The following is a 144,179-nucleotide window of genomic DNA, read 5'->3' on the forward strand; positions in this document are numbered from 1 at the left end:
TAAATCACATAGAAGAGAGCACAAGACACAAAGATTTAACATGGTTCACCCAATCCTTAGGCTACGTCCGCCAAAAAAAAAGTCCAATATTCTTGTTATCCAATGATTACAATATGCAATAAATTATAGCCAATAATGCCACAAGACACTACAATATCATCATACATTATGAAATTCCTAACCCTAAGCCATTTTATGCAAGTTTTTTTCCACTTACAAAATTAGGGCTAGAATAAGTCATCCAATGGAATTATAGTAGTTGATGCCTTTTATAATATTAAAGTCAATCGAGTTTTAGAGGGCATTGCCCCCAAAAACTTGAGCAGGGGCATTGTCTCTCAACCCCACCCTGTACTACTATAGGGATCATAGCTAGGGCTCTACTCTACAACCCTACAAGGAGTGTTGTCCCTTGACCTCATCTTGGGGGCGCTTCCCCAAAACCCTTGTAGCAAAATATGGGCAAAAATTGCACCAAATAAAGTGGGGAAAACATTAAGCTATGAGTCTAATTAGGCTCTACATCACAATATTTCACTTATAAAATTTTTACTTCAAACTGTTATCTCATTTGTAATGACTATACCAAGTATCAAAGTAACTATTTAGCTTATACCAAGTTGTAGTATGAAACATAAAGCATGAAATAAACTTTGCAATACATAAGCAATCACACAATTGAGCACATAATTTTTAACATGAAAACCATGTAAAGCGAAAAACCACCTGGGACCAGTAACCCAAATGATTCACTCTTTTGAAGTGAGCTTTGCTAGGAACCAACCTTGTAAGCGGTTTACATGCACATTTTTAGTATGACTTGGGTAGAGGATTTTATACAAAGATCATCGAGACCTTATTCACTCCTTGACATTTCTAAAGAATGGTATGCTTTAAAGGACTTACAAACATCTTTAATCAATATTACCATAAAGGATTTCATAGACTAGTTAGATCCACTTGGCTAAGAGATTTTCTCACCTACAATGGTAAAAAAGTAATAGTTAAATGATCTTTTTAGATTTAGCACTACCTTGCTAGTTTAAAACTCTACTTTACTTAGTCTTCTTCCTTGAAATCTCTATATGGATGATTCAAACTCTTTCTCTTTCACCTTGCACTCTATTTTCTTGATATTTATTCTTCTATTCTACATAGTTTAGTTGTTCTTCTTTCTCCTTCAATAATTTGCACTTTATGTTAGCCCTATTACCCCACTTTTTATGCATTATGTAATGTTGTTGGCCAAGAGTCCTTTTTGAAACTTGAAGTTTTAACCTACTTCAACTTCAAGTTCAGGTCCACTCACTTTTCATCACCTGGAAAAGTCCTTATATGTTGACCCAAGTTTACACCCTCAAAGTTGAAGTTGAAGTCAGTGTTAGTTCAAAAAAACTTCAACTTCAACCTCAACTTCATGATTTTCTAATGATTTCTTTTTTTTTCGTAGGTGATATACTAGAAATGATGAATGCAATACTCAAAATGGAAAATGGGCCCCACCCAATGGCGATATTGAAGGCATGTAAAGCAATAAATATGATAGGTAAGAAAATTTGTGCCTAAGTACAATTGGATTTATGGGAAAAGGTGGAATCTAGATCTCATGATATCATGAGGAGTTGATCTACATGCAGATTTGATGGGTATTAACTGCAAATAAACTTGTGAGTCTTGTCAGGTATAGGTGACACACCTGTTATTAATGTTTTTTCCCACTCATATCTACCTTGAGATTTCCTAGAAATCATTACTTAAATTTACTTTTTTGGCTAGTATAATTACTCATTTGATCACTCTAAGCTCTTGGTGTTAATTGGTAAGTAAAAGAGGTGAAAGGTTAAGCTTTGTTAAGAATTGTAAGTGCATTATAATATTTTCCTCTATAATTTTTATTGTGCCTAATTTTGGTTTAAAGTGCTTTGGTTTATCTCTATAAATCCTTCTTTTTAAAACCAAACCATGATGCTCTTCTACTCTAAGATGCCTAAGCTTGAAAAGCCATGCCTCTTAAGCTCCCACCCAAAAATCTAGGATACTTTCCTAGTAAACAAAAACCTAGCCAATATAGTAGAGCAGGTGAAAAATGCTCAGTCTGGACCCATATACCAAAAATTGGCCAGTAGTGGATTGCTCAAAGCCACCACCTTTCCATCATCCATTGGGTGTCCAAAATTGGTTGTTGAATGTGCAAATCATTATGACCCTAGCACCAAGTGCATAAAGAAATAGGGATAGTATCAGTTCATCTCTAAGAATTCTTCACAAAGAACCTTATGAGCCCTAGACATTTAAGGAAGTGGAAGGTCTATGTGCTGAAAAAAAGAAAGACTTTGATTCTATTGTAGCTCGAGCCTAGCTTTTAAAACCAATTGAAGGAGGCCCAAGATTGCCCAAACCCTTGACTATTGAGCATTTCATTAGAGAAATTGTAGACATTGTGCTATTCTTAAATAGAGTTTAGGGTAATGACCATGCCCTTCACTAGGAGATGGATGTACTTCTTTACTCAGAAGATTGTCAAAGGTGAAAAATTCATTGATTGGGTTGATTTGATCACTAAAAATTTACATAAGGGCCTTATAGCTGTGAGTAGTTTCAGCTCATTCTTTCTATCCTCTTTCTTAATCTACATTTTAGTAGCATCTAAGGAGTGGGAAGGTCTTCCACACATGCCCTAGACCAATGAAATGACTATTTATCAGTACTACAAGGATCTCCAAGCAACCAAATTTTGCAAAGAATTCAAGAGGGTGAATGATGTATTTCTCAGAAGGTTGGTGTTTGAACTCCAAGGGCATGAAAATCATAGATTATCCAAAGAATCAATGCAAACCATCAAGATTTATGGTTGTTTCTACATCTAATTTCCCAAATTCACATATCTCAAAGTTGGAGGTTTTTCTGGTGAACCTCTCAGGCTACCGTGTTATTGTTTAGATAACATTATCTTATCTAAGATATGCAGATAGTTAGTTTATGTGATATAATCTCTTGAAAACACCAAAAAGTCATCTTCTTTCATATTTTCCATAGAAATTAGCCATTATAGATGCTCAAATTTCAAACAAGTTGTATTAACAAAAACAACATTGTCAAACTTATGCTTCAAACCCTACTCTCCCAAAGAAGATTTTGATTACATAGGCTTTGCTAGAAATAATTTCAAACATGCAGTTTCACTAGTCCATGTCCCACATTTGGAAGATTACAGGGCTAATTTTTTTGATGAATTTGAAGTTAGAAAAATATTGTGGTCTAGGTTAACAGTTAGCCAAATTAATAGGTTTGAAGTTGACCTCAACACCAATGGGATAAAAGAAGATGAAGTTGAAGAAGTGATTGACCCATTTTATGTTAATCAAATTGAATGTATGGCAATTTTTGAAATTGATTGGAGTAGAAGAGAAGAGGATGATTTACTTTCCCATACCTTAGAAGTGTTGAGAAGAACTAAAAATTGGTTGAAATCAAATACTATTAAATTAGCTATCCCTAGTGCCCCAAAGAAATACTCAAGAGCCAAACATAAAAAGGCACACCCAAAGCCAAAGGCCATCACTAGCCCTAGTATGAATGATCCTGTTGCAGGTTCACCTGAAGTTGAAGCTGAAGTAACATTGTAGCCACTTCAACTTCAAGTTCATAAATAGGTGCTAAAGGTTAGAAGGGTAAGCCACTCAAGTACTAAGAAAGAAACACCAAGAAAAGGGAAAGATATAGTAATGGTTGATCTAGATCCCATGGAAGAAAAGTCAAATCTAGAGCAACCTCCTAGTTCTCTCATGGCTAATAATGCATTGAATCCTCAAATGTTACCTAAAAGCATTGATACCTAATTAGGTACCCTCACTTTAACTAAGGTTTCTCCCATGACTGGCAATGACCCTTTCATGCCCAAGTGGTTGGAGACTTCCATTGAGAAGAAAAGAAGTACGGTGCCCCTGTCTATGCCTATTGATGACTTGGTTAGCAAGTGTTTCGGAAAATCTTCGAAAACCAAAAAGGCAATAACTAAATCTAGAATAGAGTTTGATAAAAGTTCACGAAATTAGTTAGCTGAGATTACCAAGCCACTAGAAGGAAACTCACATGAGGATCTCACTCTTCAAGATTATCAAGTGTCAAGGATTGACCTTGGTAAGAAAAGTCGAGTAGTGGATACGAAGATCTTTGAAGCTTCAAACAAAAAGATTGCAGACAGAGTTTATAAACATGCTTAGGATAAACAAGATATGAAAGAATCAATGAGGAGCATGGTGCAATATATCAACACTATCCTATACCCAGAACTTAAGCCTTTAAATGAGATGTCTACAATTGTGGATGTATTGTCTTTGGTCAATCAACAGTTTCTTGATAATTTGTATAAATGTAAAGCTATTACAAGGACATTTGAAGAATGGTTGTAGTATGTCTTGAGTGAAACCGTGAAACAGATAAGTCTTTTAGACAAAGCTTCAAAGGAAATTGCTACCATCATCAAAAAGGTGGAATCCAATAATGAAGACTTTGAGAAAGAAAGAAATAATTGGGTAAAAGTGGTGCTCTAGATAGAAGAAATTCAAGGATTTGGGTTGCAAAGGTTCCAAGTTGAATGCCCTGTGGCTGGCCTTGATGATAAGACTCTGTATGTGATTAATTATTGTATCAAATGGTGGAATGAGGCACTGGTCCAAGGGGTAACTAAAATCAAAGAAATCTTAGATGGTCTCAAGCTTATGGATGTGATAATCCAAGGGGATCTAAAGTGGTTCAACAAGAATTGCGTAGGTAAGGAAAATGACTCCATATCCAAAGTGGAGGAAATAATAAATGAAGTATAGAAGAAATTTCAAGAAATTCAGGAGAAGAAAATGCCATCTAGATAGGATTTTTCAAATGTCGATCATACTGAGGCTATGTTGATAATAAACCTGAAACATTAGGAAATGCACGAAGAAAAAGTAACAAAGCTAAAGAGGGAAAAGGAAGTTTGGAAACAAAGAATTATCTACATTAGTTTACCTCATCAGTTAGTTATTTTTGCATTTACCATTTCTTACGAGACATGGAAGGCCACAAGAATTGCGACGGGTGTGGAAAGTTCTTCTTGATATGGCACATGGTCATTGGACAGTTGCATTTTATTTTCTCCTATTTATTTCCTTTATGCATTTTAGTTAACACTAAATTTACTCCTGACGGGGTAATTTTGGATAGTTATCTAGCCCTATGCCATATAAATATGTAATAAATATTATCTAATAGGGTTCATCGCTTTGTAGACACTAAGAAAAAAATATTTTTGTTTTAAAGTTTTGTATTTTGGATTCCGAAGGTATTGTTTTATGAATTATTAGAAAACTTAAGAAAAATTTATAGTTTTATGTGTTAAAGCTTTTCAAAGTAGATATTATTATTTTCTTTATAGTAATTTGTGTCCTTGAGAACATTAGTTATGTGGGGAAGTTAAGCTGTATTTTTTTGTGTATTCTAAAATTATTTACATTGAAGTTTGAAGGTTATGGGAGATGAAATCCATATTATTCACTTACTTACCTACTTTAACTTTCAATCATGTGGATGATCTTGATTGCTAAAATTAAGTGGTTTTTCAGTATTCACATTTATCTTATATTCATGAGATAGCTTAAGCTTTTTAGTATTTTCAGTAATATACTCATTGGGAAGATTTTCCCTCAATAGAAAATTTAATGATTATCTTTTCATAAAAGGTTAGTTGCACCTTATATAAGAAACAACAAATTTCAAGTAGAGAATTCGTTATCTACAATTAGGAATTCAACCTGTTAGTGTACAAATATTTCCCTAATCAAAAAGAGTTAAAATCTTTGGGAAAAATTGTTTACTAACAAGCCCCAACTTATAATGTAATTGAGAATGTTGTTAGGGTATGTGAAAGATTGATATCAATTGTTATATTGTAATTGATGTCAAAGTATTAGCTAGCTAGACACTATGCTAATTTAGTAGAGTGTCATATCATTTGATTGATGAAGAGGATTTGAAGAAAGTATGATGATGATAGAGTTGATAAGAATTAATATTCAATGGGAACTTGAAGGAGTTGGATTATGACAATGTAGTATTGGTTTGATTAATTTACAATCATGTAATGTTGTGTTTAAGTTCACAGATGTTTGGTCTATGAAAGAAGTACAGTATTGCCTGAGATACTAAATTATTAGCAAGCACCTGATAAAGTAAAATTGGATTTCAATGTTAATTGAGTAATTATAGAGTTAACTGAGTGATGTATTACCTAAGTCAATCAAATGTAATGTTCACTAAGTATGAGTTGGAAGAACAAATTAAGAAAGATGAGATCTGAGATCAAGTTATGATGAAAATAAAGAATGTTCAAGAAGTTCAAAGGCTAAATTCAAAGTTAGTTACAAAATCTGTAGCTCGAAAAATGCAATGAAAATCAGATGATGGAGATTGAATAAAGATAAGGATGAGCACAAATATCAACAAAAAATCTATTTTCTAAGTGACTAAATACATTGAATTTGAGATATATGATCATGGTTAATCGGCAAAATCTGGAGGATTCAAGAAGGTGGAAGATTATTATCTAATGATATGATCAAGCAATTTTTTGGTTGTTGGTTAAATGTTGACTAAGTTTGAACTATAGTTGAAGTTGAAAGAAAGGAAAAGAGAAAGGTGAACCGAGTAGAGGAGAAGGAAGATCAAGCAGAGTTAGAAAAAAGTGAAAGTACAAAGAAGTGAATCAGCTAAAAGAAGATCAGAGAAGGAAGAAGATAGAGCAGAGCAGAGCAGAGATTTTAACTAGCAAGGTAGTGCTAAACCTAATAGATTGTTTGACTATTACTTTCTTACCATTGTAGCAAAAAGATCTCTTAACTAAGTGGACCTAACAAGTCTATGAAATCCTATATGGTAAAATTGATTAGTGATGTTTGTAAGTCCTTTAGAGTAGGCTACTCTTTAGATAGGATAAAGGAGTGATAAGGTTGAGATGATCTTTATTTTAAAACCCTCTAGCCAAGTCACACTAAAACTATGCATGTAAAATTTAACAAGGTTGGTTCCTACCAAAGTTCACTTTAGAAGACTGAAATTATATGGGTTGTCAGCTCCAAGTTTTTTTTTCTGTTTATAAGGTTTTCTCCATTAAATCATGGTGTCAAATGTGTGATTTCTTTTTTATTGCAAGTTGATTTTCATATTTTTTACTTAATACTACAACTAAGTAAAAGCTAAGCTATATCTTTGATACTCGATAAAGCTATGAACAATGAAATAATAGTTTGAAGTAAATTGATTACAAGTATGAATTGTGATCTTGAATGAGATTGTTGGTTTATTTATATTAAATTTTATGAAGTTTAAATTGGCAATAAAGTTTTTAAAAGGTCTATATGATAATTGGACATAACTAATTCACCCCCTCCCCCCTCTTAGTTATCTAACATTTGATCAATAATGTCAATAAACAATCAGCAGCCATCAACAACCAAAAATGGTCTCAAACCTTCAATTGCTAACTTCTTCTTTCCAAGTCCTTCCACATTTTTCTACTTAATTACATATATATATCTTCATTTTGGTTTAGGTTCAACACATCTAGTCATTCAGTTAAAACTAGCTCACCCCAAACTTTGTGCTTATTATGAAAATAGAAAATCTTCTCCATACAATCATCTTTAAATTATTCCAGTCATAGATCTCATAGAAAAATTCCTCCTTATCCATTATGCTTCTTGAATATTCTTGGTTCTCATCATTTTTTGGTCTTAGATCTCATCTTTCTATTTACTCTGCACTTAGTGAATAGTACCACTTCACTCAAGCAACACTGTGCTTGGTTAACACTAAGATTACTTGGTTAATATTGAAATCCATCTTTTCTTTTCCAAACACTTGATTATTACTTTAGTAGCTTGGGAAAAATTGTACTCCTTATTTTACCTAGTTGCATAGTGTAACTGGTGTAGCTCGATAAATACATGAACACCAACATTACACTATCAAGGTCTAACTCATTCAAGTTCCCATTAAGTACTAATCCTTATCAACTCTTTCCTCATCAAACTTTCTTCAAATATTCTTCATCAATCAAATGATATTACACTATAGAATTAACATATTGTCTAGCCAAATAAGACTTGGTATCAATAACAACTAATATAACTCTTTCACATACAATAATAACATTCTCAATTACATTATCAGTTGGGCCTGACAATTTTCCCCTTCAATAATGATTGAAATACATAACATAAGATTTTATATTACAAAACAATACATAGAAGATAATCAAATGTATGCATTGACCACAATACAACATTTAAACTCTCTTGACTTTATTTAGGTTCTTTGCAATAGATTTAGGATTGGAACCACTCTGTCTATATCTTCATCATTCTCTTCAACATTGAACCCCACTTTGGGTATGCTTCACTTTTCTTATTCCCTCCCTTTTCTTAGATTCTCTACTCCTTTACTCATTCTCCCTCCTTGCATATCACCATTCTTGCATATTCTCTCCCTATTTGACAACAATTCCAAAGCTAACTATAAGTCCCAATGTGAAACTTATAAAACCTTATACTTATACCTTGTAGCTTTCATTTACTATTTATATTAGTTTCATTATTAATATTTTCATGACTTCAAAATTGCTCCTAAAGTTTGAACTCTTGCATCAACTCCACAAAGATATATCTGATCATCAATGAATTTATGTAACACGCATCTTCACTTAGTGGATATTGGAAAGGGGAAGCACCCCTAGTTTACCTCTTAGATACTCAAAATAATCCTTAGGAAATGACTTGGTAAATATATCTGCAATTTGTTCTTTAGATGTCACATATTCAAGCCTTACTTGCTCTCTTGTACTTGCTCTCTCAAGTAGTGATACTTGAAAAATATATGCTTGGTTTTTGTATACATCACTACATTATTTGATATATTTATTGCACTAATTTTGTTACAATAGATAGTGATAGGCTTGGTGACTTTTTCTTGTATCCCATGCAATAGTTGCTTGATCCACACAATATTAAAATACTTAATTGCAATAGCTACATACCCAAATTCAGTAGTAGATTCTAAAATGTAGCTGTGATTCTCTCTCAAGCATTTTATCAATCTTGCTCCTATAAAGAAATCTCCACCACTTGTACTCATCTTATCATCTACATTACTAGCCCAATAAACATTAGTGTAAACTTTCAATTCAAAATTACCATCTTGTTTGTACCACAATCCAAAATATTTAGTACCTTAAAGATATTTGAATATCCTCTTAACAATAGTCATTTGTGTTTCCTTAGGATTAGAGGAAAACCTTGCAACAATTCCAACTTCATGTACAATATCAAGTCTACTATGCACAACATATTATAGCTTTCCAATTATTGATATATATAGTGTCTCATTTACTTTACAAATAGTTATAAAATGAGTCTTTCTATGGATCTTCAAACCTACATAAGGATTATTAAATATTCTAATCATTTTCCTTATGATATTATTGGATCTTCCTTACAATCCATGAATTTTGGATCTTTCATAGAAATAAAGTGGTGTTTGGATATTAAATTATCCCTTTGTAACACTAAAAACAACAATAAAATTAAAAACTATTAATCTTAGATTGGTTTTGACAAGTGAGTGTCTATACAATTAAGTCATTTACTTATTTCATGCCAAACAAGTAACATATGCTGAGCACAACATATAATTAGAGCATGTCAAGTAAATAGTGAGTTTCAAGTCACTCATGTGCCAAGTCACTCAAGTGTTGAGTAGATAGTATGTGCCAAGTGATTTAGGTGTCGAGCAAGTAGTGCATGCTGAGTCATTCAGATGTCAAGTGATAGAATTGAAGTCACAATTGATGTTGAGCACCAGTGACTTCAGATGTCGAGTAACATAGTTTTGACATTGTTGTTTGTATTGGCACAAACTACTATGTAAACCATTTCTAAGCTAACTTAAGGATTGATTTATGATCTTTTTTTTATAAGGATGAATCTTAAGTGTGAAACCCTATGTATTACATGCATCCAATCAGTAAAAGAGAAGGTTTAAGTAGTAATATGGGTGAATCACAACCACTGATTCATACCTAATCCTAAGTCACCTAGGTCTTCTTAAGGAAGATAAACCCTAAATGTTCTAAGTTAGGAAAAGAGTAGACAAGTGTAGAGGAGAGTTTTTATGTGAAAATAGGACATTCATGGTGACCAAGGTATTATGATTTAAGTTTCATTGCAGAATCAGTTAAAGGAGAATAGAGGAAAGGAAATAGTGGATAGTAGAGAGACATATGATCAGAAAGGATCAAGTACACATCAATATAGATGTGATCTAACATCAAGAAACAAAGTGTTAATCGTAGGATCATTGCTAAGACATTCTAATAGGTGAATCAATTAAATCTCTTAATAGAGTAGTCCTAACAGTCTGTATTGAAATCCTCTAACAAGGTGCTTAATTGTGAATTAAAGTCCTTTAATCAAGCACAATTCTAACAGGGTGTTGAAATCCTTTAACAAGGTCAGACCTAATAGTCTTTGTAAGCTTTTAATTGGGCAGACCTTTCATAGGGTAGATCATGTTTCATGACCAAACATTGTAACCTTCATTGGATACACTTTATTACTATAGTAGTGAATATTTGTGGGTGTCATCCCCACCCTAGTTTTACCTTCTCATTAGAGGGTTTCTAGGTAATCATACATGTGTGAATGCTTACTTGTTTACATACTTTAGATGTATATGCTTTATATGGTATTTTCACTTTACTTGTTGAATTGCGAGATGGATGTATGGTGAGTGTTTTTATGGGTAAAAGTTTGAAGCATTGATTGACCCTCCCCTCCACACTTAGAGTTTACCTTTCCTATTGTAATTCCAACAATTAGTATTAGGTGAATGCTTACTTGTTTACTGTTGCGGTTTCATAACACACACCCCATTTCTAATCAAAGTGGGGACCCCCTACTTTATTTTTTGGATTTTTGGATTCCCCGAGCTGGGGTTTGAGTCTTTTAGGGTTTCATTTAGTGTTTCTGGTCAATATGAGTTTTGGTTCAAAAATTTGGAGTCCAAATTTCATCATCAAAAGGAGAGAGAATTCTTTTTGCAAAGAAAATGGCACACCAAGGCACCTCCCAAGGTGTGCTAGTTTGCCAAAATGCTTAAAATAAGGCATTTCCACTTTTGGGTGATGCGCAGATGCACATCAGTGCAGCTATGCACCTACATAGTACCAAAACTATGGAGGGTCTATATAAACCCCCCCCCCCCCCCCCCATACACACACCCTTCTCCTTCACATTTATTTTGCTACCTTCATTTCCATTCTTCAGAACTCCCAAGTCGTAGCTCTGTTGCCTAGAGGTGTACATCACCAATCCTCGCACCTATTCCAAGTACGCATAAATGTTATGGATAACCAAAGGGGGTGCACAATAGTTCACCTAATGAAGTACACTACTACACACCTCCTCTTTTTTTGCAAAAACAAAAGAAACTCTTAAAAACTTAAAATAAACATTAAAAAACACATTTAGGTGCACTATTGTGCACCTAAAATCCTTAGATATGTTCACACTTAAGGTTTAAAAGAGGGTGCACATTAGTGCATCCTAGGAGGTGTGTTGTTGCACAACCAATTTTCAAAAACTTTACAAAGCAATTGCACACCAGGCACACCTATTAGGTGTGCCTTTTTTTGGCATTCTAGGTTAAAATTAGGGTTTTTAGAGGTTTTGAACAGATAGGTTTTTCTTGGTCTTGTTCGTGTCAGTACTAGGGGATTATTAATTGATTTTTCTACAATTTTGAGCTAATGAACATCATTTTTGTGAAAATTCTATGGCATCTTCATCAAGCTCCCTTGCTAACAAGATGGTTCCAAAGCCAGTTGTATTCAAGTTCTAGGTTGTACTGACAAAGTCAAGATTTCAAGATGAGTGCTCAGAGATCTGGGATACTGAGTTAGGCCATACGAATTTGGGTGCATTTATAGCATTGTGTAATAAACCCATAGAGAGATCACCCATGATATCTACTATAATTCACTCTAGACTTGTCAACATAGTATTGCATCTAGTTTTAGTGTAGTCCTTAGAGTTAATCATGAAACTCATAAAAAAGTATGTTCTTGAGGAAATGGTCATGAAAAGGATAACCAAAGAGATTGTCTTTGATCTCTAACCTAACAATATAGAGAATGTATTCCATCTACCAAGGGTGGATCATTTTATTCAATTGACTTATAACCAAGCTGAGAGATGGTATAGGGAACATGTGGAGGAAGCCTCTAAAATTATACAATCTTCATACTTAATTTAGAAGACTCCTTTAGGGAAAAAAGTAGGAAAGGTGGATGTGACATGAGGCTATATGAAGGATGATATTGGATATTTAATCATTCTTTTGAGAAAAGTCATGGGTTTTCCAGTATCAGGGCATTTGAACATATGGATCGTCAATTTCATTAAGACTATCAAGATGGTGAAGATGCCAATTAATTGGGCCTCCATTATTAGTGAGAACTTGGGAGAGAAACTGGTGGTAGTAAAGAATAATAGAAGGTTCTACATGACATCATATTTTATATACTTGTTAGCCACAAGGGTGATAGATTACCCTGGGCTCTAAAAGAAAGGTAGCATGTAGGATGCAAATGCATAGCCTTACATTGTATATCCTTAGCTAGTAAAGAAGAATCTTACAAAGAAAAGCAAAGAATATAGGATTGTAAATGATGCTTTCATATTCATGATGATCTAGTTTATAGAGGGGGATTGTGCGAAAAGGATATCCAAAGAGGAAAATGCATAGATATCAAAAGTTAGAGATTATTATATCCAATTTCAAACATTCACATATCTAATAGTAGTGAGTATAATTCTCAACCCTAAGAAGCTCTCGAGGTATCTTAGTGACAGACTTATTCTCCTAGAGATCTCTCAAAAACTCATGTCTGCATATGACAGAGTTAGAAAGCAACATAAAATATGTTGGACATAGCCTATGATTATAGGACCTTTTATGATGGATTAGAGACAAGATATTCCATCTTTTGAGTGTGAATGGGATCAGTATCCCTTGGATGAGTATAATTCCCCTCTACCCTATTTTGATAACATTGAGAGAGTGCAATACTTAGCAAGTAAAACATTTAACCATGAAGAGGCCATTGAAGATCATTGGATGAATACAACAAATGACTATGATCTCCACATAAGGGATTATCATAGGATGATTTTTCATCTAGTAGAGAAGGCTTTGAAGATAAAGATTCCATTGAAGATTGTGCAACAAGATACAGAGGATCTTTTCAAACTATTGTTCAATAGGGACAAGATTGGTGATAGACCTATAATGAATGTCAAGATTGATAAAGAAGGGAACTTGAACATTATTCATAGGGTAAGGTATGTCATTAAATTGTCAAACGATTGGGTCAAGAGACCTTTCAAACTTGATCCAATTCCTGAGATAGTAACCTTCCATACGCAAGCCCATCTAGCTAAAGGTTGAGGAGCAAAAGTTACAATGCCTACATTCATGGCCCAGTCACTAGTCAGACCAAAAATTGTGCACTAACTTGATAGGCTAGTTGGATATTACAAGGCTCAAAAAGGTAAAGGTAAAGGAAAAAGGAATTCTCCTCAACAAACTGAGCCATAAGAAGGAGAAATTCAGGCACCTCCACAGCAGGGAGAAGAAAATGTATAAGGGTCAAAAAATGTTGAAACTACAGAGACCCAATACAATCCTCAAATACCACTAGCTACTAAGCAAGGACAAAGAGGAGATGAAGTGGAAATACAAGAAATACCTCAATATCAAGTACAAGCCTCCCCCTTTTCACCTAAGAAGATGAGAAAGATTAAGACTCTGGTGAAAAGGAGAGAAAAGGTAATCAAGAAATTGATTCCTTTCCCATTAGTCCCTAGACATATTTTGAAAGAAGCAGAAGAAGAGGATGATGAGGATAAAGAGGATAATATACCTTTGAACCAAAGGACTCATCTTGCAAGAGCTATAGAGTCAAAAAGGAAGAGAAGCTCTACCATCACACTTCCATCTATTCCTGAGCAACGCATCCAGACTACTACATCAGGAGATGAAATGCAATAGTGTATGGATAAGTAAAATGTGGAGGGAACGGATGTCTTTTAGATGTCAGATTTTGATTGCATGCCCATGGATACTAATTTGGTTAGGATAAGATAAGGGACACTCCAACCAATTAACCTCAATAGGAGGATTGGAGTCAGCTACCACCCAAACCACAAAGGCCTAAGGAAGTTCCATCATCCTTAGTATAGGTCACATTTTGTGTAGCAAGGGATCAGCTACCCCTTTACCTCTAAATAACAAAAAAGAATAAGTTGAAGTAGAATAGGAAGAAGAGCCACAATAGGTATCTACCAAGGAAGTGTCAGAAGAAGAGTAGATAAGTGAACAACCTCAAAAAACTTCCTAAGATAATGAGGTGAGGACTATGGGCTCCACAAATACAAAAATTATCAGTGCAGATCTTTCACAGAAGGATAAGACTCTAGAAAGGAGTGATAAGGGGAAGAGAATAGCTTAGCAGACTCCTTCATCCTCAAAAGGAAAATATCCATTAGAGCATATCCCAAGGTAGCTGAGAAAAAAGGTAATAAGGAATAAGAAACAATAATTCACCACTGAGGAGGAGGATAGAATAGAATTGATTGAAATGATGATGAAGCCTGAATCACCTCCAAAAGATGCATAGGTATTGGCCTTTATCATGAGTGATCAGAGCCAAGACTTATTTGCACATGTGGTTATCCCTCCTTTGCATTCAAAAATTGAAGAATTGATACCATAGGATTATCAAATCAAGGAGGTCATTCTTGGGAAGCCTACCTTGGATACTGTTAAGCTAATGGTTACATAAAGTATGAAGGAGATATTCAGGAGCTTGGAGCAGGATGGGGCAAAATTAGTAACACTTTAGTGGAAAAATGAAATCCTAAAGGGATATTTAAGAAAAGTTGTTGGTCCCTTGGATCCTACAAACCCTAAGGATGCTTTGAACATAGAAATTGAAAGAAGAGATAGGGGTGTGGCATAGTTGGATTAATTTTTGGGAGCTTTTTAGCAATGGCAAGAAATTTTTGAGGAAAAGGGTGTATAGATCATTCGTGGAAATATAAAGTTATTACACATTATGCAAGAGAATGTGGATAGGCTAGTAGCCATTTTGAATCAAGATTTTGGTCTAATGGATGAGATACATACCTGGGGCAAGGATTTGCAATCATTACAAGCAATTAAAGGCCAAAGGTATTAGATGTTGATGGGTGTATATACAACTAATGCATTAAATAAGATAGATGATCAGATTGAAAAGATTGAAGATGGTAATAAATTAATAGGGACATTACACGCAGAGATTCATAGGCTCAAGGATAAAGCCCAAGAGCAAATTTTGGAAGCTGAGAAGCATTATAGTGATGCTTGTTTAGATAATATAGAGGATGATGCACAAGACAAGTTAATACCAATAGAGGTAGTAGTAGAGAAATTCTAGAGAACTTTTGAGGAGGCTATTAATGATGATGATATCAGGTAGCCTTTCAAGATGAAAGAGGCTTTGTTAGAGTTAGATGTAAAACTCAGAGATTTTGCAGAGACCCATATCGAAGTCGGCAACTATAGGTAGAAGGTGAAAGACAAATATGTAGCCTTGGATTTTCTAGATGCAGCTCAAGTCACCAAGATCATTGAGAAATTCAAGGGCAAATACCCAAACATAGCTCTAGTATAAAGGGGAACAAAACCAAGAAGCCAAAATTTTTGTTTTGATACTTAGTGAAATTTTGCATTTTTTGGAGCCTACTTTTGAGGTGCACTATTGCATAGGTGTGCCAAGTGCACTTTTTTAGTAGTGTCACAAAAGTTTTTTGAGGAATTTAGAGGTGCACTGGTAGTTAACTAACAGTTCTAAATTTAGAGCTTTCCATGCATCAAAAAAGCATTCTAATGATAGTTTAACTCCTACAAATGCCTAGTGAAGTTGGAGCTTTTATTTTTGCCACTTTTAGTCACTTCTACATCATCTGAAGCTTTCTCTTTGTTATTATTTCATGCTTTGTTTTTTTTATGACATGTAAAGGCTCATGCATCCAATTAATGATATAAAATGGATGGAGTCCTACTTAGCACCAGTTAGGTAGTTAGTTTTACATAAATAGATTTGTTTTATTAGTTTAGAAGGATATGATTGCATAAGGAAATCTCTCACTCTCAACACAAATTGAGGAGAAGATTTCTTATAAATATGAGAATGTAATATGTAATCAAGGCTATCATTATTTTACAATAATATATGCTTTTGGTGCTCACATTTGGAGTGTAGTGATTCTTGCCTAAGTGTGTTATATTTTGTGGAATGTATGTTCATGGAATGTAATTGAGCCAAAATTTTATTGTGTTATTTCTAGTTGTGTAATCTTTTAATTCGTGTGTTTTCAATGGGTTTACAAATTCCATTGATGTACTTAGTTCAAGAAGAGATCATCATATTGTTCCTGCATAACTTTTTATCTTGCATGAGTACACTTTACGTGGCCTTGTGATTTGATGAAAAGTGAAACATCTTATGGTTACTAAATTCCCATTGATGATTGCATTAGTGGAATTAAGGAAGCATTGATCCTATTTTCATTGGTTACCCGTCGATCTTTTTAAAAGCTTAACTTGCAGACATGTTGTTTTTGTGGCTTATGTCTATTAGGATTTTACTTTCATGTTATTTTCTTAAACTTCTCATCACCCCTTGGTTAAATTAGGAATTTATATAGTTGCATTGTTAGATTGCATTCATCTTAAAAAATAGAAAAATAGAAAAATATATTCCTTTTGTGTGTGGATTTTGGAGACAGCAAGCATATCACTCTTCTTATCTGAATCATTTTAGAACCAGCAAAGGCCTCCTTGTGAACATTCACATTTATCTTCAATTGAGCAGATTGTAGTAGGTCACAAGATCACCCAGAACCTTGGAGTTGATCCTCAGATTATCTTTTCAAGAGAGGAGTTTGAAAGGATTTATGTTCTTAAGCATTGTGAAAAATGACAGCTCAACATTTACATACTTTAGATGTATATGCTTTATATGGTATTTTAAATTTACTTGTTAAATTGTGAGATGGATGTATGGTGAATGTTTTTAGGGGTAAAAGTTTGAAGCACTGATTTACCCCACTGCCCCCCCTGGCCCCTCAGAGTTTACCTTTCCTATTGTAATTCCATAAATTGGTCTTAGAGCTAAGTCCTTTGAAAGTAAAGCTTTACAACTTTGAGGAAAGATCTTGGAAATGAAAGTGTACAAGTTGGGAAAGATTATTGAGAACTAGCAAATTGAAATACAACTCATTCTACATTAGTTGAATGAAGCAAGAGATGATGTACAGAAATCATTGAGAAGAAGGAAGGAAATTTCTATTGAGGAGAATGACACACAATACCAAGAGATGGACATTGCTGAAATATTTGCAAATGGAAACTCTAATGAATTTGATGTAGTAGTTGTAGTTCTAATGGAAAAGAATAGTACCCTAGCTAAAGAGATTAGAAATCTAAAGATAGAGCAAGAATCACAAGCCATATTGCTATGTGAGGTAATAGAATAGAAAAAGAAAGCTATGGAAGACAAAGTCATGATTGAAGATGACAAAAGGGTTTTGACTAGTAGACTGGAAGAGAAATCATCAGAGATAAATAGGATTGCTCACATGCAATTGGAGACAATGAATCAAGTCATGATTGCTAATCATGAAATAAATAGTAAAGACATTGAGATCACAACACTAAAGTTGTAGAATGAACAGTTAAGCAATAATCTAAAAAGGGAAAAGGAGTTTGCTAAAAGTTTCAATAAACCTGGTGAAGCCATCAAGTAATTTGAACAATTGATGAGATCCCCTAGATCTAACAATGATACTTCTAGATTGGGATACACTAGTACCAAAGAAGGAGAATCATCCAAAAGTGGTGAAGAAAGAAGTAACAAAGGTAAGAACTCCAAACCTACTTGTCATAATTGTGGTAAGATCGGTCATACTGCTAATTATTATAGGAGAAAGATTGTAAATCTGAATGTTAAGCAGAAGAACATGGGTCACTGCCACAAGTTTAACAAACAAGGTCATCAAAAACATGAATGTAGAACCAAGACCATGCACACTCAAAGATTTGAAGGATATTGCTATAACTGTCAAAAGTATGGACATAGAGCTTTTGAATGCAAATCCAAACCCAAGTGGCCATCAAACAAATAGACAAAGGTAAAGAACAATGACAACTCTTATAATTGGGATTATAATACAAGGTATAGTTGTCATGACTATCCAAAGTATGGACATATTCTTGAGAATTGTATTAGAACACATTTTTGAAGTGATTACAAAAGGTGGTTGAGTCAAACCACATGTTTTAGTTGTTTGAAGATTGGTCACATAAGTAGAAATTGTCCAACAAGGTCAAAGGCACCAAGTTGCGAGTTCAACAAAGGAAAAGGAAAGGCACATATTGAGAATTTCAGAGATGAGATGAACAAGACATGGAGGAGAAAGGAAGATTATAGCACATCAAGTGTAGATGAGATCACTTCACCCAATGGGTTAGGTGATCACATCTCTTCAAATTAAGCAATCAAGAGGTATGTGGGACTAATATTTAAAAGGATATACTATACATCAATTCCAAGGATTTAGTTTTGAAAAGATTACATGTATGCATGAATAAAGATGAAAAGTGTTGTTAGGAATCAAGAATAAATCATTTAGTTTTGTTAGTTTTCATGTTACTATCGAGCATGAAAAGTTTCACTATGGTTGCTGAGTGAAATGTTAGTGGATGTTGAGCTAGCAATGTTGTTAGTAAAGGCTAAGCTTGTAGTGGTTGTTAATCATATGGAAAAACACATGGATGTCAAGTGAGCTATAAATTCAATTGAAGCTAAGCTTACAGTTGTGTAAGCACTTAGCATTAAACGCAATGTTTTAAGGGCTATTTGATCAATTTTCGCTCATTTGACATCATTCAAATTTGAAGTAGAGCATGAAGAGCTAAAGGTGATATGGAGAAATTGATCTAAACATTTACAAGAGATTTAAAGTTTGTTCAACACCATTCCACAAGGATTCACAAGGTATTTATTATGCGTCAAGCTATGCAATTTTAAATTTTACAAACCCTAGCTTTGGCACACATTGCAACTCGACAAACACTACAACCAACCAACTCGACACTTGAAGGATTTCTTAGTCAAAACTGTTAGAATAAATGGGATTACATGCCAACCAATATGTTAACAGGATGTGAGATAACTTCAACTCGACAATGACTAAAAATTTACTAGCACTTGGTAATTACTATAACTCAATAGCAACTAACAAAATTAGCAAGATAATGCGATGACTAGGATGCTCTTGCATCAAACTACTGACGTAAATAGAAAAGACCTTAGATGCTTGTACATCATAATGGCATCTAGTTCTTTAGTAGCTAAGGTTATAGAGGGAATAAAGGTTTTTAATGTGTAATTAATAAGTAATGAAATCAAATAACCTACCTTTAGGGCTATCCTAGATATAGCTTACAAACAGGATCCTTCTGGTGCGTTATTCATGATACCATCATAAGTTTTAATACAAGATGTTAGAAACTATTATAAATGAAAAATTAGAAGTATAGGTGATATGGAAACCAAGAAAACATATGGAAAACTATGTGAGAATGGAGCATTGAAGGAAGAATTTAAAATTGTTGAGAAGAAAGGGTTAACTTGTGCCCTAGCTTTCCCCAACATTTTCAAAACAAAGTGGATAAAAAAAATTGAATAGAATTCATGAAAAAATTGTATGGCTAGAGAATGGACTAATAAAAATCACCAAGAAGATTGTACACAGACTCAAAGGGAATCCAACCCTAGATCAACCTAAGATAATGAAAAGTGAAGCTAAGGAAATAATTGAAAGAAATACAGGGGTTGTATGGAATAACCAAGGAATGACAATTGATACAATCGCAAATCCTCTAATAGCTTTTGTAGTGAGGGTTATAGCACATAAATTCTATCAATCCAATAAATTAAACAATGTATCTTGCATTGCAATTGATATAGGTTACAAGATAGTGTAGAAGGATCATACTTATGATCTTGTTGAGTTGCAGTTACAACAATTGATTGAAAATTAGGGAGCTATAAGGAAGACCAAAAGTGCACAATGTAAATTCAGGTCTATTCTTGTATGCATTTTCTTTATGTATAGAATACATTTCCCACATTTGGTAAAGTTGCATGGAAAGTAAATAGACCTATTGTAGTTCAAATAGGTGAATTTATTGAGCAAGTAGGTGACAACTTTGAATCTATCATGACAAGTTATTTTGAAGATTTCAAATAATCAATGAAAAAAAGACTAAGGTTACCAGACTCACTAGTGGAGAAACATTTTGATGATGTTTGCATCCTAGTTGACACTAACTTCACATACGTTCAAGCAGAAATTCCTAGAGTGAGATGGATAAGGCCATTAGGATATGAAATCAATGTTGATGAGGCCTCTACAGCAATCACAAAATTACTTGTAAAAGAAGTGAATAAAGAAGCCACAACATTTGGAAACTATGACTTGGCCAAATCAAAGATTACAATGGAATTGAAGACTACCTCGGTGATTAGGAAAAAGAATAAACTGGTTAAGAAGCTGAAAGAAATATTTAGTGAAGGAGAAGATGAAGAAGAAGAGGAAGATGATGAACAAGAAAAGGAAACACAATCTCAAGCACCATTAACATTAACACAAGGTTAGGGAGAAGACCAACAAGAAGAAGAAGTGGAAATTGTAGAAGCTATCAAAGAAGAAGAAGCCAGTGAAGCACCTATAAGTACTGAGAAGAAAAAAGGAAAAGCAAAGACACAAGTAGTGAACAAACCCAAGAAGGTTGCTAAACCTACTCAGCCTAAGCCTACAACACCTACCACAAGGGCTAGCACTAGATTCACTACATAAAAGGCTAAAGAAGTAGCTAAGGCTAAGGAGAAGAAAGTTGAAGCTCAAAAGAGACCAAAGAGGAAATATATTTCTCTAACTAAATCTAATGAAAAGAAGATCGAATCAGATGACAACACCCAATTTCAAGTGGTAAGTCACAATCCCTCTTCATATTTAGACAATCTATGTGAGAATATTAGGAACAATGTTGATTTTTTAGGATTCTCTCATATTGAGTTTGAAAATCTTGGGAAGATTGAAAAGAACCAAGTTGAAGAGGTAGTATATGCCATGATGGAAATATTAAAAAAAAATCCTCTAGAACTTGCCAAATTTGTGCATAAAAGCTTGTATGATAGAGTTGAGCAAAAGTGGCATTATTGTTTAGACACTTAGAAACAAAGTAGGGAGACAAATCTTGCCCAAGTTATGCCATAACTTAGTAAGGCTGAAATGAATAAATCCATTAAGAGGTATGCTATAATATTTGTGCCAAAATATAGGGCATTCAGCATATTACAAAACAACATTGAGGATGTTGTAGAAAAGTCCAAGAAAATATGGAAATTAACATATGGACTGTCAGCATCTTGGGAATATGAGCATAACACTATTAAGGTAGGTGAGGATGAATAAGATTACATAGTTGAGGGAGGCATAGATATGAGCATTAACACCCAAGAACTAGCTAAAGAAGAGAAATAAACAGAATAGAGTGTACAAGATAAATAAGCATCGAGTGCCAACCCTCCACGGGAAATAAGTGTAAATGTTGAAAATGTCAAAGTTAAGGATGTCTCTAAGACTATTTCTCAGAACATCAATCCCATTATAGAGGATGATTTGAAAAAGACACTTATTGAGACCACTCTCTACGCCAATCTATGTGACACCCCTATACTAGTGAGTGTAGATGAAATTTAGAAGACAAATACAATAACTGTAGGGGAGGAAGTGCAAATACTAGACAAACCTTTAGTCACTCCTCAAGTCACAAGTGTACAACCTTTATTACCTATTGTAGTATATCAAAAGAAGGAGATAGAAAGTTCCACTATTAGTAAACTAATGCAAGACACTCCAGTCTTAGTGAATATGAAGAACATGAAAAAGATAAGGATGAGATAGTTGGAGAAGACAAGGTAGAGATATGGGAGAATGAAGGCATTCAAAGACAAATAGGTCAGGTAGATACACCTACACCTCTTGCACAATATCAAGGTGTAACTAGAACTAAAAAGGAAGAAAAGGACAAGATTGAAGAGTCAAGTTTGTTATCTAAGATAGAGGAGCAACTAACAATTCAAGCACTAGTGATATTAATAGAATCTACTACTCATCCTAGTCAAGCTCTTCAGAGGCCAAGCACAGATACTACACCATTTCAATTTTCAAGGTTGAGTCCTAGCTCATCTAAGGCAGAAGAGGTGACTACATATGGTGATGTTAGACTAGATAAAGAGATTGTATTGCCTAAATTTGATTTGGAAACAATCACAATTGAGCAAATGGGTTTATTACAAGAGGTCCTAGAAAAGAAGAAAAATGAAGAACTTCTTAGAAGGGAGCATAGGAAGAATAAATCTTTTATTGACATCAAATAGACTTTCCTAGATGCATCAGTTTGTCGACTCCAGATGAATCCAAGCCCATCATTGAACAACTAACCAATATAGTAGAAAGGGTTAATGAAATAGACCTGGATACAAATGTAAAACTACTTGAATGGTCTAAAAGGAAGTTTCAAAATAAGGTAAATGAGAAGATATCAAGTGCTATTGCACTAACATAGGTCAAGCTAGAAACCAAGATAGAGAATGTAAAGAAGGTACTAGAGAATATTTTCTCTTTGTACACCAAATTGTGTAATCCTACACTCTTCACACAAGAAATAAGGAATCACATCCTGAGTTTGGAGAGCCATATTCAATCATTTGGTGCTACTTTTCTCAAGTCTCCAGCTCAAAGTGAGAAACCCTTTAGGTACCTCTTGTAATCCTAGAGTTAGTTAGCATCTTTATAAGTATATGAAGCCAAAATTTGGGCTAAACTGATCAGCATCTAGTCAACATTGACTCCACACATGGAGATATTGCACAAGGAACTAGGCTATGCTAAAACTCTTATGAAGAAAGATCCTCATCTGTCTACACTAGAAGGCTTAGTCCACTTTGCTGTCGAGTTGGTGATCCAACACAAGTCTTTGGAGGTAGCTTGTACTTTGGGACACATCTCTAAAGATTATACTTGAGGTCCATAAATCTTTTTTGTACAAACACACTATTAGTGTATAACCCATTAACATAAGTGTCAAAAAGGGGGAGTAAGAGTAATGGGAGAGCTAATGGGGAAGCCAGCAGAGCAAGCAAAACAAAGAGGAACCAACACCAAGGGGGAGTAAGTGAATGGGGGAGTAAGTGAACAAAGCAACAAAAGACCGAAATATCAGCTTAGATAGAAACAGAGATAGAGTATCAGTTTATGCAAATCTACTTAGCAGGAGAAAGATTTTGATATAGAGTACAAAACTAAACTGAACAATCAACTTAGGGGGAGTTATGAAATTTTGAGGTATGACTAATAAGATCATATATTGAAAAATTTTGATATTTTTGAAATTTTGTATAGAAGCTAAATATATATCTATACTATGCTTGTAAGGATAAGATCATTAATGCATGACCAAGTGTTTTTGACACTCATGTCAAAGGGGGAGATTGTTAATCTTAGATTGGTTTTGACAAGTGAGTGTCTATACATCTAGGTCATTTACTTAGTTCATGTCGAATAAGTGACATATGTCAAGCACAACATATAAGTTAGAGCATGTCGAGTAAACAGTGAGTGTCGAGTCACTCAAGTGTCAAGCAGATAGTATGTGTCAAGGGATTGAGGTCCCAAGCAAGCAGTGCATGCCAAGTCATTTAGATGTTGAGTGACAACATTGAAGTCACAGTTGGTGTTGAGCATTAGGGACTTCAAATGCTGAGTAACACAGTTTTGACATAGTTGTTTGTATTGGCACAAACTACTATGTAAACCATTTTTAAGCCTACTAAAGGATTAACTTATGATCTTTTGTTGATAAGGATGAATCTTAAGTGTGAATCCCTATGTATTACATGCATCCAATCAATAAAAGGGATGGTTTAAGCAGAAATATGGGTGAATCATAGATGTTGATTCATACCTAATCCTAAGTCACCTACATCTTCTTAAGGAAGACAAACCCTAAATGTTCTAAGTTAGGAAAAGAGTAGAGAAGTGTAGAGAAGGATAGTTTGTATGTGAAAATAGGGAATTCATGGTGACCAAGGTATTATGATTTAAGCTCCATTTTTTAATCAGTTAAAGGAGAACATAGTAGATAGCAGAGAGACATATGATAAAAAAGGATCAAGTATACATCAAGTTAGAGGTGATCTAACATCAAGCAGTAGAGTGCTAATTGTAGAATCATTGTTGAGACATTCTAATAGGTGAATTAGTTAAATCTCTTAATAGAGTAGTCCCAACATGTTGTATTGAAATCCTCTAACAATGTGCTTACTTAATTATGAGTTAAAGTCCTTTAATCAGGCACACTTCTAACAGGGTGTTGAAATCTTTTAACAGGTTAAGAACTAACAGTCTTTGTAAGCTTTTAATAGGACAAACCTTTCATAGGGTAAATCATGTTTCATGATCAAAATTTGTAACCTTCATTGGATACACTTTATTACTACGGTAGTGAAGATTTGTGGGTGTCATCCCCACCCTAGTTTTGCCTTCTTATTGGAGGGTTTATGGGTAATCATATCTTGTGTCATACATGTGTGAATGCTTACTTGTTTACATATTTTAGATGTATATGCTTTATATGGTATTTTCAGTCTACTTGTTCAATTGTGAGATGGATGTATGGTGAATTTTTTTATGGGTAAAATTTTGAACCACTAATTCACCCATCCCCCCCACCCCCACCCTAGAGTTTACCTTTCCTATTGTAATTCTAACAAAAACTTGTTTATACTTCTCTAATTACTTATGTATATTTGAATAAAATTATATAAAACATATTAAAATTTAGTTATAAAATAAATACTTAAAAGATATAATTGATTATATGATTTTGAATGCCAAGAATGTTTTCCTAGCACGTATTATATTTTTTTCCTTGCAGTAGAGGTAAATGACTCATTTTAATGAAAACTACCATTTCACTTATGAGAGAATATTTGTCAAGTTCATTACTTCATTCATATGAAATCTATAGTTGAATAATTCCTCAATTTTAATTTTGATTTTTTAAATTTATGCATTTGAAAATTGATGATTTCAAGCAAATGTAAAGGGGGGAAATTAATACTTTTGTATTATCAAAGTTGGAACAAAGATATTTCATCCTTAGTAATTGTAGCCTTTGAAATGTTGCAAATATGCACTCAACATATAATATCTTAAAACCATGGTCCCCCTTTTATGGATCAAGGAAATTGAATTATTGTCCTTCAAACAAGATTGTGCATAATTGTGTTCACACATTTTGACTTGACCTTTCTAAATAAAAATTAATTCATGTAAAATATAACTTCCCACCACAATTTAAAATGGTTATATTTGACTTAATCAAGAGTAAGACAAAATGAAACCAAGGAAAATAAGATATGCAAATAGACATCATACAATGACAAGTCAAAGTGTAGAATGTGTTATCTAAATCCAACCATGTGTAAAGGGTGAACAATAAATTCAAATTTACTACAATATTGACATACATAAAAATCCAATTTTAAATTATGTGTATTACTTGGTTCTAGGTCATAATGAAGTGTGGAGTTATCATCAACAAAGAACATAGACTCAAGTTTTAGGTGAAAGGTAAGGTAGATTTAAGACATAAAAGACCATACATAAGGACTAATAATAGGGGAAAGAATTAGATGTTATGAAATAGAAATTAAGGATTTTTTAGGCTAAACCACTATCCATTTGTCAACCACTAGTTTCTATGTGCTAGTGATTTTCTTATATAATTCAAATAGCAATACTCATACTTAAATCTGGTTTCTACTATTTATGAGGGTTTGAAAGATTATTTGTCAAGTCTTATTCATTATTTTAAGTTTCTAAAAGTGTTTTCAACAATTATTCAACTTAAATGTGACTAAGTCAAGTGTATATACCATGAACAAATATTAAATAAAATTAAATAGTTTAGAATCCAAAGCATCAATCAAAGATTAATAATTAAAATACAGGGTATTAGTGACAGTTTAATTTTAAAATGCAAATGTAACATAAAGGAATCAAATTTATTGTAGAGGGCACAATAATTAAACTCAAACAAAACTATGAAAGATAATTTTACTACAAGATCATAATTAAATGTGTTAGATAACTAAGAGGGGGGGGGGGGGGGGGGGGGTGAATCAGTTATGTCTAGTTATCATACAGTCCCTTCAAATAATTTCAGTACCAATAAAACTTCATAAACTTTAACAACAATCACTCGATGTAACAATGGACAACTTATCATTTAATTTTGTCAACCAATTTATTCCAAACTATTAACTTACTATTCTTTGCATTACTGACTTCTAGTAAAATTACTCAGTGATTACTAACCTTAAACTTAGTTATTACCAAGTTGTAGTAATATAGAACATGTAAAACAACTTGCAACATAAATAGCATTCACACATGTGACACCATGATTTTAACCCTATGAAGGTAAAAATGACCTAGGACTGACAACCCAAAAAAAATCACTCTTGTTAAGTGAGCTATGCTAGGAGCCAACTTGGTTAAAGGTTATAAAGACATTGTTAATGTGACCTTTTAGAGGATTTCAACAAAATATCATCTATACCTTATTACTCCTTCTTCCAAACTAAAGAGTGGCATGATTTAAAGGACTTACAAACACCACTAATTGATCTTACCATATAGGATTTCATAGACTCTTTAGGTCCAGTTGGTACTTTTGATATTTTATACTACAATGGTTAAATAGAAATAATATAAATGATATATTAAGAATAACAACTACATTTTCTTGTTCAAATACTTTTTCCTTTTTCTTTCTCTCTCTAATCTCTCTATTGGATTTCCTTTCACTCTGTACTTCTGACTTGGTTGATTCATGCCTTCTCTTTCTCCAACTCTTCTTGGTTCTCCTAACTCAACAATATTATTTCACCTTCTTCAACTTCTAATTCATAGCATTTTAACACTCTAGCAATATGGTCAACTTTCAAATCAGAAACCAACAATATCAACCAACAACCTAAGAAAATTAGTAGCCTAAAATTGTCTATGTCTCCTTCTTAAATAGTTATCTCTAGGCTTCTAGATCCTTCCATCTTTTTTCTCTTAATCATATTCACCAATCTTAGGTTCATACCAAATTTCTAGATTTAAAACTATATACAATGAATCTAGACACTCTAAAAATAACATTCATAGAACTTTGTGTTCATCTTTATCCTTCTTCAATCCCCATCATCAGATCCTTCTTAAATTTTTCTGAAATTGTTGATCTTGTAACAAAATTTGACTTGTGCCTTCGACCATCTCAAACTTTCAAAATTTTCATCAAAAGTTGGCATTGGATTCCATTTCTCCAAACTTTGTGTTGATGGAGTAGCCATGTCATTTTCTTTTTCAATTAATCCTTTCTCAATAATAGAAGATTGTACTATCTATGTTGTACTTTTTCCAACCAAATGGGCCTGAACATATTCATTAATGGTATCACCTCATGATGTCCAACTCCATGCACAGGTGAGTCAATATGTCCTCTATGTGACTAACATGGGTGAATGCTCTTTTGATCATTGAGTGCATTCAGTTGTTACTCAGTAAACATAACATTTACTTGGGTAATATAGAACTCATTCAATATTTACTTCCTTGGGCAATACTAAATTTCCTTTTTTCTTTGGAAAATGCTCAGGCAATACTGCAGTCACTTGGTGTATACAGTCTCCCATCATTAATCTTGGCAATCGGTTAAGCTTTGAGTTCTACAATACATGATTGTAAAACAATCAAACCAATAATACATTATCACCTTTTAACTCATTCAAGTACCAATTGAATATCATACCTATCAATTTTATCTTCATCGTACTTTCTTCAAATCCTCTTCATCAATTAAATGATATGGTACTCTACTGAGTTAGCATAATGTCTAGCCAATTAAGACTTTAACATTAATGATAATATAATAATTGATATGAATATCGTACATATACTAATAGCATTATCAATTATAATATCCCATTATTAATTTCATTATTAGTTGGGGCTAACAATCTTCCCCTTTGGTATTGATGGAAATACATAACATATGATTTTACATTACATAAAATAATCAAATGTATGCATTGATAACAATACAACTTTTCATCTCTTTTCCTTCAATTGTAGAAACTCTATAACTTGGTGTATATCTGATGCAGGAGCATCTTGGGTTGCCTTGTTATCCTACTCATTTTGTTCATTATGCAAGTTGGTGCCTAGCAAATCCTTCATGTGCCTAGTAGTTCTTTCATGTGCCTAGCAGTCCTTCATGTGCCTAGCAGTTCTTCATGTACCTAGTAGTTCCTTCATGTTTTGATTTACTATAGAAATTCCTTCATGTACCAAGTTACTGTAGCAATTCATTCATGTGCCAAGTTACCTAGTGTATGCCAAGTGACTCTTCATGTGTCAAGTTATCCAGTGAATGTCAAGTGACTCTTCATGTGCCAAGTTATCTAGTGTATGCCAAGTGAGTCCCATGTGTCGAGTTATCCAGTGTATGCCAAGTGATTCTTCATGTGTCAATTTATCTAGTGTATGCTGAGTGTCAGTATTTCAACGTGATTTTTGAGAGTCGACTTGTGAGATTTATTTTGATCATGAAATTGATATTAAGATATTTTCTTGGGATGTATCCAGGCTATTTTTGGGTTGGCCCTCCTCTTATGTAATGTTCTAGAATAATCTATAAGCCATTTTGGCAAGTATATATAGAGTGTTTAGGTTTAGATTTAGGCAAGTTTTGGGGGGAGTAGATTGGAGAGCAAACTGAAAGTGTGAATTTGTAGTTGGATCTTGGGATGTGAATATATTTGTAATTGGTTGTAACCCATAAGGCCTTATAGCTAGGCATGTATGTTGAATATTTGAAGAATCAATAAAAGTATTTCATTCTTCTTCCTCCTTTGGTTGTTGTTCCTTGTGTTTGCTTCCATTGTGTTAACTCTTGCAGGGTGGTTTGGATAGCTGGGTGAGCCTTTGGCCCTAGTTATTCATCCTTTGCCTGTGTCAGTTGGTATTAGAGCTTGAGGTTCATCCTTGTGAAGATTGGATCATGTAGAACCCTGATTCAGATTTGGTTGTAGGGTTGAAGATCTGTGGATTTGACCTATAACTTGTAGAGGGTTGCAATCTTGTAGGAACCTAATTTGGAAAGATGGTTCGTGGTAGAAGAAATGTTGATGATGCTATATTGGATCGGTTGAGATAAATTACAACTAGATTAGATGTTGTGGAGACAACCCAAAGGAGAGGAGCACATCTTGATGATGTAAGTGATGATGAAGTAGTGGCACCAAACCATAATCTAGAACCTAAAGAAGATCAAGATGAGGAAAGATTGTTGTGAGTGTTGTCTAGGGAAAATTCAAAGCTTGTTGTAGAAGTTGTTCCTGATGATGAAAAATTGGAGACCAATGATATGTTGGATTGGATCTCTGACATGGAGAAGTTATTTAACAATGAAAACACTTTTGATAACAGAAAGGTGAAGATTACAGTCACTAGGTTGAAAGGTCATGCATCACGATGTTGGGAGCACTTGCAAACTGATAGACAAAGGAGAGGAAAGGAGAAGATCAGAACTTGGCCAAAGATGGTGAACAAGGTAAAGAAAAAATTCCTCCATGTTGATTACAAAGTTAGCCTGTTGAGAAAGATGCAAAATTTGAAACAAAAGGACATGACTGTGAAAGAATATACCAATGAATTCTATAGATTGTACATCAGATCTAGACATGTGGATGATGATGTTGAGAAAATTACAAGGTACATTAATGGATTGAGATCTAGAATTCAAGATGAAATAAGTTTTGTGAACTTGGAAAGTATAGAAGAAGCATATCGATATGCCTTGAAATCTGAGGAGATATTGACAAAGAAGCATGAACAAAGACAAAGAGGTACAGGTGGTAGATTCCAGAGAGGCAGAGGTAGATCTTATGGAGAAAGTGGCAGATTTGATAGTTCTATGTAGGAAAAAGGCAAATTTGAATGGAAGAGTGATGAAAAAGGAAAAACCAAATGGATAAGTGGTAATTCTTACCAAGGAGGCACTAATTCTTACCAAGGAAGAGTTAATTCCTATTCTAGAGGTGGATTTCATGGTAATTGTTTCATATGCGGTAAAGATGGACATAGATCTTTTGAATGTAGATCCTTTTAAAGTAGGCAAGGTAACATAAATGCTATGATTCAAGAAGATGATGAGGGTTCACCAAGTGGACCTAAGGCTAGAGAAAATTTGATGGTGAGAAGAGCCTTATGTAATAAGGGAAGTGATGAGGAACCTATTTTAAGGAGAAGTCTTTTCAAGACGAGATGTAAGATGGCTGGAAAATATTGCGAAGTGATCATTGATAGTGTAAGTTCTAAAAATATAGCATTAGAAGAGTTGGTTACCAAGTTGCAGTTGCAAAGACTAAAACATCCCAAACCTTATCATGTTTTATGGATCAAAGATGAGCATAAGATATTGGTAAGTGAGAAATGCCTTGTGAAGTTCAAAATTGGACATCACTTTGATGAAGTTTTGTGTGATATTATGCCCATGGATTGTTGTCATATTTTGTTGGGTAGACCTTGGCAATATGATAGATATGTTGTGCATGATGGAAGATTGAGTCAATACACTCTTTGGGTGAATGGGAAGAAACAAACATTACTACCTTTGATTGAAAGTCCAAATGAGGTTAATTGTACTACTATAAAAATTTGCATGGTTAATGGTAAACAATTTGAAAAGGAAATGAAAAGGAATCAAGTCTATTTTTCCATATTTCCTAGAGGACCAAGTGTTGGTAGTAATGGTCGAGCAACAGAAGCTAGTAATGACCAAGTGATGGTAGATAGTGATAGTTGAGTACTAGTAGAAATTAAAAAATTGTTGAATAAGTATAAAGACATTATTGTTGATGATATTCCTGATAGTTTACCTCTAGTAAGAAGTATAAGTCATTGTATGGATCTGATTCCTGGAGCTAGTTTTCCAAACAAAGCACCATATAGATTGACACCTACAAAGAATGAAGAACTTAACAAACAAGTGCATGAGTTTTTGTAGAAAGTTTTGATCAGAGAAAGCTTGATTCCATGTATTGTACCTATTGTATTAGCACCTAAAAAGAATGGATAATGGAGAATGTGTATTGATTCTAGAGCTATTAACAAGATAACAGTGAAATATAAGTTTCCTATGTCGAGGATGGATGACATAATGGATTGTTTGAGTGGAGCAAAGTATTTTACCAAGATTGATTTGAAGAGTGGCTATCATCATATCAGAATTAGAGAAGGTGATGAATGGAAGACTACTTTCTAGACAAAAGACGATTTGTATGAATGGTTGGTTATGCTTTTTGGTTTGACTAATGCACCTACTACTTTCATGAGGTTGATGAATGAAGTTCTGAAAAGATTTTTGGGTAATTTTGTGATTTTATATTTGGATGATATTTTGATATTCAGTAAGACTAAGGAAGAACATCTTGAGCATATTAGACAAGTATTACAGAGGTTGAAAGAGGAAAAGTTGTTGATTAATTTGAAAAAGTGTTCTTTTATGCAAGTGGAGATTGTGTATTTGGGATTTGTGATTTTAGCTGATGGATTGAAGATGGATCCTGAGAAGGTTAAAGTAATTTTGGAATGGCCTACACCTAAGAATGTGGGTGAGGTAAGATAATTTTATGGTTTGGCTAGTTTTTATAGAAAGTTTATAAAGAATTTCAGTGCTATTTGTAATGCTATGACTGAGACAATGAGGGGAGATAAAAAGGAATTCAAGTGGACACATGGAGCTGATAAGAGTTTTGATACTTTGAAAAAAAAAATTTTGAATTACCTATATCGGCTTTATCTGATTTCAACAAAGTATTTTAGGTTGAATGTGATGCAAGTGGTAATGTAATAGGAGATGTATTAAGTCAAGAAGGTAAGCCTATTGCTTTCTTTAGTGAAAATTTGAATGATGCTAAAAGGAAGTATTTTGTGTATGATCAAGAATTTTATGTCATTGTCCAAACATTGAAGAAGTGGAGACATTATTTGATTCCTAAGGAGTTTGTGTTGTATATTGATCATAAAGCTTTACAATACTTGGGAAGTCAACATAAATTGAATCAGAGACATATGAAGTGGGTTGAGTACTTGCAGAGTTTTACATTTGTCATTAAGAATAAGAGTGGAGTTACTAACAGAGTTGCTAATGCATTGAGTAGAAGATGTTCTTTGTTGACTAAAATGAAGGTTGAAGTTCTTGGTTTTGATAAAATGAAAGAGTTGTATGATGCTAATTCTGATTTTTCTAAGGCATGGAGAGAGTGCAGAGCACCAATTTTGATAGATCACATAAGTAAGTATGATGAATATTTCATTCAAGAAGGTATGTTGTTCAAATGTATTTAGTTGTGTATTCCTATAAGTTCTATGAGGTTGAATCTGATTAAGGAAAAGCATAGTGGTGGATTAGCTGGACATTTTGGAATTGATAAGACATTGAGTTTTCTAAAAGAAAAGTATTATTGGCCACAAATGTATAAGGATGTTTAGAAATTTATAAAGAGTTGTGGAGTTTTTCAAGTTGCAAAAGGGGTGAGTCAAAATACTAGTTTTTATACACCTATTACTATTTTTGAGAAACCTTGGACTGACATCAGTATGGATTTTGTTCTTGGATTGCCTAAGATAGCGAAAGCGTATGATTCCATATTTGTTGTAGTGGATAGATTTTCTTAGATGGCTCATTTCATACCATGTAAGAAGACATCAGATGATGAGCATGTTGCTAAATTTTTCTTTAAAGAGATTGTGAGATTGCATGGATTACCAAGAAGTATTATTTCTAATAGAGATAGTAACTTTGTTGGCTACTTTTGGAAGACTTTGTGGAAGAAGATGGGTACTGAATTGAAGTTTAGTTCTACACTCCATACAAAATTAGATGGATAGACAGAGGTTGTGAATAGAAGCTTGGGCAATTTTCCAAGATGTTTAGTTGGAAATAAGCCAAATAATTGGGAAATGGTATTGGCAAAAGCTGAATTTTCTTATAATAATTATGTGAATAGGAGTATAGGGAAGACACCTTTTGAGATTGTTATTGGAATGCATCCTAGAGGTATATCAAATTTGAGAGATGTTGTTGGTGAAGAAAAGAGAAGTGTTGCAGGAGAAGAATTTTTTGATTTTATGGAGTCTTTGCATAAGGAAGTGAAGTTGAGGTTGGAACAAAGTAATCAAAAGTATAAGGAGAATGCTGATCAGTCTAGAAGACACCATGATTTTCAAGTTGGTGATGAGGTGATGGTTCATTTGAAGAAAGGAAGATTCCCAATTAGAACACATAGTAAGCTAAAGATGAAGAAATTTGGACCTTATAAGATCTTGAAGAAGTTTGATAGTGGTAATGCTTATGAAGTTTTACCTGATGACATGGATATATCACCTATATTCAATACTGTTGATTTGTATAAGTATCATGAGTTAAAGGATGAAGTTTTTGTATCAGATGATTATCCTAAGAAGCATATTGAAGAATTTGAATAGATATTGGATCAGAGAGTTGGCAAGAGTACAAGAGGAAAAGATCACTATGAATATTTTGTGAAGTGGAAGAATAGAACTATTGAAGATGCTTCATGGATTTCTCAATTTGAGTTGGATTCAGCTCAAGTTGGGACATCTCAATGATTTAGGAGAATCATTTCTTTCAACCCCAGTTGTCTGATGTGGGAGCATCCTGGGTTGCCCCATTATCTTGCTCATTTTTTTCATTCTACAAGTTGGTGCCTAGCAAATCCTTCATGTGCCTAGCAGTTTCTTCATGTGCCTATTAGTTCCTTCATGTGCCTAAAAATTCTTCATGTGCCTAGCAGTTCCTTCATGTGTCAAGTTATTGTAGCAATTCCTTCATGTTTCAAGTTACTGTAACGATTCTTTCATGTGCTGAGTTACCTAGTGTATGATGAGTGACTCTTTATGTGCCGAGTTATCCAGTGTATGCTGAGTGACTCTTCACGTGCTGAGCTATCTAGTGTATGCCAAGTGACTCTTCATGTGCCAAGTTATCCACTGTATGCTAAGTGACTCTTCATGTGTTGAGTTATCTAGTGTATGCTGTGTGTCAGTATTTGGATGTGATTTCTGCAAGCTGACTTGTGGGATTTATTTTGATCGTGACATTTATGTTAAGATCTTTTCTTGGGATGTGTCTAGACCATTTTTGTGTTGGCCCTCCTCTTATGTAATGTTCTATAATAATCTATAAGCCATTTTTTCAAGTATATATAGAGTGTTTAGGCTTAGAGTTAGGGAATTTTTGGGGGAGTAGATTGGAGCGTAGAACTAAAAGTGTGAATTTGCAGTTGGATCTTGGAATGTGAATATATTTTTAATTAGCCATAACCTAGAAGGCCTTACAGCTAGGCATGTACGTTGAATATTTGAAGAATTAATAAAAGTATTTCATTCTTCTTCCTCCTTGGGTTATTGTTCCTCGTGTTTGCTTCTATTGTGTTAATTCTTGCAGGGTTGTTTGGATAGCTAGGTGAGCCTTTCGCCCTAATTATTCATCCTTTGCCTATGTCAATATCTTTAGCAACATCAACAAAAATCATATTTAGCATATCTCCCCCTTAGGTTATGATCTTCATTTAGTTGTAGTATTCTTCAATTTCATCTTCATCTCTATAGTGGCTTTCTCTCTTTAGTATGTTCTCTCGCCCTTTGGGTAATCTTCGCTCTTTATTGTTTCTCTTTCTTCACTCCCCCTTTGATTGTCCTTTCATTATGATCTTCCAATACACTTCTTCTTTGTAGTAATCCATTTTTAGTAATCATCCCTTTTCAATAATCTTCTCCCCCTTTAACAAAAATGCCAAAGGTCATTATAAATTTTTTCATGAAACTTATGAAACCTTATAGTTATCCTTGTACCTTGCATGTATCAATTACATCATTTTCATCACAGCCTTTTTCAAAAGTTCAAAAATGCTCCTAAAGTGTTAATGCAGTAAGCCTCTTCACTTAGCAAATTTTGGATAGCGGTAACACCCTTAGTTTACCTCCTAGATATTCAAAAGTATTTTTAGTAATGGCTTAGTAAATATATCAACAATTTTTTCCTTAGACTTCACATACTCAAGCCTCACTTGTTTCTCTTGAAATTATTTCCTCAAATAATGATATTTGATTGATATGCTTTTTTTTTTATACATGCATCACTAGATTATTTGAAATATTTATGGCACTTATATTATCACAGTAAATAGTAATAGACTTGGTCACCTCTTCTTTCATTCCATCCAATATTTTCTTAATCCATACATATTTGAACAATTGATTGTAGTAGCCATAAATTAAGCTTTAGTAGTAGATTGTGAAATACAAATATGTTTCTTAATTATCTATGTAATCAATCTTTCGCCCAAAAATAAGCTCCACCACTTGTGTTTTTTCTATCATCAATATTTCTAACCCAATCAACATCTATGTAGATGTAAAGATTAAAATTGTCTTCTTGTCTATACCATAGGCCATAATCTGTAGTTCCTTTGAGATATATGAATATCCTTTTTACAACACTCATATGAATCTCCTTTGGATTAGATGAAAACCTAGCAACAAGTCTAATAGCTAGTGCAATATTATGTCTACTATGTATGACATATTGTACCTTTCCAATCATAGATTTTTATAGTGTTTCATTTACCTCACTAGTTGTGTCTCCTTTTGATAATTTCACTCCAATCACCATAGGCATACTGACTAGTTCATACTTATCCATCCCAAATTTCTTCAAGATTTCTTTCACACACTTAGACTAAGTCACATAGATACCTTTCTCTATTTGATATGTTTGTAATCTAATGATTTTGTTTTATCTCACCAAACATAGACATCTCAAATTTAGTACTCATTTTTTCAGCAAATGTCTTACTCAACATCTCATTTCCTCCAAATATTATATCATCAAAAAATATTTCAGCAATCAACACCATATTTTTAGAACCATTTTTCAAATATTGATTATTGTTTTTACTTGTTCTAGAAAATCCAATCTTAATTAGATAAGAGTGTAATCTTTCATACCATGCTTTAGGGGCTTGTTTTATTCCATACAATTCTTTGTTCAACTTGTAGACCACGTTCTTCTTTTCAACTTCAATGAATCCTTTAGGTTATTCAATATATACTTTATCTTCAAGTATCCCATTCAGAAATGTAGATTTTACATCCAGTTGATATACTTTGAACTTCTTGTATGTAGCATAGGCCAACAACTTTCTTACTCCTAATATTTCCACAGGTATACATGTTTTACTATGTTCTATTCCTTCTTCCTATGCATAGCCTTTGCAAACCAATCTTTCCTTGTTCCTAACCACTTCTTTATTCTCATTCAGCTTGTTTCTGAAAATCTATTTGGTTCTAATTTTTTTTTTATCAGTAGGTCTTAGTACTAGTGTCTAGGTATTATTCTTCTCAATCTAATCAATCTCCTCATTCATAGCATTAACCCAACATTCATTTTCTAATGTAGTTTTCATTGTACTTGGTTCAAAATTAGCAATTAAACATGTACCTTCTCTTAACTTACTTCTTGTTTATACACCAACACTTCTATCTCCAACTATCTATTCAGGTGAATTATACTTCCTCACATATTTTTCCAACATGGGTTCAGTTCTTTGATTTTCAATATTTCCTTCACTCTGTAGTGGTTCATCTTCTTTCTTGAGTTGAATTGTCTAGAGCTCAGGTACATCATTTTGTGACTCAATAGCTACTGCCTGATTCTCTGTAGCTCTGTGTTGTAACTTAGGTAGAGGATTAGAGAATTTTCAATAGACATAAACAAACTTGTTATAATCTCCAAGTTCCTTCTTGCTTTCCACATCATTCCTCTCTTCAAACTCATCAAATCTCACATTTTCACTTTTAATCATCTTTTTAGTAGCTTTGTTCAAACATTTATAATCTTTACTCTTAGATGAATAACCAAGAAATATACCTTCATCTCCTTTAACATAAGGTTTACCATTCCTTTCATCTTTGTGAATATAACATCTACTTCCAAAGATTTTGAAATAACTTACATTCAATTCATGACCATACCAAAGTTCATAGGGAATATTGTTTGTTCCTTTCTTCAATTAAACTTAGTTGAGAGTGTAAACAAATGTACTAATTATTTCTCTCTAGAATATCTGAGAAAACTCCTTATTAATCATTGGTGTCCTTGCATAATCCACAATTGACCTATTTCTCTTTTTAGCAATACCATTGTGTTGGGGTGTCCTCAAATGCAAATAGTTATCTTTCAATACCATTCTCAGGACAAAATTTAGTGGATTCAGAAGACATAAACTCACCACCTCTATCAAATCTTAAATATTTCAAATATTTTTTAGTTTCCTTTTCAACTCTAGCTTAATATCATTTGAACATATCGAAACCATGTTATTTCACCTTCATCAACATTAAATTCATCATCCTTGAATAATCATCACCAAACAATATGAAATATGTATCATCATAATAATTGTCAACACCAATTGGACCACATAGATCTATATGCACTAATTCCATAATATCATTTGGAAGTGTGTCTTGCTAGAAAATCTAGACTTTGTCATCTTAATAAGATGATATTCTTTGCACATAGAATTCTCTATTTTTTGCAAATTAGATAAGCCTCTTGCTCTTTTCTTTCCACTAATTTTCACCATTTTCTCAAGGTTTACATGACACAATCTTTTATTCCATAACCATACATCCTTAATTCTAGAAAATAAACATGTCTCAATTGTAGGATCAAGGTTGAATTGTTGGAAACTACAATTGGAATAATTGTTGTGTTGTGATTGATGTCAAATCTATTGGTGAGACAATTTTTTATTTGATATAAATTTTATATCTATTTGACTGATGAAGAGGATTTGAGAAGTTATTCATAAAAAAAAAGCATCTAGAGGAAAGGTTGAGTTATGAAGAGGAAGCTACAAATGGGAATTTGATTAGTTAAACTTTAAAAAGATAAAGTGATTGCTTAAATCATGTTTCAAGAAGAAAAGATAGTAATGCTCAAGTCTTGGAAGTATGATAAATGATAGATAAAATGTGTACCCTGTAATACCCCAAAATTGGCTCATTGCCATGATCACCAATTCTAGTCTATTTTCAATCAATCTTAAGTCCTATGTCACCAGGCAATCCTTATTCTACTAACTCGCTACTTGACTTAATTGTCAAATGCAGAAAACCCTAAATCTGCATTCATTATACTCTTTATTTAATTCCTAAAGTATTGACTCATATTATTCGCATTAGACCTATTGATTAAGGTTTAATTTAATTTTAATTATTTTTACTTTAATTAAATTATATTAGCACCTAAGACTAATGTACTAAGGGATTAAATTTATTTAATTTAATAATTATGCTTATTTTAATTAATTGAATATGATTATTCAATTAAATAGGGAATGAATTTATGAGATCATAGCTCACTTTATTAAATTAAATAATATATTCAAAATCCTTTCTTTAGTTCTAAAATAGAAGTTCTTAGTTAACTACTTCTCGAATTAGAAGTGACTCAAATCACTTACTCTCACACTAAAGCAAATTTGAGTTAACTATTTTTGGCACTCAAGATATGAGGCAGTTAACTACATTTAAATCAAGAATCTTCCACTTTGACTGAGTCTTTGCTTCAATCTTGACCATCGATCTAAGTTGATCTCAACCGTTGATGGATTCCAGGAATTCTATTTAAGAGAATCCTAATTCCTCATTACAAAGAGGTTGGATTGAATTACTATCGAATCTCTACTGGATTGTGCACTCATTTTGCTTACTATCATTATAGTTTTTTGTTGCTTAGATTTAATATCATATAGATTTAATATGCATACATATAGTATAATTTGTTTTATGCATTACTAGAGTACTTGCATCTTTCATATAGACTAATTGCATATTATTTAGATTTCATTGCACTCTAAAACCCTTCATTCTAAAATGGTTTGATTACCTGTACCTCAAATCTGAGAGCATAAGCAGGTAAAATCCACCTAGATAGAAGGCAACAAGTCATCTTGTAGGACTCCTCTTGGGTGGACAATCTCATGTTCATTCCAAGATGAATCCACATATAAAGACTGCGTTGAAGTGTGTGTGTTAAACAGAGGCCACATTTACACATATACATTTCTGGCACCCACCGTGGGGCCGAGAAAATCAATTTCTTTGGCTTCATCTACATTTTTTTCTATTATTTTAACATTCTGTTCATACTGTTCCATACAGATTCTTGAATTTTTGCACAAGAAATGTCATCTTCATGCAAATATTTGAAGAGTCTCACCCAAGTCTATACACTTTCTCATGTGAAAAAGTGCCCGATTGTGCAAGTCTTCATGTGGCACCTCATTTTCTTGCGTGGGTCAATGAAAGATTTTGTGTGGTTTTACAAAAAAATTGCCTGAAATTCTATAACAGTGAGGTTAATTTTGTCATTTCTAGCATGTTGTTCATTCTCTTTTACTAACATGTTTTCCTCTAAAGCATTATTGTTCTATTTTTTTGGTTTTCTATAGCTTAATAGTTGTCTGCAAGATGCTTTGATGAAGACTCCTTTTACAAACCATATAAAACATGAACTAACTATGTGTTTGCAGGACACTATCAAAGATACGATTGTCAAAGACTACTCTTAAAACTCACCAAAACAATCTGTTTTCTTTCCTTCTTTCAAAATATAGTCTAATTAGGGCTTGTAAACTTCCTAGGGTGCAAGACAGAAGAAGAGGGGATTATGCTTTTCACCATTTGGAGGTCATGACCAAGGGTAAATCAAAAACCTAGACGCTTCTGAAAGACAACATTCCAAAGAAGGCAAGTAGCTTAGTGGTTCTCTAGTATGATTCATTTTCTATGAAGGGATGATGGTTTCCTTTTAGGGAATTAGAATCTTTAGAAAGGACAAGTCTGGATTGATTAGGCTAAGTCAGTAATCAACTTGTTTTCTATGCTTGGGTGAGAAAGTAAGGTAGAGGAGTATGCTCTTTCCCCTTGAGGGAAATCAAAAACTTTGACCCTTGTGATCGAACTACCAATTCGAGTCAATCCTTTAGAGGGCCTACTGAAGTGATCCAACCTCTAGGAATGACCCAAGTGAGCACACTCCTTTAGTCAAAGATTCTAACTCACTATAATCAAGATGCTTTGTAGAGAAAAAGACTCCAAAGCCAGATTAATTTCTTTCCCTTGATTCTTGATATCACTTATCAAGGGGAAGCTCTATCTATTGCACTGGTTGTTGTTGGCCCCAGTCTTGCTAAGAAAGTGTGTGCACTCTCAGATGCTGGTGTGGGCTGTTGGTCTTAACTCCACTTATGGAGCCACTGAGGATTAATTCAAATGGAAGCCAAGTAAAAACCTTGTAGTTATAAGCCATTTGATTCACCTTCGAAAAGAGGAATAATCTTTGTGCAAGGAGGGGGAAGAATCTCTCCTATAGAACTCACCATAGGCATGCTACTAGATGTTGGAAGGTGGTATATGCACTTTTCACCTACCATAAGGGTGCTCATTTAGCATATACTATTGAGTCCTTTGAATATACCAAAAACATGGGTGCCTTCTAGGGGGTGACACGACTGTGTGAGGTACACACATGCACATAAGATGTGGGACAAAGGTTTTTCCTTCTCTACCATTTTTTGTTTCTAGGGATAAAGCATGTTTGTTATCGAGTCTTCAACATGTCCAAACCCACTTAAACAAACTACAAGTCAAGACTCCCCCATCCCTCTAAGTTGCTTTGCCCTCAGTTGGACTATATTTGACTACTGATTGCTTTACATGTCCTATTGAAAACACTTTGTCTTGTTTAAAATCCAACACCACTTTCACAAGTCTGAAAACCAACTTGCATTGTATCTATTATTTATCAAAAAAATCTACAGCATGTTCAAAACTATCCAAAACTATTGAAAATCTCTTCGAAATCCAACTCTATGGTCAGTCTAGTCCTAAATTTTGTGCATAGTCTTAAATTTGTTCACATGAGAACTCTTTTTTTTTGTGCGAGCCAGTTTAGGTCTTCATGTCAGAACTTGAGTATGCCCACATGAGATCTTGCCAAGTTCTTTGTTGAACCTATCATTTCTTTGCATCATCTGAAACAACTCTTCATGTGAGTTTAAATTGTAGTTCCAAGATTTTGTGCCACCCAATATACTTTCTCGCCTAGCTCACAGAGGATCTTTACGCAAGACCTTGTTCAAAAATTATCAAATCAACTGATTTGACCAATCTGTGATCTATTTTTAGTCTATTTCCTACATTGAGTTGTCCCTTCTCTTTTTGTACACAGTCCCAAATAGTAGCATTTATCTTAGATGAAGATTTGTGATCTGTACTTTGACTAGTCTCATCCTTCAATTCTCTGGATTCTCATTCTTTACTGCTTTTCATACTCTATTTTATGATAGTCATAACCTTTGGTTGTTCTAGCCTTAAAATTAGGCTACTCATGCCTTAGTATATAGAATTCTTGTCTTGTCATATTGAGACTAAGTTTTAGTGCAGACCTTGTCTAGGTTCTTACTTCTTGTCCTTGTCTATGACTGTCACAACAAGAAGTGGCAATGTGTTTTATCCTCTTAGACTTAGACAAGGTCATGCTAGGGGTTGTAATCATGGTAGAGGCTACCTTCCTTTTGTTACACAATCTACATCTAGTTTGTCTACTGAGGCATCTTCATGATCTACCTCACTCATTAGGGAACCTCAAGTCCAGTGAACATTCTCCATAAACTTATGACAAACCAAGAACCCTTTGTATCAAGATGATCATGAGACTAGTAGAGGTCATATGTCCCCAAAAAACATGTTAGACTTCCTTTTCAAAGGACCTTTTAAATCACAATGTACCAAAACTGAACACATTCCCACAATGACTGATCGTGAACCTAAACACGGTAGTCATAGAAAACATCAAGAACCACCTAGGAATGACAAAGAGAAGGAAAAATACCTTGACATTGATGAGAAATAGGAAGAGGTGGAAACACTCCCTAAACACATAGCAAAATGTCAAAAAAACAAAAACTTTCAAAAGGTTATGAGAATTCTACTCAATGAAGAGAAAGAAAAGTACTTTCTCAAACTTTCCCAAGAGGGAGCTAAGTTGCCCTCTCATTTCAATGTGGAAACCATCATCATGCATGAAGAAGAAATTGAGACTTCCAAACTCCAAAAAAAACTAAAAATTATGCAAGACCAACTAGCTTAGATGATGCAAGAAAAAGAGAAACCTGCCAAAACATATACATTAGACGCTCTTTGTCCATTCCCGTTTGACAAGAGCATAAACATGCCACCTTTCCCATGAGGAGTAGAACTACCTAACTATGAAAAACACTTTGGGACTACTGATCCCCAAGTTCACTTGTGGAAATTTGGTGCCTTGTCTATGGAGTCTATACACAACCAGACATACCTCATGTGTTTATTCCCCAGAAGTCTAGGTGGTCAAGCTTTGGAGTGGTTCTCACACTTACCTCCTGATATCAAGATGTTTGACGAAATTGAAAACTTATTTGTCCAACAGTATTCTCATAACATTCAACACCCTATCAATATTTGAGATCTATATAACCTTAAGCAAAAATTTGGAGAACCTTTCCTTACATTCCTCCAATGGTGGAGAAAACTCTACACTAAGTATTCACACAAAATTCCAAAAACAGAGAAGCTTGACATTTTCATTGACAATCTCATACCTGATTTTTGGTATAGAGTCCAACTTCAAGGTCCATGTACCTTTGAAGAAATGTTCACATAGGGTATCCACATTGAAGAATTTATGGTCAAGAAAGATGAACTCACTCTTTAGAAGGACACAAAACAAGGTTCCACCTCCAACAAGGACAAAACCAAATATGTCAATAAGAACTAAGAAATCGTACATGATGGGGTTGTTGACAATGTCACTCCTAAACCTACTAAGGCAGCATTTAATCTCACAGATGGTCTTAATGCGGCCAAAAATGTTGAGAAGCCTCCTCCTAACAACAAGACATCCTAGAAGAAACTAAGAAACTCATGGGCCACATGTCCTAAGTGAGAGTATAAACTCTTGGGTGAGCCTTTGGATGTGGTTTACAAAACACTGTTACAACACAAGCTTATTTCACCACTAGACAATTCTCACCCTTATGATCCACAACCATGCCCACCATGGTGGAGTAAAACCTCATTCTATGAGTATCACCAAAACAAGGGGCACAAAACTAGCAACTACATAAACTTGTGCCAAAAATTCCAAGACATGATCGATGCTGGTGAACTTGTGGTAGATGGACACAACAAGAACTTGGATCACAAGGCCTTTAAAGAACCTTTCCCAACCTATGGAAAAGGAGAGACTTCGAAACCAAAACCCAACAACAAGGTTAGCTATGCATACTCCAATGATGACAATGTGATCAACATGGTTGAACTTGTGGGTCCTAAATATTGTGATGTCATTACCATTAAAGGAAAACAAAACAACAAAAAACCCAAGACACCATTTTTCTTGCGGGGCCCTACTTCCAACACAACAAACAACATACCTTCGCAACACTATCACACATTCTTGTGCAAAGTTGGTGCTCAAAGGCCCTGCGCCTTCTACTCCCAATCCTGAATAGCATAAAGATAAAGCCCTTTCTAGTCCATCTAGCAAAGGTGCAAAACTCACAATGAATTCAACAAAAACTAGCTATAGTGTTCTCAATCAACTAAAATCAACTAATGCTCAAATTTCTATCTTTGAGCTGCCTAAAATCTTGCCTGCTCACAAGTAGATTCTGGATAAAGTCCTCACTGAGGCAAACGTTCCTCAAGATCTTGATCTTGAGCAATTTCAATCTATGGTAGGTCACCTAACCTCACCTTATTTTATGTCCTTCTCTAAGGAGGATGATGACTGACTGAGTCACTCACATAATCAACCTCTACACATTGAGGTTATGATACATCAAATACATTTTCATCAGGTGCTCATCGATAACAGTGCTGGCCTAAACATTGTCTCTGCTACTTTACTTAGACAATTGAATTATTCTAAGGACTCCATTGATCCTCATCATAATATCACCATCAAAGTGTATGAAGAAGTTAAATGAAAGTCTCTAGGACTTGTGGTCTTACCCATTCATGTCAATCAATGGATTCATGCAATGTGTTATGTGTCATCCACATATCACCAATGCATCAAATTCCCTTTTCATGGCTCTAAAGTTACTATTCATGCCACTACTAGCTATACCTGTAATATGCTCAAAGGTGTTGAAACTTTCATCCCTACTAATAGGGAATCCACTGATTATCATAACAATAAGCTGAAACAAATTGAGCAGTCTTTCAAACTCAAAGAAACTAGCATGGAAGAGTATCATATCGAACCAGTGTTATCATTAACATCTCTTCCAGAGTCTCCTTGTCATTATGGGAGACCCTTAGAGGCAAAGAATCCATTTGTGCTGACACCTCAAACCAAGTATAGTGGCACTTTTTTCAAGGCAATAGTTCCCTTATAAGATGAAAGTAAAAATAGAACCATTGCTACATGGCTTTATAGAGAAGAGAGTCCAATAGACTTAACATAGCAAGCTCGAGAGATCACTCCTGAGAAATATGGGCCTGGTCTTAGGCTCATGAAGCATTTTGGCTACAAGGGAATTGGCCCTATTAGGTGCAATAAAAAAGGCCTAATTGATCATATCAAGACAACAACTTGAAGCAACAGTGATACAATTGGTCTATGATTTAAGAAGGTTCCTTTCCATTTGGGACCTAACAAATTCATACTGAAACCTAAAAATTCATCTAGAAATGAGTCACAAGCCGAGTCAGATACTCAAGAGGAACAATTTGATGATGAGGATCCTTATCCTTATCCTATCCCTCATGATCTTGCTAACTTCTATACTAAGCCAAATGACTTTGTGCCACATATCAGCATTGTGGATGATACTAGTGATTTTTCTGACAACAACACTAATCAACCCAAAGCTCATTCAGAAAAGGGAGAGTCTAGTTAGTCATTATATATTGAGTACTAGTGTAAGAACCCAGATGATCAAGGTGAGTATGTCCCTATCACTGTTGGGGAGTTCAATGGTCTATCGCCAGGTAGCATTGATTCTAAGGAATATGAGTTTGACTCTCTTTTAGGAGTGACTACTGATAAAGACATTGACCAAGTTCATGTCTATGAAAACCACATCAAAGTGGGTGAAATGTTTGGGGGTAGGTTAGATGGTTCTAATCCAACTAGTGTCCTAGAGTCATCAATTGCTGACATTAGTAGTCAGAGACATTCGAACACACTTGTGGACAAAGTCATCGTAGATCTCAAATTGCTGGTCCAAGTACTTAATGACTATATAGTGAACGTAATTGAACTAATCACTACTCTTTCACTCACACATCCTAAGCTTATAGACTTGAAACCTAATGCATCTAGTGAAGTCTCCACATTTTAGAATGACTATGCTCGTGCATGCTACCTAAATGCTATCGAACTTGTAATGTCTTCCACCAGTGAGTAGAGCATCAACATGATTGAAGCTGACATCAAATATCTCAGTCATATAATTAAAAAGAAAAAATGCAAAAGGTTTGATCGTGAAAACCACATTGTGGTAGTGTCAAAACCCAAAAAAGTAAAAACAAACGATGTATCCAAGGGTGAAAACCTCTATGAGGTGCCTGCAGATGAGATATTTGATGTGATTCCAAATCACTTTCAAGAGAGATCATCCAGTTTGATAGAATCAACATAGCTAGTCAACCTGGGTAAAGAAGAACATCCTCATATGATACATCTAGCACAATCACTATCCCCTAAAGAAAAGGAAGAGTTCATTGCTTTCATTTGAGAGAAGAAGATAAATTTTTCTTGGACATATTCTAACATGCTAAGACTAGACCTTGATCTTATCATGCATCACTTGTCTATCACACCAGGCATCAAACCAATTAAATAGAAACTTTGAAAAATGCATCCTCATGTTGCATTGCTCGTCAAAGAAAAACTAAAGAAGCTCCTGAAAGCTGGTTTCATATGCACAATTGATTATGTCAAATGGATATCCAATATTGTCCCAATCTCCAAGCACGATAAATCTATCAGAGTTTTCACTGACTTCCATGATCTCAACTTAGCATGTCCAAAGGATGATTTTCCACTTCCCAATATTGATATGGTAGTGGATATGATGGTAGGCTATGAGATGTACTCGCTTATGGATGGGTTTTCTAGTTATAATCAAATAAAAATTGTGCCAGAAGACCATGAGAAAACTACTTTCACATGTACATGGGGAACCTTTTGCCTGAATGTAATGCCATTTGGTTTGAAAAATGCCGGTGTGACTTATCAGAGAGTAGTAACTATAATTTTCCATTACATGATGCATAAGACCATGGAGGACTATATGGATGATACCTTGGTCAAAAGTGCAAAATGTAATACTCATCTGCAAGACTTGGGACCCATCCTAGATCGCATGGAAAAATTCAATTTTCAACTCAATCCTAAGAAATGCACATTTGGTGTTACATCAAGAAAGTTACTGGGATATATCATGTCTGCAAAAGGAATTGAGGTGGATCCAAAGAAAGTCCAAGCAATTATGGATATGCCTCCCCCTTGAAACATCAGCTAGATCAGAGGTCTACAAGGAAGACTCTAATCTATTCACAAGTTTATCTCACAATTGGCGGATAGGTCACAACCCTTCACAAAGACTTTACATAAGGGTGTGAAATTCAACTAAAGTCATGATTGTGAGCAAAGCTTAATAAAGATCAAACAATATCTTGCCAATCCACCAATCTTGATGCCTCCTATCTCTAGGAAGCCATTAATTTTATACATCTCAACAACTAAAACATCTTTGGGAATTATATTAGCTCAAGAGGACAATAATAAAAAGGAGAGAGTTATTTACTACTTGAGTTGCACATTGATCTCTTATGACAGAAACTACAGTATCATTAAGAAAGCTTGCTTGGTAGTTGTCTTTGCTTCCTAGAAGTTGAGAAACTACATGCTTGCCCACACTACATGGCTGGTAGAAAAGATAGATCCACTAAATTACCTGCTCAGTAAGGTAGCTCTCATAGGAAGATTGGCTAAATGGGTCATGATACTTAGTAAATTTGATATCTAGTATGTTGAAAGAAAAGCCATCAAGGGACAAGTGATCATAGATCAGCTAGCAGATCCACCTATGCAAAGTCTTGTTTTGATGAACACTAATTTCCTTGATGAGTCAATTCTGACACTCAAACACCAAACATGGGTTATGTTCTTCAATGGGTCCTTCACACAATAGGGATTTGGTGCTAGATTACTCTCCATAACACCACAGAGATATTCATTGCCCAAAGTGTACAAGATTCTATTTCCTTGTACAAATAACATTTTTGAATACGAGGCTTTGATCAATGGCATGAAAATTATAGCTGAATGGAGAGTGGATCAGTTAGACATCTTTGGAGATTCTCAGCTTGTAATCAACCAAGTTAATGATGTGTACCAAACAAAGGATAAGAAACTAATTCTATACAAATGCATGGTTGATGATTTGAAGAAGCATTTTGCACATATCGCCTTCCAAAAAATTCCTCAAGTAGATAATAAAGCGGCTAATGCTATGGCTACTTTAGCCTCCTTGCTATAGATGCCTAAAAATGATCTCTGCTATGAATTCTTGGTGGAAGTGTTACTCTACGCAACCTATGAGACCCTTGATTCTAGGATGATTTGTTCTATTGTAGTACCATCACATCTATTCCTATCTCTATAATCAAACCATTCTAAAAGGTCTAACCTAGAATGAGAAATGTTACCTTATTCATAATGTTTCATGTTATGTCATTATTGCTGATGATCTATATAGGAAAGGTCTCGACGAAACACTCCTTAGGTGTTTAGAACTCAAAGAGTCCAATTGTGCATTAATTAACATTCATGAGGACATTTGTGAATCCCACTCAAATGGCCTGACACTAGCTTGCCAACTCCTTAGAGCTGGTTACTATTGGCCTAAAATGGAGCAAGAAGCTATCAAGTACCCTAGGTCCTGCAAGTAGTGTCAGCTTCATGGGAATTTGATCCACACTCTAGCTAGAGAGCTAATTCCCTCTACTACAACATGGCCATTTCAACAATGGGCCTTCAACTTGGTCGATTAGATTCACCCAACCTCTTCTAATGGACATAAGTTCATTATTACAGCTATAGACTACTTCACAAAGTAGGTAGAGGTAGTACCTCTCATAGTCACCAATGGAAAAATTGTAGCTCTTTTTATCACAAACTACATCATCTACAGGTATGGTGTACCATCCTCAATCATTACTAACAATGGAGGATAGTTCAAAAATAAAGACCTCAAGGAACTATGCAAATGATTCAAAATCACACAACACTGGTCTTCCATCTATTACCCCCAAGGTAATGGCCAGGTTGAGGCATCTAATAAGGCAATCCTCAAGATCCTCCATTGCACAGTTAGAAAATCTAGAAGAGACTAGCACCTCTATATTAATCTAGCCTTGTGGGTGTATAGGACAAGTATCAGGACCCCAACAGGTACTACGCCCTTTGCTTTGGTTTATGGAGCAGATGTTGTGCTCCCAATTGAGGTCAAGATTCCTACCTTGAGAATTTCTTTGAAAGGCCTTATTACTGATGAAGATTATAGGATAGCATGGCTTCAAGAGCTAGTGTTACTAGATGAATGATGACATGTGGCATGTGATCATCTACAAGCTTATCAAGAACAAATTTTAAGAAGCTACAATCAAAAAGTTTGGCCATGTGACTTCCAATTGGGTGATCTTGTCTTGAGAGAGAACCCTAAGAATCAATAGAAACGAGTCCAAAAAGGGAAGTTTGAACCAAACTGGCTTGGTCCTTACATCATTACTACAATATATAGATCTGGCACTTACCAACTTTCCACAACCAAAGGAGAAGTGCTCAAGGAACCTATCAACACTCTCTACCTGAAATGGTTTTAAAGTTGATCTAATGTCAGCAGCTCTTTGTACATCTCTATATGTCTTGAAAAAAAATTAGAAAAAGTCCTAAAAAAATTGTTATCCTCGTGAAAACCTAGCAATAGGTTCCTTGGTAACACCAAAAAAATTGAAAAACAAGAAAAGTGCCATTGGTGAAAACCTAGAAACAAGCATCATGGTAGCAAAAAAAGAAATCTTTGCCAAGAAGGTGAAAACTTGGTAAATAGGTGCCTCTTGTTCCTAATGCTCCATCTTGCAGTCCATCTTTTGGCTCCCTCTATAGTTGCTTTACTACTTTTCTCACTTTTTGCTCATGTATCCATGGATTGAGTCCTATCACAACTCAGGGTCATTCCCCTTTAGTGCCATAAGATCTCTTTTGTGACAGTCACTAGTCATCCTAGATGTATTTTCCTACTATCGCCAGTGTCACTCTTTTCAAAATTCTCCTCATAGAATCTCTTTTGTGACAGTCAACAGTAATTTTGGCTGTGTCTGCCTACTATCACCAGTGTCACTCTTTTCATCATTCTCCTCATAGATCTCTTTTGCAATGGTCTTCAATTTTTTTAGCTATGTATGCCTACTATTACTTGAGTCATGTTTCCATATTCCTTTATGGAAGATCTCTCTTGCATTAGTCACTAGTCATCCTGGCTGTGTCTGTCTACTATCACTCAGTCCTCTTAGGTACTTCACCTCGAAGATTCCTCCTTGACCTCAGTCACCAGTCATTCTAACTATGTCTACCTACTATTGTCACCCTACTAAAGAGATTTCTTTCAAACATGTTCTGGACACTAACACTTGACATCAATTCGAACAACATTTAACTCAAAATGACATACTTGTTTAGATATGCTGAGCATTTTCTTTGTTTGCTTTGTTTTCTCTTTATCATGTCTCCTTGAGAAACTTGATGATTTCATTTTGAACTAGAGAAGTAATGACTAGGGGCATGATCTTTCCTTTTCTTTCTATCTACGGTTTAGTTCCAATTAGTCGACCTATTCCTATAAAAGTGGTGTCCACTATAAGAGCCTCCATCTCGTATTGGATGGTCGGGTGTACCTTGACTCCTTTTATATGAATACGTCAATAATGTTGGTTCTTCTCCTTGTTTATTAGATTCAACTCTTCATACTACAATACATATCGATACTCATCCTGCTAAGTGAACATATGGGTCACTATGAGTATATCTAGCTGGTGCAGAGGCACCTAAATCTCAAGAAGACAAAGATATAAAAGCTAGAGAATCCATTTGTAATAAGTTGTCAAAGGAGGTCTTAATATGATAAATAATGTAAAAATTATTATTTAATTGGTGAATGGATCTATTTACATCCATCTAAAGTCATTTGAGTCATAATGTTGGTCTAGGTTGGATTTGTATGAAAGTTGTAATGTTAAAATGCATAAAGTGCATAAAATGTTGCCAAGAATGTAAAAGGGTCAAAAGAATGTAATGGGTTGGTTTAAAAGGTGGTTTGGAAGTTATAACCAACCAAAAAATCTATAAAACTATATGTAAGGTCGAACCAAAGCATTAAGGAAAGGAAGAGATACATTTTGAAAGAAATTTGGTAATATCCTAAGTTGTTATTTTGATTGGTTTTCTGTTTTAGTGTTGGTTCCAGGTCTTTTATGACCATGTACAGCTCGGAAACCATGTAAATTTTGTATATTTGGATAGAGAAGTGAATAATATTTCTTTTGGAATTGGTTTGGATTTGTTTCATTTAGAAATGAAGAATTTATGCAGGTTTTGGCAAAGCCTGTAAATTGCAGATTTGAGAATGCCCAACTGCAGTCAGATTGAAACGTTTGGTATAGGAATATTTTGGAAAATAAAGACCTCTAAAAATATTCATTGGAAAGATACATGAAATAAATTTCATTTCCTTTTGGTTTGGGTTGTTTTTATATAGATTTGTGAAAGTTATGGGCATTTGAGTGAAAACTGGTTTTTAACAATTTTTATTGGAGTTACAGACAGTGATTTGTGCTTGAAAATTTATATATGAATGAGAAAAATGAATGGCTTACAGATTTGGAAACTAGACTCACAAATGGATACTTCAGAATTGGTTTGGTATTATTTTACTTTATTTTGAGAAATTTATTTGATTCCCTAGGAAGGGTTAATGGTTTGGCTCCTGATTTATGACATAAAATATGGGTCCTGGTTCAGAGTCCATAATTCATAATATTCTCATTGGATTGGTCTCAAATTTGGATATATTTTAGAATTACTAATTTGAAACAATTCCTCCAAAAATTTTTTCAAGAAAACATTTAGAACAGAAGTTATGAACAATTGAATCAGACATAGAAATCTAATTGTGTGAGTGAAGATTTTATCTTTATTGGTGTATAATGTCAGGGTTCTTTGTTATAATCTTTGAGATGTTCTTGGTTCCTTGAGGGTGTACCAGCCTATTGTGAATCCCTTGAGTTGAAGTAACATTCCTTGAAGATAAATATAGAGGGCTCTACATCACTAGCACACTTTTGTCTCAGGTTATGAATGCATGGGTCATTGCAGACATAATAGTTACTAAATACTTAGCATAAGATGGATCTCTAGTGTGTTTGGTGTGTCTGCCATGTAAGCAACATTCTGGTCATCCTAACATTTATGTTTTGATGCTTATGTTAACTTTCTACAATAAAAGGGACAAACATTCTAGTCATTCTAGCTTCTTGTGCCTCAAATGCTTACATATAATCCTAACAAACTTCTAACATATGTCCTATTCATATTCCCATGATTGCAATGTCAGTGGGAATTATATAACATATGGTATTTTTTCCTATGCTCAGTGATGATAAATGTTTGAGGCTTGGTAATCAGACCTATGGTTGCATTTAACATAGTCTTGTATTGCATACTTCACTTGCATAAGCACACAATTCAATTGCAACTCTGTTTCATCCTTTGTGATGGGGGACTATGGATCTCTATGAACATATAAGGATACTCCATGGTTGCAAAGCATTTGGTTCTTTGGTTTTTATTTGTGTACTCCTCGAGGGGGTACCTATCACTGTCAAGCAAAAACATGCAACACTACATGAGATGTTAATTTATTTCCAAATGCATTGTATCCATATACTCATACCATCTACACTACATAATTGCATCACATCAAATCAAACATGAATTCATAACATAAAACATGCATCCCATAATCATTACATGAGCATCTCATATACATCAAACTAAAGCACAGACACTAACAATGACATGTACACAAGGATACTTGGCTCAAAATCTCATTTATATGTATATCAATAATGTGTCAGTACAATAGAATGAGTGCTACTCGAGTTCTATCAGTCTAAAATGATATGAAATGGTGCTGGCACACCAATCAATACATAGCCAGAATCAAAATTGGGGGTAAGAGCATCATATAGCTAGATGTGTCCTACACCATCACCTCTAGCGGGAGGAGGAGGAGGAGGCGGCATATCTGGTCTGGCAGGAGGACATGTACCCTTAAAATCTTGAGCATACTAAGAGAAATGAGGTACCTACTAAGCCTCATTAGGCACAACTATAGAGTATGTTTCAAAGTAATAAGCCACTCGGGCCATCTACAATCTGACCTTATCCTGCAGCATCTCTGCTCTTCGTTTGGCTACCTATACCTATTCTTGTAGCCTTTGGATCTTTTGATCTTGCTCTACAATCCATGCATCTCTCACTGCTACCTGTATCTATAGCTCTCTAATCTATCTAGATTCCTACCAGATCTTCTCCCTCTATCATTGAAACACATCCTAAGATCCTATGGTAGGTTGCTCCTGCATCTCCTCCTCGAGCATCTCAGGTGCTTGCTCTGATGCCTGCTCCTCCACTCTCACCCTCTGGTTCCAACCTCACTCTCTACTACTACCACTGACACCTGGGTTCAACCCCATGAATGTGTGGGAATCTAAACCTATCTCTCTCTCTCTCTCACTTGTGGTGGACTCTATGGCTATGGCTATTGTGGTGGCTACTACTCTTGTACAAGCCCCTGTACTGGTGCTTATTGCAAGGCTAGTGTTGCTCCTCCTAGGGGATCTGTGAACAGTGGAATGAGCTAACTAATGAAATATGCCTAATACACTATCGTCACCCCTACATCCAATACCTCTGGTAGGTAATCCCACTATACCACAACTAGGTTGTGCACATCGATCATAGATTTTCCTACATCTAGCCTCATCAGCCATCCTTGTGTAAGATCCTTTGTGACTCACACATAGGCACAAAAATCCTAGGAGATATCTTGCTACCTCCCATACTATCTCCATACCCTAGTGATGGCAAACTGCTCAATAATATGTGTGGTCCTCCCCACCACCAGCCGTGAGCAAAACATCCATCCTAGCTCCCTAGGAGCATCATCCCAATCCTTCGTCTCTCACCAGGGCTGCCATACAATAGAGAACAGGTCATCAAGATGGGCTCTCTAGTGCTCCATCTTACTTGGCCTACCTAGGTAATCTACCCCCTATATCTACAAATATAAGGCTCTGTGGGTTCTTGGGCATCCTCAAAGATGGGTCATGTAACTAGAAGGTTCTCCCATGCCTAGCCTTGGAGAATGTATACACCAATGGCCACACTCTTCTACTTGTGATATACTATCTCATGCATCTCATAGAACATATGGGTGAGCATGCTCTGGCCCCACCCAAATCTCTCTAGAGAATCAACCATGCGTTGTAACATAACCCCCTAGCCATACTCTAATCTATGTTGTCCTGTATCTAGAACCAAGAAACAGCTGATAAATATGGCCAAAACTAAGGTTAATCTATGTTTCTACCCATATGTGTGGAGGAGCTCATCCCAGGTAATGGCTCGTCCAATCGCTAGCTGCCTCTAAAAGATGGCATACCTGCTCAGGGCACTGTATCATATGCTACCCTCTGTCCATGGAAGGGTATGTGTAGGATCCTATATATATCCTCAGGATTCATAGTCATCTCTCCTTGTGGCAAGTGGAAAGTGTTCATTTCTAAATGGAAATGCTCCACCAAGGTAGTCAACAAGCCATGATTCACTAGCAAAGTTGGGATCCGAAAAAGAGAAGTGAGCCCCAATCTATCAATATGGGCCATGTCGACCGCATCTAGACTCTGCAACAAAGCCCCATATGGTAGATAATGTGATTTGAATGAGATGTCATCAAATACCTCCCGCACACACATGAACAATAACAATGAAAAAATAGTCAGTACTCACTCAGAAAGTCAAAACGATGACAAAATGAACAAACAATCGAAGCTAAAACATCAAAAATGCAAATTTTCATTAAACATGTTGTCACAAATTTTCATGCGAAGATTTATTTCCTCATGTGAGAATTCACTTCTTCATACAAGATTGTACATCTTCGCACGATAAATCAAGTCCTCACTTGAGATTGTGCATCCATACGTGTGAGATCAAAACCTCGCGCAAAGAGAGACCATCTCACATGAAAAATCATGTTCTCGTGCAAAGAGAGACTATCTCACGAAAAGGAAAAAATAACATAAGAAAAATTTCCCATGCTTTTCACATGAGAAGTGGGTATCTCCCATGTGAGAACCCCCACTGATGCGTGCAAAGAAGCACTGAGTTGGTGAATCTTCACACGAGAAGAGATTGCCTTCACATGAGAAAGGACAATCTCACATGAAGACTGATTAAGACTTCCTAAAACATACTAAAAATGTAATAAATGCTCTCAAAAAGTATGAAAATAAAAGTACAAAGCATAGTTATCAATCACTCACTGGTGGTCCATAGTCCACCGGTCGACTATGTCATTGGGAGAGCTCAAAATGGTGATATCTCACATTCACTGCCATCTTCCTCTTAGAGCTCCTATTCACTAAAGAAAAAAGGTTCAAATGATTTTAAAATGACCCCTTGGGCCCTTATATACGGTTTGACCTAATTTTGCAAAGTTCTTTGATTTGTGCAAAAATCACCCCCTAGCTAATTTGACCATTCTAAATCTATTTTTGGGATCGAATTTGAAATCTAACACAACTAAGTAGCTAAAAGATGTGTTTTAAAATTTTGGGACTAATCTGATCGAATGCTTTGCAACCCAATTTTTTCTAATACTCTATGATTCATGGAATCTTTTCGACTCATAATTCTTCATGTTCAAAATTAATTTTGAAAAAAGGTCAACTACTGTCAAATTTGGTCAACTTTGGTCAAACTTGGTCTTCTGGACTTCAAAATCACTACAAATCAACTCTTAATTTTCTTTTGATCATTCTAATCTCTTTTGCATTCTATTGAATCCTAGATTTCTTCTACATCTCTCAACATATCACCTTACATCATATTTTTGGTGTGTCATCTTTCAATTTCGCTCCCGAGCAGGCAGGATGATTACATCATTGTAATTGAAATTCAAATCGATCTGAATCTTTATTGCTTGGGGCATCTCATTACTTAGGGCATCTTATCTCCCTCTTTCTGACATCTTTGTTGTCTATTTCATCTTGTGATCAGTTGATTACAGGTATCAGTATAATCTAAACTTCAACTCCTAAGGATTAAGCCTTGTTCTAGGGATGGTCCTATAACTCATAAATCACTTTCAGGTATCTAGATGTTCTATCTGGATCCTTAAGCTCCATTCTGGAGATAATCTTTTAAATGCTTATCAATTTTGGGTATCTAGATGTTTTGTTTGGATCCTTAAAGATTAAGCTCCATTCTAGAGATAATTTTTTAAATGCTTATCAATCTTGGGTACCTAGGTGTACTATCTAGATCCTTAAAGGTTAAGCTCCATTTTGGAGATCATCTTTTAAATGCTATTGATTTCAGGTGTCTAGTGTTCTATCTGGATCTTTAAAAGTTAAGCTCCATTCTGGGGATAATCTTTAAAATGTTATCAATCTTAGGTATCTAGATGTTCTGTCTAGATCCTTAAAGGTTAAACTTTGTTCTAAAGAAAACCTTTAAAATGCTTATCAATTTAGGTATCTAGGTGTTCTACTTGGATTCCTTGGGATTAAGCTCCATTTTGGAGATGATCCTTAAAGCTTATCAATTGGTCTCTATATCATCAACTTTGGAACCAATCATATCTCCTGATCTTTGCATCACACTTTTTGATTTTTTTTGAATTAAACGTGTTGCTCACACATTCATTCAAAGAGGGGAAAAATGTAATACCCCAAAATTGGCTCATTGCCATGATCACCAATTCTGGTCTATTTTCAATCAATCCTAAGTCCTATGTCACTAGGCAATCCTTATTCTACTAACTCGCTACTTGACTTAATTGTCAAATGCAGAAAACCCTAAATCTGCATTCATTATACTCTTTATTTAATTCCCAAAGTATTGACTCATATTAGTTGCATTATACCTATTGATTAAGGTTTAATTTAATTTAAATTATTTATACTTTAATTAAATTAAATTATCACCTAAGACTAATGTACTAATGGATTAAATTTTTTTATTTAATAATTATGCTTATTTTAATTAATTGAATATGAGTATTCAATTAAATAGGGAATGCATTTATGAGATCATATCTCACTTTATTAAATTACATAATATATTCAAAATCCTTTCTTCAGTTCTAAAATGGAAGTTCTTAGTTAACTACTTCTCGAATTAGAAGTGACTCAAATCACTTATTCTCACACTAAAGTAAATTTGAGTTAACTATTTCTAGCAATCAGGATATGAGGCAGTTAATTGCATCTAAACTAGGAATCTTCCACTTTGACTAAGTCTTTGCTTCAATATTGATCATCAATCTGAGTTGATCTCAATTTTTGATGGATTCCAACAATTCTATTTAAGAGACTCCTAATTCCTCATTACAAAGAGGTTGGATTGAATTGCTATCAAATCTCTGTTGGATTATGCACTCATTTTGCTTACTATCATTATAGCTTTTTATTGCTTAGATTTAATATCATATATATTTAATATGTATACATATAGTATAATTTGTTTTATGCATTACTAGATTACTTGCATCTTTCATATAGACTAATTGCATATCATTTAAATTTCATTGCACTCTTAAACCCTTCGTTCTAGAATGATCTGATTACATGTACCTCAAATCTGAGAGCATAAGCAGGTAAAATCCAACTAGATAGAAGGCAATAAGTTGTCTTGTAGGAATCCTCTTGGGTGGAAAATCTCATGCTCATTCTAGGATGAATCCGCATATAAAGACCATGTTGAAGTGTGTGTGTGTTAAATAGAGGCTACATTTACACATATACATACACTTGACCAAGTAATAGAGTAAAAGACTAAGGAATTATGATGAACATGTTGAGTGACGCTAGTGTCAACCGAGCTACAGTAAGTGTTAAGAAAATTTAGTGTTGAGAGAGCATCAATATTGACTGAGTGGTAGTGTTGATGTCAAGAAAGAAGCTTTATAGCAATCGAGTAACCCAATGATGACCAAGTGTCAGAACTTAGTGTTGGTCAAGGAACAATATTTTAACTATTTGTAAGGAATCATAATTTCTAGTTGACTAAGTTGATTTCTTAGGATATGGAAAACATGTTGAAGATAAGGATCAATGAGTTGGATCATTTAATTTTAGAGATGATTAGGTAAATAACTTAAGAGATGAATTCAAGGAAAATTTTCTAGAAACAAAGAGATAAATAGAATGGTGATGAGATTCATTGTATTTGATGGATTGAATCGCAAACCCTAAGATCTACAATGTTGATTAAGCAGAAAAAGATCAAAACTAGCTTTTTAAAGAAGTACAATTACAAACTTTCTGTATAGATAGATAGGTTTTGTGCATGTAAAGGAGTTCTAGAGAGTTGGAGTTGTTACTAATTTTTTTGACTCAAAAATCTAAGCATAAGGCTTAATTCAGTTGAGAATAAGTGAAGGGTATTGCTTGAAGGGTTGCCAAGCCAATCTAAAATTGAGATGACAATGGAGGCCACATAGTAAAGTATTAGGACCTAAATAAATATCTGAACATTCAAAGTGAGTTGTACATAATAGATCAAACCTTTTGTTACTTTCTAACCATTTTGAACACTATTTGAAATCCTTCAATCAAGGTTGACCTAACAATCATAAGGACTTAATATTCTATGTAAATCCTTTAACTGGGTGACATTCTAATGGAATGTTCTAAAGTCCTCTAACAAGGTGATTAATGTTGGAATTGCAATAGGAAAGGTAAATTATTGAGAGGGGGGGGGCGAATTGTTAGGAATAATGTGTCTTAACCTTGGATAATTCCTATTCTTATTATTTATTTTGTAAAATGTATTTCTTGCAAATAATGTTGATGTGTCAGCATCTTGAATTGTGTATAAGGAGATCATCGCTAAAACGGTTATGAAGGATTCCTATGACATGCAAGAGCTATATTAGAAAGATTCAATGGAAGGTGAAGACATGTGGCAACTGATAAATTTGAGTACTATACAAAAAAACATTAGGGTTCCTATTTTCTCGAAGAATGGTAAAACCCTAATACAGTTACCTTTGGGAGTAGCCCTAAAGTGAAGCACATGATATAAGCATTTTTAGGGTTGCGAAGAGAGGTGATGCAAAAAATTGTATTGTTGGTACTGTGAGTTCCTACTAGAGTCTTTTGTTGTCGCTGTTGAACTTGCATTGCAAGTGTATTGTAACCTTGTTTTGAAGATAATACATTGTTCAGGTTCTAGAGGGGTGGGGTTGTTTTACCGAAAGGTTTTTCCCCACCGAAAAATCTTTGTGTTATGTGTTTCTTTCTCTATCTATTTTATTTATGCTTGGTTGGCTGCAATATTTTTATTTACATGATATTGAATCTATAGGTGTAAAAGATTTTAATAGGATTTGCACCATACTTCTCTTAAGAGATTAGTGTAGGAAGTTGTTTCCACACTTGAGTTTCCTTACACGAATTAGTAGTTTAAACTTGGATCCACAAAAATTTCACCATACATTCATCACATGCATTCAATAAGTAAACTGAAATAAGATGTGAAGCATATACATCTAAATCATATAACCATATATGCATTCACACACATAACACCAAATATGATTACCCAGAAACCCTCCAAGTGAGAAGATAAAATTGGGGTGGGGATGACACCCACAAATCTTCACTGCTACAAAAATAAAGTGTATCCAATGAAGTTTATAATGTTTTGACCATGAAACATGATCTACCCTGTGAAAGGTATGCCTTGTTAAAAACTTACAAATATTGTTAGGTCTCACCTTGTTAGAGGATTTCAATACCCTATTAGAAGTGTTCCTTGTAAGAGGACTTCAACTTACAAAGCACCTTATTAAAGGATTTCATACAACCTATTAGGACTACTCTATTAAGAGATTTGACTAAAATCACCTATTACAATGTCTCACCATAGATATTGGGGTTGGCACTTGCTTGCTTGATAATAGATCACCTCTAAATGATGTCTTTTTTATCCTTCATGATCAAATGTCTCAATGTTGTATACTTTTCTCTATCCTTTGTTCTTCTCTAACTAATTTTGTAATTCACTCTTTCTTCGTAACTTTTAAGTCACCTTGAATGCTATGCATGCAAACTATCTTGTTCACTCCTTCAATTCCTTAAACATTCCATACCATTCTCTCTACTCTCTCTGAAGAGTTTAGGGGTTCATCCTCCTTAAGAAGACTTTGGTGGCTTAGGGTTAGGTATGAATCTATGGCTGAGATTCATCCATTTTTTCACTTAATCATTTCCATTTTATGATTCGCTACATGTAATTACATAGGGAATCCAAATAGATTTTTTTCCTTATCTCCAAAATATCAAAATATAATCTTAAGTCAGCTCAATAATGGTTTACATAGTTTTTTGTTCCATTACAAACAAATATTCCAAAACTGTGTCACTCGACATATGAAGTCTTTGATGCTTGGCATGCACTGTTCTATATATTGTGACTCGACACTTGTATTGCTTAGCATCCACTGTTTGCTCGGCTTCGGAATCACTTAGCATGGTCTATCTACTTGAAAATTGAGTGACTCAAAACATGAGTGACCTAGCACTCATTTCATCTCAACATGGTCTAATATTTACATGTTGTGCTTGGCATGTATTACTAGTTTGGCATGAATTGAGTAAATGGCTTAAGTGTGTTGACACTCACTTGTCAAAACCAATCTGAGATCAACAATCTCCCCCTTTGACATGAGTTTCAAAAACACTTGAATATATAATATTATCCTAAATCTCTCGAGCATAACATATCCATGACTCAACTTATATACAAAATTTTAAAATTTTAAAATGTTGCAATAACTTGTATACCTCAAAATTTGATAACTCCCCCTGAGTTAATATGTCTATTTTGTATCCAAAAATTTTGTGCTCACTTTGAGTAAATATGTCTCTATTGATACACTTTGACTTCAATGCACTATGTTACTAAAATTATTTCATCTAATATGCTCTCCCTTAGCTGATATCTATCCCTTTTTGCTACTTTCTCCCCCAAAAATATATATATCCCAATGATATATCTCCCCCTATATTATTTCTCTCCCATAGTATTTTTTCTCCCACTTTTTGACATTTATGTCAAATGGGCTATACACCTATGGTGTGTTTTTCCAAAAAAGATTTATTATCTTGAGGGCTACATTTCAGTTATCACATGCAACATCCAATGACTTAATTTGGATTGCAAGCTCGGCAGAAAAGTGTACTAGACCATCTAAAGTAGAAATATTGGGGTCTTTCTTTAGTAGAGTTTTAGCATAGCCTAGCTCCTTGTACAATAACTCCTTGTGCACTTGTATTCTTATCAGCTTGGCTCTATGTTAGCCTCATCTGCTATTAAGATAGCTAATTGACTCCATGTCTAAAGAAATGTCCTAAAATGCTTCTCACTTTAAGTTGGATTTGTAGGTAGTCTTGCACCTGATGTAAATATTTTTTCTTTCCAAGCTCGGAATGTAATTTTTGGTCTCTTGGGTGAATAGTGTAGGATTGCATAGTTTTGTGTACAATGAGAATATATTCTAAAGTACTGTCTTCACATCCTCAACCTTAGTTGCCAATGCAACTTATTGTAGTGCTATCTCACCAGATATTTTCTCATTTACCTTGCTTTGAAACGTCTTTTCTGACCATTCTAATAGTTTTTCATTTGTATCAAGGACTTCATTACTGACCTTCTCCACTATACCTCTCAGTTGTTCTATTAGTGGTTTGGTCTCTTTGAGAGTTGGCAGACTAAATGCATCTAGAAACATGTCCTTAATATCTTGAAGTGCTTGCTTCTACCTATGTTCTCCCCTAAGCATTTCTTGATGCTTTTTCCTTTCTAATCCTTGTTATAAAATGCCTATTTGTTCCAATGTCATAGTATCATAATCATAATTTGGAATAATTATTTCTTGATCAAGACTTATATCTTCATAATATATTACCTTTTCATCTTTTAATGAGCTTGGGCTTGGCATAATATCTACAATGGAGTAGCATTTGTGTTCAGCTTTTGAAGAGTTTGTTTAGAAGGAGTGCCAAATATTTGTTAAGCTACCAGTGCTTGGATTGCCACTTGTTCCTTCACCTTTGGTTTTGTCTCTTCAGGTTTTCCCTAGTCTATCATTATGACTTGGCTTGCACCTTGTTCTTGTGTTGTAGGTATAGATGAATCTATCTATCCTGTTTCCTTTTTTTGTCCTATAGTGATTTCTTTTGTTGGAAAAGAGAATAGAGTAACTAAGAGGGGGAGGGGGTGAATCAATTACTCCAAAAATTTCCACAGTCCCTAAGATGTCTAAATATACCCTTGATCTGATATAAAATGTTGAAACTTGATAATGCAACAAATGATAAATATTAAGAACTGATATGTTATCATGCACAAAGTAATTCAGCAATCAGGAACACAAGAGACACCAATTTTAACGTGGAAACCCAATATGGTAAAAACCACCAATGTAACTAGATACTATTTTTCACTCTTCTGAAGTGAGCCCTATTAGGAGCCAACCCTATTAAAGGTTACAAAAATACACTGTTAGGTGTGACCCTGTTAAAGGATTTAATCACCCTATTAGGAGTGGCCTTGCTAGAGGTCTTTAGAACAATTCAACTGAACTGTCACCTTGTTAGAGGATTTATTTAATGGTTGTTAAACCAACTCTGTTAAGAGATTTTGAATTCACTGTTACAATGGTTAGAAAGCAACAATGAAGTGACCTGATATAATGTACAACTTATCTTTGCTGATTACAGATCTCTGTTATGCTTGACTAGATCCTTACTAATCAAATGCAACTTTACAGCTCCTTCAACACGTCTGATCCTTCATCAGACTTTTCTCAACATTCGCCTTTTCATTTCATACTATAATTCGCATTCATAACTTATTTTTTCACAATCTCACAAACTTTAATTCATAACTTGAATGACCATATATACATTTCAGATTATCTTAGTCGGCTCGATTACTGACTAAACAAACAATTTCAACAGTCGGCTAGAAGTAATTAATTTGCAAATCCCTATACTGACCGACCCTGCATGGTAAACTTTGTTCAAAAAATAATTCCTATATTAACCGACTGAGCTTGGTTAATATAGTAAACTTTGTGACAATCCTTCAATCATCGGGAGAACTCGATAATTACTGAGTTTCTTGAGATAACCAAGTGAGCTCAGCAGAAACTATGCTTTGGAGACCGAGTGAAGCGCGGTTAACACTGACTTCTCCATGATTCCTTTAATGACCGAGTGAGCTCGGTGGAAACTACCCTTTGGAGACCGAGTGAAGCTCAGTTAGCACTGACTTCCACATTTCCTTCGTTGACCGAGTGAGCTTGGTGAATACTGTCTTTGACCTTTCCTTTGTTGACCGAGTTATCTTGGTTAATACTATCTTCCACATTTCCTTCGATGACCGAATGAGCTCGGTTGGCACTGTAGTTGCATTGCAAACTATCTAAGCTCAATGAACTTGAGACTAATGACTAATATGACATTTGTGTGACATCAAGGACAACATTATCCAACATCTTTCTCTTATGCTTTCTTCTCAATAGTAACAACCTTAACAATTGTATCAACCTTGGTAGATGTAGCTTCTGGTATTTGGACCAAAGGTTGTACATGAGTAACTAAAGGGATGATGGAAGGTGGTTCTTGTGGATTCACCTTTTCCCTTTTGACATCAATTACTGCCTTTTGTAGTTCTTCTACAGTACCCAAAACTAGACTGCCACATAGTTTTGCTTGTAATGTAGATCGATCTAGGATTTTCTTTAAATCTTCTACAGTAAGAGGATTGATGTTCTAAGCTAATGGATCAAAGACAACAATGATTGTTATAGTTTATGTAGTTTTTTTTGTTTCATGGGGAGAACTGACACTCGATAATTGTGTGTCATACACACTTTGTTCTCCTTGTTGTTGCTCAATTGTTGCCTTGTCATTTTCTTTCTTTTTTGTATCTCCTCCAATTGCATTATCTTTGTCATCATCTTCCTTATCATCATATTTGTCATCATATTTATCACCATCTTTATCATTTGAAGGGTCAACTTCTCCTTTCTTGATAGTGGATAACCTATAAATGAGTTTCCATATTTATGTTGACTTCTTAACAACATCTTCAATATTATTTTGGAGAATGCTAAAGGCTCTGTATTTAGGTGTGAACCTAATTGCATATTTCTTGACTACCTTAGCAATTTTTCCCTTAGTTAAATCTAGCATTACTTGGGCTAGTATTGTTTCCCTAATTTGTCTTTCCAAATTTAGACAATAATGCCATTTTTGCTCAACTTTTTCATATAGACTTTTTGGTACTGAGTTGGAAAATTCTAGTTGTGTGGTCTTAAACTTTGATGTCATGGCATATAATGCCTCTTCCACTTGGGTTTTCTCCTCTTTACCCACTTTATCAAAATCAACATGACTAAAACCTGATAAATTTGCATTTTTTTTGACATTTTCACATAGATTCTCAAGATTTGAGAGAGGATTGTGACTCAACACCTTGAATTGGTTGTTGTCATCTAACTCTATCTTCTCTTTGTCTAAATCTAGTTGAGCCACATACTTCCCCCTCTATCTTTTTTGCTCCTAACCTCCTTGCTCTATCTGCTTTGACTTTTCTTTAGCCTTTTGTGTCGTAGCACATGTGTTGGCTTTAGTTGTAGGTGCAGTGGGCTTTGAATGACTTGGTCCTTTCCACTAGTTTTGCCTTTGCCTTTCTTTTCTTTTGCTCGACAAGAGTAGGTGATTCCTTGGCTTCTTCTCCCTTAGCACCTTTAGTCTCCTCTTCTTCTTTGTCTTCTCCCATGCCCTGTGTCAATGCTAGAGGTTCTTGAGCTTGATTTTGTTCTTCCTCTTCATCCTCTTCTTCTTCTTCTTCTTCTTCTTCTTCCTCCTCCACAACTTCTTTACTAGCTTCTCCTTCTTCTTAATTGTAGAGGTAGTCTTCAATTCCATGGCAATATTTGATTTTACTATCTCATAATTTCCAAAAAAATTTGTAGTCTTATCTACTTCTTCTGCAAGTAGAGTTGTTATGGTTGTTGAGGCTTCATCTACATTTACCTCATACCCTAAGGGTCTCAACCACCTTACCCTTGGTGTGGCAGCTTGCACAAATTTGTAGTCAACATCAACAAGAAAACATACATCATTATAATGTTTCTCAACTAAAGAAACTGGTATTTTGAGTCTCTACTTCATTGAATTTTTGAAATCTTCAAAGTAACTACTCATTAAAGATTCAAAGTTTTCTCCTAGTTGCTCAATGCATTCACCTATTTGTACTGCAACTAATCTATTACTCTTCCATCCTATTGTTCCAAATGAGGGAAATGTGTTCTATACATAAAAGAATATACAAACTAGTATAGAATCAAACTTTCATTGTGCACTCTTGGTTTTCCTTATTTCTCCAAGGTTGTCCATTAGTTGTTGCAATTGAAGTTCTGCTACATCATATGTATGATTTTTCTTATCAAATTTATAACCAGCATCCATAGCTATGTAGGGTACACTATTCAATCTACTGGATTGATAGAATTTATGTGAGATTACCCTTATAACAAAATTTATAAGAGGGTTTGTGATTGTATCTATAGTCATACCTCTCTTATTCCAAACTACTCCAGTATTCTTCTTAATAATTTCCTTGGAATCACTTCTGAGTGTCTTAGGCTGATCTAGGGTTGGGTAGCTAGTAACCCTATGAATTATTCTCTTATTTATTTTGATTGGTCCTCCTTCCAACCAAAAGGAACCATCATTAATTTGGCTTAGCACAATTTGTATCCATTCTATTTTAAATATGTTAGAAAATCTGGGTCATGTTAAACCCTTTTTCTCAACAATTTTGTATTCCTCTTTCAAAACACCATTTTCCAACAACCTCTTGTATGCTCCTCTTATTTCCATGTCACTAATGCTTCCTATCTTGGAATTTTAGTATTTCCTCACATCTTGCACCATTATCACATTTGGCGAGATCATAGACAATGTGCCAGAAGGGTCTTGTTTATAAGCAATGTCAGGAATGGCTTTAAATACAGGCTTTTTAACTACATTACTAACTAGCTAAACATTTAAAACTTCCCTTCCTTCAACATTTTTTGAACTTGATGCCATTGTGACAAGCTAGGGTTCACTAAAATTTAAACTGCATAGCTCGACTCTTAATAAATACCTTAGAAAATCTAACTAACTGACAATGAATCATTGCACAAATCTTTTGCAATCACTTCTAACAAATTTCTAGGTCACTTCTAGCTCTTCTCACTCTTTCTCAATTTTGAAATGATGAAAAATGAGCTCAAATTGATCATATACCCCTTTTAAAACCTTGCATTTAACGTTGAGTACTTACACAGCTGTAAGCTCGGCAATAACCAATTTCAAGTTCACTTGTCATCCACATCACTCAATAGCTACTATGAGTTTGGCATCAAATACCTAGTCTTGATAGCTCAACATCAACTAGCATTCCACTCAGCACATATAGGAAACTTTTAATACTCAACAACAACATGAAAAACTTAAAGATTTGTCTTGAATTTCTAAAAACATCTTGCATCTTTATTCATGATAATGTATTATTTTCAATACTATCTCCTTTTGGAACTAATGCATGATATATCCTTTAAATATCAGTCCCACATACCTCTTGTTTGCCTAGTTTGATGAGGTGCGATCACCTGACCCATTGGGTGAAGTGATCCCTTCTCCATTTGATGTGTTGCAAACATCTTTCTTTTTCCATGTCTTTTTCATTTCATCTCTGATGTGTTCAACATCTGCCTTGCCTTTACCTTTATCAAATTCACAACTTGGTGTCTTTGACTTAGTTGGATAAAATTTACTAATGTGACCAATCTTTAAACAGCTAAAACATGTAGTTTGACTTAACCATCTTTTGTAATTGCCATTGAAGTGTGTCCTAATACAATTCTCAAGAACATGTCCATATTCTTGACAATAATGATAGTTATATCTTGGATTATAATCCCAATTATAAGAGTTCTCATTGTTTCTTACCTTTTTTGGTTTGTTTGATGACCACATGGATTTGGATCTACATTCCAAAGCTCTATGTCCATACTTCTAACAATTGTAGCAATATGCTTCAAATCTTTGTGTATGCATGGTTTTGGTTCTGCATTCATGTGTCATATGACCTTGCTTGTTGCACTTATGACAATGAGTCATGTTCTTAGGCTTGACATTATAATTTGTAGTCTTACTCCTACACACATTAGCAGTATGTCCTTTCTTACCACAATTATGACAAGTAGGTTTGGAGTTCTTACCTTTGTTGTTCCTTTCTTCTATATGTTTGGATGATTCTCCTTTTTCAATGCTTGTGTAGCCTAGTCCTGATGTATCATTGTTGGATCTAGGGGATCTCAATAATTGCTCAAAGTATTTGATGGCTTCATTTGGCTTGTTGAAACTTTCAAAAAATTCCTTTTTTCTCTTTCGGTCACTCTATAATTGTTCATTCTGCAACTTCAATGTAGTTATCTCAATGTCCTTAACATTCAATTCATAGTTGGCATTCATACTTTGACTTATAGTATCCAATTGCATGTTGGAAATTTTGGTTAGCTCTATTGACATTTCTTCCAATCTGTTGGCCAGAATTCTTTTGTCTTCTTCAATCATGGCTTTGTCTTCAATAGATTTCTTCTTTTGTTCAATCACCTCACATAGCAATATAGCTTGTGATTCTTGTTCTATCTTGAGATTTCTGATTTAGCTTGGACTCTATTCTTTTCTATTAGATCTGCAATTGTTGCATCAAATTCATTAGTGTCACCATCTGCAAATAGCTTAATAGTGTCTATCTCTTTGTATAGAGTTATTCTCTATAATAGCAATCTCTTTCCTTCTCTTCAAGGATTTCTTTAGTTCCTCTCTTGCTTCATTCAATTGATGTAATATAAGATGTATTTCAATCTCCTATTTTTCAATAATATTTCCCAACTTGTAGACTTCCATTTCAAGATATTTCCTCAAAGTTGCAAAGCTTCTCTTTTAGAGAACAAGGCTCTAATACCAATTGTTTGAATTACAATAGGAAAGGTAAACTTTTGGGGGGATGAATCAATAGTTTAAACTTGGACCCATAAAAATTTCACCATACATTCATCACATGCATTCAATAAGTAAACTAAAATAAGATGTAAAGCATATACATCTAAATCATGTAACCATGTAAGCATTTACACACATAACACTAGATATGATTACCCAAAAACCCTCCAAGTGAGAAGATAAAATTGAGGCGCGGATGACACCCACAAATCTTCACTATATAGTAATAAAGTGTATTCAATGAAGATTACAATGTTTTGACCATGAAATATGATCTACCCTATGAAAGGTCTACCTTGTTAAAGGCTTACAAAGACTGTTAGGTCTCACCTTGTTAGAGGATTTCAACACCCTATTAGAAGTGTACCTTGTTAGAGGACTTAAACTTACAAAGCACCCTATTGAAAGATTTCATATAGCCTATTAGGACTACTATGTTAAGAGATTTAACTAAAATCACCTATTAGAATGTCTCAACATAGATATTGCGGTTGGCACTTGCGTGCCTGATAACATATCACCTCTAAACAATGTCTTTTTTATCCTTCATGATCAAATGTCTCAATATTGTATCCTTTTCTCTATCCTCTATTCTTCTCTAACTGACTCTACAATTCACTCTTTCTTCATAACTTCTAACTCACCCTGAATGCTATGCATGAAAACTATCTTGTTCACTCCTTCAATTCCTTAAACATTCCATACCATTCTCCCTACTCTCTCTGAAGAGTTTATGGTTTTGTCCTCTTTAAGAAGGCTTTGGTGGCTTAGGGTAAGGTATGAATCTACGGCTGAGATTCATCCATTTTGTCACTTAATCCTTCCCATCTTTTGATCAGTTCCATGTAATTGCATAGGGAATCCAAATAGAGATTCATCCTTATCTCCAAAATATCAAAGTATAATCTTAAGTTGGCTCAAAAATGGTTTACATAGTTGTTTGTGCCATTACAAACAAATATGGCAAAAATTGTGTCTCTCAGCATATGAATTATTTGATGCTTAGCATGCACTATTTTGTATACTATGACTCAACACCTGTATTGCTTGGTATCCATTGTTTACTTAGCTCCTAAAGCACTTAGTATGGTCTATCTGCTCAGCACATGAGTGACTCGGCACTCATTGCAACTCAGAATTGTCTAATATTTACATGTTTTGCTCGACATGTATTACTAGCTCGGCCTGAACTAAGTAAATGGCTTAAGTGTGTTGACACTCACTTGTAAAAACCAATCTAAGATCAATAATTAAATCCTTTCATAATGTCACATTTAACAGTGTACCTTTAATAGGGTTGGCTCCTAATAGGGCTCACTTTAGAAGAGTGAAATTTGGTGACATATTGCTAGTGATTTTTCTAAATTAGGTTTCCATGTTAAATCCTATTATCAAAAATTGTGTGGATGTTATTATGATGATTTATTGATTAAAGTGTTGATCTTATATTGGTCACACTTAAGCCACTTACTTAGTTCATGGCAAACTAGTAAAGAATGTTGAGTACAACATGTAAATATTAGACCATGCCGAGTTGCAATGAGTGCCAAGTCACTCAAGTGCCGAGTAGATAGACCATTCTAAGTGAACTCAAAAACTAAGTAGACAATGGATGTCAAATAGTGTAGGTGCTAAGTTAGAATAGAATTGCAGTGTATGTCGAGCATCAGAGACTTCATATGTCGAGTGACATAGATTGGACATATTTTTTTGTTATGGCAAAAATAACTATGTAAACCATTTTTTACCAGACCTAAAGATAGATTTTGATCTTTTAGAGATAAGGACAAATCTATATGCAGATTCCTTATACAATTACATGTAGCCAATTAGAAAATGGGAAGGTTTAAGCAGAAAAATGGATGAATCTCAACCATAGATCCATACCTAACCCTAAGTCACCTAGTCTTCTTGAGGATGAAACCCTAACCTTGTTATGAGTGTGTAAGGGATTGAAGGAGAGATATAGAGAAGTTTGCATGCATAGATAGAGAATTCATGGAGACTTAGAAGCTATCAAGAAGGAATGAATTGTAGAACAAGTTAGATAAGAACAAAGGATAGAGAGAAGGATACAGGATTGAGACATATGATCATGAAAGGATCAAATTAGACATTGTGTAGAGGTGATCTGTTATTAGGAAAGCAAGTGCCAATTGCAAGATCTATGCTGAGTCATTTTAGCAGGTGATTTTAGTTAAATCTCTTAATAGAGTAGTCCTAGCAAGCTGAATGAAATCCTTTAATAGGGTGCTTACTTAATTGTAAGTTGAAGTCCTCTAACAAGGCACACTTCTAACAGCATGTTGAAATCCTCTAACAAGGTGGGACTTAATAGTCTGTGTAAGCCTTTAACAGTGCAAGCCTTTCACAGGAAAATCATGATTCATGGTCAAATTATTGTAACATTAATTGGATATACTTTATTGATGTAGGAGTGAAGATTTTTGGGTGTCATCCCCACCTTAGTTTTACCTTCTCACTTGGAGGGTTTCTGGGTAATCATATCTGGTGTCATATGTGTGATTGCTTACATGTTTCTATGCTTTAAGTGTATGTGCTTTACATGTTATTTCAATTTATTTACTAAATTAATGAGATGGATGTGTGGTGAAATTTTTATGGGTTCATGTTTTAATTGCTCATTCACCCCCTCCCTCTCAGAAGTTTACTCCCTTCCCACTTGTAAATCCAACATAAAGTTTACATTCTGCAAGTCTATTATTTTAGAATAGTGGATAGCCAACTAATAATGCAAATAGTTTATAGTAGAGAACGAGTAATGGAATGATAAGATTTGAAATTGTTTAAGTGTTTATTTTTTCAATTTGTACATCTAGACCTTGGATAACTTATTCACCCCCACCCCCCCCCCCCCCCCCCCCCCCCCCCCCCCCCCCCAAGTTATTCTAAATATTGTAACAAGAATAAGTTACCTTTTATTTTCATTCTTGTTCTAATTAGGTTTTCCTCATCATTAGAGATCTTGACCTTCCTTTTCTCAAATTTCATCTTATGACCTGAGTTATTCAACTATGCAACACTCAAGAGATTATATTTAATTCCTTGAACCCAATATGCATCATCACATTTGATCTTAGAATTTAGAATTAGTGATCTTTTACCTTTCACCAGGTATGGAACATCATTACCAATCTTAACAATTCCACCATCATCAATTTCTTCAAAGTTACCAAACTTACTTAGATCACTAGTCATGTGATGTGAGCAACCACTGTCAATAATCCATGAGTCATTCTTACTAACATGTGAAATTAAGGAAGTTTCATTCTCATACCTTTCACCATTTGGATCTTCCTTGATTCCAACATAAACCATCTCAACTACTTCCTTGTCATCATTAGAATTGGACTTGATATGATCTTCCTCAACAATGTAACATGTCTTCTTTCCTTTGTCTTTGTAATCCATGTTCTTCCTACACTTGAAATCTTTCTTGTCATTTCTATCATTTCTATAAGACTTACTTATGTTAGGACATTTGGTAGAAAACTGACCAACCCGATTACATTTGAAATATATCAACAATAACTTACCTATATATTTACCTTTACCTCTTGGCAACCTTTTTGCAAGCAATGCTTCCAACTCATCTAGATCATCTTATTTTTCAAACTCACTTTCTTCTTTACTTTTCTTTTCTTTCTTTGGATTTTTGATGGTTAGTAAAGACTTAAATGCATTTCCCATTATAATCATACTATTTTCATAATTTCTTAGCTCAAATGCAATCAACCAACCAACTAAATTCTCAAGTGCTAGATCATTTATAGGCATAGCTCTTACTTCTTTGATCATCGTACTTACCTCTAAAACTTTCATCTTTGGATCTTCTAACATTATCATCTCCTCCATGTACTAGTTTCATTTTATCCCATATTTTTTAACATTTATGTAGTTCTTGATATCATCAAACTCTACATTGTTAAGTGAAAATGCAATCTCAATCATCAAACTATTGTGATTCCTCTTCTCATGTATTTTCTCCATAGTTAGAGGACCAACATGTGTGGTATATTTATTTGCAAGCCAATGTGTGATATTATATCAAATACCAGATAGATGTAGCTTCATTAGGTCTTGCCATGATGAAAAATTCTCCTTGTTCAATCTGGGTACCTCTCTCTTATACATTTTTTATCTTTAGCTCAAGTTCCTTTAACATCATTTTCCAAGCACTATTCTTTGATACCAATTGTTAGATAAGTAAAAGGGGGGTGAATCATCTAATTATCAGATAGTCCCTTCAAAAAAATTTAATACCAATAAAACTTCATAAACATTAATAAAAATTACTCGGTCTAACAATCCAACTTATCATTTAATTCTTCCAACCAATTTATTCCAAACTATTAACTTACTATTCTTTGCATTATCAACTATCAATAAAATTACTTAGTGATTACCAACCTTAAACTTAGTTATTACCAAGTTGAAATAAATTGTAAAACACAAAAAATAACTTGCAACACAAATTACATTCACACATTTGATACCATAATTTTAACGTGGAAGCTTAGTAAAGGGAAAACCCACCTAGGATTGGCAACCCAAAAATTTCACTCTTCTGAAGTGAGCTCTGCTAGGAGTTGGCCTTGTTAAAGGTTAGATACACATTATTAATGTGACCTTGTGAGAGGATTTCACCAAAAGATCATCTAGACCTTATCACTCTGTGTACCAGACTAAAGAGTGGCTTGATGTAAAGGACTTACAACCACCACTAATCGATGTTACCATATAGGATTTCAGAGTCTTGTTAGGTCCACTTGGTACTTCTAATATTTTTTCTATAATGGTTAAATAGTAACATTATAAATGATTGGTTAAGGTTAGAAACTACCATTGCTTGTTCAGATCTATGTTCCTTTCTCTTGCTTGGTCTGATCTCTCTCTTGTATCTCCTTTCACTTTATACTTCTAACTTGGTTGAGTTACAGTTTCTCTTTCTGCAACTCTACTGAATTCTCCTGGATCAACAATCATCTTTCATCTTCTTCAATTTTGCATTCATATAAACTTAACACTCTAGCAATATGATCAACTTTCAAATCAGCAAATAGAAACATCATCTAGCAACCTAACAAAATCATCAGCCTAAAATTGTCTTTGTCTCCTCCTTAAATAGTCATCTCTAGGATTCTAAATCTTTCCATCTTTTTCTACTTAATCATGGTCATCAATCTTAGGTTCATATCAAATTTCCATATTCAAAACTCCATATAATGAATCTAGACACTCTAAAAATACAACTTTCATATGACTTTGTGTCCATCTTTATTCTTCTTCAATCTCCATCATTAGATCCTTCTTGAATTTTCCTATTCATTTATCTTGTAACAAACTTTGAATCATGTCTTAGACCATCTCAAACTTTCCAATTTTTATTAAAAGTCAATCTTGAACTCCAATTCTTCAAACTTGTTCAATTCTTTCTTTGGCTTACTTTCTTCAAATCCTCTTCATCAATCAAATGATATGGTAAGCTAATTAGTTAGCATAATCTCTATCCAATTAAGACTTTGACATCAATGACAATATGACAAATAATATGACTCTTTTACATACATTCATAGAATTATTAGTTACAATCTCCCACAATCAATCACATTATCAGTTGGTGCTAACAAAAATATGTCTTAGAAAAATAGATATTCTTTCTCACATCCAAAATAAAGATCACCCTCATTCAAAAACTTTAAAAGTAATAAAATTGAGGTTATATCTTAGCGGAGGTTCACATAAAAGGGACATAATACTATTAGACTAATCTTTCTCTTCATTTTTTATTCAATTCATGTAGTTTGGAGGTCATCAAAAACTCTATCATTTATTTATTGAAGGTGTATGAGCCTCCATGGGCCTCTCTACCTTTTCTCACATTTTGATTGGTATTGACATCTCAATACCTCTCCCTAGAATGTTGTTCTCCTAGTTGGATATAGGTTATGGACTCAACTAGTCAATTTTGAGGGTCTCCAATTTCATATTGTCAATGCTTCTTTGTTAGTCACTTGGCCATAGATTTTTATCTCTCACATCATAAGGAAATTTCCACTTAGTGGGAGGATGTTAATGGTGATCATCTAGATATCTTTTCTTTTGATGATTCTTCATAGGTTAATTATGATACCTCCAAGGATGATGCTATTACTACTAGTTTGGCCTCTTTGGGTCTTGTGGATTATACTATACCTCTTACTATTATTATGACCCTCTTTGTTTGCATGGACCCTTCTCCTCTTATTTCTCTTATACTTCTCTAACATGTGGAAAATGAAATGCAACCCTTTTAGATCTCCATCCCTTGTGTGGACAATCTCGTAAAGATAATTTCCCCACATGTTCCCCCTTGTGTTGTGGATTCTAATGATATTATTGATTGGATTATGGTTTGTTAGTATAGGAAAGATCATTCTTTCTTATATTCTCATTATCTTCCCCACTTTATAGGTGAATTGTCTACCCATGCTTGATAGGGTTACTAGTTATTTTTCTAGTATGTTGTGAATGGTATGTTCTGGCCTTTATTATTTATAGCCTATTATTGAACAAGTCTATCTTTGTAAGGGGCACTATCATTGTTTTGCTACCTTTAATTCCAAAACCATTTTCTTTTTAATACTATCTCATCCTAATATCAAAAAAAAGATCCAATACACAATCCACATGATGGGCCTCTAAAAGGCCATTGTTTTAAGATCTTTTTATCTTGTTTTCAATCAATTATCTTGCAAAAACAATCATGACTTTATGGTTTTAAGAAAATGAACTAATGTTTTTATGTATATGCTCTCTCTCTCTCTCTCTCTCTCTCTCTCTCTCTCTCTCTCTCTCTCTCTCTCTCTCTCTATATATATATATATATATATATACATATAAATATACATATACATACATACATATACACATATATACATACATATACATATATGTACATATATGTATATATATGTATATATATATATCTATGTATATATATGTATATGTATATATGTATATATATATGTGTATATATATATATATATGTACATATATATATATATATGTGTGTGTGTGTGTGTGTGTGTGTGTGTGTGTGTGTCTATATATATATATATATATTAGAAGTATGGATAGTTCAAGTATGTTATAATTTCTTGAATCTATGGACAAAAATGGTATAATGAAGTGATGTTGCATGCTAATGAATGTTTCCTCATTTATGCTATGTCTTGGGTAGTTTTCCTCCTATAGCCATAGGATTTGCAAGAGTAGTACAATTTGAACTTACACCTTTTCTAATATTGATGATAAAGTAAATATATGTATGTGGAAGTGGTGTGCACATTGAATTCTTTTTAGGTACTTGCCACAGATATTCAAGGATCAACACCTTAGTGTTAAAGTCAGAGCCAACTGGATTGTTGAATCATCGTGAGTGGAGCAAGTCATTATATGCTTTTTGTTGGAACAGTACACGAATGTAGCTTCCACAACCTAATATATTCTTATAGGATTTATTCATGGTTAATGGCAATTTTGTTTCAAACTTTATGAGTCTATAATTGATCCTCATTAATAGAGTTATCATAGAGTTAGTGAGTAGTTGTAGTTTCCTTTAAATAATGTCTAGTGTAGCTTTAAGAGAGCAGTTTTGGGAAGAAGAAGATAAGTTGATTTTCATAGCAGTCGAGTGTGATTCAATTTTTAATCAAATGTAATTCCTTCGCCATGAATGAATAGAATGAGTAGTTCAAGTTTATTTCTCTTATCTTGATTGTCTTTTTTGTTCATTCATCCAAGGGGGGCCACTTGGTGAGTGAATTGATTCATTAGAATAGATTTCATTTCCTTGTTTGTTTCCTTGCAAGATAGAATTATTTTGCTCCTATAGCCATTGATAATAGAATCAATGAACTATTCATGTAGCATGGATGAATAGATAGGTTTATTGTTGTAGCATTACTTGAAGGAGAATTAGAGCATGGACTTTGTAGTCATCCTCTCAAGTTTACAGAACCCAGGTTGAGAAATTAAACAAAGTCAATGTACCATTTTAAGAAAAACACATGATGATGTCTGACCATGGAATCATTGTGAAAGGATGTCCAATCTTTTGTTATTAAGTTAATAAACTGACTCGACATTTTTAGTGTTGTTGTTGGGGAGGTGTCAATCTAGTTCAACCCTAAATTCATTATGTTAGTTTAAATTCTACATTATTTTACATGCATAGAAGAAGAGACCTCCTTGGGAGATTTCTTCCCCATAATATTCAGGAAGACATTATTAATCCTAAGCCTAAAAACCTCATAGTGAGAATGAAGAAGAAGAATCTTTTGAAAATCCATTCACTGCTGCTCAAGAATGAATACCCTCATCCTCTAAAAAATCCTTGCATTTGAATGATCTCTTTGTTAAACCTAAATACCAATATAACCCATTTTCCTTGTTATCTATCAACCACTGCCACTAGGTCCTCCTCTAAGAATAGCTTAGCCTCAACCTACATTTCCATTTCCTATCTATCCTTAGCAAGGTAATAAAAACTTGAAAAACATACCTTTTGTTGTACTTCCAAAGTTCTATGGCCTAATTATTGAAGACCCTAAAACCTTCCTCTTTGAGTTTGATATCCTTTGCAGAAGTTATGACTATACAACTGATGCTCACAAGCTAAAGTTGTTTCCATCAACCTTAAAGGAAGCTACTCTGAGATGGTTCATGGGGTTGGGTGGCAATGTTGTAGTAGATTGGTCTGCAATGAGGAACTTGTTTCTAACAAAGTACAAAGAATATTATAAGGGTCAAGATTTGGAAGGGTGTGATATTTTCAAAATGTCCCAAAAGGATGATGAAACCTTGGAATATTATGTTTCATGATTCATGTTCAACCTATAGTGGAATACACAACATCAACTAAATAAAAAATCAAAGAACCACCTTTTCCTAAGAGGTGTAAATGATGGGAGTATTGAAGCTCTAGGTTTAATGGTAGGAGGAGATATCACTCAAAACTGGACTGATATATAGAGTATATGTTTGAATTATTCCAAAGCCACTATGAAGAAAGGTAGGGGACTTAGAGATCTACTACATAAGTCTAATGGCAATTCAGGAGTATCAAAGATAGAACTATCTAATTTACTATCAGATTTCAAATAAGACATAATTAATGATGTAGCCACTTAGTTGGATACCATGTAGGCTAGAAGGAAGAAGGATGAAGTTGATTTCATGTTAGTTGAATTATGTCCACATTGTAGGGAAAAGAAAAGGCATTGTAGATGCAAGTCTGTTGCAAGCCTAGAGACATAACCAATGCCTACTAAATTTAAAACCATTGGTGAAAATGGAGAGGTGCTCTATGTTGCTCAATGATGACAATGGGCTCAAAGACAATGTATGCCACAAGATCCTCTTCAAAGTTATAATACTAAAAATTAATGGAAAAAAATTGGTTTTAGTGGCAATAATAATTGGCAAGAACCCTAGCAAGGTTGGCAGCAACCTTGCTAGGGTTGGCAACAAAACCAAAATTGGAATACCCAACCTAGTCAGCAAGCTCTAATGCCACCACCTTAGTAGCAAGCTCTAATTCCTCCTCTTATAGCCACTAATGCTCCACCCAAGCATAATCAACTAACAATTCAATCTAATTCTAATCCAAACAATACCAAACAGCCAGCACAATAACAAAGCTATGCTATTTCCATAAATGATATCCACTTAAGTTCAAACACTACTCTTAAGTCACCCCAAAAGCCTATAATAGCTAAAATTGAGGATTCCCCAACTAAACAAGAAGATGTGTCAAATCCACAAACCTCTCCTATAGTCAAAGAACCTTCATTTCCTCATAGGTTGATGGAACAAGTTCAGCCTATAGAAAATCATGTAGTAATTGATTTACTCAATCAGCTCAAGAAAATAATAGTGCAAATACCATTACTTGATGTTATCAAGGAAGTCCCTATCTATACTAAATATATCAAGGAAGCATGTATCAAACAACCAAGAATAAAGAAGAAGGACCCAAAAACTATTCATGTCTTAGGATAATTGTCTGATTTGATGTTGGAAAAATAATTGTACCTAAATATTCTGACCCTAAGAGTCATGTGGTTACTATCATCATTCATGGGATGAAAATTCAAAATGCTTTAGATGACTTAGGATCATCTTTAAATGTCATGAAAAAGGAGGTATTGTCTCACTTACATATCATTGGTCTCATCAAAACACTAACCATACTTCAAGTTGTTGATAGTTCTACTATCAAACTGAATGAGATGATAGAAGATGTCATAGTCATCCTGAATTTTTGGGAGTATCCTATAGACTTTATTGTCCTTTCCTCAAAGGCTAACATGGGAAGGTGTCCTTTAATTTTAGGATGACCATGGTTGGCCACTGTGGATGCCTACTAAGAACCTAACCTTATACTCCCCTGCTCAGCCACTGTTGTTAGCTAACCAAGTAATCTAGCTAGACTTGGGTGATCAAGATCTAGAGGTAAATTTTATCCATCAGCTAGGGATGATAGGTCAAGAGTCATTTGTAGCCTCTTGAGAAGAATATGAGATCATTTTATCCAATATCATGAATGAATATGGAGTAGAAGCTCAAATGTGCCCTCAAGCTGGATGTGTCGTAGAAACTGTATTACCACCTTTAAACACACCTGAGCATTTAGAAGCTTCCCAATTCCTCCACTTCTTATTACCTCATGAGATGAATTCTTCTCCTATTACCTAGTTATTCATGATAGAAAAGATTATTAAGATGAAAGTTGGTCCAAAAAAGGAGTTGAATGTAAACAATGTCTTATCATCTTCACATCATACAACTATATTGTAGTCACTAGAGGAGAATTAAAAAGAATTTACTTGGAACTACATGGACATAAAAGGACTAGACCCTATGCTTTGTACTCACAAGATTTATAGCAGTCCTAATTTTAAACCTGTCCAGCAACCTTAGATGAGAGTGAACCTTGTTTTAAAGGATATAGTTAAAAATGAAGTACATAAATTATTGAGTGTTGGTTTTATCTACCCCATCTCTAATAGCCAATGGGTTTCACCCCTGGTTATTGTACCAAAGAAGGGAGGAAAATGGAGAGTTTCTATAGATTATAGGGAGCTCAATTCAGCCACTAAGAAAGACCACTTTCCTTACCATTTATAGACCAAGTTCTTGACACCCTAGCTAGCAAGAAATATTTCTCTTTTCTAGATGGTTTTAGTGGATACAATGAGATACAAATAGCTCCAAAGAATCAAGAAAATAAAAACTTTCACATTCCCATGGGGTACCTTTTCCTACTCAATCTTGCCCTTTGGCCTATGTAACACCCCAACCACATTCCAACAAACTATCATAAGTATCTTTTTAGACATATATATTGATTGTATGGAGATCTACATGGATGATTTACTATTTATGGGACTAATTTTGAGGAAGAAAAATCCAACTTAGAGGTAGTACTCAAAAGATGCCAAGACTGTAACCTTTCCCTAAATAGTGAAAAATGTTTTATGATGATGGAAGGAGTAGTACTAGGTCATTTCATTTCATCCAAAGCCATCCAAGTAGATCCTGCTAAGATTAAAGTCATTAGTACCTTGCCTACACTAGAGAAGCAAAAGGATGTCTGAAGTTTCCTAAGATATGCTGGATATTATAGAAGATTCATCAAGAATTTTAGTCAACTTGCAGCACCCCTTTATAACTTGTTAAAAAAGGATTCTAAATTTTCCTAGGACTCTGCATGTGCTACATCTTTCCTATAGCTTAAATAAGTCCTTACCATAGCACTAGTTTTAAGAGGACCTAACTAGGGACTACCTTTCTACATCCATACAAATGCCTAGGACTATGCTATAGGTGCAGTGCTAGCCCAAAAGGTAGACTTAGTTGAAAATGTCATTTATTTCATCAGTAAAAACCTACGAAGCGTAGATTTTAACTACACAATTACTAAGAAAGAGTTACTTGGAGTTATTTATGCATGGAATAAATTTAGGCACTACATTATTGATATGAAATATTTGTTCATACTGATCACTCTACTATAAACTATCTAATGAATAAGTCTACAATATTAGGAAGATTAGCTCGTTGGTTGTTACTTATGCAGGAATTTGATATCACCATAATGGATAAACCTAGCAAGGACAATGTGGTAGTTGATTCTCTCTCTTGGTTCCATGTCCCTAATGATCCTACAGCCATTGATGATAGTTTTCTAGATGAACACCCTTTTGTTAGCACAAAATCCATGGTATGCAAATACTATAAATTACCTAACCACAGGAAAGATGTCAGCTCACTTCTCTACCAAAGAAAGGAAGTTAATCTTTGAAAAGAGCTTTAATTATTCTTGGATTGTTGGATTTATGTTTTATACTTTCCCTAATCAAGTAATGTGTCAGTGCATCAAAGAAGATGACACATATTGTTGGCATAAAGTTATTTTCCATTAGTGACAACACTCATCTTACAGTTCTAACCGAGTAATATAGTTCTAACCAAGTAATACAGTTCACACCAAGTAATACAGTACAGATCGAATGATGGCAACACAGTTCAAACTAAGCACTGGAGACATAGTTTAAATCGAGCACTGGAGATACAGTTCAAACCGAGCACTGCAGGCACAGTTCAACTGAGCATCAAGACACAGTTTTAACTGAGTAAAGTTGCACTTAGTATTAACCGAGTGAGGAAGCACTTAGTAATGACCAATTGAGGAAGCACTCAGTGATGATCGAGTGAAGATGCGCATAGTATTAACCGAGTAAGGAAGCACTTAGTGATGACCGAGTGAGGAAGCACTCAGTGATAACCGAGCTTAGGAGGTTATCGAAGAAGTTAGTTTTTACCGAGTGACACTATATCTACCGAGTCACCAATGGTTATCGAGTTCTAGGAAATGTTGTATGACTAGTATGAACTGAGCCCCTACCTCTACCGAGTGCATGACGATGCCCAGTAACATAGTGGATGCCGCGTATCAGAAGGTCATCAAGTCTGTCTGAAGAATCTGAGTTTATTTTTACCATTTGGTTGACTCAGTTATATATTTTTTACTTGTGTTTGGCCGACCTTGCATGAATAATTATTGGAATGGTATATATATGTAATTTATTATAGACATTCAAGGATATACATAGATTTTCAAGAAGATATACAAGATATCTAGATGATAGTGCGAATTCGTCAGCAGAAAAGAATACTCAGCAAGGTCTACCAGGAGCAAAAATGATTTCATCAATCATAGAAGGTGATCTACAATAAAGAACTCAGTCAAATTGTAATTTGATCTGTTGGTTCATCCTAACAGGTGAATCATTTTTGTAAATCCTTTAACAGGGTAGACTTAACCGTCTTTATTCAAATCTCCTAACAGAGTGCATACTTATAAAGTATGTTTGTAAATCCTCTAACAAGGTGGATCTAGCAATCCTCTATGCTCCTAATAGGGTAGATCACTAGAAGTGATCACTGTAAGCCTTAACCAGCCAACTTCATACTGCAGTAACGAAGCTTTGTGGGTATCATCGCCACCCTAGTTTTACTTTCTATTTTGGAAGGTTTCTGGGTCACCAAATCTCTGTGCATATATGGTTTTAATGTTTAACAGTTTTTATGTAGCAGGATAGATAAGTAAATGTTGTGTATGGTTGACCTAAAAAAATTTGTGGTTACTGATTCACCCCTCCCCTCTTAGTAACCTATTATATCTTGAATATTTCCAACAATTCGTATTAGAGCTTTTTGGTTCTCAGGACAAAGTTTGACAGCTTGAGCAAAGATCTAAGTAATGGAGATATTCAAACTGGAGAAAGTTATTGAAAATGAAAAGCTAGATCTAGAAATGGCCATTGTTCAACTCAAAGAAGCAAAGGAGCATCTTTCTCAATCCCTAAAAAGAAGAAAGGAACTTGCAAGACAAATGAATGACCATCACTATGTTGAATAAAAGATTGAAGATTTGTTACCATCAAGTAGTTCAGAAGAAGCTGACAAGGCAATCAAAGAACTTCTAGAAAAGAATAAATCTCTGCAAGAAGAGATAAGAAAACTCAAAAGAGAACAAGAAGTCTAGTCCATCAGGTTATGTGAAGTTTTGGAACAGAAAAACAAAGAAAATGAAGACTTAGAGATAAGGAATAATCTATCCCTTCAGCATGAAGATCTTATAGGACAACTATCTAATGCAAATGAAGAAATCATGATTCTAAGATCAAAGAATGAAAGTTTGAGAAATGATTTAATCACTAAGAGAAAAATCAATGTAAGTTTGCATAATGATCTAATCTCTGAAAGGAAATTCAATGAAAGAATGATGAAATCCCAAGCAGATATGGATCAATTGAATTTGCAAAATGAGCAGAATCTTCATAGACAAAAAGGAAAAGTTGGTCTTGGATACAATGAAGAAGGTGAATCTTCAAAACAAAGTACCCAAAAGAATCAAAAACCTACTTGCAATCACTGTGGAAAGTTAGGTCATACATCAAACAAATGCTAGAGCAATGGAAAACCAAAATTTAATGGTAAATGTTTCAATTGCAATCAGCATGGTCACAAAGAAAATGAGTGCAAAGAAAAACCAAAATTTGAAGGCAACTGTCACAAATGCAATAAACATGGTCACAAGGCATTCCAATGTAGATCCAAATCATTCAATCCAGCTGAACAACTTGTCAAAGCCATATTTGGATGGGACTACAACACCTGGTGCAGATGTCACTATTGTGGAGAATATGGACATACTGGCATAAATTGTGCAAGACATCACCTAAGGAAGAAGGACACTACTGTAAGGTGCTATACATGTACAGAACTTGGCCATATAGCTAGAAATTGTATGAATATAGAAAGAATTGAAGATGAAAAGAAAATCAAAGCAGACAACATCCGGAAGCAAATGAAGCAACAATGGATTCCTAAATCTACTGAACAAGATAAGTCAAGCAATGGCAATGTCACTCAAGAAATGAGTGACTCCATCATTTCCAATTAATATTCATAAAAGAAAGTATGGAACTGCATCCTCCAAGAATCATCCTAAGCAGTTCCAAAGGAAGAAAAATGATTAGATCAGTATGCAAATACACTTTGATCCCAAATTGATTCAAGACTCAACCGAGTTCGGTCGGGTGCAACAAAGTTTCACTCACCAAGTTGTATCTACCGAGTGAGGTCGGTTCATGACCTTACCGAGTTAAGTCAGTACATCAATATTTTGTTTTGATCGCCGAGTTGATAGTTTCTACCAAGCAAGTGGATGACAACCAGTCATTTCATCTACCATCGTACCAAGCATTTATGACAAATGTTTCGTCAAAATGGGAAAAAATTTGATCTCATTCTTCACTACGAACTTTGAGCTAACTTATCTTCTGTGATTCCAGAGCAAGCTTAAAGAAATTTTGAGTGAATTTTTTTTTAAGAGCGAAGAATCTATTCAGAATTTCTCTTCACCTACCAAGCAGCAATGGCATCTAGAAGTAGCAGCTCCAAGGCAAAGAGAGGCTCAGAAATGCTGGTTAAAGGTGTGGAATGGAAGGCACCGAACTTCAAATTGACACTAGCAATTGCAGAATCACTTGACCCTAACGGTGCTCATTCTCGAATTCCTTCAAAGGTACTCCTTATAAATGACATTCGCTCTCATTTCAAATGTTCAATTCAAGAGCTTGGAAACCTAGAAATTGATAATGCCCTAGGTGAAATGACCGTAGATGGGAATTTGAAACCTGAGCATAAGCATCTTGAAACAAAAGGGTTAACCCACATTTCACATTTGCCAAGAAATTTTCAAATTAAATGGGTTAGGTATGTACTCAGCCGGGTTCACAACGGGCAATTGTGGTTAGAGCAACCAGTGCTTATCACAAAGAAAATGATCAACAAGATTATTGGCCTTCCCATATTGAGCAAAACTAAGACTACCAAAACCCTAGGTCGAGAAGAATTGCAAAAGCTAACCCAAGAAAAATGGGATGGTAGAGGACTTAAGCTCAGTATAGTAACTGACGCTGAATAAGATTTGGTATTCACGTCATTGCTCATAAAATTTATAGTTCCAGCTGTCCAAACAGTGTACCCTGCGAAGCAATAGATTTAGCATATAAGGTAGTAAAGAAGAATGTTGAGTTTGATCTGTCTAAATTGCTTTTGTCTCAATTTAATAAAAATATGGAAAGCATAAGGACTTCAAAGAATAATTCCTGCAAATTTGGTTCACTTTTGATCTGTCTATTTTTCCATGTTCAAAAGGCTTTTCCATCAAAAGGATCAATAGTATGGAGAAAGAATATTCCCGTTCTCTATCAAATAAATGAGTTTATTGCAGAGTTAGGAGAAATTTTTGATAGTGTTTTGGATAATTACTTTGAAGATTTTAAGGAAAGAATGAACAATAGGTTCCGGATTCCACCAAAACTGGTTGAGGAATATAAAGAAGATGTATGCTTTATGGTAGATTGTGACAAAGTATACATACAGGCAGTCATGCCCCGAGTTGCATGGGTGAAACCTCTACCTTATGAGGTTAATATTGATGAAACCAAAGACATCATAGAAGCACTGGTGAATGAACCAGTAGACCCAAAGCAACCAGTCTTCAAAACTTATGATGAAGCTAAAGCCAGAATTGAGCTTTCAATCAAAATCCCTCAGGTCATTAGCAAAGGAAAGAGGAAGATTGCAAAGCTAAAAAAAAAATTGGTCCTCTGATGATTACTAAAGGGAAAGGAGAAGATGATGAAGAAGAAGAGGAAACTGAATCAGAAAAAGAAGAGGAGCCTCAATGGAAGAAAGGTAAGGTGATTATCACCAAACCTAAAAAGAAAACTACTGCAGTCTTCTCCAAGAGAACAAGACAGGGGAAGAAGGAACATGTATTTGTCAAGCCTCCACTCACATTTGAGGCAAGGATGAAGCAACTAGAAGAAGGTACTAGCTTCACAAACTTCAAAGCATTGAAGTTTGAGACAAGAACAGAATAGGAGAAAATGCAGATTGAAGAATTGGTATTGAATAAAATGGGAAGATGGAAATACTCTCCTGAAAATATTGCCTCTCATATCCCCACAAAGCTATTGGAGAGGTTGCAACCAAGATGAGAAATTGTAACCAAAACTGTCAAAGATATCTTTGAGCAAACCCTGAAAAATCTCCTGCCGAGTCTCACTGATATAGAAGTGAAGAAATCACTAAAAGATCATGAAGGTAATATGATGATTAGATTTCACACTTGTTTGATACTTATCAAAGACATTGAGCATATTGTCAATGATGCAAAAAACATGTGGAAACATATCTATCATCTACATAAACCCAGTGAAGATATTGTTGAAATCAAGGACAATGACAGCAGTGATGATGATATTGAAGATATTCCAGGGGATCTGCACTCAATGATGATAAATGTTGAGGAAGAATTCAAGGAAGATGAAATGGAGGAAGAAGACAAGGAAGATGAGGAAGAAGAAGTTGATCAAGCTAAGGAGGAAGATGATCATGTAAAAATTGCAGCCAAAGTCATTGCATCTCTTCCTCACTCTCCACCTAAAGCAGCTACATCAACTATGGAGATAGCCTCTACTAGTGAGATTGTGTGCACAACAGCTTCATCAATTGCTCAATCTTCACCTGTCTCCTCTCAGCTTCGGGCACCATCTATGCAAGTGTCTACCACTTCATCAACCGAGCTGCAAGCATCTTCATTGACCGAGGCATCATCAGCTACAGCAATAAGTTCATCAAGCATATCAACTTCCACTGCAGAGTGTTCAGTAAGTGTACCCACTAGTACTTCAATTTTGACAACTTCATCTGCTCCAATTTTTGCATCTGTTAGTTCTCCCATTCCAACCTGTACATCAATCTTGGGAGGAACATCAATTTTTGATACTGTTAGCACTTCTCTCAGTTTTCCTCTAGCTAGTCCTATTCCAGTTTTTTCAGCCAGTCCAGCCTCATCAACTATTGTTTCAGTCTCAAAGGGAAAAGGTGAAGACACTGCAGGAAAAGCAAAAAGATACATGATTTCCAGCAAGGTAGTGGATGAGGAAATAGACTTGGATAAGGACATTATCATTCCTAAGATAGATCTGGATAATGCATCAGTTTATGAAATGAGAATGGTCAGTCAACTTTTAGATCAGAAGGCAAGACAAAAACAACTGAGGCATGAGAGAGACCAGGAATATAGTATTATTGAAAGTGCTAAGAATATTCTAACAGAGGCTATAGGTGTTGAAGTAGATTCTACTCAACACATTTTGATTCAATTAGAAGAGGTTGTATATAAATTCAATGAAGATACCTCCGACCAAGAAAAATTGATTGCAAAGGTAGAGAAGAAATTTGACAATAAGGTGCTTGAGCACATTGCTCAGCATATTGCATTAAAACAGGTAGAACTATCTACAATTTTGAGTAATTTTGAACATTCTTTTAATAATGTAACTTCACTTTTTGGCAAACTTTGTGATGTTACCGAGTATACTAAGGAAATCAAAGAAAAGTTGAATAAAATTGATGAGGATATGAAGGTCAGTGCACAAATGTTGCAGCTTGACCACAGTTCAAGTTCATCCCATCATCTCAGAATAAGATTTTTGTCAGAAAAATAGGCAGAATTGTTGAGAGAGGAAGCAAGGATCAGGTGCACCCTGATTGACATCCAAAATATGATCCTTCTTGTCATGGACACAATGCAAAAGCATATTGCCCATTCCAAAACATTGATTCATGACAAAAACTTCTCAATTGCAGATCATATGATTGAACTATCTACAGAAGTTCAAATAGCACTCTCCACCAGCAAGCTTTTGCAAGAAAATTGGGATAAGACATTGGCTCTTATTCTTAAGGTACATTCTGAGTTTATCTCTCATTTTGGACTCTCTGTGTAAATATATATTGTTTAATTTGGCATTATTGTCAAAAAGGGGGAGATAGCACACTTCCATGAGATAATTGTGAAAGAGATATGTGTAATAACTTGTAAATACTATGCATATTGTATGGGGGAGATACATGTAAGAAAGATATGTGTAATAAGACTTGCAAAGATCAATTTTGAAAATTTAGAACTGTATGTCTATTATTTTTTCACATAATTGTTTTTGTCACTAATGCCAAAGGGGGAGATTGTTGGCATAAAGTTATTTGCCATTAGTGACAACACTCATCTTACAGTTCTAACCGAGTAATACAGTTCTAACCGAGTAATACAATTCACACCAAGTAATACAGTACAGACCGAATGATGGCAACACAGTTCAAACCAAGCACTGGAGACATAGTTCAAACTGAGCACTGGAGACACAGTTCAAACCGAGCACTACAGGCACAGTTCAACCGAGCATCAAGACACAGTTTTAACTGAGTAAAGTTGCAATTAGTATTAACCGAGTGAGGAAGCACTCAGTAATGACCGAGTGAGGAAGCACTCAATGATGACCAAGTGAAGATGCACATAGTATTAATCAAGTGAGGAAGCACTCAGTGATGACCGAGTGAGGAAGCACTCAGTGATAACCGAGCTCAGGAGGTTATCGAAGAAGTTAGTTTTTACCGAGTGACACTATATCTACCGAGTCACCAATGGTTACTGAGTTCCAGGCAACGTTGTATGACTAGTATGAACCGAGCCCTTACCTCTACCGAGTGCATGATGATGCCCAGTAATGTAGTGGATGCCGCATATCAGAAGGTCATCAAGTCTGTTTGAAGAACCCGAGTTTATTTTTACCATTTGGTCGACTCAGTTATATTTTGTTTACTTATGTTTGGTTGACCTTGCATGAATAGTTATTGGAATGGTCTATAAATGTAATTTATTATAGACATTCAAGGATATACATAGATTTTCAAGAAGATATACAAGATATCTAGATGATAGTGCGAATTCGTCAGCAGAAAAGAATACTTAGCAAGGTCTACCAGGAGCAGAAATGATTTCATCAATCACAGAAGGTGATCTACAATAAAGAACTCAGTCAAATTGTAAGTTGATCTGTTGGTTCATCCTAACAGGTGAATCATTTTTGTAAATCCTTTAACAGGGTAGACTTAACCGTCTTTATTCAAATCTCCTAACAGAGTACATACTTATAAAGTATGTTTGTAAATCCTCTAACAAGGTGGATCTAGTAATCCTCTATGCTCCTAACAGGGAAGATCACCAGAAGTGATCACTGTAAGCCTTAACCGGCCAACTTCATACTGCAGTAACAAAGCTTTGTGGGTATCATCCCCACCCCAGTTTTACTTTCTATTTTGGAAGGTTTCTGGGTCACTAAATCTCTGTGCATATACGGTTTTAATGTTTAACAGTTTTTATGCAGCAGGATAGATAAGTAAATGTTGTGTATGGTTGACTTAAAAAAATTTGTGGTTACTGATTCACCCCTTCCCTCTCAGTAACCTTTTATATCTTGAATATTTCCAACACATATGATATCTTGAGGGCATGTCATGATGAACCCTGTGGAGGTCATTTTGTAGCCAAAAGGATAGCCTTTAAAATATTGACAACTAGGTGCTATTGGCTAAGTTTACACAAGGATGTAGCTAGATACACCAAGAAATGTGATAAGTGTCAACGTATGGGAAGACCCACTAAATCTGATAAAATGCACTTGTAGCCTCAAGTAGTTGTTGTATCCTTTGATAAATGAGGGATTGAATTTGTAGGCCCTATTTAACCCTCTTCACAAGGTAAATCCTATATCTTAGTTTGCACTGATTATGTAACTAAGTGGGCAGAGGCCAAACTCATGAAACACCCAAGGGATAACAATGTTGCAAAGTTCTTGTATGAATCCATATTTACATGGTTTGGAGTCCCTAGGGAGTTGACATCCAACCAAGGAGCTTAGTTTACATCTAATGTAATAGCTTCTCTCATGGAAGAATATACTATTCAACATGGTAAATCATCACCTTACCACCCACAAACTAATGGCCAAGTAGAAGTTACCAACAAAGAGTTGGAAGCCATTCTCACCAAAATAGTAGCACTTCATAGGAAGGATTGGGACACCAGCCTTTTTGAAGCTCTTTGGGCTTATAGAACTACCTGGAAATCTACCATAGGTTTTATTCCTTTTGAGCTTGTCTATGGTAGGTCAATTGTAATTCCTATAGAGCTTGAATATAAAATATTGAGGACTACTTTGGAGCTCGGTATGGAACTCACTATTGCACAACAAGACCAAATCTTGAGTTTAAATGGTTTTGATGAATAGTAAAAATCTACATTAAACAATACCAAATTCATCCAACATCAATGGAAATAATGGCATGGTAATTTTATCAAAGATAAAATGTTTGTTGTAGGAGATTGGGCCCTTCTTTATTATTCCAAGTATCGACACAATCCAGGAAAGTTTTAAACTTGTTGGTTAGGACCGTATGAAATTGTTGTTGTATTTCCAAATGGATCGGTCCAGTTGTCCACTATTGATCCTATTCAATTCAAGTTACTTGTCAATGGGCATCACCTCAAGCTCTAGAAAAAACTGGTAAGTAGTGAGGAATTCCTACAGCAATTTCAATACACTAGAGATATCCTCATTCCTACAACTGAGCAATCTGGGTCTTTTACCTTGACTATTGCCAAATCTTGATTCCATTCAAGATTTTCATAATAAACACTTTCTTCTTGAAAGTACTTTCTCTATCTTGCATTTCATCTCACCTTCTCTCTTTTCCATCCTTTCATCCCATCCTATCAGGTGATCTTTTTTGGAACTCTTTCTTGTAGTGTCTACCAGGTACATGCCACATACTCTTGCATATATTTTATTTTATTCACTCTTTATTTAGAAATTTTTGTTGTTTAAATTTATTCCTCTTGCATATCTTGGCCTAATGGGACCCATTCTGAACTTAGTTGGGGGAGGGAGGGGGACATTCATATTTTTCAAAATGTAAACTTAAAAAGCTATTGTCTTATGAGATGTTTGTCATTAGACATTGATGACCTGTCCTTCTATGATTACATCATTAAGGGAGTTAAGGATGTTAAAGTTGAGCTTAACCTTTAATGATAATGAGACACATGTTTTGGGTGACAGACCTGTACACAAGTGAAAATTATGAGACTAGATATAAGGAAGGATATCATGAGATTGCATGCATTAAAAATCTTTATGAAGCACAAAGTGACAGTATGTCATTTTCTCTGTCCAATGCAATAATATTGCAAATTATGTTAACTTTCCATTGTTGAAACTCTAAAAACACCACAATTTTTCTATAATTTTGCTGAGAAGTAACAATGAATGGAGGTCTCTAGGTGTATGACCCAATTGATCACAGAGTTTTGTCGGGTAACGTAGCCACTTACAAAATGTTCTGGAAAAGGGGATGGTTTAGATTACTACCTTACTCTCAAGGGATTAGATGACAAGGTTGCTCTTCAATTTTTGAACACCCTGCAGGATGTTTTTGCAATGGTTAAGAGCCTCATAATTGAATTTATAGATGATGTGGTAGCTAAAGTCACTGGGTTATTCTAGGAAGGAGAAAATTGGGCAAAAGATTTTGACCTATGAATGACTAGGGCACAGTTCAGTGTGCATTCTGATGCTCCATTGGACATTGACAAGAAGTATGGTACCTCCAGATTATCATTACCTTTAGAGTTTATCTAGCCAGCAGCATTCATCATTCAATACTTCATTTGTGAAGGTCATTACAAATACATACATGCCCTACATTTAAATATTTTGGCTCATATGTAGCATGGTTATCGACAAGTAAATCTTCCCAATTTCTTGTTTAATATTGTTAAGAAGCAAGCTTCTTTAGTGCAAGCAGGAAAGGATCAGTCCATCTCCCATCATTTCTTGATAATATTAGTTGTGGAAAGATAATTGAACAAACAATCAATTGGGACATGGGAAGAGTTCTTGCAGTTAAAAGAGGTAGAGCCTAGATTGATCTGCCCTAGAGGCCAAGAGGTTGGACAAAGGGAAAAGACATCTACTAGTTTTTGTAAGGTTATTCCTAGGACTGAAATGTTCCTAAAGCCTCTCCCTCTAGCTTTAGACCAACCAAGAAAAGAATCTATAAAGTTGATACCTCCATCTCTAGAAAAAAGAAAAACATTAATAGGGAAGTTGCTAGTGCCCCCAAGACCCATCATCTGTTAAGACTAGGTCTATTGTTAAGGAAGGAAAAGGTAAAGCCATGGAACCTGAGGAAGAAAAATTAGAAAAACTTGATGATGAAACTAATATTAATAAAACTCTACACTCGCAAGAAGATGAAGTTTCAAAAAAACCTCCTGAAGTACCTACTGTCAAAATCTCTACAGGCAAGAGGAAACGAAAGAATCCTCCATGCTTGTCTACACCTCCTATGAGGTGAAGTGTGAGGCTTTCTAAGGAAAATAAGGTTACTAAAGCCTATGTTCCAGTGGTTAATTTAGAATCTTCTAAGGTTGAGAAGGAGTCCTCTTCATAGGAAAAATTGCAACAAAACATAGCCACTAATAATGAGTACAATAAACAGAGTCCACAACTTGAAGTTGACCTTAGTGTTAATTATGTGATTGTTAATAGTGATAAGGAGTCTAATGAGCTTGAAGAATTTGAGGAATTTGAAGAAACCCCTGTTATGAAGGATATTGGTGAGAATCTAGAAGACCTTCCTTCTAAGGACTATCTAGAATTTAGGCAAGAAAATGTTGAGGAAGTAATGGAAAAGCTCAATCAGGATGGGCTAGATACACTGGCCACAACAATGGCTAAATCTAGTAAGGAAGAGAATATGGTGACAACAATTGTCATAAGTGAAGGAGAATGATCCACACCACAAAGTGTCAATAGAATTCCTCATTTAACATCTGAATAGATAGACATTTTTAACCAAGAACCATTGCCACCACCCAATTTGTCTATGAGAATCAATTTTTTTCAATAGTTGTTATGGGAAAGAGCTCAATGGAAGCTCGAAAAAGAAAATTTGAAACATGTTATTAATGAACAAAGCTATCAGTTGAATCAGAGCTCAGACCAAACTGAAGTTTTTAAAATGAGGATTGGACATGTTATAGGATTGATTCCTAAACTGATGGAATGTAGATCACCATCACCAGTGTTTGCATTATTCCTCAAAGAGAAGCTTGTAAATTTTAAGTTGACTAGAATTGTGGAAGGGCTTAATCCCTCAATTGCAACTCTGCATGAGTTTTATGACTCATTTCAATCTATTCCAATGCCTTTAAAAAATTTATTGTGTGAATTGTATCTCCATAATTTGGTAGTGCCTAATGACACAAACTAGGACTCACTCTTTTATATAGGGGATGTGCAGTTGAGAGCAATGATGTCTTGGATGCAGAATGAGATAAGTAGGGAACATCAAGCTATGCCTTACAGGAAATATGAAATGACAGTTCCTCTACTCATGAGACCAGAAGTTCAATATTCTAGACAAACATTTTTGGATTGGATTTCTATTCTAGGTAACCTTGTTGGAGTTGGTAAAGTATGCTCAATCAGAGAACAAGCCTCTACAGATTGGGAACAACACTCCTCTCGAGATGTTGAGAGAGCTATTATTGCTTTAAGAAAAAGGTGGAAATGGATGCCACATGACTTAATGATAAGAGAACCGCACTCCCCTCAAAATTTAACTCTTGCTACTATTAGGATTCCATGGTATATTGATTTGGAAAGCAATTGATGCAAATATTGGCTTCCATTAAAGTATCAGGCCCCTATTCTCCTGCAACCACTACTAGCAATAAATAGAAATATAGAGGATCATGATATGATAGTAGAAGTCCAATAATGAAGAAGGCTCAACTAAAATTATGGGTACTTTGACTATGTAAAGAATGAGCCAGGGGAGAGGACAGCCAGTGATTGGAGAGTTTGGGCTAGAATCAAAAACTTCATGGTTGTTGGGGACTGGCAATAGCTCAGTTGGGGGGAATGATGGGCCTCTAAAAGGCCATTGTTTTAAGATCTTTTAATCTTTTTTTTAAGTAGTTATCTTGCAGAAAAAATCATGACTTTATGGTTTTAAGCAGATGAACTTATGTTTTTTGTATATGTTATATATGTTAAGACATTAAGTAGAAGTATGGATAGTTTAGATATGCTATAATTGCTTGAATCTATGGACAAAAATAATATAATGAAGTGATGTTGCATGTTGATAAATGTTTCCTCATTTATGCTATGTCTTGAGTAGTTTTCCTCTTGTACCCATAGGATTTGCAAGAGTGGTAATTTGAACTTACACCTTTTCTAATGTTGATGATAAAATAAATATATGTCTGTGGAAGTGGTGTGTGCATTGAATTATTTTTAGGTACTTATCGTAGATATTCAAGGGTCAACATCTCAGCATTAAAGTCAAAGCCAACTAGATTGTTGAATCATCATGAGTGGAGCAAGTCATTATATGTTTTCTATTGGAACAACGCACAAATGTAGCTTCCACAACTTGATATATTCCTGGAGGATTTATTCATGGTTAATGGAAATTTTGTTTCAAACTTTATGAATCTGTAATTGATCCTCATTAATGGAGTGATTGTAGAGCTAGGGAGTAGTTGTAGTTTCCTTTAAATAATGTATGTTGTAGCTTTAAGTGCAATTTTTGGAAGAAGATAAGTTGATTTTCATAGCAGTCGAGTGTGATTCAATTTTTAATAAAGTGTAATTCCTTCACCGTCAATGAATAGAATGATCAGTTCAAGTTTATTTCTCTTATCTTGATTGTCTTTTCTATTCACTCATCCAAGGGTACCCACTTGGTGAGTGAACTATTCTATTAGAATAGATTTCATTTCCTTGTTTGTTTCCTTGCAAGATAAAATTATGTTTCTCCTACAGCCATTGATAATAGAATTAATGAATTGTTCTTGTAGCATAGATGAATAGATAGGTTTACTGTTGCAGCATTACTTTCAAGCTTTAAGTTAAGTTTTTGTTTCAGTTGCTAGCATTGAATTCCTTCACCATTTCCTTCACATTAGTTGTGATGACTTGAAGGAGAATTAGAGCACAGACTTTGTAGTCATCCTCTCAAGTTTACACTCTCGAGTTGACAAATTAAATGAAGTTAGTGTACTATTTTAAGTAAAACACGTGATGTTGTTCGACCATGGAATCACTATGAAAGGATGTCAATCCTTTGTTATTAAGGTAATAAGCTGATCAGACACCACACATAAAGTACCTTACCAATATTACAACTACTTTATAACTTGACTCCAATAAATATTTAATGTGGCTAAATGCATCTTCCATGACACACCATAAAATATTTTAATTTTACATAATTGAAATATTTATGTTTTTTTCTTGTGTAAAGTATCCAACATCATTCTTTAAACCTTAGGTATTATCCATTATTTTCATTCTCATTTTACCCCTCCCAATATTTTCAATCTGATAAATAAATTGTTACCTATTAGCATGCATGCCAAAACAGTTCGAATTAAGTATCTAGGATCTTTTATTGAATGAAAAAATTTAGGTCATTAAATGAGAAATTCAAGAGAAAAAAAATAGACTTAGTTCACATAATCATTAATACTTTATTCAATTTTTCCCCTTTTTAATGTTCTAACATCTTTATTTTGGATATTGTCTAAATAAAGTTTATGGGTGTGTCAATGCCTTTCTACTACCTTACTTTTTCTATGAATTATGTCATCCTTTAATTTATAAATTTCAATAATAAATGTATATAAAATTTAATAATATTAACATAAAATAATTAAACAATTATTTTACATTAATATTTATCTAAACAATAGAACTAAAATAGTAATTTAATATGAAAATATTGATATTAAAAATAATTTTACTCAAATGGCCCTTCAATGTAACAAGAAGTTGTGGACGATGTATACTATCTTAAATTGGAAGGAATTCTATTCAATGATGGTTTAGCACCTATTTAATCCAAGATCATCATCTCCTTGCATTTCTCCTCATTTCTTCCCCTTTCTTCTCATTTCTACAAGGTGGAAATGGGGTAAGACCTAATTTATCCTCTTTAATAACAATACTTTTCTTTAAATTTACATTGAGAGTGTAGGGATTATTGCAATGTATTTCAGTTTTATTTGTTAGTCCCTGGACTATAGTTTTCAAGTCAAAATAGTTTGAAGATTTGCAAGGAACTTGGGCATCATCTGACTATTATAATCTCTTACAATGAGAAAAGAGAAGAGGCATTGAATGTCCTTGGAGAAGATGAATACCTTTTTACCAATGATGCTACCCAAAGTCAAGTTTATTTTTTAACAAAAGAAGCATACCAACGATTATCTTTGAACGATCTAATTGAGAATCAAAGATTATTGCCCTTATTTGCTAATTTGTTGCTTCTACAAGTTTCAAATTTTGTATTGATGGTAATTTTTATTAAGATTATGATGCTAAATAATGAAGACCATGCAAATTTCCAGTCACATAATTAGCAGCAGTTTTAGTCTTTTTTCATGCATATATTAAGGAGAAGTTTTATGCTCTAGCTTGTAGTTTTGCAACAAAATAAGTAGTTAAGAGTCCAAGAATAAATGCATGATTTCACATGCATATCAAACTATTTTTTATGTCCAATAAACCATGTACAACATGAGTAGGAGTTTCTAAGACTTTCTTGTTTCTTTCAATTAATTTAGGAATTTGATCTATAGTCTACGGTAGTAGGAAAAACAAATAAAACTATGATTTGTATTCAGCTTTTGTGTAGAGATTATGAAGAGAGAAATATTTCATTTAATTAGAGATCATTACAGAAAACTTTGGATTTATTTTCTTTAAAACAAGACATTCTATGTTACAAAATAGAGTATTTTATGTGCTTTAGCCTTTGTGTCATGTGGGTTGTGCTCTTCATACCACCTACTATTGTTTTCCAAGGTGATAAAATTGCATATGCATATGCATCACTTGCACGTCAGGCATGAAGTGCATTCCCCAATTTATAACAAATGGTTAGATATAAAGGCTCCATATGCTAGCCCAACAATGGAAGCCAAGGATATAACCATGCATGTATTGGCATAGTGTATTAGAGTAATTAGATATTTCCTAATTAACTCTAGTTGCTTAAGCTAAACTTTAGGCATAAAATAACTAATTCTTTTATTAATTATTATTATGCAACCTAGGTTAGACCTTTTTAGGGTTTCGATCACCTTTATAAGAATGGTCTCTCATTGTAAACTAATTGAGATTAATTCACTTTTGATAATAGCAATCTCTCTTTTTGCTCATCAAGAATGTCTCATCTGTGGAACTGGGAATTCTAGCCTAAATAGATTTTTCTTCTCTCTTTATGTGATAGGTGTTTGCATGCAGGCGATTCTTGGGAGTTGTGGCGTTGATCTTTCATGAACTTCAACATAGTATTAGAGCTTCAGATCTTGATGCCCCTATTTTTTTTATGAGAGGTTTGACTTGGCTTTCAAGTCTATATTTTTTCTTTCAGAGGGTTTTATTTTTCAGATTTATTTTGTATTGAATTTGAGGGTCACTAATTTTTAGTGCACTTTGAGCCCAAACGGACATCATCATTGAGCCCAAAGTGCCCAAAAACCCCTATTTGTTGAATTTGGACATGGTTGGAATCTAAGGCAAAAACAAATTGCTCCCAAATTGGGCACATTTCCTAATGTGGCAATTTTCTAATTTTGACATGCAAATCAAGATCTTTGTTTCAAAAATTGAGATTTTTTAGCATGTTTCCTGATACGGCAATTTTCTAGATTTTGGTATGCAAATCGAGATTTTTTTGAAAATTGAGATTTTGCATGTTTCTCAAGGTGGAAATTTTATAATTTTTGTACAAAAATTGAGAATTTGTTGCCACGTAAAACAAGATTTTTAGTCAACCAAATCAAGATTTTTTGGGCACACAAATTGAAACAATTTTGATACAAAATTGATATGCTTCTCGAGACTATTTCTAGTGTTGTTGGGCATGTTTTTGAGGCATTCTGGCATAGATCCTAAGGTAGCAATTTATTTTTCTTTTCCAGCATTTTTTTGGATTTATTGCTTTCTTGGTTCAATGGAGTGAGCTATGTGTTCAATATTTGATCTTATGTTCTAGGCAATTGTAGTGTGGTAGTTTTTTTCAAGTTAGTAGGCAAATTTGTGGCCTTTGATGGTGATATTTTTTGTAACTACAGTAGCTTCCTACACCTACTTGTGGCAGCTCTTTCACAACTCGCCACCCTCCGCAATGGCCTTACTTGCACCACCGATGGACTTCCCACCCGGATTGCCCTTGTATTGCCCCTGCGGCCTCCCAAATAACAACCCTCTACTACGCTCAACCTCTTCTCGATCGGCCTTCTTCACAGCTCCACCTCAAAGACAAGCTCCCTTTGTGGTCATTGCCTATAATGCAACTCTTCCTTCACCATAGCTTGTTGTGCTCTGCCTAGCGACTCTCCAACATCAGCCCAACAAACGCTGTTGGCAGCAAAAATGGCCACTCAAATTTTTCCTAGCATTAGCATGTTATTACAGTTATCAGTTATTTTTTCTAGACACATTTTCTAGTGACCAAAATTTTATTTTTCCAAGTGGAGAATGTTTTTTCCAACGAAGGCCATATGGCCATCCAATTGTTTGCCATGAAATGTTGATGTTAGCAATGCATCACCCACCTGCAAGCCTTCAAGTCTTTTTTCAACCTACTGTTGGTTTTTTTCCCATAACTTGAGCATACAAAATCTATTTTTGGCAAACAAAATATAATCAAAAAGATAGTTCCAAGTGCTATACATTGGTGTGGAATTTTTGGGATTTTGATGTAGTTTGATTATTTGTTTTGGCATCAAATTCTGAGGTTCTATTTTTCACTCTAGTAGGCATAACAGGAGCATTCAAACTCGATTTTTCAAAAACATTATATCATTGGAAACCTTTTTTCTATACTTTCTAGTGATGTTGGATTTTCTTCATGATTCTTCTCTAAGTTCATCTATTTTTGTTTTTTGCATTCTTACAAACTGGGGGATAACTTGTGTGTTATAGGTTCGAGGATCATTTTCATCAGTTGTGATGACTCATTATGGGCTATACAATATGTTGTATACGCCTTATGTCTCTTCTGGTAAATTTAGAAATCATTTATATGCATTCTTGCAAACACACTGAGATAAAGTGTCATATTGCATCTTTATTTTTGAATTAGTAATTTTTCCTTGTTTTGCCTTTTGATTCGAGCAGTGTCATCTAAGGACACTTATACAGATTATTGTATTCTTGGGATTCACCATATCTTGTGTCTTTTTGTACATGCACTACTCTAATAAAGTGTCATGAGGTTTGATGTTTTTCCTTTGTTTGCCATCTTCCTTTGTCTAGTGAGTGTCCTTTCTGTGACATCAACCTCATGAGATGTCTAAGATTGATCACCTAAGTACACACATATGTACTCTTTTGTGCATCTTGATCGTGGTTCCTTGACATGTAGTTCTTTTGGCCCACTTTTCAGTTGTCTATCACATCACCCTTGTCTATATTAGGGGGGTTCTTTAGTTTTTTCTCATGCTTCTTTGGTTTGATTGATCAGCTCTTTAGGCTTTGGTGTTTCACATCATCTGTATCTTTGAACTCAATTGTTTGCCTTTGTGTTCCTCCTAATTTGATGCAGATTATAGCCTTCTCTACTTGGTTAGGTTCTATTTCAGTGGAGGTTCTTCAAATCAACAATTACTTTTGATAGAACTTTGCAAGTTCTACATGCTTCGGTGCTATTCTTCATGATCATCTTTTGTTCCTATCTTCTGGAACATTCCCTAGTTTGGAGGCTTCTTTAGTCCTTCACTAGCTTCTTTTAGCATGTTTTCCATCTCTTTTTGGAGTAGGGTTTTTCCCATGTGGTTTTCTCTATTTCTCCTCTTTTCAAAGATTTGGTTGTGCTTGGGTACCTCATCAGGCCTTGTTTGTTGGGACCCAAATCTACTTTAAGTAGTAGTTTATAGGTTTTTTAGCTACTCCCTAAGTTTATCTTAAGGGGGTGTGTTAGAGTAATTAGATATTTTCTAATTAACTCTAGTTGCTTAAGCTAAACTTGAACCATAAAATAATTAATTCTTTTATTAATTATTATTATGCATCCTAGGTTAAACCTTTTTAGGGTTTTGATCTCCTTTATAAGGATGATCTCTCATTGTAAACTAACTAAGATTAATTCACTTTTGATAATAGCAATCTCTTTTTTTCTCATAAAGAATGTCTCATCTGTGAATCTGGGAATTCTAGCCTCCATAGCTTTTTCTTCTCTCTTTCTGTGATAGGTGTTTGTATGCAAGTGATTCTTGGGAGCTATGGGGTTGATCTTTCATCAACTTAAACAAAGTCTCCCTGTGAGGATCCCAAGTATCTACTATTGCCATTGATTTAGGCATCACTATATGATCCAGAATGTTATGAAGTACTAAAGCTGATAGTAACTTATCCCATGTCTCTAGAAAATGTAGCATAGGTTCAGGGTCCCTTGGCTCCCAGGAATTTGTAGCAGTTATTCTCATTGTTGGAAGAATAACTTTAGTGAAGAGTTGCATGTAAGGAGTTGAAGAAACAAGTTTTGCTTCTATGTAAATGCCTGCATAATCATGAGGCTCATTCCCTTACAAAAGCCTCTACCACAATGACATTATCTCTAAACCATGCAAAGGATGTTGAAGTGGTTCCCAACCTTGAAAAACTCTTATAAGAAATGGAAAAGAAATGCAGATGCAATACATGACAAATTGCACAACTTATAGTCCTCTTGATATTTGGTGTGTAAATTCTCAAAGACACTTGCAAGTGATTCCAGTGTCATAATACCTACCACTATACTTTCTTGGATTCTATCCAGTGCTCCCATAATATCCTCTATGTTGTCTAGTTGTTGTTTTTGTTGTGTAGCATCTTTCTAAAGCCACTCCTTCTCTTTCTGGTATATTGCCACACACTCTCTTGTTCGATTATGGTACATCTCAACTAGCTACTCCAATGATGCAATCACCCATCTATCTCCATATTGTACAAGCACTTATTGTTATACAAAATCTAGATAGATACTAATAGTTCCAAAGCCATACACCTGAAGACCATCATGTGTGTCTCCCACTTTAGGGAAAAAATGGATGTCATGTTCTTGTGCATATGTTTCAATAACTTCCTCGATAGCTTTCAATTCACAATTCAATTTTTAAGATTGGTCAAGATCCTACACAAAAATAATGCAAACGAGGATAAATTGGTAGAGTTCATAAGAAATTTTACAAAAACATACCATAGCAAATATTTTTAGAAAGAAACAAGCCATAACCCAATTAAATCGGCTTAGTTTCTTATTAGTTGGGTTGATTACAAATTCCTATAGAATTATTATCAAATTAGGTACAATAAAATGAACAATCAATTGTTCCCAGCTAGCAGGTTCAAATACAATTTTCCAAGGTGATAAAATTGCATATGTAGATGTATGTATCTATGTATGTGTTGCCATATTTTTAGTCCCCATATATTTTTCAAACTTCTAGGATTAGGGTTGAGTTAATGTGATGTCATGTTTGTGTCTAGATTTCCCTTTAAAAACTTCTCTTCTCATCTATCCCTTTATGTGCACCTAAGTGGGCATTCAAAACCGGTCTAATGCATTCGTTATAATAGGTGATTAAGAAAGGGAGGGTAAGTCTATGAATTTCCTAGATGAGAGGGAAGTTGTTCAAAAACCCTAACTCTATGATCAAGTGTTTCATTGGAAGTATAATATAGGTAGAATTGAGAGATCACAGCCATATTCAGAGAAAAAGGCAGCAAAGAACATCAAGATTGAGTCTAAAAGATGGTATGCAAATTGTGAGAACAAGTTAGAAGCAAGATCAATTGAATTTGATGTAGATTAAACACTGAAAGATGCAAAAATTGTGAAGAATATAGTCAAAGGTAGCAAAGACCAAAGTTGAAATCAAATCAATGGTCCAAACACATCTGAACGTCCATGTTGTCAAAGTTGAATAGTCAAATCACCTTGGAAATAAGTCACAACATGTAGAACAAGTGGACTCACACTACAAAGAAAATAAGAGAATTAAGATACTTTAATCACAGTCGTCAAATCTTAAAGAGTAATGGTTATCGCATGTTCCCAAGTGATTAAAGATAACACGGAGTTAACAAAAAAAGCAATGAAAGTTAAGATTGCATTATCACGGGTGGTTAAGATTGACCTAAGATTAATTTTGTGCTGGAGTGAAAAAAATCTTCTATCTACTGATCACATCTTCATAGGTAATCATGCAGTAAATAGTTTGCAAGTTGCGAAGCTACAAAAGCTAAAGATCGCAATCCAGTTTGACTCTAAAGGAATTCAAGTTGTGATGGTGTGAAGGGTTAACATAATGGTTAAAGTTTAATCCATCACAACATCGTAGGAAATATAAGTTAATCATGAGTTAAGGTTGCAAAGTAGCGAAAGTTGAAGATCACATTGTCATTGGCAGTTAAGGGTAACCTGAGTTTATTGTTGCGATGAAGAAAAAGCATGCATTTGTGGTGCTACAAGGTGTTAAGGTTAATTCTTAAAGAAGCTTATGATAGTGTGAGAGACAACAGTAATTAAGGTGAATATTTTTCAGAAGTTCACCAGCTAAGAAGCAATCAAGACATTTTAAGTTGCAATCTAGTGAAAGTGATAATGGGTAAACATTAAACAATCATCACAATGTCATAGGCTAAAAAGAATTCAAAACATTCCAAGATTAAAATTTTTGAGAAGAAATAATAAGTTGGTGAATTGCATCATCGCATCAGGTAAAGATATCATATGAATGATAGTTGCAAAGAAGTGACAAAGGAAAAATAAAGAAGATTATTAGGTTTTAATCATGATCATTTATTCAAGATCAATGGTCAAAATTCAAACTTGTTGTGATTGTTGAGATATGAATTACATGGATTTGGCACCAACAATAGAATATGAAGGGGAAAAAAAATTCATAGGGTTCCTAAAGCCACATGAAGTTACATGGTCACCAGGTGTTCTTAGAGGTGACATGGGATAAGGATCATTGATGAGAAAGATGCCATGCATCCATAAAGTGCTACAAATTAGATATTTTCATGATTTTTTTTCTACTATGTGAATGTTGCATTGTTAAAACAAAGGAATGAAAAAAGACTATAAATGTAATTTCTAATGATAATGAAAAGGTCAAAAAACTTGATGGTGAATTGGCTCTGTAATTCCATTTACCTAGTTTTCTCTTCATGTTTTTTTGTCCATTCAATTCATAGATTAGTTATGCATTTAGAGTTAAAGGACAATTACATGTAATTCTTTGATTATCTCATGGATTCCATTTCACCATGGTATTTATAGTATAAGTAATTCCATTTACTTTTTCACATATGGTTCTACTTCTCCTTTTGTTTATTCCATATCATGTTAAAAGTAGTTTCATTGGGAATTGAAGAATAAATGTGGATGAATCTATTAGCAACTTGTTGGATTCCATTTCATCAAGTCTAATAGTTAAAGCAATTCCATTTTCCCTCATATGTATCTCTTCTTCATTTCCTCTTTTGCATTTAGAATAGGAGTAAGAATCAAAAAAATTTCCAAATAACCTACTATAGTCATTCCATTGGGTGTGATAGATTGTCCCAATCCATTTTAACTCAATTGTTTGTGTCTACAAGTAATTTGGTTAGCCTTTACTACTCTTAGGTTAAGAGCTTATTCTGTCAAAAACTTATGATCTAAGAAAGACATATTCATGCACATCATTGCAAGTCCTAAGGGAGTTATACTTTGTAATTCAAAGGATAGTGATAGAACACATACACTGACCCATTTATTGGTGACATCCTTTTGATTCTCCAAAAAAAATAGTCATTAAAAGAGTTAGATTATAAAATCTAATAGAAGAACAAACCATTAACTTGGGAGAATTCAACATAAAAAAGCTCTGAAGAATTTATCTTCATAATTAATTTCCACTCTAATTCCTTATGTATTTTGAGTTGCAAGATAGGTCTTGTGGAAGTGGGGTGTTTTCCATAAGAACCTAATACCATTTTTACAACCTCAACTTGCTAGAAAGAGAAGCTAACTCAAAGTTGAAGACTGGTAAAGTTTCCTTGATCATCAAGGTTAAGGTAAACTCAAAACACCATTATCTAATTAGTTGATTCGTCTTGGATCCCAAGTATACTAGGAGTGCCAAGAAAAGAGGAAGGATTGACCCAATATATGAGAAACTCAAAAAGGCCAAATTTCCTATTCTAGAAGACATTTTCAAGAAGGGAAGAGCACTGGCAAGGGAATCTATGGCTAAGGAATTCCAAGAAATGCACTTGCCTATAGTTGTTTCTACTAGAACAAGGAGAAGTCAATCTTCTTCTCCTCCTATTCATAGAACTTATATTCCTCCTACCTTTGATGCTTTGTAGTTGATTGGTGCAACCCTCCCTATTTTAGTCACTTTTCAAACAAATCATACCATTGTACCAGTAGCTATGGAAGTCCCTTGGGAAAATGCAATTAGCCCTCTTGCCCTTGCAGCTAATAATGATTTGCCAAGAGCATCAAAAAAAAAAATCCTGAGATTGAATGGTGATGGCACAATCTCTGCAGAACAACACCTAAGTGATTTTCATAAAGCCTATGGTGTGGTGAATCCTCAACATGAATATGTGGCAGTCAGGATGTATTTGGATACTCTTGTAGATAATGTTACTGATTGGTTTCAAGATTTACCTACAGGTTGCATTATAGATTGGGATCACATGAAGCAAAGGTTTGAAGAACACTATAAAAGTACAGAAGATGCACAAGTGTTGTTGCTACAATTGGCACAAATGAAGAAAGAACCATTAGTTTCTATGAGAGATTATAATGCAAAGTTTAACAAACTCATCAAGAGAATACCTACTAAAAGTGCACCAACAAAAGATAATAAGAAGACCTTCTACATCAAATCTATGCCTCCTAATCTGGGATATCAAATTAGGAGAGAAAATGTAGCAAATTTACAAGCTACCCAAATGTTAGCTATGGAGATGGAAGATGGCATGATAGCCTCTGGTAAGTGGAAAAGAGAACTTCAATCTAGAACCACAAGTAATGCAGCTAACATAGAAATCATGCTCCAAAAGTTGTCTAATGAGGTTATTTCATTGAAGAAAGAAATCAAAAGGCCTATGCATTCATTTCATCAACATTATCAAGAAGGTTCTAGACATCCAAATGGAGGTAAGACTTTGCAGATACCACCTACCCAATGGAGGTTAGCAATTGAGGCTGCTCCAAAGAGATAAAACATGTGTGCTTTCCACCGAAGGGAAGATCATGATGGGGATACATGTATTGATATGATCAAATATAAGTAGATGGTTGACAATAAAGAACAAATAGTGGAATATCCAGAAAGTGAAGATGATCATACTCCTTGTGGTGACTCTGAAAATTTTTATTTAGAGTATGAATTAGATTCAAAGATTGGAGGGGACTATTTTACAACTCTAGATGGACCTCAGTTAACAGTCATGACTAGGGGTCAGAAGAGTAAGAATCAAACCTCCAATTTAGTGCATGTTAAGAATCATGCATCATCAAAAAAAATAGACAAAGACAATGACATAATACCTCCAACTTCACAAAAAGAGCACAAAGCTAATTCACCTAATTCCTTTGATATAATGCAATACTGTGAAGATCTAAGAATTTAGATATATCCACTAGATTACTTGAAGTCTAATCCTAATCAATTGCAAAGGTTAGTTCAACACTATAATAATAAAGATGGAGAACATGTTAGTATTAATGCTAACATTGATCATCAGAATAAAGCTAATACTAGTGAAACTCCTTTGGCTGATGAAGATCTTGCACTGCCTAAATTTTTTCAGGAAGAAGAATCCATTGTCTTGGCCACCTCTCCAAATCAAAAACTAGATCCTTTTTGCATTTCCTTGTTTATCAATGGAAATATGTTGAGTAATTGCATCATAGACTTAGGGGCTTATAATAATGTAATGCCTGCCTCTATAGCTAAAGCTCTAGGTTTACCCCTAACTAAAACTTTTGGTCATTGTTACTCAATGGATGCAAAACAAGTACCCTTGCTTGGACAAATAAAATATGCTCAAGTTGCTCTAGCTACCTATCCTTCTAAAACACTAAAACTCACCATCCTAGTGGTAGACATCCCTGCAAGATATGGAATGATCCTAAGTAGAATTTTTTGCAAGGACTTTGGGGAAGAGATAAAATTAGACTAGTCCTGTGCTACTACTCCAATTGGGAATAAAAGGGAGAAACTAGAACCAAAAGAAAAGGAAAAGTTTGTAGTCCTAAAATTAGATAATTTTAAGTCTCAAATATTATATCAAGAAATGTAATTTGGTAACTATATGTTGTTTTCTTATATCCATGCTATTAAAGAAGAAATAGAGCAGATTAATGGTGAACAGTTGTGGACTTTGGAATGTGATGGTAGTTGTGCCATGTTGGTTCAAGTGCAGAGTCATTTTGATATCACCTACTGGAGAAACAACTTGTTTAGCATACAAGTTATATTTCAAAAATAATAACTATACTGCAGAGTGTAAAGCCCTTCTCTTTGATATAATTGCAGAAAAACAAAGAGGGGTCAAGATACTCAAAGCTCAAGGAGATGCAGAATTGGTGGTCAGACAAGTGAAGAACCAATATGCAATAAAGAACCAAAGCTTGAAAAACTACCGTAATAAGGTGTGAGATGAGATTGAAAGTTTGGATACTTTCTTAGTTGTAGCAGTACCAAGGAAATTCAATCCAAGAGTTGATTCTTTGGTAGTCTCTGCATCTTTGCTCCTACCACATCGTGACTTCAAAGATCAAATCTATGAATTATAAGTTCTATTCAGGCCCAACATTCCTAATAATGAAGATTTTTGGCAAGTGTTTGATGATGACAAACACATACAACAATTCATTAAATGGGCTGAAACTTTTGCTAATGCAGGAGCATCCCAAGTTCAAGGACAATCTTGCATCACCCAAAAATATTTTATTTACAGTCTTTTCTATTTTAATAAGGACTAGTAGACAGGGTGGTTACTATTTATGGGAACTTACTATTTTTAGTAAGTTTGTCATACGAACTCAAAATGTTCTCATTTTCTACAGGAAGGTTCATTTTAGACTTGTAAGCCTACCATAAAAATCTCATTTCTCAAGCATTAGTATCAGAGAAGTTATTGCAAATTTTTGGTTGAAAAAATTGTAGGAAAATCTCTAGGCTCACCGTTGGAGGCCCTAGAGTGCCTAGATGAGGTCCAAAAACTCAACAAAAGGGCGCTAGCACAATTTTGAGCCTGTAGATCAAGAGCTAGTGTTTTTGAAAAGTGGTTATAATAGCCAATCAGAGTAATGGTTCATGAGTTATGGCCTTCAAAATTTGGGCTACCAAAATTTCTAAAATAATTTGTCAAACATGTATTTGGATGACTCTATGTGTATTATTAGGGTCTGTTAGCCCTAGGTATTAAGTTTGAGCATCTAGAACCTTCCCAAGCAGCATAAAACTGCCTATATAAGAAAGGCTTGCACATTGTCTAGGACAACTCGGGGTGATAGTTCGCAGCTTGTCTTGCAAATTAATGTACTAAAGGCGTCCATGTGGGTTAGCATATTGTACTTATAAATTCTGTAATTTCGCATTGGTGGTGCAAATAAGAAGTCCATATTTTGTTCTCCCATTTTCTGTTGTTTCTATGTTTCTATTATGAGTTTACGGTATTAAGGGGAGCTCCCTGCATCAAGTGGTATCAGAGCTATAATTCTTGAGTGTGTGGACAAATCGCTAACTATGAGGTAATTTACACCAAGATAGTGGTTTTGGCTGAGCATGTAGACAGATCGCCAATTGTGAGGCAGTTTGTAGTAGGGTTTCAACAAAAGCACAAAAATGCCTCCACAAAGAGAGCATGGCAGAAGAGTTGTAGGTGTTACACGTGAGGGTTTTCAAGCCCTCCAAAGACAAGTGTAAGTATTGGAAGAAAAAATGCATAGAAGAATGAATCTTTCCATAAGAGATGAAAGTGAGGATGGGGATGAAGTAGAAGAAAATGCCGAAGCAAAGGCAGTTCTAAATCTAGAGGACGAGAGACTTTTTAAGGCCATCTCTAAGATTGGAAAAAGACCTAAGTTTGAGGTTCCCACATTTTTGAGGAAATCTTAACCTAGAGGAGCTTATCGATTGGATCAATGAACTAGAGGAGTACATTGAGTATGAAGATATTGATGATCCTAATAGGATCAAGTTTGCGAAGGCAAAACTAAAGGGACATGCAAAGATCTGGTGGCAAGAGGTTTAGTTGGAGCAAAATAGAAAGGGAAAGGACAAAATCACTAGATGGGATTGGATGAAAGATAAACTAAAGCAACAATTCATTCCCATGGATAATGAGCTTGATCTATTGAAGAAAATGCAAGGGTTGAAACAAGCAGGAAAATCTATTCAAAAGTATATTCTACCCAGTTCTCATTAGAACTAGCCATGCAAAAGTTGACAAGGAGAAAGTCACATGTTATCTTAATGGCTTAGGGCCAAGCATTCAAGATGAGCTAAGTCTAGTTTGAATGAGTAGTATTGAGGAGGTATACCAATTTGACCTAAGATTTGAGGAGAAACTGGGCAAGAAGTTTAATACTAAGAATAGTGGAAGAGGTTGTGGTGGAAGATCTTATGGTGGTCATAATAATGATCAAAAGAACAAGGATGAGGCTAGAAGTAGCAGTCAAAACCAAAGGGTAAACAATTTCAATCATTTCTATGAACAGAACAATAGAGATTAGAGAGGAAGAGGCAGAGGACAAGGATCTAGAAGAGGAGGCTTTCGTGGAAAATGTTTTCACTGCGGAGAAGAAGGGCATAGAGAATTTGAATGTACCCAGCACCAAAGAAGGATAGGTCAAAGAATAGAAGGTTAGGTGAGATTTGCACATGTTGATGAAGATGCCAGATCCTCACATTCTGAAGATATTGAAAGAGGAGAAGTCCTAGTTAACCAAAGAGTCCTGTTGAGTGGTGAGAATGAACCTGAGCAAAGAAGGAGCTTGTTTCACACAAAGTGTAGATGTGAAGATAACTATTGTGATGTGATCATTGATGGTGGAAGTACTAACAATCTAGTGTCAGAAATGATGGTCATGTTAGGATAAACCACGGACAGAAATAAAAACTACATGCAAATATAACCAATAACAGAAAATAATAGAACACACAGAAATGAACACAAGGCACCAAGATTTAATGTGGTTCACCCAATCCCTGGGCTACGTCCACCAAATAGCAAGTCCGATCTTATTACAATCCAGTGATTACAACCTGATTACAATCTGTAATCCCTTACAGCTCAATATCGCCGCAAGAACCAATTTCGTATCACCACACATAAAAAATACCCAACCCTAAGCCCTTTTTTATACAAGTATTAAACTGCTTTAGGGTTATAACATGTCGGCCATATGTCAGCCATAATATGTCGGCTACCATGTCGGCTACTTCCCAAAAAAAAAAAATTTGGGGCGATGCCCCGAACCCCACTATTTATGAAGTATGTACAGTACTTTCCTGATCAGTCACCACAATCTAACAGGTCACCAAGTTGAAGTTGAAGAGGAAAAAACACCTGCATCCATACCATATTGCTTGGGTGCAAGATGACCACAAGGTCATGGTCAATGAGCAGTGCTCAGTGAAGTTCAAGATTGGAAGCTACTAGGATGAGGTACTATGTGATATCATGCCTATGGACATATGTCATATGTTGTTGGGTAGGCCATGGTAGTTTGATAGACATGTTGTACATGATGGGCAAGCAAATACCTACACATTAACTAAGGATAGAGTGAAACATAAGTTGAAGTCATTGAAGGATAAAGAAGAAAAGGTATGTAGTGCTGCCCGAATATGTTTTGTTGATGGAAAAGAGTTTCTTAAAGGTATGAAGCATAAGCATATGTGTTTTGCTATAATTCCTAAAGATAGTAAAGAAGAAGTAGAGGAGGTACCTACAAAAGTTGCAGATATGTTGAGAGAATTTTTTTATATAGTATCAAATAATGTACCTAAAGGATTGCCCCTAATGAGAAAAATCAATCACCAGATTGATTTGGTTCCAGGAGCCAGTTTACAAAATAAGGTAGTGCACAAAATGACACCAACAGAGAGTGAAGAGTTGAACAGACAAGTTTATGAGTTTGTGCAAAAGGGGTTGATATGAGAGAGCCTAAGTCCATGTGTTGTACTCGCAGTATTAGCACCAAAGAAGAATGGAGAATGGAGGATGTGCATCGATTCTCATGATATCAATAGGATCACAATAAAGTATAGATTTCCATTGCCAAGGATGGATGATATTATGGACTATTTGAGTGGAGCTAAGTATTTCACAAAGATAGATCTAAAGAGTGGGTACCATCAAATTCGTATCAGAGAAGGTGATGAGTGGAAGACTACTTTCAAGAAAAGGGAAGGACTATATGAGTGGTTAGTCGTGCCTTTTGGGATAATGAATGCACCAAGCACTTTCATGAGGCTCGTGAATGAGGTATTGAAGGATTTTTTGGGTAAGTTTGTCATTTTTTACCTACACGATATATTGATCTTTAGTAAGACATTAGAGGAGAATTTGAATCATATTCACAAGGTGTTTGATAAGTTGAGGGTAGAAAATTTGCTAATAAACTTGAAGAAGTGCAATTTTGTAAAGAAAGAGTTGGTGTACTTGGGATTCGTAGTCTCGAGAGAAGGTTTGAAAATGGACCCAGAGAAAGTGAAGGCTATCCTTGAATGGCCTACTCCAAGAAGTGCGGCAAAAGTAAGATCTTTTCATGGACTGACTACATTTTATAGAAAGTTCATAAGAAGTTTTAGCGGTAGTTGTGGAACCTTGACTAAAACAATGAGAGGGGATAGGAAAGAGTTTAAGTGGACTGTAGGAGTATATAAGAGTTTTAATTTATTGAAACAAAAAGTTACTAAACAACCTATTTTAGCACTTCCTAATTTTAACAAGGTGTGTCAAGTAGACTGTGATGCTAGTGGTACTGCAATAGGAGCTATTTTGAGCTAGGAAGGTAGACTTGTTGCTTATTTTAGTGAGAAGTTGAATGATGCAAAAAGAAAATATTCTATTTATGATCAGGAATTTTATGCTATAGTTCAAGCATTGAAGAAGTGGAGATGATATCTTCTTCCTAAGGAGTTTGTTTTGTATACTAATCATCAAGCTTTGCAATATTTGAATAGTCAAGGAAAATTGAACCAAAGGCATTTAAAGTAGGTTGAGTTTTTGCAGAGTTATACATTTTTTTAAAACATAGGAGTGGGAAGTCTAACAAAGTGGCAGATGCTCTTAGTAGAAGACAAATTTTGCTGACAGAAATGCGGATAAAGGTGGTTGGGTTCAATGAACTTAGTACATTATATCCAGATGATCCTGATTTTGGTGAAGCATGGAAGGCTTGTAAAGAACCTGTTACACTTGATAGGATAAAGTGGTTGGATTTCATGATCCAAGATAATATTTTGTTCAAAGGAAGCCAGTTGTGCATTCCTAGAAGTTCAATGAGAGAGAATCTCATCAAGGAGAAGCACAGTGGAGGATTGGCTAGACATTTTGGGAGAGATAAAACCATAGCTTTGGTTTCTAAAAATTACTACTGGCTATAGTTGCAACAAGATGTGATGAAGTTTGAACAAAGTTGCAGAGTATGTCAAATGGTGAAAGGAGTGAAGCATAATACAGGGTTGCATTAGCCATTACATGTGCTAGAGAAGCCATGGGAGGATATCAGCATGGATTTTGTTCTTGGATTACCGAGGACACAGTGCAAGCATGATTCTATTTTTGTGGTGGTTGATAGGTTTTCAAAGATAGAACATTTTATTCCTTTCAAGAAGACTAGTGATGTTGTTCATGTAGTAGAGTTATTTTTCAGAGAAGTGGTGAGACTATATGGTCTGCCAAAGAGTATAGTTTTAGATCAAGATACAAAATTTGTTGGGCATTTCTGGTGTACAGTGTGGAAGAAGTTGAAGATAGATTTAAAGTTCAGTTCATCACATCATCCACAGACTAATGGATAGACAGAAGTTGTGAATCACAGTTTGGGAAACTTGTTGAGATGCTTGGTTGGAGATAAGCCAAAAGGATGGGATATGATTTTACCACAGGTGGAATTCACATATAATAATTTTGTCAATAGGAGTACTAGTAAATCACCATTCTAGATTATATATGGGAGTAATCCCAAAAATGCTTCTGAACTGAGGTAGTTGGATAAAGGAGAGATAAGTAGTGTTGAAGCAAAAGATTTTGCTAAACATTTGAAGAACATCCATGAGGAAGTGAGGAAGCACATCATAAAGATGAATACACAGTATAAGGCTAAGGCAGATGTGAAAAGGAAATATAAGGAATTTTAGATTGGAGATGAAGTCATGGTTCATTTGAGAAAGGAGTGTTTTCGAGTGGGTACATATAATAAGTTGAAGATGAAGAAGTTTGGACCATGCAAGATAGTGAAGAGGCATGATTCTAGAAATGTGTATGAAGTGGAGTTGCCTGCTGAAATGAATATTTCACTAGTATTTAATATTTTAGATTTGATAGAGTATTATGAAGGAGGTGATGGAGATGAAGTTGCAGAAGCGCAATGGAGCATTCCAACAACTAGTTCAGCTACAAAGGAGATTGAGGAGATACTAGACAGTCATGTTGGAAAAAGTACTAGAAACATATCTTATGAGAAATATCTAGTCAAATGGAAAGGGATACCAGTTGAGGATTCATCATGGCTAGCAAAGGAGGAGGTTAACCATCTTGATTTTCCTCTAAACACTTGAGACGTGATGGGGTCACTTCTCAAATTACTTTGGGTGTCTGATGCAGGAGCATCCTGGGTTCAAGGGCAATCTTGCATCACCCAAAAATATTTTATTTTCAATCTTTTCTATTTTAATAAGGACTAGTAGACATGGTGGCTACTATTTATGCGAACATACTATTTTTTAGTATGTTTTTCATACAAGCTTAGAATGTTCCCATTTTCTACAAGAAGGTTCATTTTAGAGTTTTAAGCCTACCATAAAAATCTCATTGCTCAAGCATTAGTATCAGAGAAGTTATTATAGATTTTTGGTGAAAAAATTTGTAGAAAAATCTTTAGGCTCACTGTTGAAGGCCTTAGAGTGCCCGGATGAGGTTTGAAAACTCAATGGAAGGGCACTAGCATAGTTTCAAGCCTGTAGATCAAGAGCTAGCTTTTTTGAAAAATGGTTATAATAGCCAATTGGAGTAATGATTTGTGAGTTATGCCCTTGTCAAAGATGTATTTGGTTGACTCTATGTGTATTGTTAAGGTCTTTCGGCCCTAGGTATTAAGTTTGAGTATTTAGAACCTTCCCAAGTAGCATAAAACTGTCTATTTAAGAAAGGCCAGCACATTGTCTAGGACAGCTCGTGGTGATAGTTCGCAACTTGTCTTGCAAATTAATGTACTTAAGGTGCCCATGTGGGTTAGCATATTGTACTTATGAATTCTATAATTTCGCATTGGCGGTGCAAATAAGAAGTCCATATTTTGTTCTCGCATTTTCTATTGTTTCTATGTTTCTGTTATGAGTTTACAGTATTAAGGGGAGCTCCCTACATCATTTGCAGGTTTGTATTTTGAAGGAAGCACTAATTCAAGTATTGATCCATTGACAGATGGCAAAAGGAAATTAAAGCTAGATATGATTCAATTGAAAGGTAATAAGAATCCACCCCATCTAATTTCTTTGGAAAAGCTCTTCGATAGACATGATGCATACATTAAGAGGGAAAGAGTCAAAAAAGGAAAAGCTTGTGGTGAGTATGACAGGATAAATATAGAAACATAAATCAGTCCAAAAATGATAAACATAAGAAAATGTTGCACACAAAAGGAGAGGGTAGAAATCAAGAAATTACTTATTGAATATCAAAATGTATTTTCTTTGAGCTATGAAGATCTAAAGAATTTCATGGATGGGAAATTCAAACATCCCTCTAAAGCCAAGAGCAACACCATTTAGACAAAAACAAAGGAACTACAATCCTATAGTTAAAGGAGCAATCTTCAAAGAAATTGATAAAGTGTTGCAGGCTAGGATCATATATCCTATTCATCACTCTACTTGGGTAGGTAACATTATGCCAATGAGGAGTAAAAATGGAGAGAGAATGATTTGTGTGGATTTTAGAAATCTAAAGCGAGCTTCTCTCAAAGATAACTTTGTACTCCCCAACATGGATCATCTCTTACTACTGTTGCGGAGTCATAGATGATGTCTATGTTGGATGGCTTTTTAGGATATAATCAAATTCAAGTAGATGAGGCAGATCAATTCAAAATTGTATTTTCCACACCTTGGGGTACTTTTGCATATAGTAGGATGCCGTTTGGCTTAATTAATGCAGGTGCAACATTTCAACGTGCAATGAATTTAGCTTTTGGTGATTTGAAGGATAGAATCATTGCCATATACCTTGATGATTTGACATTCCTTTCCAAGAGAAGAGAAGATCATATCAAAGGCTTGGAAAGAGTGCTACAAAGGTGCAGATATTATGGTGTCTCATTGAATCCCAAGAAATCAGTGTTATGTGCAACAGAAGGTGAACTACTTGGTCACATTGTCTCTCAAGAAGGGGTGAAAATTGATCCAGATAGAGTTAAAATCATTTACAAATTAAGTCTGTCATTGAACAAAACTAGAGTAAATTCTTTCTTTGGCTAGGTAAATTTCTTAAGGAAGTTTGTGCCTGATTTCTCAGAAATAGTTAAGTGTATAGTAGATATGATGAAGGGTAATAGAGCTTTCAAATGGAGTGATATTGGAAAAAAGGCTTTTGAAGAAATCAAAGGTCCTATTGCCAAAGCCATGTTCTTGTTCATCTATATTACACTAAAGAATTCATCATATATTGTTATGCATCATAACATACCATGTCAGCCATATTGATGCAAGAAAACAAAGGAATACAAGCCCCAGTTGCATTCATGAGTATTCCATTGAAGAATCAAGAATTGAGATACTCACAGATGGAGAAACATGCATATGCAGTTGTGAGAGCTCTCAAGAATTTTAGGTTTTATATTTTACATTCTGATTCAATGATACATGTGCTTGATTCTACAATGAAAAATATTTTAACACAACAAGATATCGGTTCCAATAATAGATGAGTTTGGATTGCAAAGGTTCAAGAGTATGATATTGAAATCAAACCGACCAAAATTGTGAGAGGAAATGCACTTTGTAAAGCCTTGGCAAAAGATCAACAAGTTGAAAAGGAAGATACTCCAAAGGTTCTTATGGTAAGTCTTCAAGATCCTTGGTTTTCAAATATAGCATTTTTTGACCTATGGTGAGTGCCCCAATAGATTAACTACTAAGAAGAGAAGAGATCTAAAAATAAAGGCCTTAAGGTATGTAATTCATGATGATGTTTTGCATAAGAAAGCTATTGATAGTACATTTCTAAGATGTGTTGATAAGGAGCAACAAGAGAAGCTTTAAAAAAAATCATAATGAAGCATGTGGAGGACACTTCTCTTCTACTGTTACTGCATTCAAAATATTAGGACAATACTACCATTGGCTTGGTATGTTTAAGGGTACATATAAGTGGGTTTCCAATTGTGAGAAATGTAGGATGTTTACTGGTAAACCTCAGCTAGTTGTCTTACCCCTTAGGCCAATGGGGATTGAAGCTCCTTTTCATCAATTGGGTTTAGATTTTATAGGCCCAATCAATCCTCCTTCCAATCAAGGACATTATTATCTCTTAACTACCATAGATTATTTCAATAAATGGGTGGAAGCCAAGCCAATGAAGAAGACCTCATCAGAAGTAGTGTGTGAATTTCTTAAAGAACATATATTGGTCAGGTTTGGAGTTCCTTTGAAATTGATAGTGGATAAGGCATCTTACTTTTCTTCATCAAAAATTGTTGAGTTTTGTTATGATATTGGTATCCAAGTTGGTCATTCCTCTTATTATTTCCCTCAAGGAAATGGGCAAGCTGAATCTACTAATATGAATCTGATTAATATATTGAAGAAATTGGTCTCAGATAGTTAGAAAAGTTGGCACAAAAACATACATGATGCTTTATGGGAAAACAGAACCACACCTAGAAGAGTCATTGGTATCTCACCTTTTGAGTTAGTCTATGGAGTAGAAGCTAACTTTCCATTACCTTTGGAGTTTGCCACTTGTAAATTGAAGATTGTGATTGAAGATGGCATGTGCAAAGATGGATTGGAAAAGAGAATTTTATATCTCACCAAGTTGTAGGAGGAAAGAGAAGAAATGGTAGATAGCATCACTAAACATCAAGGAAGAGTCAAGAAGTTATTTGATAAAAGAGCAAGACCAAGGAAATTCAAGGAAGGAGATTTGGTTCTGTTGTGGGATAACATGCATGAACCAAGAGGGATGCACTCCAAGTTCCAATCTTTGTGGAAAGGGCCATTTCAAATCATGCAAGTGGACTAAAACAACTCTTTCAAGTTGGCATATCACACTAGAAGTTGTTCAGAAACCCTAACTCTATGATCAAGTGTTTCATTAGAAGTATAATATAGGTAGAATTGAGAAATCATAGGCATATTCAAAGAAAATGCCAGTAGAGAACATTGAGATTGAGGCTAAAAGATGATATGCAAATCGTGAGAACAAGTTAGAAGCAAGATCAGTTGAATTCGATGTAGAGTGAACACTAAAAGATGCAGAAATGGAAAAGAATACAGTTAAAAGTAGCAAAGACCAAAGTTGAAATCAAATTGAAGGTCGAAACACATCTAAATGTTCATGTTGTCAAAGTTGAATAGTCAAATCACCTTGGAAATAAGTCACGACATGTAAAACAGGTGGACTTGCACTGCAAAGCAAACAAGAGAGTTAAGATCTTTTAATCGTAGCCATCAAATCTTAAAGATCAATAGATATTGCATGTTTGTAGGTGATTAAAGATAACACGGAGTTAACAAAGCGAAGCAGTGAAAGCTAAGATCACATTGTCACGGGTAGTTAAGGTTGACTTGAGATTAATGTTTTTGATTAGGTAAAACAGGTTTTACAGGGATCCTGAAACCCAAAGTTTTATAGCAAAAAGAGTGAGATGAAACAAACTAAACAAACAAAAAACTGCCACAAAAGGTTGGAGACAAAAGAAGGCCCGAAGCCAAAGAACAAAGGCCAGAGATAGAAAAGAAAAGCTAGGCGAATAGGCTAGTGGTCGTTCGTGTCCATGGCCTATAGGGTTTTTGTAGCATCATTGTCCTTCTCACTGGCCACGCCCTCTTGAATCCTGGTAGGAGTGTTCATCTGGCTCCCCTGATTCACCTGGTCACTGGCCTCTTTCTGAAATTCATCCCTGTTGAATCCTTGCTCTGTGTTCTGCTCTGCATCCTTATCAAGGCCAATTGTAGTCAGATAGTCCCCCAGATTGACAATATTCTCATTCAAGGTGTGAAGGGTGTCCACTATTTGTTTGGTGATTATCTAGTGGACAGAATCCAGCCTTTGGACCTTCTGCTCAAGTTGGGTGAGTCTGTCATCCTAATGGTCTCTGGAGACCTAATCTCTGTCTTTCTCTTGGCTACCCACCTGGTCATTGCTACCTCTAGCTTCCTGGTCCTTGTCAGTATCCTGGTTGTTGGGCTGGTTGTTCCTGTCCTTCAAAGCCTCAATTTCTTGAAAAAGCCACTTGATGGAACGAAAGTTGTCAATCAGACTATTCTTTGCATTGTTCAGGAAGTTGAAGCTAGTTTCACGCACATTGCCAAAGATAACCAAAAGATCCGAGTCAATGAGCTCATCGTAGTGGGTACTTCTATCAAGGTCCTCCAGCACCTAGATTTTAGCAGGTTCTCTAACAATACCCAAACTGGCCTTGTCCCCATAGAAGTTCCTCCAAGCCCTCCTCTTGTTCTTTCTGATTACCTCCCCACCTTTTTCAACCATGATTTCAATCATCTCCTCCGGGGGTGAAATGGGAACGTCCTGAGGCGAGTTGGGCGGGGTAGGGATGGGGGGCACATCAACATGGTCGCTAGGATGTTCCTGGGGCAGGGCCTAGTTCACTTTTCTTTTCTTGGGGTTAACCTTGGGGTCCATAGGGGTCACCACCTCCTTGTCATTTCGTCTCCCCTCATCTTCTTCCATCTCACTTTCCTTCCCCGTCTTTGAGTCCTCCTCCTTTGACTCCGTATCAGACTCCACATCATCATCACTGGTCTCTTTCACCTCCTTAGGATGAGGAGAGGGGGGGATGACTTGAGATTAATGTTGCAATGGAGCGAAAATAGTCTTCTAGCCAGTGATTGCATCTTCGTAGATAATCATGCAATTAACATTTTGCAAGTTGCGAAGCCACAAATGCTAAAGATTGCATGATCACAACCCAATTTTAGTCTAAAGGAATTCAAGTTGTGATGGTGCAAAGGGTTAACATAATGGTTAAATTTTAAGCCATCACAACATCATAGGGAGTGTAAGTTAATCATGAGTTAGGGTTGCGAAGAAGTGAAAGCTAAAGATCACATCATCGATGGCAGTTAATAACCTGAGTTTAATGTTACAATGAAGAAAATTCATGCATTCACGGTGTCGCAAGGTCTTAAGATTAATTCTTAAAGAAGGTTATGATAGTGCGAGAGACAACAATAGTTAAGGTGAATAGTTTTTGCAAGTTCACCAACTAAGAAGCATTCAAGACATTTTAAGTTGAGATATGGAAAAAGCGATAATGCTTAAACATTAAACAATCATTGCAAGGTTGTAGGTTAAAAAGAATTCAAAACATTCCAGGTTGCAAATCTGCGAAATGAAATAATAAGTTGGTGAATCGCATCATTGCATCAGGTAAATATATCGTATGAACAATAGTTGCAAAGAAGTGACAAAGGAAAACTAAAGAGGATTATTATGTTTTAATAGTGATCATTGACTCAAGATTGACAATAAGAACTCAAACTTGTTGTGATCATTGAGATATCAATTTCGTGGACTCAATGCCAACAGAAAAATACAAAAGGGAATGAAAATTGTCACGTGGTTCCTAAAGCTCCATGAAGATAAATGGTCGCTAGGTGTTCTTAGAGGTGCCATTAGATCAGGATCATTGGTGAGAAAGATGCCATGCATCCATATAGTGCTACAGATTAGATATTTTCATGTTTTTATTTCTACTATGTGACTGTTGCACTACTAAGACAAAGCAATGACAAAAGACTATAAATGTAATTTCTGATGATAATGAAAAGGTCAGAAAACTTGATGGTGAATTGGCTCTGTAATTCCATTTACCTAATTTGATCTTCATGTTTTGTTGTCCATTCAATTCATAGATTAATTTTGCATTGAGAGTTGAAGGACGATTACATGTAATTTTGTGATTATCTTGTGGATTCCATTTCACCATGGTATTTACAGTATAAGTAATTCCATTTACTTTTTCACATATGGTTCTGCTTCTCCTCTTGTTTATTCCATAGCATGTTAAAAGTAGTTTCATTGGGAATTGAAGAATAAATGTTGATGAATCTATTAGCAACTTGTTGGATTCCATTTCATTCAAGTCTAATAGTTAAAGCATTTCCATTTTCCCTCATATGCATCTCTTCTTCATTTCCTCTTTTGCATTTAGATAATTAATTTTCATTTAGAATAGGAGTAAGAGTCAAAAAAATTCCAGATAACCTACTATAGTCATTCCATTGGGTGTAATAGGTTGTCCCAATCCATTTTGCCTAAATTGTTTGTGTCTACAAGCAATTTGGTTAGCCTTGACTACTCTCAGGTTAAAAGCTTATTCTATCAAAAACTTCTAGTCTAAGAAAGACATATTCATTGCACGTCATTGCAAGTCCTAAGGGAATTGTACCTTGTAATTAAAAGGGCAGTGGTAGAACACATGCACTGACCCATTTGTTGGTGACATCCTTTTGTTTCTCTAAAAGATTAGGCATTAAAAGAGTCTAGGTTATAAAATATAATAGGAGAACAAACTGTTAACCAACAGTATGTATGTATTTATGTATGTATGTATATATGTATGTGTATATGTATGTATGCATGTATGTATGTAGGTATGTATAAATGTATGTATGTATATATATGTCTGTGTGTATGTATATATGTCTATGTGTGTATGTATGTATGTATGTATGTATGTATATATACAAAGAGATCTTGTGGATTGTGGATTATGGATTATAAACAAACAAAACAAAACAAAAATGACATTAATCATTCCCCATTTGTTTTGATCAATTGTGGAGAATTGTGCGCGAAAGAGGGTGGAGAGCTCCAAACGAGGGTCGAGAGGTCTGAACATTGGTGGAGATCAGTGGAGATCTAGGATTTCGTTGTTGTTCCCTTGTGATCATTGCATTTCGTTGTCGTGCCCTTGTGATCTTTGCATTTCGTTATCGTGCCCTTGTGATCTTTGTATGTATAAATGTATGTATGTATATATATGTCTGTGTGTATGTATATATGTCTATGTGTGTATGTATGTATGTATGTATGTATGTATATATACAAAGAGATCTTGTGGATTGTGGATTATGGATTATAAACAAACAAAACAAAACAAAAATGACATTAATCATTCCCCATTTGTTTTGATCAATTGTGGAGAATTGTGCGCGAAAGAGGGTGGAGAGCTCCAAACGAGGGTCGAGAGGTCTGAACATTGGTGGAGATCAGTGGAGATCTAGGATTTCGTTGTTGTTCCCTTGTGATCATTGCATTTCATTGTCGTGCCCTTGTGATCTTTGCATTTCGTTATCGTGCCCTTGTGATCTTTGCATTTCGTTATCGTGCCCTTGTGATCTTTGTATATGTATGTGTGTGTGTGTGTGTGTGCGTGTGTGTAGACACACACACATATGTATATGTATATATGTGTGTATATATACATGCATACACACACATGTGTGTCTATGTATGTATGTGTGTATGTATGTATATAGAGTGATCTTTTTAAGGTGTGTATTGATCCAGCTGCATACATATTCCAGAATCCAAAAAATAAAACAATAAAACTCACTCAACATGTAGCATGGCCACAGATGCGATGGCAACGCCTATTGGTAAGTAGATTCCTATTTTTTTCTCTAATTTTTTATGTGTTTATTTCACTTGAACTATTATTTCTTAGGGGGCATTTTGTAATATTGGATTCATTTTATCCAAGAGGCGATGAGGACATTCCTGGATGTACTTGTGCTAGATGTATAGAAATGCTAAATAATTGTGATGAATTGCTTGTGAGCAATGAAGATGGACTTTCCCTAAGAGTAGCCCAACTTCCAAGTACTTTAAAGATTGATCATTTCTTAAAGATTTTAGATGTTAACGAGGAATTTAGATGTTGGGGGGAGTGGGGCCAAATGAGCTTCCATCTTCACGTGGTTGACCTTGATTAGTAGAGAATATTAAACTATTCTCGAAACCAAGTGATGTTCAACATTAACCTCTAATTGCGTGAGTACTAATTGTGTGAATTTTTTGGTTTCAAGCAATGCAGAAGGAAACCATAATTCAATATGCAATATCAATTCATATGTAGATGACAACACGTTTCCATTTTTGTTAGAGGTCTTTAATTAGGTATTTTAAGTTATAGACCATCACAAACATTGTAACTTTGACTCTTATAGGCAAGGGTAATGTCTTCAGCATGCAAGCAAATCAATACTTTCTATGGGTTGGCCTGCTTGTCCATAGCAACTAGAGTTCTAACGTTCATGATGGTCCATAATTTTAAAAACTTAATAGACCTATTAAATAAATGTAAATGTGGTGCATATTTTCAGCTCCACCTGTTGTCCATGCATATAGAACATAGTTGCACGTGCATTATCGATTCAGAGTGGCATTCACAAGTTTATCAAATCAATAGTATGATGTCATTCACATCTACAATTTTGCATTAGCAAGTTTAGTTAATTGATAGGCTATTGTTGCAAACTATACATATGCTTAAACTTAGTTTTGTGTTGTAGAATATTTTGTCAGGATTCATGATCCATCATCAGGTAAGTTGCCTTGTCCCACATTAATAAATGATTGACTTATGTTGAAGTACAATCTAACAAGTACCGTGGGCATGTGCAAATTGGCAGATGATTCCTCTATGGGGGAGATGGTATTATCGACTAAAACTTGTAGCTTGGACACTCTATGGCCTTTTGTCTTTGCAATATGGAGATGTAGAGACCAATTTAAGAATGACCTAAAAAAGAAATGGTTAAGTATATAAATTTTCTAGAACATATGTCAATTGTTTTAATCTAAAACTTATGTCAACTTTTTTAATTATGGCAATTTTCTAACATTAGATTGTGTTGCTCCAGTGCTTGTTGATGGTGACAAATGGATTGTGCTTGCCAGATATAACGCAAACAAGTTTACTAAGATTGCATCAAAATATGAAGTGAGGTATCTAGTATTTGGTACTTTTTTAATCTATATAGATAGTGGTCATCAAATTTTTGAAATTGTGGTTGAGTAAACTTTTTTTTTAATTAATAGAATTGGGCATGTGAATTTTTTTATCACATTCTCATTACAACTTTTGTTTCTGGTTGACAATATATGCAAATAATTGTAAGTTTGTATGCAAATGCCAACTATGAACGACTTCATAACAACTTGGTTTGAATGTTGTAAGTATTGATAATCTCTTGAACTTTTTAATTTTAACCTTGTAAGTGGAATTAATTCTCACATATCAAAAGTAAGGATAGAGGTCAAGTATTCAAGAAGCAATGACTGATACTATTATAAAGAGATTGAAAGGTGTTGTTTCTCAAATTGATAAGGGTGGGATGTAATATTAATGTACTCAATTAAAAAGGATAATATCTACATCGGTGGATTTAAATTTCAACAATAAGGTATTATTTAAATTTTGCATATGGATTTTTTTGATATTTAACTGATTTGGTCTAACTTGTGGAGAAAACCTTATTTTAATCCAATGTCAGACCAGCATATTTTGAAAGATGGGTTGTAGTTAATTTTACCAAATGCCACGTGAACTAGTGTAAGCATATTGCTGATGATCTTCAATGGTGGTATCCTAGAAAAGGATTGGTATGTAATCTGTTAGAAAATGAGATGTAGTTGACAAGCTTGTTTTGTAGTATATAACTGAAGTTTCTCTTTTGTTTTTGTAGAAGTTTGATTTGATCAGCATCAGCCAATTTTTTTGTGAGAATCATAGAGATATGTGTTCTAACCCTATGGATAAGGTGGACAAGATGTTAGATCAACTGAAATCTAAGATTTCAACTAAACCCAATTTTTTTGTTGTGTCTTCTACCAGAAAGGAAGACAAGTGATCTTTATGGTGATTAGATATTTTTTTTAGTAGCTTTGTTGTTTTAGTTATGTCATTTTTCTTTGTATATATTGACTAAACTTTAGAACGCTATTGCCCTTATCCAAAAAGGTCCTTGGAAAAAAAAGTTCCTTTCAAAGATGGGTATTATGAATCAGTGCGTAGTCCCATCAAAGAAATTAAATGACCAATATTCTACAAATGTTGCCCTGAAAATAAATGCTAAGATATTCTCTACTACCTAAAAATGTATGGAAGGAGTTAGTAGGTAACATGTGCTAGTGTAATAAATAATCTTTTCAATCATACAATAGTTTTACTTGCACTTGATGTTTCTATACTAATTATTAAATGATTCCATCATTCATTCAGTTTGGTGGGCTCAATTTTGTTCTCGCTTTAGAATGCAATTCTTCTATACCAAGCATATAGTCACAGCCTACAATGATTATTGGTATGGATGTTTCACATGGATCTCCAGGACATGGTGATACACCTTCAATTACATATGTAAGTATTTAAGAACACGCTATTAAGGATTCCAATTCAAATATGATGTATTTAGCAAGATTGAGTTATATGGATAATTAATTGCAAAAATGTTAAGGTTTCCAATTAAAATTTAATTTATTTGCTAAAACTTAATGATATGGATGCTTAATTGAAGTGGATTTTTGAATCTTGTTAAATTGTCAGTTCATGCTTTTGATTGTGTTTCAGTTGAGCCATAATGGATGTGTGTTCAAAAAGTATAATTTACATGAATGGTGAAGAAGGTCGCATAAATTTACATGATTCATATATTTTCTACATTTCAATCAGTTTTCAAGATAAAATATCCTAGGAGATTGTATACATGGAAGATTAGTCTACATTTTTTTATATAATGTTTGTTGAAAGGCATGCATAGTCTTTGGGCTATTGTCTATTGTTGCACACAATTTTTTAAAGCTTTAGGTGGTATGATCTTTTTAGAATCAATTTTGTTGATAGGTTGTTTCTTTGAGAGAATGGCCTTTGATTTCAAGATACAGAGCCTCAATAAGGACCCAATCTCGAAATGTTGAGATGATTGAAATCTGTACAAACCAAAACCTTCAAAACAAGATGGCAAAACAATTGATGTCAGCATGATCAGGTACTACCTATGGGATATTAATCAGTGTTTTATCCTCTTAGCAATTTAATGTTTTATGCTTTGGCATTCATCTTTGCAATGTTCTTCACTCTGCAATGTGACTGAAATATTACCATTGATATTATTCATGTCATTCTATTGTGTTTGCAGTGAGTTACTATTGAATTTGTGTAGAACATGCAAATCATCACCTCTTGGACGGAAGCCACAACAAATGGTAATTTTCAGGTACAAGTGCATTACAGTATACTTTTTATTTGTGTACTTTGGATGTTGAGGGGCCTTAAAAATGATACATGTATTATCTACATTTCCATATAATTTTTTGATAAAGAGCTTCTTTGAAACGAGATAAAATTTATCCCTGCAGGTTAGCTTTCAAGTAATGTATCCACATAATTATGAACAATTGTCCAAAGAAGATCTTGTTGATTTCAAGCGAACCAAATATGGTGAGAAGTTGATAACATTATCTGTTGTTCATTTTTATGGTCTTTAGTATTTCAACATTGTGACTCTTTTATGGTTGGAATATATGTTAGTTGACAAAAGATATAAGAAATGAGACTTTTAAATGTTTGCTAAGGTTTCATGTAGGAGTTTGGCTTTTTTCTTTTCCACTAGTGTGATCAACATATGAGTTATATAGTTCGAACTCTTGGTAGGTGCTCATTAGACACGTATGCTTTTGCATCAAACAAGTAACACACCATGCTAGTTACTTAGCATGTCTCTATTGAGACACTCTAACTCGAAAAGTTTTTCAAGAGAACTCATTTGTTGAAGAAAACCAAACCTCCTTTTTTGTGATTATTCTTGCCATTTGTCTTACACAAATTTGATTACAATGAGTTGTTGGCTGATTGGAAGGGATTGTGAAATGTGTCCTAACAAGTAACTTATCCAAAGGGATTTCCTTAGGACCCTTTGAAGAGTACATCTGCACCTAAATCTTGTTGGGGGTTAGCTCTCACATGAAATATAGATTTTGCTAATTGATTAGATGTTATGGAATTCTTTTTCTCTGTGTTCTGAGTTTGAACCTTGAACTCAATTACAGATTACATAATGTGAACTACAAAGTAGTAAAATAACATTAGGGACCCATTTTTGTATGGAATGGAGAGGATCCAATTTAATGGACTTATTAAACTCCATAAGGATTTTCTCATTAGTGATTATGCAAGTACAAGAGCCTACGGCAAGAAGTAGAATAAAACACATCTTAACAAGGTTTGTATCTTGCTTAGTTGGGTGTTATGCTATTCACCAAGGATTTAAGGGCAAAACTCTAAAACATATGAGCATCTTCTCTTCTGTAATAACCATCCAATATTGAACAACTTCAATTTTGGGAGTCCTTTTAGATGCACTAGTCCCCCATGAATTTGTATGCATCACTCTAGATCCAGACTTTTTTGTTTCACAAGGCCCACCAAGGCAAGCAAGCCAGCTGGAGTTTAAATGTATGACTTTTCACAATTACTAGCATCGCCACCTCAATGTAGTGGTTGTGTTTCTTCTTCAATCCACTAGATGGAGCGTTGAGTTTAAATGGCCACAAAAAGTTCTTCACTTTCGTGAAGTTAAAGCCAACGGTAACAATCTTGTGGATAAAATCTTCAATACAGATTATACCATATTTACCTAAAACCTGTTCACAAGCAACAAGGTAGATATAGTAAGCATTGGGAAAGCATACTAACTAACACAAAAAGGCATCATGAACACAAGTACATTTTCACTGACATAGTTGTCCGTCAAAGGAATTCGTTGCTTATCAACCTTTCCATAACCTCTCTTGTAAATTAGCTCTCTTATGCTTTTTAAATTTGGATATCTAGAAAGAACTAAGCAAGACAATTACATAACAATAGACACAAGAATCTATGAAATAAGAAAAAACCAATCTACATAATGCTTATAACTGACCAAGAACATACCCAAAGGTCACATATGGCTCAACCTGATGCAACATGTTCATTGTTGCTTTGTTCACTTTTAGAAACATGCCATTGAAGATCCAAAATGAAGTGTCATAGCAAGTCAATATCACTGGAATATTGTGTATACATCCAAAAGTGATCACTAACCACTATTTTAGAAACAAAAAGTGCAAAAGAGATTGGTCAAGCTGAAAAAGGACCAACCTGCCTCAAATGCAAAAGTCGCAAAATTGTTCTTGTCTTTGGATGCATATCATTGATACTGAATAAGAAAAATAAGAAACTCAATAAAAGAAAAAAAAAACTACTTAAAAACTTATATTAGAATTTGGGGAACACTAATAATTTTGTGTTCCTCTTTATTTAAAACAGAAGAGATGTAAATATATTATAATAAAATCTGGAAAAAAAAATATTTGCTCTTTTTTTTTTTAATGAAAAAATAAACTAAAGAGCTAATAGTCTACCAAATCTATCACTATATATAGACCAAGAAAGTACAAGGTACATAAATACTATAGACTAGCTACTTACCCACAGATATGAATAATGAACAATAGCTTAGCTTCTGGCTCAACATAAAAGCCTCCTTTCATTTTTGCCTCTCTTCAATCAGATAACCTCTCATTCCTTATTTTTGTCACAAAGTACACAAGAAACTTACTAAGGTACATTCTACAACCCTGGATGGCATGATGACACATCAATCAAAACACAGCAATTTATTAAAGGATCCACGTACTCCTTAGTGACTCATAAATTGATATAAGACTTCCCAAAAAGAAACTAAGGTACACACTTAACACTAGATGGAATGGTGACACATCACTCACAAATCAAGCACTTTATTACCTGCTCCATATAGTCCTTTAAATATTCCTCAGTCGTCTTAAATATTAGTTTGTGGTTTGAAGCATTTTTTACTTTTGCAACTTCCAACTGTTGCTTCTTGTCGTTCTCCCATTCTTCATTTCTTTTCCTCTTCTTGAGAACTGACTCAAGCACAAACTTTGCCTCCTCCGAACTCATATCTGAAATGACAAAAAAAAAAAACCTTTTTTTAAATAATTTGGCTGGTCATCATGATTGTGAGGACATGTTCCAACGGCTAGTCGTCACTTGCAAAGCACAGTTGTCGCAAAATCATCGCAATTACAAAAAATAGTACCGACGAATCAATGTCACTTCCACAACACAATTGCAGCATGGACATCGCAATTGTGACAGTGTCAACATGAACTCTTGCCCCTTCTTCCAAGTTATGATAGCTTTATCCATTGCAATTGCAACAAACGCCCTTGTCGTCGCAATTTGCGACAGCAAAAGTCTGATGCTCATCCGAAAGGAGCCAATTCGTGGTTCTATCGCTTGGGCAATGGGTGGTCGTCACAATTGCGACAGCCTACCCAATTCGGGCACAAATGTAGTAGTGCATACAACCAAAATACTTAATTACTTATGCTCCACACAAGTGAACTAGGTCATAAACCCTTCTTAAATATCCATTAGGTGAAGCTTCTAGATCATAATCAACAATCTAGATAGATTCTTTTTTGCCTCATAGTCCTTGCAATTTTTTGATTGGTTAATCTGCTTGCATAGGGATTAATGAACCTTACTGGATTGTGTAATCACCTCCATAACTAACTCCTCAATAATATAAAAACCTCTCATGCACAAAAAAAATAGTTTACCTCAATGTTTGTGCTATTACAAACAATCATGTCAAAATTGGCTTACTCAGCACTTGAACTTGCTGACACTCGGCGATGTTTAGTTTTCATGATGTCACTCAACTTCAACTTTGCTCAACTTACTCTGTGTTACTTGGTCTCTACTGTGCTTGGCACAAAAATGAACTTGGTTTGTATACTGCTTCTTGACAACTCGACTAATACTAGAGTACTCAGTGACCATAGACTTGCTTGACACAAACTGAAATATATATATAAGTCCTTCATTACATTGCTCGGAATGTATAGAATGACTCGATCATAGTGATGACTGGCCAATCATGACTAATGAATGACTAAGTGTTTTGCACTAAACAACAATACCATGATTTCCTTGAGGATCCACAAGGTCCACAAGTGATCTAATAAGATATCCCCAAGGCAATAAAAAGCCTTTAAATTACAAAAACCTAGCATCGGCAAGAAGCCACACATTACTGAATATGCCTGGAAATGAACACACCAAGAGAAAAGATAAAGACAACTCGTCAGTGAGATGGAATAAAGTTCCATGAACATTGGAAGATAGTCCATGATATGTCCTCATTAAGAATCAAATTGTGTAGAAATGAAGAGCTTGAACAATAATGATTGTTCCTAATATAGAAGACTGGAACAATAAACTAGTAAACAAATTGGTTGATGAAAGATTACCAAAGAACCCAAGATACTCTTGCAGTAGACACCTAGGGTAAATAAGAATTGATGTCCACATCCAAAAGCACTAATATTAAGAAACAAAACATAAAGATCCAACTCAAGTTGAGAGATCCAAGAACTATCTTCAACAACTTTATTCTATCACTAAACTATATATTCCTTGTAGTCCTTTCGTCTAGTGATTTTCTTCACTGTAGTATCCAAAATTCTTTCAATTCCCTTTATTTTCTTCTTAGGATAATCAAGATTATTAGTTATCTTCATTAGATTCAAAGTATTCATAGATGTCTAAAATGTTGAAAATAGGTAAAATATCCATGTCTTCAAGTAATTCAACTTCAAAAGCATTTCCACTTCCATGTTTATTCAAGATCTTACAAGGCCCAAACTTCCTCATCTTCAGCTTACTATATGTTATAATTGGAAATCTACTCTTTTTTAGGTGTACCATCACTTCATCTATGACTTCAAAAGTTTCATATCTCCTCTTCTTATCTTCTCTCTCCTTATATTCCTAATTACTATCATTCAAATTACTCCTTACTTCCTTGTGCAAATTCTTCATAAAATCCACAAATTCCTCTGCTTCAGCACTATGCTTTAACTCATTATTCAAGTTCCTCAACTCTATAGTTCCTCTAGATGCATAGCATTCACAATCTCAAAAGGAGTCTTTTTAGTACTTTTGTTTACTGGAGTGTTAAATGCAAACTTTGCTTGTGTCAAATTCAAGTCCCAATTAGTAGGCTTATCTCCAATGGAACACCTTAACAAGTTACCCAAACTTATGTTTACAACTTCAATTTGTCCATCTTTTTGTGGATGAAAAATAGAGCTAAACTTAAGCTTAGTATTCAACTTCTTCCAAAGTGCCCTCCAAAAGTAACCAGTAAACTTAGTATCTCAGTCTGAAACAATAATCTTTGGTAATCCATGCAATCTCACAATTTCTCTGAAAATAAATATGTTGTGTATTCTTACAAGGTATGAAATGTGTCATCTTAAAAAAAATTCAACTACCACAAAGATAGAATGTTACCACTCTAAGTTCTAGGTAATCCAAGAACAAAATCTATACCGATATCTTCCCAAGGTTTACTAGGAACAAGTAAAGGTGTATAAAAACCCACATTATGACAAGTACTTTTAAATACTTGACAAATTATGGAACTCTTTACCATTTTTTGAACATTCTTATACATTCGTGACCAAAAGTATCTTTCAGAAATCAACTTCACTATTGTGTCAATCCCAAAATGTGTTGCAAGTCCATCACTATGTTTTTCCTTAATGATATTATCTCGTATAGATCCTCTTGGTATGCACAACTAAATTCTCTTGAACAACATATCTTCCTTAATGAAATAATCAATCCATTTATCCTAATAATCAGTCATGTGATTCATACAAGCCTTCCATGGTTTTGTAAAATTAGGATTGGTTTCATACAAGTTCTCCAAATCATCAAATCCAAGTACTTCAACCCTCATCTCTATCAACAAAGTTCTTATGCTCAAAGCATCTTCTACCTTATTTGACTATCCACTCCTATGCTTCAACACAAAAGAAAAATTTTGCATGTACTCAACTCACTCCATATGTCTCTGGTTCAACTTATTTTGAATTCCCAAGTATTGTAAAGCTTTATGATCAAGGTACAACATAAACTCTCTAGGCATCAAAAAATGTCTCAATTTCTTCAAAGATTGAATAATTACATAAAACTCTTGATCATAGATTGAATATTTTTTCTTAACATCATTCAACTTCTCATTGTAAAAAGCAACAATCTTACCTTCTTCACTAAAAATATCTCCAATTGCATTCCCACTATCATCACAATCAACTTGTAAAACTTTAGTAGGATTAGGTAAAGCAAGCACAAGTAATTCTACTACCTTTTGTTTTAATGTTTCAAAGCTTTTGTTTGCTCTATGTGTCCATGTGACTTCCTTTTTATCCCCTCTCATTGTATATATCATACAATTACATATTGAACTAAAATTTCTAATAAACTTTGTGTAAAATATTTCCAAGCCATGAAATGATCTAACTTCTCTAGCATTCTCAAGTATGGCTTTTACCTTTTCAAGATCTATCTAAAACCCATCAACAAAGATCACAAAACCAAAGTATACAATCTCCTCCCTCATAAAATAATATTTCTTTGGGTTTACCAACAACTTTTCCTCTTTCAACATTTGCAACACTTGTTTGATATGCATTAGGCATTCTTCCTTAGTCTTACTATAAATTCCTATGTCATAAAAAGACAATCACAAATTTACCCAAGAATTTCTTCAAAACCTCACTCATCAATCTCATAAAAGTACTAGGTGCATTAGTTAAACCAAAAGGCATAACCATCCACTCATACAAACCTTCATTGGTCTTAAAAGAGGACTTTCATTCATCTCCTCCTTTGATTCTAATATAAAGATATCCACTTTTCAAATCAATTTTGGTAAAATACTTTGCTCCACTCAAATGATCCATAATGTCATCCATTCTAAGAAAAGGAAACCTATACTTCATCGTTATTTTATTTATAGCCCTAGAATCAGTGCACATTCTTCATTCTCCATTCTTATTAGGTGCCAATACAATAGTTATTGCACTTATGATCAAACTTATTAATTATTGATTATTAATTATTAATTGTCACTTTACCAATGACAAAGGTTACAATTTGTTTGGTTATGCATACACAATTTAAGAAAAATAATAATTCATAATTTAATGTTTAGTACTTAATTTGAATTTTTTATACATCTTTTAAATAAAAATAAATATAGTTTTAAAAACTAATTTATAAATATTATGATATGTGTTGGGGCCCATTTGCCGTTGCACCAAAAGCCATGACTGTTAGTGAACATGGAACACCACATAATTAACCACCTGTGGGCAGGGGAGCGCGTCGCATCACCCAACAATCTCCCCTTCGACGCGCATACCAGGCGCTTACGCAGGTTGGGAAGGTACCGGGGAGATTTGAACCCATGACCAAGCCAATACTAGGCTCTGATACCAATTGTTGGGGCCCATTTGCCGTTGCACCAAAAGCCATGACTGTTAGTGAATATGGAACACCACATAATTAACCACCTGTGGGCAGGGGAGCGCGTCGCATCACCCAACAATATGAACTAAATATCTATAAATAAATTATTATTTTTAATGGATAAATTTTGATTTTATTAATAACAAGTTCTGAAAAAAGTTTGCCTCTACCTTTTTTCAAAAATGATCGATGGATTTCCTCAATGGTCAAATCATAGTTACTAATTACTGAATAGGGGAAAGCGAAAAAAATAACCACAATTCTAAGCACTAAATAGGAAAAAGCATAAAAGACAATATCACAACTCTAAGCATCAAATTTTGATTTTATGGTTAACACTAACAAACCAACGGTTTATCTTTTAAAAAATGAAGAGGAACTCATGGTTAACACTAACAAACCAACGGTTTATCTTTTAAAAAATAAAGAGGAACTCTGATGAAACAAAAATGTGCACCTTCATTAAGTTGCATTACTGTAGCCATGGTTGCTAGAACGTTGAGAGCTCATAATTACTCCTCCTTGCAGAAAATATATGCAACATTGCACAGTAACTTATTTACATTTTAAGAACTCTGGCATTAAAAGGATCAAATAATCAACCCCACACGGTGAGCAAGACATATGTAACTCGTATACATTTGGTTGAGGAATAGACTTGCATGTACATAACCCCAATTCGCTTGAACTTGTTTTGGCATAGAAAGTTGCCATATATTATCATTGACTAGTCGTCTTGCTTAGAATCCCAAATTTAGCTGCTTAATTTCATCATTGCATTTCCATTGTTTGGTAAGACTTCCCTATCTGAAATTTACGCTTATGCAATTCAAGAGTTGAGTTGTTTCAAAAAATGAGATTTCAATAAATAACTTTGGAAGAGAAAAAATGAATAGAATTGCAGGTTCAAGTGAACCAATAACTTCAAGAATTCACAGTTATCTGAAATTTAGAGCAGGAACACTTATAACCATAGTTCACAAACTCAGACTCGGATATAACTTGGTAGACCCTAACTATGAATCGGATTTGGCAACTTGACAAAATCTTCATGACTTAAAGAAAGACTTGAGTTTATCCAAAAACATATATTGGCTTGTATGCATGAAATTATCTTCAGTCAGCATATAGAAAACTTCGGTGGTTAAACATAGAAGAAACTCAGTAACATCATACATTCATAAACCCTTGTATGTCCTTGGGCTTGACTGACAAAACATGGTCCGTCTCATGTACCAACACTCCTGAGAATCTTAATTTATTGCAAACAACTGCTAAATTGGCAACCATTCCAACAGCATACTCTACTTCGCACAGCTAATGGTTGTGTTCATAGAAAAAGAGAATAAGAGGGGCAAAGTTTGCATGAAAAATATTAAAGAACCCTAACAGAGAACAGGCCATGCGAGGAAAAATTGGGCAGAGCTTATCACAATTTATGCAGGCCTTTCCTTTTTTTGCATAATGTTAATAGACCTTTCCTTTTTGTGCATAGTGTTGAGTATATTCAATGCTTGACTGAACAAATCACAAAACAGGGGATTTTTTATTTTCCTTTCCCTGATGGGGCAACATATTCTAATTTTCCCTGAGCTCTATATTTTGGTCAAGTGTTTTTTTTCTAATGTTCATGCCAATATCTTCTGCTCTTGACTGATTTGGACAGCAAAGGACTTTAAGTTTAACATAGGGTGGGGCTGGGGATGGTTCCCATGCCCTTCCCTTTCATTATTGTTGCCCAAGCCATGTGCTTGTTCAAACAAAATAGCACGAGATTGATTATATACTGGTTCAGGTCGACCATGTTAGTCTTCAGCATACCCTGCATTGGGACCATGTGCACCAGTCCAGTCAATCGACTCCATTTTCAAATCTGTGAGAAAATGGGACCTCGTTCATGGTGTGGCAAAGCTTCCATCATGTGTGATGAAGTGCAATTTTTTGCACTCATCCATATTTTTTGGTTTAGTTATTTTTGAAGTAAAAATAATATACCTCCGAGAAAATTACCAGTAACCAATCAGAAATTAGAAAAAAATGATTGAAATAAATTTTAAAAATAAAAGTCACCGAACTTTACAAATCAAGATTTTTTTTATTCCAAGAATTAATAAACATGGAGCAACTAAAAACATAAGTTCCCTACCTACATATAGGCAGGAACGAATAATAAGAGTTTTGTAACATAATAACAAAGTATTGTAAAATAGTATTGTAGTACCAGAGAAACCATCCCCACATCCTAACAGCTATCCATCTGCATGAGTTTCCAGAATATTTCGAAACAAACCTTAGCCCCTATCAACCCTCTGCATACAGGGCATATTATACTATGCATTGAAACAACAGAACCAACATGCACAATTTCATCTTGACATAGTTACAATGCTAAAAGAATCTATAAAATTGTTCAAAAAGAATGGAAAAGGCACCAACAAGCCAACCAAACCAATCTCCCCTCAGCTCCTCCAAATTTAGAACCTCCTCCAGTCCAACCCACCATTCCAGTTGGATACATTGCTCAATAATGTGCCTCGCTTTAGCTTGGCTATCCATCTCCAGCCCTCACATGCAAAACTAGAAAAGATGACTCTTGAACTCGGAGACAATGAAATCAATTCCCATTAATTCTCTTACTAGCATCAAAAAAGGGGTCATCAATCTTCAGTCACTCCTCAAGATTGTCCCCAAAAGGACATTTGTTGCTTTGCAGCCTTAAAATGAATTTTGTTCCATATCAACTCCACACACGTCTCCTTCTCACACTAGAAATGCCCATACCACTCTAAACAACATACACAACAATGCCTCAAAAAATGGAAATCGCTCAAATAAATTTCAGTCTTTGCTAACTTCATCGATATGGCGTCATTACGCCACCGTCTGCACATCTTCTCAAGTGCATTTATTAGATAATGTGTCATTTGACCACCCAGCTTCCCATGCAAGAACATCAATGCAATTCAAAAAGCCAGGACTATCAAATTCTCCACCGAATTAGATTTGAATTTGTCAACAAGAAGGCCTGCTGACTTAGAAAGGGCATCCGCCAATTTGTTCCCCTCACAAAATATGTGGAAAATTGTAGCTTTTAGTTTTTTTAAATTCCTCCTGACGATTTGAACAATCTTGTCAATACACCACACATGAGCACACCCATTGAAAATGGTGCTGACAATTATTTGTGAGTCACCTTGAAGATGTACTTGATCTGACTTTATTTTTTATGCCAGAACAACTCCTAATGGGGCCACCTGAACTTTTGCTCCACTATTTGTATCATTTGTCAACATCTTTGTTTCAATTGCCAAGATATGGCTTTCTAGATCCCAAGCTATGCATCCTACCCCTAGAGGCCTAGGGTTACCCATAGATCTTCCATCAAAGTTGATTTTGATTCATGCCATCTCTGATTTTGCCCACTGTACCTGACTTCTCTTCTTTACAAGGGGATTAGCCCTAAAAAGCCGATTAGCAAGTTACAAATAATTATTATTTTTATCAAAATCAAATATTCAAGAATAATGAGTTAAACAATTGTAATTGTATTTTTTCATATCATTTGATTTTTTGATTTTATAACAATTTTTCATATTTTTTAATTTACGAGTAAAAGTTAAAAGGTGGAGGCAAAAGCCTACAACACAACGGCAACTTGCGAGCCTCTCATGTGGGAGGCCTTCGGTTCAAATATACCTTCACTTAACATATAATAATAATAAATTCTAACAAATAATAATAATTAATCTAGGTAGAAATCAAAAAAAACAAAAAGAGTTAAAAGGTAGAAATCAAAATGCCCAACAATTTTGAATAGTACATGTACATCTAGAGGTAATAATAAATCTATGTTACCGATTCGTCCAAGTTAGTGCTGGAAGTGGACACGGAAGCAAGCAGATGTCGGATGTGTCTGGATGCCCTGTGGAGGCTTCTCGAAAGCCATCTAGAAGCTTCTGGATGTGGATGGAAGCCAGATATTGGCTTCCCGCTGCATCTGGAAGCCTGTGGCTAGCTTTCAAGAAGCCTCCACAAGGCAATTGAAGGCACCCGTGGGCCCAATGCCCAAAAAACAATAAAAAAAAGCCAAACAACTTAAATTTTCTTATGAGATTTCATTGGCTATACAATGAAATCATGGTGCTCAAGAAAAAAGTTGGAGTCATTCAAAAAGAGTTGGACCATGAACTTGTTATGAGAGGCCACCTAGAGAAACTTGTTGGTAACAAAGGATTATGAGCTAGAACTCTGTCAATATTATGGAAAGCGGGCAGAGAATGGAGCAGGTCACTTCCAATTTGTGCACCACGGCGGCCAGTCTAGGCAAGAAAAGCAACGAGAAGATCATGTCTCCAGACACTGCTATGGTGAGGATTCCAAGAGGGCCTAGCAAGAGAACGAGGCAAAGTATGAGGAAAAAGATTGCTAATGCTCCTAAGGTTCCTGTTTCTGCCACGATTGATATTATCCAGATTACTGCAGAAGCAGGCAAGGAGGTGGAGAAGAGCATCAAGGAACTGTTGTAGGTGTTGGTCGTGGTTGCTAGTGTGTTGGTTGCTGGTCCAGGTGGTTTTGCTGGATTTTTTTTTTTTTTTTTTTTCAGCTTTTTGTTTAAAACTATAGGTTCCAGATCCTTGTAAAACCTAGGTGTGTTTGGTTTAAACTTGCGGTTTCAGGTCCTTGTAAAACCTGATTTTTTCTATTTTTTGCTATTCTCTAGGTTTCAGGTCCTTGTAAAACATTGTTTGTTCTTAATGCTGATCTTTTGCTTTTGTTAAAGGGTTTTAGGTCCCTTCAATACCTATTTTTACCTTAATCTAAAACTTAAATTTTCTTATTTGTATGTGCTCTAGTTCATTTTTTGTAGGTCTTAGTTTTTTTTGCAAGGAAACGCTAAAATGACCCTAACGGTGAAAGTTGAAGCATTCACAAGTCATTTTGTAACTGTGTTTGCAGCTACTTCTCATTTGGTCTCCATTTTGCATTGTGATGGCAAGTTGAGCATTTTCAAAGAGGATTGATCAGAGGGCGAGAGATAGCTTCCTCAAAGGAGTTTTAAGCATTTAAGGTAAGTGTTTGATCCCATTCTTCAATACTCCTGTTGCCGTTAAATTCTATATTGTAGCCAACAGGTAGAAGTGTATCCAAAAGGGCGCATGACGGTTGAGTCACCCCTTTGGGAAAGTATATGTACATCATCAGAAGAGACTATTGGAAGAACACCATCATCATAATCATATTGTAAGCATTGGAGTGCATATTGCGTATATGAATAAAGTATTTGTTCTGTGTTATATCTTACTGTACTACATGAGATAAGTATCCTTTTACCCTGTACGGTAAACAACTTCGATGAATGTTTTTGAGATTTTGATGAGTTTTTTCAATGGATGGAAGCTACAATAACATACAGTCTAAGAAAACTATTACAGAAGAATTAGGCGAAGATGGTACATAAATTGAAGACAACCGGCCAGATTAAAATTGTACATACAAACAGTAAGAGTAAAGATTAAACCCTTTTCTCATATTGTGTTTGTATCAGTCGCTTTAAGTGATAGTGACTGTAGCAGGTTTGTGGTTTTATTTCTCTGAAAACAAGTGCACACATTATAAAGACTAGTTGATTAACCTACATCTTTGTATATAGATGAAGCTTCTATTATGTCAGTCTGGTAGACTAAAATACAACTTCATTTTTGCGTACAACTGTGGTGATGGAAATACTATCATTGATGTCAAAGGTACAATCAAAAAGTTGTCATTGATGTCAAAGATTTACTTACAAAGTTCAATGATATGCTTTAAAGTAATCAATATTCAAATTGGATAAATACTATACAAACCATCATGCATAACAAAGAGAGACACACAGGCAGTAATGTCAAGAAGTGATGCAAGAGCATCTTGGTTTTGCTCAATGACTACTTTGGAGTTCATGGGAGGAGGCTCAAAGGTTTAGGGTTTAGGGTTTAGGGTCTGGAAATTTGGTGTCTGTTTCAAGTCGTGTAACTAATTTTCCGTAATGAGTTAGAGGTTGAAAATTTCAAGGATGGAAGACAGCCTAGATTTCTAACTACGGTTCGAAGCTCGAGTTCTAATTCATTCGGAGCTAGGAGATATCGCAATTTTACTAAGACATCAATTGTGGGAATTTAATTGTTGTAGGAGGCCGACTTTGGCATTTAATTTATGTATTTGCATTTAATTTGTGTTCTGGGCCGACTTGTGGCTTAGATTGGTATAAGTAGGGGTTATTAGGAAGTCTTTAGTCATTACCAATCGATCGTGGAAAAGTGGAGGAGCTTGGAAGAGCAAATTTGGAGAAGGGCTAGTAGCTGCGACTTGGAAAACAAGGAGATTGCTTGGTGGGCTTGCGAGCACAAGTTGAGATCTTCCTTGGAGGATTCTACCAGAGTGTGGATCTGGACTAGCTAGAGTTTGGGATTGGATCTTGAGGGATCTTGCAGAACTATTACTTGCTTTGTATTTGGCCGTAACCGGGAAGGCCTTACAGCCCGGCACATTGCATGTAATCAGTTATATTTTATGAATAAATTATTATGATTTGGTATCAGATCTTGCATTGTTGCTTCCTGTTATTATGTTTCCGCTGCATGGTTGTATAGCTGGGGGCTAGGACATATCCTTTGGGGATTCTCCTACCTTGCACTACGTCAGATGGTATTAGAGCGAAGGTTGTTCCTGAGTGTGTGGACAGATCGCCGAAGTTGAGGCAGTTTACACCAAGACCTTGGGAGGACATGCAAATTGATCAATGGATGCGAAGATGGAAGTTTGATCTTGTTGAGGCATGATTGTAGAGAGTTTGTGGAATACAGATTCGTGGTCCTAGACTTGTGATTTGGTTCCTGATTGGTTGCGATCTGACTTGCAAACAATTCAAAGTTGTCACAAGGAGCGTGGGAAGGATTTGTTGCAGAGGGTTTTTGAAGATCTTGGGAGATGGCTCTGAGAGGATTGGACCCTGAGATGATTGCAAAACTCCATGATATGGTGGAGAGGAATTTTTCTAAGATGTTTTCTCGGTTGGATGCTAGATTGGCTGATCAAGGTAAGAAGGTCAAGGTGGCAGAGTTTGGTTTTGTTGATCAGTTTGTGGAATCTGATACAGAACCTGCAAAACAGCTGGAAGTTGTTGCTGAAGATATTCCTAACCTTGTTGATGCTGGGATGGACATTGGTTTTCATGATCAGTTGGATGAGTCTGACATGGAAATTGCAGAGCACTTGGTCGTGGATGATCCGGTTGCTGTTGGTGGTGAGTTGTGTGTTGCAGAGCATCTTGTTGTAAGCAATGAGATGGTTGGTGTTGAGAGTTTGGCATGTATTGATGGAGATCTTCATGTTGCTACTGATGTGGATTTTGTGGCTAATATGGAGTTCGTTGCTGCTGGTGTGGATTCACTAGTTGTTGTTGTGGATGAGGATTTGATGATGAAGCATTATGTTCAGTTTATTCTTGAGAATGAGCATGCTGATTGGATGATTGGGATTTTTGTGTTTGATAGCGTGATGCAGATGTGGATGATTTGCATATTGGTTTTCTTGTCCCTGTTGGAGTGGAAGCCTTTGGTGAAGATGAAGATGATGGGCGATCTTTCTTTGGGCATCAAAGTGTGGGACACTTTTCTACTTACCTGGGGAGTCTGATGCAGGAACATCTTGGTTTTGCTCAGTGACTACTTTGGAGTTCATGGGAGGAGGCTCAAAGGTTTAGGGTTTAGGGTCTGAAAATTTGGTGTCTGTTTTAAGTCGTGTAACTAATTTTCTGTAATGAGTTAGAGGTTGAAAATTTCAGGGATGGAAGATGGCCTAGATTTCTAACTACGGTTCGAAGCTCGAGTTCTAATTCATTCGGAGCTAGGAGATATCGCAATTTTACTAAGACATCGATTTTGGGAATTTAATTGTTGTAGGAGGCCGACTTTGGCATTTAATTTATGTATTTGCATTTAATTTGTGTTCTGGGCCAACTTGTGGCTTAGATTGGTATAAGTAGGGGTTATTGGGAAGTCTTTAGTCATTAACAATCAATCGTGGAGAAGTGGAGGAGCTTGGAAGAGCGAATTTGGAGAAGGGCTAGTAGTTGCGGCTTGGAAAACAAGGAGATTGCTTGGTGGGCTTGCGAGCACAAGTTGAGATCTTCCTTGGAGGATTCTACCAGAGTGTGGATCTGGACTAGCTAGGGTTTGGGATTGGATCTTGAGGGATCTTGCAGAACTATTACTTGCTTTGTATTTGGCCGTAACCGGGAAGGCCTTACAACTCGGCACATTGCATGTAATCAGTTATATTTTATGAATATATTATTATGATTTGGTACAGATCTTGCATTGTTGCTTCCTGTTATTATGTTTCCGCTGCATGGTTGTATAGCTGAGGTCTAGGACATATTCTTTGGAGATTCTCCTACCTTGCACTGCGTCAAGAAGTCTAACAAGCACTTATATTAGAAGCATCGCATTAACTTGAATTAATTATAAATGATGGAGTATGTATATAATGGAGTATGATGCGGTAAATATATATAAAGACACCAACATCACAACTACAAACAAAGACTATGTATAACAGCAATCAAGCATGCCTCACTGAAATAAAGATTGAACAGCAACGATAAAGAACAATGATTAATAATGGCAAAGACAATCATCTTCTACAAAGCCTTGGCAGTACATCACAACTACAAACAAAGACTATGTATAACAGCAATCAAGCATGCCTCACTGAAATAAAGATTGAACAGCATCGATAAAGACAATGATTAATAATGGCAAAGACAATCATCTTCTACAAAGCCTTGGCAGTGAATTCAGTGTTTACCACCAGTAAATGGAAACGGTGGGACAAGACCTCTAAAGACAGTGATGGCATATGCAAACAAAGAAGATACCATTGAGCAAACGAATTCGTTTATTGAATTACACAATGACAAATTATAAACTGGGATCAAGACACATGAAGAAGTGATTTGAATATCCACATATCGTCATCAGTGATAACAAGACGGGAGGTTTTTGTTTGAAGAACACTCATTATAGTAAGAAACGGGAATAAATCGGACAATGATCCTAATTGAAATTTCAAAGAAAATAATAAATGTTTATGACCAATTTACAGCGTTTAAAGGTTAAGAATTATAAAGGAACAAACTTCGTAGGAGAAGTTAGTCATTAGCATATACTGGCAATTACATATATTGTCAACAAAGCTAGCGATTCTAAAGAAAAACAAATTCAATATTGGGAGGTCTATAACCATCGCAAACATAAATCATACTGACCATGAAAGCAAAGTATGGACAACAATATTACAGAGATTGTCTGAAGTTTTCTGCGAGTGAACAAAATCAAAATCAAGGCATCCTGCGTAAAAAATGAATCAATGGTGGAGACCGAAACTATGTGTTTTGATTATCGCAATTTTTAAGGTGACAAATTGACAACAATAATGGAGTGAATAAACATGGTCAGTAGAATCTGGAAAATTATGCCATCAAGTAGCAGCAGCTTAAATTTATAAAGAAGACTCAATGAAATATGATTTGGAAGTTGCAGCAATGGACGGTGACCATGCCAAAACATCTGCGTACAGGACAGGAGCAAATGAAGCATAGTATTACATACTGGAATGATACGACACGTATTTGTAATTCACAGAGTGTTCAAAACCATCAGCAGAATATATCATAGTCTTCTGTGAAGCCTGATAAACATGAGAAAATGCTATTCCCAGTCATCCTGTGATTCAACGTTCCAATATGGAATATACATAAAGCAGATTCATTAATAATAAGATGGGTCCAAGTGAAATTGCCTACCCAGCCAGTTGAACTAAATAGAAGGTGCCGTCGTCTGAAGATTATAAATATATATTTGAATACATCACGAGCAGTTTCAGTTTGTAATAGCCCTAGAAAACAATTATAATGTGTCATCGAGTGTGGAAAATCAGCCATTAAGTGTGACAGCAATCATGACTTCTAATCCATGTGTACAAAGAAGAGACAACAGAATTAAGGTCACAAAATATTAAACTATACTGTGAAAAGTAATGAAACGATTACGTTGGGCAAATAAGGTGTTCAATTAATTGATAGAATATCTTAAGTTTGCAAATGGAAACCGTGTTATAACTCTTTGTTATGTGATTAAAGACTTTATAAAGGAAGAGGTGTAATTATTAAAAAGAAATGGTGTACTTTCAAAGGTGCGTCCTTTTAATGAATCCTCATATATATATAATATCTTGATTTGAATAATAGCTATGACGAATGGAAGTGTGATGTGCAGCACATGAGTAGATTATATCAGTGGATATATATTCAGATCAGTTGAATCTGTGTGTGAGAGAGTGAGAAGACAAGAAGCATGCTATAAAAAGATGAGCATTTGTTGTGCAAAATAGTAGCGAGAACTGAGGGCATAAAGGATAAAGAATAACAATATTAAGTATAAGTGAAGGGATATACATGTATACCATATAAATCTTATATATTTATATTAGAATTTTATGTTTGAAAAAGAGTACGAAAAGGAGTGTGTATTTCATAAAGGGCAATCACATTATACATCAGTTTAACTGTTGAAGAATATTTCAGACTTGTTGAGAAATAATGAGAAGACTTACGATAGACTTGAACTAAAGATTATTTCAGAAGCATGGAAGGATTTGTGTACTAAAGGTATCCATCATCAGTTGAGTAAGCAACATTATCCAGGTGGAGAATCAGTTTGGGTGCAGTGGGTTGGTGCTCGCGAAGACAGTAGTGGGGGTTGGTGCTTCCAATAGGTTGGAGCCTGCGAAGTGTGGGAGTTGGAGCTTTCAGTGAGTTGGTGGTCATAAACATAAGAGTTGGAGCCTCTAGTAGGTTGGAGCCTACAAATCATTGTAAAAGAACAAGTTTATATTAAAAGCAATTATTTGCCGTGGTTTTCTCCCGCATTGGGTTTCCAACTTTCCACTTAAAATCATTGTGTCATTGTGTTCATGTGCATAAGTCTTTATTTCAGCATTGAAAGTTATTAACATGATTGTTTGGATAAAAGTCTTAAATTAGCAATAAGCAGAGACATTAGAACACAAGATTGAGACAACACTAGAAATTTATCCTAGAAAAACCCTCCAACTTGAAGAGAAAAAACCAGCCACACTCAAAATAGATCCTTTACTGAATGATCAATACAAATGTTCAACAGAAGAATGACTTCTTCACAAAGACTGTTATCACATAGCAGACACAGGTAGAATGCCATAATAAGACTAGACATCTACAGAATAGGAACTGCTCTTTTGAATCACAGATAACATATGCACAAATCAGTCACACGATGATTACATATAGAATCTTATACTGCAGGAAACATAAGCCCAAAACTATCACTGTTCTTAGAAGATAATACTTTAATAGCAGACACTGATCCTATATACACCAAAGAGACACATACAATAATAACAGATAAAGCATCAACTACAACTGAAACACAACAACCACCTCTGAAAGAATGATGTCGTCAGCATTCTTAGAATCAGTAGTCTAGAATAACCAAAGGTCACTGTTCTCAAACAATGAGCATCACACCCTGACAGAACTAACCACGAAATGCTGTGCAAAGAGTCTTCATGTGATCCATTGGCCTTTCACATTCTCATGTCGAGACACCCGTACAAATGGCAGTTACACATATGATAATCCTCAGAATTCAATCATCTACATCATCAGAGCTCTTCAAAACTGAATGAATAGAAGACCCTTGAACAAATGACCGCCATATACAAGAACCGACATACCCGACTCCTCTCCTGCATAGCGGTGACACCTCATCCCAGTGAGTGACTCAACAATCACACCCCAAAGTCTGTGATCAATGACCGTTACAACATATAATAAGGCTTGTGTAAAGGAGGAAAGTGCCGTTCTAAATGGGGGAGTGACCTTTCAACTTCATTTAAGAGTTGTGTTGTCACCAAGTGAGCAATACAATCATCTACACAATAAGAAATATGTACTGCATGAACCAAGCGAAAAGATAGTTCATAGTTAGACAATAACTGCCGGAAGAATGAAGACAACGTTTCACATTAGAAGAGAATACAAAAGACTCTTCACCACCTTTGTTGCTGGCTCCTTTTCTTATTACCTTTCCTATGTTGCATCATGTTGCTGATGATAATTTCATTAAATCATCTTCATTTATCTTGGCGATGGATTTTGGTCTTTTCGTTGCTTCACCATCCTTTGTCATCGACATGTGTTTTATTATGCCATTTTCGGGTCTCTGCTTGTATCTGGTTACTCTTCTATTATATTCGTGGTTCATTATCATACTGCCACTATGACATGGTGTCTTTGTTCATCTGCTACGCATAAGTCTTCTCATCTTCGTCTCTTTTTCTGCAGCTTTATTTGTTTATCCACCATGTGAGCATCGTGGACACTGGAGTTGTCTTGGCAACAAGACTTCATATTTCCCTTATCATGGATTGTCTCAGCGTAATCTTATATTAAGGCTTTGTCGTTACTTTCATGTGCCGTTATTCATCATTTTTATGTGTCATGTTGGCTACTACTCATCATTGGTTTCATTCCAAATTTTGGCTGTTTTGTATTCTAATTGTATCGGCATCGGGCGTAACTAATTTTTATTATTTTCTCTGTTGTGTCAGTATCATGTGTGTGATTGCTGGCATAAGATGTCTTGAAACGAGGGAAAGGTTATCTCAGTGTATGAATGCATTCATTTGCTAAAAGGATGATTATCGTTGAATGGTTGGACGCCAGAGCCCTCAGCACTACTAACAACAGCATTTCTACGAGACACAGACGTAACATTGATTGAGGAAGTTCTCTGTGTTTACGCTTGAAATTTCCTGAATTTATTTGTGTAATTCATTTGTCAGATGCTGTGTTTACTATTATTGTTTCTGATTGAACGACATAATCGGCTTCGAGGGATGGAATATGTTTTTATGTCTGAAGGATTGTGGAAGTAATGAATTGAAGTGTCATGGCAGAGAAATATTTACAAAGGAAAGGAAAAGGGTTTTGATAATATTGGTTATAATTATAATAATAGTAGGAAGGAACCTTGAGCACTGAGATCTCTGTGAGGTCGGCAATTGAGAATGAGG

This window comes from Cupressus sempervirens, chromosome 4, assembly GCF_028749045.1.
Source record: "Cupressus sempervirens isolate cs-2001-9-10 chromosome 4, ASM2874904v1, whole genome shotgun sequence".
Lineage (NCBI taxonomy): Eukaryota > Viridiplantae > Streptophyta > Pinopsida > Cupressales > Cupressaceae > Cupressus > Cupressus sempervirens.